The sequence below is a fragment of the Erythrolamprus reginae genome, chromosome 2, assembly GCF_031021105.1.
Source record: "Erythrolamprus reginae isolate rEryReg1 chromosome 2, rEryReg1.hap1, whole genome shotgun sequence".
NCBI lineage: Eukaryota > Metazoa > Chordata > Lepidosauria > Squamata > Dipsadidae > Erythrolamprus > Erythrolamprus reginae.
In genome coordinates this window covers 198,689,384-198,833,562 of record NC_091951.1, presented here as the reverse complement: position 1 = coordinate 198,833,562, position 144,179 = coordinate 198,689,384, and the positions used below count along the sequence as shown (strand labels likewise).

The 144,179-nt window shown below is 41.0% G+C and overlaps 6 protein-coding genes across 6 annotated transcripts; 2 read left to right on the top strand and 4 right to left on the bottom strand.

Moving 5' to 3' along the window:
* The first annotated feature begins 22,484 nt into the window (after nucleotides 1-22,484).
* Nucleotides 22,485-46,066, top strand: LOC139161671 (uncharacterized). The gene is made up of 4 exons (XM_070741106.1): nucleotides 22,485-22,932; nucleotides 37,781-37,904; nucleotides 43,246-43,357; nucleotides 45,233-46,066. Coding segments are annotated over exons 1-4 (621 nt in total). The 5' UTR covers nucleotides 22,485-22,548; the 3' UTR covers nucleotides 45,234-46,066.
* Nucleotides 46,067-61,468: 15,402 nt separating this feature from the next.
* Nucleotides 61,469-70,416, top strand: LOC139161670 (uncharacterized). The gene is made up of 4 exons (XM_070741105.1): nucleotides 61,469-61,913; nucleotides 66,848-66,971; nucleotides 67,345-67,453; nucleotides 69,589-70,416. Coding segments are annotated over exons 1-4 (624 nt in total). The 5' UTR covers nucleotides 61,469-61,523; the 3' UTR covers nucleotides 69,590-70,416.
* Nucleotides 64,192-66,400, bottom strand: LOC139161669 (tigger transposable element-derived protein 1-like). Its single transcript, XM_070741104.1, has 2 exons — nucleotides 66,064-66,400; nucleotides 64,192-65,621 (listed from the first exon to the last, which is right to left on the bottom strand). The coding sequence occupies exons 1-2, from the start codon at nucleotides 66,377-66,379 to the stop codon at nucleotides 64,258-64,260; spliced, it is 1,680 nt and encodes a 559-aa protein (XP_070597205.1). The 5' UTR covers nucleotides 66,380-66,400; the 3' UTR covers nucleotides 64,192-64,257.
* Nucleotides 70,417-81,794: 11,378 nt separating the features above from the next.
* Nucleotides 81,795-95,477, bottom strand: LOC139159482 (alpha-lactalbumin-like). Its single transcript, XM_070736799.1, has 4 exons — nucleotides 95,342-95,477; nucleotides 94,591-94,746; nucleotides 91,732-91,810; nucleotides 81,795-81,858 (listed from the first exon to the last, which is right to left on the bottom strand). The coding sequence occupies exons 1-4, from the start codon at nucleotides 95,475-95,477 to the stop codon at nucleotides 81,795-81,797; spliced, it is 435 nt and encodes a 144-aa protein (XP_070592900.1).
* Nucleotides 95,478-104,087: 8,610 nt separating this feature from the next.
* On the bottom strand, nucleotides 104,088-127,499 carry LOC139159481 (lysozyme C-like). Its single transcript, XM_070736798.1, has 5 exons — nucleotides 127,367-127,499; nucleotides 116,270-116,365; nucleotides 115,641-115,796; nucleotides 108,183-108,261; nucleotides 104,088-104,336 (listed from the first exon to the last, which is right to left on the bottom strand). Exons 1-5 carry the CDS (start codon nucleotides 127,497-127,499, stop codon nucleotides 104,243-104,245), a joined length of 558 nt encoding a protein of 185 aa, XP_070592899.1. The 3' UTR covers nucleotides 104,088-104,242.
* Nucleotides 127,500-132,589: 5,090 nt separating this feature from the next.
* On the bottom strand, nucleotides 132,590-140,200 carry LOC139159480 (lysozyme C, milk isozyme-like). Its single transcript, XM_070736797.1, has 4 exons — nucleotides 140,068-140,200; nucleotides 138,676-138,822; nucleotides 134,531-134,609; nucleotides 132,590-132,715 (listed from the first exon to the last, which is right to left on the bottom strand). Exons 1-4 carry the CDS (start codon nucleotides 140,198-140,200, stop codon nucleotides 132,643-132,645), a joined length of 432 nt encoding a protein of 143 aa, XP_070592898.1. The 3' UTR covers nucleotides 132,590-132,642.
* Nucleotides 140,201-144,179: the final 3,979 nt, after the last annotated feature.

Sequence of the window (144,179 nt, the reverse complement as noted above, 5' to 3'; positions counted from 1 at the left end):
GCATAGTTATTATTAAAGTCCGAGGAATACTAAATTGAAAAAAGTAAAGCAAGTTGATTCTTGAATATGTTCATACTTTGGCTATAACAATATGTAGTTAATTTGGTTAATTGGATATCTGCTTAATTTAGGATGTTGCATGACTCCACACCCACCCACTATGGTTTGGCAATCAAAATTTTCTAACCCCTTATAATATGAGCCTAGCCAATGACTTACTGCACAAACATGGTTATAACACACTTGACTTAGATTATTGTATAAATCCATCAATGTGTAAATATCAATGTGTGAACCCAACTCAAGATTGGGTTATAATGTTGGAATGTTGCAAAAGTATGATAACACTTATACTAGAGTATCCAGACTTGCAGTGAGGTATATTCTCCTTTTGAAAGTACCATGAAATTAAATGCATTTGACCCTGTCAGCTCTGGATATTGCTAGTTTTGGGGAAGATAAGGAGTTTTGAGGAAGATAAGGAGTTAAAAACAAGAGGAGTAGATCTGAGTGAATATTTTGGAAGAGGTAGTCTTTGAAAGAATACTGGAAAACTAAAGAAAATGAAGGAAAAGAGAGGCCAATATACTCAATCCTCTTATATTAATCGAAGGGGCAACTTATCTGGATTTTGTGTGGTCATTGTCGACTTCAAAGAGGATGCAGTGGAACTAAAGAGCTTTCAGAGGAGTGAAATTGAGGTGATCAAGGGATTGTCACAACTTTCTTATTAGGAAATGTTGTGACATTTGAGCCTCTTTCATCTAGAAAGGAGGTGAAGGGACATGATTGAAATATATAAAATTACATAAGATATGAATAAAATAAGTAAGAAGAATTTAAAATCCCAAAACACCAAAGTCCAGATGCCATGCTATGAAATTGAATCCTGGAAAAATCAGGACAGACCAAGGAAATATTTGCTACCAGAATTTGCTACCTTGAGTTATGGTGCTGACTTTAAGAAATAGCTGACCAGTTCATAGAAGTAATGGAAGAATTTGGGAAGGATAGTAAACAAGGTGTCTCCTCTCCTTTATAATATAAAATGATGGCATTCATTTTTTGATTTTCGGCCAGATGTTATTAGCAAAGGAAGGTCATGATTTCTTACCTTCACAACTTAAGTTGCAATAGTTGCGTGCATATGGTGTCTTCAAGTCGTCACACCACCACTTTGCACTTAGCAAGAAGATCCCGTGATTGGTGGCCCTTGGTCCCACATTAAAGGCTGAGGTATCAAAGCCACTACTGTGAAACACCAAACAAATCCCTGGAAGTGAAGGAAAGCAGGCTCAAAACAAAAAAATTGTAATGTCCGTCTGAGTTACCATTTCCCATCAAAGAGCTACAGCAGGCACAGAAGGAGAGAGCAAAGAATGAATGAGCTCTCTAGAGCTTTTAGAATTCCATTCTTGAAAGGTGATTATCTACTACCAAGGCAGTTGAGTTGAATGGAGCTACAGAACTGCATTAAAAACATCTCCAAAAAGCATTATTTCAGGATCATGGAATGTTAACAGATTATGTTTTGAAAACAGGCAAGTGTCCTAGTATTACAAATACACCAAGGGCATTAAATATCCTGACTCCTGCTGGGAATCGGGATATTTTAGAATAATTGAGGAGACTGCAAACAGAACAAAACAAAGCACACTCACATTCTGCAATGGTGGTGCCTGAAAATCCCTCCAATCCATTTTCCTTCAGGATGGCCGAGAAGGTGCATATGTCAAAGACAATAGCATTGCTCCTGGCTACGGCAACAATAAGAAAAAGAAGAACTAAGTAGGGAGTCTTCATTTCAATACCGTAATGATGATAGGGGATACATAACACGGTTCTTTATATACTGCAGGGAGGAGATGGAACTGCCCAGCTGCCCTACATAGTAGGATTATGTGCCAGGGTCCCTCTACCCCCAGGGAAGGATGGCTTCCCTCACTGAATGCTCAAACATCCTATACAGCCTTCCAAACAATTGCATCTATTGTCTCCTTGGGTCTCTGTTCACAATGCTGACCAACCCTCTCAACTGGAAGAATTATGGAAAAGAAATAATTGTGGTGGGTGCTGATTGTGGCATCACTCACAGTGCTACTGGGGCTTGAAAACCTGACACCAGACCAGCTATTAAGGATACAACAGATCTACAGGTGGGTGTTCCTGCACTGCTAAAATGAATGGCTAATGCTTTGGAGTTGCTGAAGGAATCCATATTGTAAGGTGGATCCAGGGCTGCACAAATGGCAACGTTGTCAATGGCCCATGTGCATTAAAAAATAAAAAAGGACTTTAGCAAAATCTTTAAAGCAAAGCAAGCAAGCAAGCATCCCCAAATACCTGATCAGATAAAAGAGAATATTAATAGCTCAGGGTTGAAATGAGGGTTCCTTGGTGCTTTCTGAGCTTGGTTGTTTTGCTGCAGATGTTTCATTGCTGAAACAAGGTAACCTCATCAGAATAGAATAGAATTTAGAATATAATTTTTATTGGCCAAGTGTGATTGGACACACAAGGAATTTGTCTTGGTGCATATGCTCTCAACGTACATAAAATAAAATATACATTTGTCAAGAATCATGTGGTACGACACTTAATGATTGTCATAGGGGTCAAATAAGCAATGAAGAAGCAATATTAATAAAAATCTTAGGATATACGCAACAAGTTACAGTCATACAGTCAACATGGGAGGAAATGGGTGAAAGGAATGATGAGAAAAACTAGTAGAATAGAAGTGCAGATTTAGTAGAAAGTCTGACAGTGTTGAGGGAATTATTTGTTTAGTAGAGTGATGGCGTTTGGGAAAAAACTGTTCTTGTGTCTAGTTGTCCTGGTGTGCAGTGCTCTGTAGCGACGGTTTGAGGGTAGGAGTTGAAACAATTTGTGTCCAGGATGTGAGGGGTCAGTAAATATTTTACCTGCCCTCTTTTTGACTCGTGCAATATACAGGTCCTCAATGGAAGGCAGATTGGCAGCAATTGTTTTTGCTGCAATTCTGATTATCCTCTGAAGTCTGTGTCGGTCCTGTTGGGTTGCAGCACCAAACCAGACAGTTATAGAGGTGCAGATGACAGACTTAATGATTCCTCTGTAGAACTGAATCAGCAGCTCCATGGGCAGTTTGAGCTTCCTGAGCCGGCGCTGATTATGCTTCCTACTTAATGGATAATGAAACATCTGCAAGAAAACAACCAAGCTCAGAGGGTACCACTAAGGAACCCTCATGCCTGATTGGGAATGGATTTAAGATGGAAAGGGACCTTGATAAAGGCCCTCTGGAGTCTGGAAACAGCCTGTTTCCCAACTTCTGGTGGGGCCAGTAGGCTCATGTTTCACCCTCCCCAGGCTCCAAAGGCTTCCCTGGAGCCAGGGGAGGGTAAAAACGCCCTCCCCCATTCCCCTGGAGGCTTTCTGGAAGTCAAAAACGCCCTACCAGAGCCTCTGTGTGAGCCAAAAATCAGCTGGCTGGTACACACATGTACATTGGAGCTGACCTAGGGCAATGGCTTGCATGCCAACAGATATGGCTCCGTGTGCCACCTGTGGCTTCCATGCATAGGTTCGCCATCACTGGCCTAAGCTGAGCCTGCCAACCAGAAAAGCATCCATGCAATACCTGAACTGTTGTGCTACCCCAGACTCCTCTATCGCCTTTGACCACTGGTTTGGGACCTGATGGGAGTTATTCTTAGTTGTATACAGGTGGGAAGGGGTTCACTTTTTTCACTTTGATTTGTAGATGGAGCCATTAGTTTTAGAATAGACGGCTTGTTGGCAACTCTTTTTTATTGACAGCAGCACCAACATTTAGGTTCTGCTTTGGGCTGTGTGACCTTTCAGCTTTAAATGTACATAATGACCTCTATATAGCTACTATTGTCACAGGTATGGTTTTAAAAAAGCACTCATTAAGAGGCAGATTTCAATAAAATGTCATGACAGGGCATGATTTTCTATGATAGGATATTCTGCAAATTTTTAAATGGTTGATTTAGTTTTCTCAATTTCAATAATGATCCGAAGAAGAACAATGCTATGCACATAAACTTGAGAAGTCAGAATTGTATTCACCAAATTTCTCCAACTGCCTACAGTCTTTCATCAGAATAGCCGATGTAGAGATTTGGGCTTCTAAAATTGTGCTTTATTTGCTGTGCCTGGTATTGCAAATAATACAACCATACTGAATACTTTTACAAATATTGCCCCTTGATTTTCACAAAGGTCAATGGATTTTTAAAAATCTCGCCCATGTTATACGGCAGTCCCAAAACAAAGCTGAAAAAAATTGGAAATGGCTGAACAAGCAAACAAAGTGATATTTACAGTATACGGTAAGGTTATTCAACAGAATATTATGTGATTTATTAAGGCCAGAACTGCCCGGATGTATTTAACATGGTGGGCAAGGCAGACAATGGCTGTTTGGAAGGTGCATAAACATTATAAACTGGGAAATTATCAACAAGACAGAGGAGAGAATACTGGATCATTCAAGTGTAAACATACTGTATATTATAGAAAATGCAAATGGGTTGGATGGTCCTTTGAAGATGGCACACTAAGTAAGTAACAGGACAATCTTTCTCCCTTGCTGACAAAAAACTGTCTCTCGGGCAACATGTTCTCCAAATTTGAACAGAAGCTATTAGGAATGACCCAAGACAACCTTCAGAGAACTATGAACTTACCTGAGAAAGGAAACTATTCTTTTTGAAATATATTTATTTCAAAAATTATTTATGTTTGTGTTTAAAAGGGGGGGTTTATGTTTATAGTTTTTTTCCTTTTTATGTACATTGATTTTCTTTCTTTCTTTTGTTTAGTTTTGCTTCCTTTTTTATTTTTCTCTTTTTTTTGCAGTTTGTACAGGGTTATTAAAAAAGAATTGTTGTGATTCAGCCTGAGGCTCCTCAGGGAACGGCTGGAACTCTGCCGGCTCCATGCTCAGAGGGGGAGGATGAGGAACAGGAGGAGGAGGAGGACCAGGCAGACGGGGAAGAGGAATGTCAGGACGAGGAGGAGGGAGAACAGCCTGAGACCCCCGGGGGGGAGCTCTCCCCAGCGAGTAGCCTGGAGTCATTATATGAGAATGCACAAGCCATCATAGATATGAGGCAGAGAAGGGCAGCACAACGAAGGGGACAATTAGCCAGGTATTTCCATCCCTAATAGGCAACAGCTGGGTTTGGGTGTGGTTCTCCTCAGAAAGGTTGAAAAGGCAGGCCCGCCCTTCCTGTATTGTGGAGAGTTATTTTTTGGGAGTCCTGTGACCTTGCTTCGATCCTTGGCGTCTCTGATTCTGGCTTGTGGCCTCGAAGGCTGAAAACTTGGGGGAGGCGTGGGTTTTATTATCTACAGTGGTGTGTGTGCCAGCAAGAAGCCTGTTGTATTGTCTGGCCGTCGTGACTCTTCTGTGAAGCTTCATAGCATTCCAGTTTGTAAGAACAGCTTTTGTTATCTGTGTTTGTTTTCAAAGATATAAAATGACTTTGCTTTTTACCAGCGTGTCTGGCTACTCTTTTTAGTTGGTGTTGACGTCTGGGGGAACCCAGACAGAACAAAGAATGAACCAATCTCATGACACAATATTTTATTAAGGAAAAGTAATAAAGAATTCCCGCCAAGGCACAAGTATTCTATTCACAATCAACCTTTCTGTCTTACAAGTGTTCAATGTGGCCACCACCTGCAGCATAGGCAACATCAACGCGATAAGAGAATTCCTCCCAGGCGTGATAAGCATATCACAAGCCACTGAGTTGATCGCTGTTGTTATTCGATGTTTAAGGTCATCGAGGTTAGTGGATAGCAGTGGAACATAAATGCAATCTTTTACCATTCAAAACTTAGATAACTCCTCTTTTGAATGGTCACTCACTCATTACATGATGACGCTTGAGAACTGAAACAATGCATCATGAAATCAGTTCATTCTTTTTGAATAACCTTGTATGTTAATGTTTTGAAAAATAAATAGATAAATAAATATTGGGGGGGAAATGCACGGTACAGAGGAGGAATGTAATAATAATAATAATAATAATAATAATAATAATAATAATAATAATAATAATAATAATTTATTGGATTTGTATGCCGCCCCTCTCCGTAGACTCGGGGCGGCTAACAACAATGATAAAAACAGCATGTGACAATCCAATAATAAAACAACTAAAAACCCTTATTGTAAAACCAAACATACACACAGACATACCATGCATAACTTGTAATGGCCTGGGGGAAGGAGTATCTCAACTCCCCCATGCCTGGCGGTATAAATGAGTCTTGAGTAGTTTACGAAAGAGAGGGAGGGTGGGGGTAATTCAAATCTCCGGGGGGGGAGTTGGTTCCAGAGGGCGGGGGCCGCCACAGAGAAGGCTCTTCTCCTGTATTCGGAGAAATTCACCAAAGAGGCACTGCTATTGATGATATTGTTAGGAAATAGAAGGACCTGTCTTAATATGTAACTTGCAGGCATTTGTGTATTACAGGAACTTTGGGGATCTGAGGGTTAAAAGGCAGAAACAGGGAACAGGGCCATCACTTGCAGGCATTGAACCTCATGTTCCAGCCAACTCTGTTTTGGAAGAGAACCAATTTAATGACACAAACAATAGCTCTGGGGATCCAAGACAATTTTCATTTTCCTGCCTATCCTTAGAACAACGAACAATGTAGGGCTAGGCTGGGAAATATGCATTTGCAGATGCAGAGTGCCTTCCTCCCTGGCAACCTGGACTAAATTGTCCTCTTTTGCTAAGAAAACAAATCCTGACCTCTGTGGGGGAACTTTACATTTTGATTTCTTAGCCAACTCTCCTCTGAACACATTGGAAGTCTTCCACATTGCGGAAGTTTTGGAGCACAAGACAGTTCTGTTTTTCCTTCAATTTATTCTCACCTTTTTGTTAGGTTACAGTCTGTTGATTCAGTCTCTGCATAATGCATTTGTTTGTTTTTGTCAGGCATTTTTGTCATTGATAACAATGTGATGTGATTTAGGATCCGGTCAATATTAAATCATGCTTAGCCTGTACAATGAGTGAACTCAGCCTGATTTATTTTTGTTGCCATATTGTTTGCTTCCAGCAGCTATTCTGACTTCCAGTAATCATACTGCCTTGTTTATATTTTTTTTGTCACCCAGTAACTCTCCCTACTCCCTTTCTTGTTTCCTTTTTCACCAATTCAGCCTTTTCCGCCTCTGTTTTTCTTGAATTTTCTTTGGATTCCTGTAACTTCCTTCTTACATCTGACTTCTTTGCTCCTTATCTACTGAGAAATAAAGGAACCCCATTCTGCAATTTCTTCTCCTTCACCATCCTGCCAGCACAGACTCCAGGAATCAATGTGATATTGTAATCCTAGCTCAGCGAATGCAGCTTCCTTCAGAATATAACAAACATTCAATAGATTCCATTTTTATCTTCATCTAATTAGAAGAGCCCTGGGAGGTTTAGGCATTAGTCAGAATTCCCCACTTTTCTTCTGATGGTCTTGTAAGAACTTTAGCCAGCTGAGGGGTGTCAAACCCAAGGATCCACCCTGGAAACAGCAAGGGATCAGCCCCTGGTGCCTCTGCCAGGGAAAACGGAGCTCCATTTTCACAGGCAGTGGGTTGCAGGAGGCCCAAACGGAGCTTGGGCGCCTGTTTTAGCTGGCAGAGCACTCGGGCCACCACAGGCATCCCTGATGCGGCACTCAATAAAATTGAATTTAATACCCCTAAGCTAGCTGACCTGATTAGATGGAATTATATTACATGAGTTTTCGGGAGAAACACCAATTCAAGATGTGTTTGTTACCTAAACCAGTGATGGTGAACGTTTTTTTCCCTCGGCTGCCGAAAGAGCGTGCACACACACTATTGTGCATGCACAAGTGCCCACACCCATAATTCAATGCCTCAGGAGGTTGAAAACAGCTTCCCCCACCACCCCGGAGGCTCTCTGGAGGCCAGAAATGGCCTACTTACCAACTTCTAGTGAGCCCAGTAGGCTCGTGTTTTGCCCTCCCCAGGCTCCAAAGACTTCCCTGGAGCCAGGTGGAGGATAAAAACACCCTCCCCCATCCCCCCCGGAGGTTCTCTGGAAGCCAAAAATGCCCTCCCGGAGCCTCTTTGTGAGCCAAAAAATCAGCTTGCTGGAACACACATGCACGTTGGAACTGAGCTAGGGCAATGGCTCGGGTACCAGCAGATATGGCTCTACGTGCCACCTGTGGCACCTGTACCATAGGTTTGCCATCACTGACCTAAACTGTAAAGTCTGGATATAGGAAAGTTGTAAAAGACTTCCGGTTTCGCTGAGGATCGCAGCGGAGTCTCTTGGCAGGGCTCTGCCTCGAGACCCCTCCAACCCTCCCAGAGGTCGCCCCAGCGCGATCGGATCGAGTCCGGATGGCTCGATCCTAGAAAAGGGGATTCCCCTCTGCCCGGGGAGCCATCGCCGAGGCTCCAGGACAGAGGGTTCATCCTGCAGCTCTGGTGCAGGGAGCACCGGTCCTCTCCCAAGAGGACACGGCCATTGCGATCCCACCTAACCAGTGGGAAGCAAGAAACATCAAGAGAGTAAAAAGCAGAGAAACTGAACAACCCTAATCGAAAAAGGAATATTGCCAAAGAAGCTACAATTAAGGTAAAAGTTTTTTTTATGTTCCATGCTAAACAAGAAGTTTAAAAAACAAGAAAATTGAATCGGAGTCTAAACGAAGGCGAAAGAGAAAGTTGTTAAAACAACATTGTATCCAGGCGCGAATTAACAGCCGGAACTTATTCTAACCACTTTCACTTGTTTTGAACTGTTGAATTTTTGCAAACAAGGAGATCTAGAAGATTTTAGAATGAGACATTAAAGGATTTATTATTCACAAAATGACATTATTTGGTTGAAAAATTTTTTTTTCCTCTTTTGAAACATTTTTGAAACATTTGGTTACCGAAAGTTGAAAAATGAAGTCCGGGCTGGGATTTTTCTAGCGGAAGGACCAGACTGCTCACTATTTACCTACAAATTCTGAATAAACATTTATAAAGGGAAAAAAAACTCTTTTCCTACATTTGAGAACTTTAAAATTTGGATTATCTAATCGACGTTTTTTTTGGATTATTCTGTTGGACTATTTCCATTGGATTTCGTTTGGATTAATAGCGGTTTGTGGATTAACAGCATTTTCGTTGGATTTACTGCGGAGAGATTTCTTCCTGGGCTGTGAGAGACGGACCGACTTCATTTTAACTTCGTGAGATTAAACTGCATTTGCTTGGAAAAAGTTTTATAAATTTTCTAAAGACTATACCCTTCTTCAAAAAACGGAATACCTTTGCAGTACTCATTAAGGTGTTTCTGACAACAAATTAGATCTTCAATCAATTGTTTTTTTCTTGCATTTTCCCTTTGATAATTTCAATTTTTGAATTTTAATTCTATATTACATTATATTACAATTGGTTCTGTTTATGCATTGCTAAATTTTCTTTTGGTCTTTGGTCCTCTGTTCCTCCTAATTGAATAATAGTCTTTAACTCCGATTGTCCCCTTTCTTCACATGCTTTTACCCTCCTTCTCACTTTGCTGACTTTTCCTCCTTATCTTTGCAGCTGTGCTAAACTAACCTTTTCCCCTTTTCCCCCTCTTCTTCTTCACATCTTCTTGATATAAACTTTGACTAGAGTAATAAGAATAAATAAGTTGAGCATTAATTAGATATATTTTAAATTTTAAGTGTATTTGAAATTTAGCCTTTTATTTGAATTAGAACTTTTATTGCTATTAATTAATTGCTATTGATTTAGTATAACTGTTACTGTGGGTTTGGAATTTATAGAATCTCTTTACATTCTGCTAACATAAAATAACACTAAATTTAAATTTGAAAATGTCAAGTTCTTCCACCCATACTAAAACAATCAAGAAGCAAACAACTGTTATTTCTTCCCCGCAAAGTTCACCACATCCATCTCCCGCACAGCAGACTTTATCTGCAACTATGTTCACCAAGGAGAAGGACAGGGAGAAACAACCATCTCTGGCTTCAATCCAAGAGACATTAACAACATTAAATGACTTTATGCTAAAATCTCAACAAGACGCAACACAACAGAGAGATGAAATTAAAGCAGAGATGGCGGAAATGAAAGTTGACACAGGTGAAATGAAAGACCAGATGAAGGAGATTAAGCAAGCCTTGCAAGATAATGAAGTACGAATGAAGGCAGTGGAAGAAAAGGCGGAAAAGGTGGAGAAAAGAATTGGTCACTTGGAGGACAAAGCTGCTTCACGTTACAGAGGGTATGATGAATCAATTACACATCTGGAAATGCAACGTGCGTCATATGGACTTCGATTTCAAAACGTAATAGAAGAAAAAGATGAAGATTTAAAGGCCATTATGGCTGACATTATTGGGAAAATCCTTCAGATGGACCCAGATGACATAAAAAGAGAAATCGATGAAGTCTTCAGAATTTCTAACAGCTATATTCGCCGTTTTAATCTTCCACACGAGATTCACATTAAATTTGTAAGAAAAAGCATGAGAGATGATATATTGCATTGGTCAAGAGCGGGACAACTACAACACCAAGGCAAAGAAATAAAAATATTAAAACAAATCCCAAGACGTGTTCGAGAGACTAGAAGAGACTATCATTTCTTGACCAAACTTCTGATCAAAGAAAACATAACTTTTCGCTGGCTTATTCCACAAGGTCTATCATTGACATGGAAATCAACGAGATATAAATTGGAGAATCTAGACCAAGCAAGAGACTTTTATGAAAACAGTGGAATATGCGAAATGGAACAGATAACAAAAGAACTGGAAGCAATGCAGGCCGAAGCCATGGGGGCACTTGCACAAGTGGAGGACCAGGACCATGGGGCCAGAAGAAAGCAACCTCAACGCGAAACCAAGAAATACAACAAATGACTACATTGAGAGATTTAAAAATCTTTTCAGTAAATGTCAATGGACTTAATGAACCAAAAAAAAGAAAACAAATGTTTTCCAAAATTAAGAATCAAAAAGCTCAAATTGTGATACTCCAAGAAGTGCATATAAAAAAAAGTAATCGGAATTTATTGTTAAATAATAAAATTGGAAAGATGTATGCTGCGTTAGCAGACCAAAAGAAAAGAGGAGTGGCAATGTATGTTGAGAGTTCTATAAATTCCAAACAACTATATAGTGATGATGAAGGTAGAATTTTGATTGTCCAGATTGATATTGAACCCAAATCGCTTGCTATTGTTTCTATATATGCCCCAAATGATGACCAAATTGCATTTTATGAAAAATTACATCAAAAAATTTTAGAATTAAATTTGGAAAATATGTTAATTATTGGAGATTTTAATGCCATAACAAATAGACAATTAGACCATTCGGGGGTGAAGAAAAGTTGTAAAAAGAAAAAAAAGAATTTACTGCCCTCAACTTTCCAAAAAATGAAAGCAGAATTGCTATTGAATGATATATGGAGGGAAAGGCATCCTCATAGCAGGCAATATACTTTTTACTCAAACCCCCACAAAATCTGGACTAGAATAGATATGGTGTGGGCTCCTAAAACAACAGCAGAGTACATACAAGACGTAGAAATAGATGTTAATACTTGGGCAGATCATAATCCAGTTATAGTCTATATGAGAAATATTAAAAAACATCGCAATTGGCAAATGAATAGAAATATTTTGAAAGAGAAAGAATATAAAGAATGGATGGAAAAGGAATTAAAAATATTTTTCGAAATTAATAAAAATACAGACACCACCCCTCAGAACTTGTGGGATGCAACCAAAGCATACATAAGAGGATTAACAATATCCTATACTGCAAAATATAATAAAGAAAGAAAAAGAAAATATGAACAATTAATAAATGAATTAAAACAACTAGAGTTTCTATCACAACAAAATGTGAAAAATAAAGATTTGGGGAAAATAATAAATTTAATTAAACACAAAATTAGATTACAAGAACAAAATCAGCTTTTGGAAAAAATAAAGAAAGCTAAGCAACAATATTTTGAGCATGCCAATAAATCAGGTAGATGGTTAGCATACAAACTGAGAAAGCAGAGACAATCTAAATTAATTAGAAAATTAGAAGATAAAGATGGAATAATAAAATATGACCCAGAGGGAAAAGCAAATATAGTTCAAAACTTTTTTAAAGAATTGTATAAAGATGATAATATTGAAGAAGAAGCCGTATTTAAATACCTAGAGAGTGCAGAGTTACCACAAATAACAGAAGAGCAACAAGAAAAGATGGAGAGTCCAATAACGATGGAAGAACTCCTTATAGTTATTAAAAAGCAGAAAAACAACAAAGCCACGGGACCGGACGCTATCCCGGCAGAGTGGTATAAAATAGAAAATGAAGTATTAAGAAATAATATGCTCCAAATTTTTAATGAATGTAGAGTAGATGGTAAAATTCCTAAATCATGGTCGGAATCTTTGATAACTTTAATTCATAAACCAGATACACCAAAAGAAAAAATTAAAAACTATAGACCAATATCTTTATTGAATGTAGATTATAAAATTTTTATAGCAATATACGCAGATAGATTGAAAAATGTGATAAACAGCAAAATTCACTCAGACCAAAATGGTTTCCTTCCAGGTAGACAAATTAAAAATAATCTTAGAACAATTATTAATGTATTAGAGTATTATGAGCAACATTCAGATAAAACATTATCTTTAATGTTCTTAGACGCGCAAAAAGCTTTTGATAACGTGAATTGGACATTTATAAAGATGCAATTAAATAAAATGAGATTCGGCCCCAAATTTGTTAATTTAATAGACGCTATTTATTCAGAACAAACGACAAAAATTATATTAAACAATGAACAATTAGAAGCGTTTAAAATAAATAAAGGAGTGCGGCAAGGATGTCCCATATCACCTCTTCTTTTCATTATGACTTTAGAAGCACTCTTAATAAAAATAAGATCAGATCCAAAGATAAAAGGTTTAACAGTTAGAAAAGAGATATACAAAGTCCAGGCCTTTGCAGATGATTTGACTTTTATAATGGAAGATCCGTTAGTCACAGCATCAAGATTAATCCAAACAATAGAACAATATGGCAAGGTGGCAGGTTTGAAAATAAATAAAAATAAAACAAAAATTATAACTAAAAACATGAGTAAAATACAAGAAAGCAATTTAGAATGTATTACTGGAATGCAAATAGTTAAAAAGGTAAAATATTTGGGAATATGGCTAACAGCCAAAACAATAACATTAAAAAATGATAATTATATAAAATTAATTAATGAAATTAAAAAGGATCTAGAAATATGGAACAATCTAAAAATATCATTTTTGGGAAGAATTGCTACGATTAAGATGAATATCTTACCTAAGGTATTATTTTTATTTCAAGTGATCCCAATCAATCCAGGGGCTAACTTTTTTAAAAACTTAACAAATGTGGTTAAAAAATTTCTATGGCAAGGGAAAAAGGCAAGAATTAAGATAAATATGTTAGAAGACATAAAAGAGAGGGGGGGTTTTGCGCTCCCAAATTGGAAACTATATTATCAGGCAGCCGCCTTAACATGGATTAAAAACTGGATAACTTTAGAGGACATGAGAACATCAATATTAGAAGGACATGACCTCATGCTTGGTTGGCATGCTTTTGTGTGGTACGATAAAGATAAAAACCATTCTTACTTTAAAAGACACACGCTGAGAAAATATTTATTTGATGTCTGGAAAGACATAAAGAAGAACCACTTTTTAACAATTCCAGATTGGGTTACCCCCTTGGACGCAATAATACATCCAAATTCCATTAATGACTCAAGAAATATAAGATATAAAGACTTGTTAGACAATCAAATGAAATTAAAATCTAGAATTAAACTACAAGATGAAGGGATACAAATTGATTGGTGGCATTACGCACAGATTAGATCCAGATACCAGAAAGATAGTACACTCTATATATTTAACAAAAGTAAAAACCTGTTAAGTGAGTTAATCACTAAAAACCACAACAGAGTAATTGGAAAAATATATAAATATTTGATTACCCACAAGAATATTGAATTAACATTAAAAGATAGTATGATACATTGGTGTAGAAACATAGGTAAAGAAATTGATTTAGATACATGGGAGAAAGTTTGGATGTGCAATTGGAGAATGACTAAATCAGTTTCTTTGAAAGAGAACCAAATTAAAATGTTTTATAGATGGCATCTCCCACCAAGTAGATTAGCAAAAATGTTCCCAAAGACATCACCTTTGTGCTGGAAATGTAAGAAAGAAATAGGATCCTATTATCATCAATGGTGGACATGTAATAAAGCTAAAATGTATTGGAAAATGATAGAAAAAATGACAAAAGAAATTACAAAGCAGAAAATAGATTTCACCCCGGAGTTTTGTTTGCTAGGAATTACTAACCAAAATTATAAAAAAGAAATTTTGTACTTGATTATACATATTTTTACAGCGGCAAGGATTATATACGCGCAAAATTGGAAAGGGGAAGATATCCCCAAAGAAGAGGGAGTTATTGCAAAAATATTAGACTGCGCGGAAATGGACATGATGACAAGACGCTTGAATGAACAGGAAGAAACCAAATTTTACGCAACATGGAACAATGTTTATGAATGGATAGATAAGAATAAAAAAATAAAGAAAGAAGAGTAGTAACAAGTATAGATATTTTAGATGATCTTTTCTTATTAAGATTTATCTTAGATTTAGTTTACATAGATAGAATAGAAATTTGTTTTTTCTAAAGATTTTTTTGACTTGAAATTAATTAGAAACTTTTATATGACAGTTAATTTTTTTACCAGATATTTTTTGTATTAGTAGCATTGAATTAGATATTCAATTGTGTATTCCTTTTTCTGTATCTGCAATTATACTTTTGAGAAGAGCAGGGATGATACATCCCTACAATGTATGTTAAATGTTTGTAAGTTTGTTTGTCATTTTAAAGAAAATTAATAAAAAGATAAAAAAAAAAAAAGGAAAGTTGTAAAAATAATACAAATCTAGCCTAATCCCTCAGGTTTTTTACAATTGCCATACACGAACTATTGTAGGCTATTGGCGACAATTGCCATACATAAACTATTGTAGGCTATTGACTATGATTGTCAGTGTAGATGAGGAATAGACATGTTTTCTATAGTGAATGGAGCAAAAATATTATCTTTAGGGTCTTTCTCATAGTTGAGTCCAGAGGTGGTATTCAGCTAGTTTGGACCGGTCCTCGTGAACTGGTAGCAGAAATTTTGAGTACAGTGATCCCTCGATTTTCGCGGTCCCGATTATCGTGAAACGCTATACCACGGTTTTTCAAAAAATATTAATTAAAAAATACTCCACGGTTTTTTTGCTATACCGCGGTTTTTCCCACCCGATGACGTCACTCTCTTCCTTCCTTTCTCATCTTTCTTTCTCTCTCTCTTTCTCTATCTTGCTTCTTCCTCTCTCACACTCTCTTCCTCCCTCTCTCATCTCTTTCTTTCCTTCTCTCTCTTTCTCTATCTCTCCCCCTCTTGCTCTCGAGTGGCGGGCGGCGGGCGGGCGGGCGAGCGGCGGGCGGGCAGCAGCGAGGAGCCGAAGATTGGGGTTTCCCCTTTGCATGGGCGGCGGGGAAGACCCAGGGAAGGTTTCTTCGGCCGCCCAGCAGCTGATCTGCTCGGCAGCGCTGCTGCAGGAGGACCCGTGTCTGAAAGCCGGTGAGAGGGGTGGATCGGGCGGGCGGGCGGTAGCGGCGAGGGCACCGGACGCGCTGGGGGGGCCGGGGGCAGCCGACATTCAAAGCAATCTTTGTCGGCTTCCGCACTTTCATCGCTCCCCGGCTCCACCATCTGCACATGCGCGGCCATGGAAAAAGGGCGCGCATGCGCAGATGGTGTTTTTACTTCTGCACCACTATACTGCGGAAAATCGATTATCGCGGGAGGTCCGCGATAACCCCCGCGATAATCGAGAGATCACTGTAGTTTGAAAATGGGCATATATCACCTCCGGCTGGCCCCACCTGCCTCGCCCTTTCCAAAAGTCCCCAAGTGCTCTGGTTTGGCTCCAAGATAAGTGTGAGGAGGCCTACTAGGACCAAAATGGGGCACGGGGTTGTGTGGCACAGTCCCTCCATGGCCCAGTTTTGCTCCAAGAGGGCTGCAGGGAGGCCTAGCCTGTATGACTGGGCCACTGCATTGATCTATTCGCTGCCTCCCAGCTAATCAGCATGGTTGGTCTATTGCTGCCTCCCAGCCTCCCATGTGATCAACTGGGTTTTTCTTTTGTTGTCGTGCCCAGGAGCAGGTTAGTGGGGTGGAGAGTTAATGGGTATTTTGCAGTATCCTTCCCCTGCTGTGGCCACCTAGCCATGCCCATCAGGCCATGGCCACCGAATCAGTAGTAAAAAAAAATTAAATCCCACCACTGGTCGAGTCACAGGGTAATTCTTGAGGCAGCAGAAGAGAAAAAATTCCCTTTACAAAAACATGATTTGATTTTCAGTTGTGAACAAAGCAATGTATATACAGTGGTCCCTTGATTTTCGCGGGTTCGAACTTCGCGAAGCGGCTATACCACAGTTTTTCAAAAATATTAATTAAAAAATACTTTGCATTTCCCCCCCTATACTACAGTTTTTCCCACCCGATGACATCATATGTCATTGCCAAACTTTCGTCTGCCTTTAATAATTTTTTTAAAAAATAAACTTTAATAAATTAACATGGTGAGTAATAATCTAAATGGCTGCTAAGGGAATGAGAAATTGCAGTTTAGGGGTTTAAAGTGTTAAGGGAAGGCTTGTGATACTGTTCATAGCCAAAAATAGTGTATTTACTTCCGCATCTCTACTTCGCGGAAATTCGACTTTCGTGGGCGGTCTCAGAACGCATCCCCTGTGAAAATCGAGGGAACACTGTAATAAGCTTTGGAAAAGGCCAAATTCAACAGTCAAAATATGATTGAGAGTGCTGAGAGCAAGCAGGTATCTAGGTGTTTTGGGGAACACTTTAAGCTAAATGTAACTTTTTCTAGAATGGTCCATATCAGGGGTGAAATGCTCCTGGTTCAGACTGGTTTCGCTGCACCAGTAGCGATGACTGGCTGGACATGCCCCTGAACTGATCCGGTCCCAACTCCCCCACTGCTGTTGTCCACTCAATCAGTCGAAGCGTGGAACTCATTACCGGACTCCATAGTGTCATCCCCAAACCCCCAACACTTTACCCTTAGATTATCCACGGTTCACCTATCCAGATTCCTAAGGGGTTAGTAAGGAGCGAGTACAAGTGCACTAAAGTGCCTTCTGTCCCCTGTCCTATTGCTCTCCTATATCTCCTATTCCTTTCTTCTATTCCTATATCTCTTCTTCTATTCTTTCATTGATATGTTCTATTACTATATCTTCTCTTCTATTCTTTCTTAGATATATTTTACTATGAGTATCTCCTCTATAACCATCATCATGTATTTTACTGTGTGTATGTATATATATATACTCACTAAAACCCTCATTGTGTATTGGACTAAATAAATAAATGAATGAATGAATGAATAAATAAATAAATAAATGAATGAATGAATGAATGAATAAATAAATAAAGTTTCTCATCTGTTTTCCTGCTTGCCATTTTCCCCACTTGCTGCTCACCGCTTTTCCTTTTCAAAATTTTTTAAAAATAAAATGCCCGCTTTTCCTGCCACTCAGCTCAATGCTTCTGGCCCACCCAAGCCCATCCCTGGCTTGCATAGGTTTTTGCCCTTTGCCACATGGCCACAGGTACTCGCTTTGCCGGGGCCTCGCCTCACCTGGACACCTTGTTCCTTCAATTGGGTAAGTATTTTTTTTTTTGCTTTAAAAAAATAGTAAATTGGGGGTTTCTTTTTTTCTTGGGTTTTTTTTTTAGATTTTTTTATTTTGTTAGACATAGCCATTTAAAGCTTTTGCAGTGCTGCTTAGGCAGGCGGTTGGACTAGATCAGTGTTTCTCAACCTTGGCCACTGGGAAATGTGTGGACTTCAACTCCCAGAATTCCCCAGCCAGCAGAGCTGGACTAGATGATCTTGCAAGGTACCTTCTTCCAACTCTGTAATTCTGTTGAATCTGTTCAATGTGTTAAATCTACTGCAGCAGTGTACTTTTGTATGATGTGTGAGTCAATACGGCTGCTTTTGCATGGTGTGTGCCAGTTGTGTTGTTGTGTGTGTGTTTTGTGTGTGTGTAAAGTATAAAAGGCTTTTTTCCAGTTCTTTGTTGCTCTGTGAGGCTCATGCTTGTGGCAGGGGCCATTTTGTGGGCTTTTACAATGCTGCTTAGGCTGAGTATTGGACTAGAGGACCTTTCAAATTCCCTTCTTCATTTAACCCTGTTGAATGTGTTAAATCTCTTGCAGGTGCCATTTGTGTACTTTTGCATGGTGGGTGAGTCAGTATTCTTGATGGGTTCTGTGTCCGTTTGTGAATCATATTTTGATTTTTGAATCTGAGTATCAGCGGAATAGGGAAATATTATACTACTACTACTACTACTACTACTACTACTACTACTACTACTAATTTATTAGATTTGTATGCCGCCCCTCTCCGCGTGTATTTGCTAGTAGGGATACCCCATTCATACTATGATGATTTTAGGCAAGATAAAATAGGTGCTGAATTTTAAATTTTAGTTAGGGGAAAGATCATAGTTGGGGGAAAGATCAAAAGCAACGTGAGAAAATATTATTTTACTGAAAGAGTAGTAGATCCTTTCAACAAACTTCCAGCAGACGTGGTTGGTAAATCCACCGTAACTGAATTTAAACATGCCTGGAATAAACATATATCCATTGTAAGATAAAATACAGGAAATAGTATAAGGACAGACTAGATGGACCATGAGGTCTTTTTCTGCAGTCAGTCTTCTATGTTTCTAAAAACACACTCTAGGTTTGCCCTGTATATTGGGAAAGTTGCAAATAAACATGTATATGTAAGAATCAATGTTGCTGGAAACCTGAACAAATCTGCAAACCGTTGGAAAGAAAATCCATCTGGTTCAGTTCCAAGCTGGGAGAAAGATGCTGGAAACAACACGGAGGCTTATCGGAAAGAATCTTGTATAAATAGCACACATTGTTCTACAGGAAAGCAGTTGGGGATAAAAGGGAAACTGAAACTGAAGGAAAATAGGGCCAGGCTTAATGTGTCAAGCATTCCTACATTAAAAAAAGCAAATAAACACAAAACAAATGGTTATGTGAAAATACCCTTTCTTTGCTTTGCCACTGGTTTTTTGTGCCTGTTTCTTGCTGTGATCCTGTGATCTTTTGTGATTTGCAAACCTGAGATTTCTTTCCACCTCTTGAGATACGAGAGTGAGTCCCAGATTAGGAAGATTCCTTGGCAATTTTCAAATTTGGGGGTGGGGTTTTTTTTAAACATCAAAATTGCCAGAAGGAAAAAGGAGGATCAGTTGGAGCTGCGGTCACAAACTGGTGGTCCATGAGAAAATTTCGGTGGTCCCCCCAAAAACTATTTGCATTTTTTATATTGCACTAAATCAGGGGTCCTCAAACTGTGGCCTTGGGGATAATTGTGGATATTTGTGTTGCTGCAGAGCGTCCCCCCGCTTTGGGGTCTTATTTTACTGCCACACTGTGGGTGTAGCTTATTTTATGGGTGTAGCTTGATGGTCATGAGACTGGGTAGGAGTGGCTTGCCACCCATGTGACCAAATGGGAGTGGCTTGAATGATCATCATTGTTCAAGTGAACTGTTAAGTCCTTGACTTACAACCTCACCAGTGTCACTCACCAGGGTGACAATTTGCTTCGTGTTCTTATGTTTTCCTTCCTGGGTCACCCCCCACCTCAGGTTTGGTAGCTAGGCAAAGGGGTGCCAATCAGCTGTTGATAAAAGAGGGGAGAGGAAAAGGGGCCTCCCCAACTTTTGCCAGTGCTGATCTCCCTGCTGCTTTCCGAGGAGGATGGGGGCAGGGATTTAAAAATATTGGAAAGCCAAGGGAGAGTTACAAGGTTATTATTGCCGTACAACACCTTTTCATCTCAGCTGTGGGTGGACCAAGGTTTTGTGAGGGGAAAAAGACCACAGCCCAGACCGCTTTGGCGTGACTTGGCTCTCCTTTCCCCCCCTGCTGCTGCTGCCATCAGCGGTCCTTGCTTTTTTCTTCTTTCCTCCTTCCTGGCCTCAGATGAGCTTCCATCTCTCCTGCCTGGTTCCCCTCCAGCCTCACACAGCTACCTCCTGCCCTGAGGTGCAAGCAGAAGGTGTGGGTGTAAATGGCTCTGGCGGCATTCCTGCATCTGGCGGTCCGAGGTCAAAAGGAGGATCCACAGCTAACATTGGAACAACACCTCTCGGCTTTGGCAAGGAGGGCATTTGCCCACGTTCTCCTGGTGCACCAGTTGTGGCCCTATTTGGACAGGGAGTCACTGCTCACGGTCACTCATGCTCTCATAACCTTGAGGTTCGACTACTGCAATGCTCTCTACATGGGGCTACCTCTGATGAGTATTTGGTAACTTCAGATAGTGCAGAATGCGGCCGCGTGAGTAATCATGGGCTTTCCTAGATACACCCACATCTCATCAACACTCCGCGGCCTGCACTGGCTGCCGATTAGTTTCCAGACACAATTCAAAGTGTTGGTAGGTGTTGTGGTTGGCTCTGAGCCAGCTCCTGTCCCAAGGACTGTGGGGGTGGATGTGGGTGAATCCTCCCAATGTCAGAGGCCAGTTTTACTGCCAACTGCTTCTGACAGAGAAGCGTCTGAAGCAGGGAGAGAATGTGAAATGCGATCCTCAGAAGGGGTCATGGAAGACAGCCCATTAGGGAGTAATTCATCATCATTATCCTCACTGGATTCGGATGAAGAGACATTCATTGACATACACAGCCGCAGGGCAATGACTAGGAAAGAGCAACTGCGTAAATACTACAGGAGATGAGGGAGTTCACCTGTGGTTAGATGTGGTTCGACTAAATGGGGCTGCTGTTAAATTGGCAGCATTCTGGCCTTTGAGTGTGGAAGTTTATCCGTTCGGTAAAAGAGGAAATGGCTTTTGTCTCAGGATGCTCCAAGGACTCCCTTTGCATTGATTCCAGGACTCTGAAACTAAACCATAGTCAAGTGTGTGAGTTGAAAACGTTTGAAGGAGAGGGGCTGTGATGTCTTCACAGCTGCTTGTCAATTGCTTTGTGTTTGTTGTTTTTCACCGCATTCAAGTCTGTTGCTTTGAAGGTGAGCCCTTTGACTACCAAAAGGGTGTTTTGCTTCTATTTTACTTTCGATAAAAACAGTGTTCTTGACTTTTCAAGTGTGTGTGTCTTAATTCCTACCTTTGCACTTAATTACAAATAAAGCCCTACATGGCATCGGACCAGAATACCTACGGGACCGCCTTCTGCTGCACAAATCCCAGCGGCCGATTAGGTCCCACAGAGTTGGTCTTCTCCGGGTCCCGTCGGCTAAACAATGTCATCTCGCGGGACCTAGGGAAAGAGCCTTCTCTGTGGTGGCCCCGGCCCTCTGGAATCAGCTTCTCCCAAAGATTTGAACTGTCCACACTCTCCTCACCTTCTGCAAGATGCTGAAGACCCATTTATGTCGCCGGGAATGGGGGGATTGATTCTGACTAGTAGGACTAGAGTGTGGTGTGATTGTGTATCTTGTCTGTTTTTTAATGATAGTGGGTTTCTTAACTTTGTCTTTTAACATTAGATTTGTATTGTATTGCTATTTTTGTTGTGAGCCACTCCGAGTCCTCGGAGAGGGGCAACATACAAATCTGATAAATTATTATTATTATTATTATTATTATTATTATTATTATTATTATTATTATTATTATTATTATTATTACAGATATTAGAGCAACTTGCCCGTAGTCATTCGGTTCCTTGATGGAGGGCTTCTTCAGCCCTGGGATGATAGTGGAGCGTTTGAAGCAAGAAGGAATATGGCATATCTCTAGTGATTTGTTGAAGATTTGAGTGACATTGGGGGCCAATTATTCAGCAAAGACTTTTAAGCAAAAAGGAGTTACCTGGTCTGGGCCTGGTGTTTTTCCTGGCTTCTGTCTGTGAAATAGATCTTGCACTTCCTTCTCTGTGATCATCGGGGGTTGTGAACCCCAATGGGAAACAAAGCTGCCTTGTTGACATTGGACAACTAATTCTCGCTCAGGTCAACCTATCTGATAGGGTCGTCACTGTAGAAAAATTGAAAAGAAGGAGCACAATGTGCCCTGCTTTTAACTCCTGAAGGAAAATAGGGCAGAAGAGATGTGACTTTTGATGGAGAAGGACTGCAGGAGCCTCAACATCAGAAAGTGGCTGCTGAAAGAGGGAGCATTTTGTGATACTCTGTTTGACTTCCTGTGGGGGGGTTCTATAAAAGATTAATTTCCAATGACATGTGGTATGTAACAAAGGCTATGTTTTTCCTTCATTTCCTGTTATGCTTGATGTACTTCTGAGAACTTCTCAGAAACCCTCAAGCAGCCGGAGAAAATAATTCAAAATGAAGATTGGATTCATTGTTAACAATCTTTTACAGAACAAATTAGTACTGAATTTCATTGTCACAATTATCCTGGCAGTGACTGAAGAAATTATGGAACTGGAATTTATTTGTGCTCCACAGCCATATAACGTCATTTATTTTTGGATATTTTTATTTTCCCCATCTTTCATTTTCTTGTTCCTGAATTTAATTGTTCAACGGTTTGTTTTAAACACGCTCAAAAATGAGAAGTGGTACTGCGTGCTATGGCAGACATCCTTTTCTGCCTTGATGTGGATTGTGATTGTGTTGTTGGATGGAAGGTATCTTCAGTGTGCATGGAGTACAAATCATACTGCATCAAAAAAGCCATCTAATGTTGAAATGTCAGCAGTATCTAAGGTAAGTTGTTTTGTCTTATATTTCATCTGACACTTGCCATAAAATCCTGATAAAATTCCCATAAATTTAAAATTTGATTTGAAAATATAACATTTGTTTGGGTGTTTGTTCATTAGTAATAAAAAGGGCTAAGCATCATCATGGAGGTCATATTGCTTGATATTGGGAAAAGAAGCTGGGTTGGGGGGGCATTTTAAACTTGAGAGAGAAAGACAGAAATGTAATCTTTTATCTCCTAGATGCTTTCCCATTCTACTGTAACTAGAAAGTGGGAAAATTAATTTATTAGACATTCAAATGGGTAAATATGGAGGAGTAGAGGAGAAGGACATAACTGGGTATCCAACTTAAGTCAAAAAAGGAATTGGGACCCTATTCAACTTTTTTACTTTTAGCAGTTTCACACAAGTAACAGACTGGTCTTTAGCAATAAGCTTCTTTAGATTAGTCCATGATGCATTTATGACAAAGTAGTTTGTATTCCACTGAATCTTATGCTACAATTTAACTCTTAAGGAACTTCAATAATTATGATACATGCAGATCAGTTTCTGCACACAACTGTGATGTAATAGCCTGATTTTCATTAGATTCTTTGTGGATGATTTTTCCCCTTTTGTCTTGATTTGAATGTTTGGTATGAAAAACTGCTTCCCAAATGTTTACTAAAAAAAACCCCTTTAAAATAAATATTATTGCCATACATTTATTGATTCACACATTTTAAGGAAAACCTTAGCATTTTCGGTGACCTCAACAGTTAAATCCTGGGATTGAAGAGGCTTGAGAAAACTTAACAACAGCTCTGTTTTGTAGTAGTGAGTAAGATCCAGCAAATAGCCAGGCTGACAGTTTCCTCTTTTATATGGAGCTCAACCAATCAACAGCCTCCATTTTCCCACTTGAATTGCGGACCTTAGAGTAAACTACACAATCTCAATACTTAACAGCTCTTCCCTCTTGGTTTGGTCCAACCGTTAGCATACATAGTCCCGGTGGTAGGTGGGGCGTTTAGGAATCCTAGTAGACCTGCACAGTTCAGTAGAGGAGTTGGCTTTAGCCAGAGAGGTTGGGTCTGTTGACTCTGGCTCCACCTATGGAATCTCATGGAAACTTCACGCAGGGTCTTGGATTCTACTTGAACTGGTTAGAGGTTGTGATGTCGCTGGAGCCCAGGATCATCAAGTGGGTGTTCCATCACCCTCAGGTTTGAGTCAGCTGTAGGAAAATTATGATTAAGGGGACTTTGGTAATCTGCATTTGTTGGTTGGCGGCTGCGCAGTTGTTCTATGTGCTGCTGCCATTTTCTCCCATTGGCTAAAGCTAACACATAGGATCTGAGACCAGTGATTTCTACTACCTCTCCAGATAGCCATAGGAACCCCTCGGCAAAGTTTCTGGCAAATACTTATCTGTTTATTTCGAATGACCTGGTTTGCTTTGTACAGGTTGGAGTAATTGCGGTGCAGCCTGTCGAACACAGAATGGAGCTGATGGCCCATTAGTCGCTCAGCTGGGCTTCTCCCAATGGCTGCACTAGGTGTTATATGCTGCACCAAGAGGAAGCTATCCACTCTTGCTTGCCAGTCACCTGGGCCTAGGTGCCCCGGTGGCTGATCTGACCATGCATTTAGCCTGTCCATTACTGGCCAGGTGGAAAGGAGCTGTCAGGTGCCTGGGTCTGCTAAGAAACCCTCGAATTGGGTGGCTGTGAATTGTGGCCTGTTGTCTGAGACTAACATGTCCAGTAAACCATAGGTGGCAAAGAGTCTCCAGAGTGTTCGGATGACTGAATCAGCAGGGTTGACCCCATTAATAGAATCTCCAGCCATTTGGAGTATGCGTCAACCACTATTATGAATGTTTGGTCATGAAATGGCCCTGCAAAATCGATAAGGATTCTCAACTTGAGTGTCCCTGGTCTCTCTCACTCCTGCACCAGGGCTTTGGAGAATGCAGCCCTAGACTCTTAGCAAGGCATGCAGCGGGCCACCCGCTCCTCTATTTGCTTGCCCATATTAGGCCATCATGCATAACTTCAGGCCAACGCCTCCATCCTAACCACCCCAGGCTGAGCCTCATGCAATGCCTCTAGAATCTCCTCGACGTTTCGGTGAAATCTCATTCACCATCTTCAGGCTGGAGTTCCAATCTTTGTGTTGTTGTAAATGGAATATTAGCAAACTGACATTTCTTTCTGGTATGTAGTGTGGGGGTGGAGATTTGCTTTGAATGTAGCAAATAGATTGGGTGACTATGCTTCAGTGATCTGATTGGTTGGTGTAATCATAGTTGTTAGAAGGAATGACATGAAGATTTTATATATATATATATCTCAATACATATACCTTAAAATTCATCAATAACATACATAATTATACATTTTCATCCAATCAACCATATATCAATATTTTATTTTGTAGCTGTCCAGTCTGTTTTTCTTCATTTTGTTTCACTCCCTTCCCTCTACCTCTATCTCTCCTTCTACCTTCTTGCAGCTTCTCTCCCCTCTCCTTCTTCCCTCCATCCCCTCTTCTCTCCCTAGTTCACTACCTCTTCTTTCTGTTTTTTTTACCTTTGCTTGAATTCTTTTTATCTTAACTCATCTCACATTTAACAGACTGATGACATATTCCCTTATCTTTTAAAGACTTTCCAAATCTTTTCCATGATCATTTCTGCACATGTGACTCTTCACTCTATGCATCTAAAGGTTACTGATGTTCCACTTGAGAAAACATCACAGATCCACTGTTAGACCCCCTGCAATTTGCATACCGAGCAAATAGATTGACAGATGATGCTGTTAATATGGCTCCACACTACATCCTTCAACATCTTGACTCTCCAGTGACCTATGCTATGGTCCTCTCTGTAGACTTCAGTTCAGCATTCAACACCATCATACCGGACATTCTCTTAACCAAACTAAATCAGCTAGTGGTACTGAACATACTTGTAAGTGGATCACAACCTTCCTAGCAGACAGGAAGCAGCAGGTGAAGCTAGGAAAAATCACATCGGCTGCATGTACAATTAGCACAGGGCCCCCCCAAGGCTGTGTACTCTCACCACTTCTCTTCTCTCTATACACTAATGACTGCATCTCAAACGATCCATCTGTTAAACTACTGAACTTTGCAGATGATACAACAGTGATCGGACTCATTCGAGACAATGATGAATCCGCATACAGACAGGAGATTGAACAACTATCCTTGTGGTATGATTGGAACAATCTAGAACTGAACACACTCAAAACCGTAGAAATGGTGGTAGACTTTAGGAGAAACCCTTCCATCCTTCCACCTCTCACAATACTAGACAACACAGTATCAACAGTAGAGGCCTTCAAATTTCTAGGTTCTATCATATCTCAAGACCTAAAATGGTAAGCTAACATCAAAAACATCATCAAAAAAGCACAACAAAGAATGTCCTTTCTGCGCTAGCTCAGGAAGCTCAAACTGCCTAAGGAGCTGCTGATACAGTTCTACAGAGGAATCATTGAGTCTGTCATCTGTACCTCTATAATTGTCTGGTTTGGTTCTGCAACCCAACAAGACTGACACAGACTTCAGAAGATAATAAGAACTGCAGAAAAAACTATTGCTGCCAACCAGCCTTCCTTTAAGGACTTATATACTGCACGAGTCAAAAAGAGGGCGGGGAAAATATTTACTGACCCCTCGCATCCTGGACACAAACTGTTTCAACTCCTACCTTCAAACCGTCGCTACAGAGCACTGCACACCAAGACAACATACACAAGAACAGTTTTTTCCTGAAAGACATCACTGTACTAAACAAATAATTCCCTCAACATTGTCAAATGTTTTACACTTCTATTTCTACTTGTTTTTCCTCCCACTTAGGACTGTATGACTGTAACTTGTTGCTTGTATCATAAGATTTTTATTAATATTGATTGTATCTTCATTGCTTATTTGACTTCTCTGACAATCATTAAGTGTTGTACCATATGATTCTTGACAAATGTATCTTTTCTTTTATGTACACAGAGAGCATATGCACCAAGACAAATTCCTTGTGTGTCCAATCATACTTGTCCAGTAAAGAATTCTATTCTATTCTATTCTATTCTATTCTATTCTATTCTATTCTATTCTATTCTATTCTATTCTATTCTATTGCTACCAATTAACTTTAATTTTGTCTCCTGGACCTAACACTGTTTAATATTCAATTTTTCTCTAAATCAGCCACTATTGCTTAACTTAAAAAACAAAACAAAACCCAGATATCTTATGTGTCTTAATTTTGGGCCATTTGGTTCCTTTTCCTAGTTTAATATCTTTTTAAAACAATATTTTTTATTAATTTGCATAAACAAACATGACACACATAACATATAACACACAATGGAGCTACAGTTGCTCCGCTCAAGATAGAAGTCATCTTTAAATTAACGGGAGGAATAAAAAGAAAAATTTTATCGTTGTTTAACGACATCTATAAAGTGTGTAAAAGTATTAATTATAACATAATAAGTAAAGAATAAAAAACACATCTAAAAATTTATAAAAACATATATAAAAATTCTTAAATTGTGACTTAAATCAAACTAAAGTAAGGATAGTAATAGAAGAAAAAAGGAATTTACATTTATATTGTAAATAATCACCACCTAATACAATAAAACTACTAGTTCAGATATATTTAAAGTAGTGTAACAACAAAGTTATCCCTTTTTCTTTATTTCCCACCAAATATATACCTTTTGCCATACATTACAGAATTCTGATTCTTCTTGATTGTTTAACCTTCTCGTCATCATATCGAGCTCAGCACATTCTAGAACTTTTTAAAGTATGTGTTTCTTTTGGAATCTCAAATTCCTTCCATTGTTGAGCAAAGGCTATCCTAGCTGCTACTAATATATGAACTATTAAATAATATATATCTTTTTTATATTTCTTATTTGATATACCTAGTAAGAAAAATTCTGGTGTTTTCTTGCTGGGTTATTTCTCTTAACCATTTTTCTATTAGATCCCAATATTCTTTTGCTTTTGGACATGTCCACCAAGTATGATAATAGGTACCTATTTCTATTTTGCATTTCCAACAGTTAGGTGACTTAGTTTGAAACATTTTTGCAATTCTATTTGGCGGCAAGTGCCATCTATAAAACATCTTAATTTGATTTTCTTTAAAGGAAGTTGACTTTGTTATTTTCCAATTATATGTCCATACCTTTTCCCAGGTATTTAAGTCTATCTCTTTATTTAAATTTCTACACCAAATAATCATGTTGTCCTTTATTGTCCATTCTATATTTTTGCAATTGATTAAAATGTTATATGTTTTTCCAATCAGTTTTCTTTGATTTGTTGTTAATAATTTGCCTAAGACATTGTTATCTTTTTTAAGAATATATGTTTTTTTTATCTTTGTAAAACCTAGATTTAACCTGGGCATATTGCTACCAATCTATAACAATATCTGACTCCAACAGGTCCTGATTTGTTTATAAATTACACTGATTATCTACTAGATCCTTATATTTCCACATCTTACCCTCCTGTATTAAGTTTGGGTGGGTTATAGCCTCGATAAGAGATATCCATTCTGGCAGAACTAAAAAATAATCTTTCTTTATATCAATCCAAACATCTCTAAGTGCTTTTCTGATTATATGTCTCTTAAAATAGGAATGTGTTCTATATTTTTCATACCATACAAAAGCATGCCAACTCAACATTAAGTCGTGACCTTCTAGATTTAATAATCTTCTGTTTTGTAGGGTAAGCCACTCTTTAATCCAAGTTAAGGATGCAGCTTGATAGTACAGTTTCCAGTTCAGGAAGGCTAAACCTCCTCTTTTTTATGTCTTCTAATGCACACTGCTTTATTCTAGGTTTTTTATCTTGCCATATAATTTTTTTTTGTTATTTTCGTTAATTCTTTAAAGAATTCTTTTCCTGGGTTTATAGGGATTACTTGAAATAAAAACAAAATTTTGGGTAAAATATTCATTTTAATTGTAGAAATTCTACCTAACAATGATAATTGCAGGTTATTCCAAGTTACTAAATCATTTTTAATTTTCTTTAACAATTTATTATAATTGTCTTCTTTTAATGACATGGATTTTGCTGACATCCAAATATCTAATTATTTTCCTTTCTTGGTTATTTTCATGTTTGATTTTGTTTCTAATTGCTTTATCTGGAAATCTGTCATGTTTTTAGTTAATATTTGTGTCTTATTTTTATTAATTTTCCAGCCCGCTATTTCCCCATATTCTTCTAAAGAGTCTATTAACTTTAAAATAGAAGTTATTGGATCTTCTTATATGAAGACAACGTCATCCGCGAAAGCGTGTAATTTATATATTTCTTTTTTAATTTCTAAGCCCTTAATATTTTTGTCTTTTCTTACCTTTGTCAGTAACATTTCTAGTGTTAAGATAAATAATAATGGGGAGATAGGGCAGCCTTGTCTAACTCCTCTTTGTATCTCAAACTTTTCTGTTTGGTCATTATTAAAAATAATTTTGGCTGTTTGGGTAGAATATATAGCATCAATTATGTTGAAAAATTTAGTTCCAAAATTCATTTTATTAAGTTGTAATTTCATAAAAGTCCAGTCAACGTTATCAAATGCTTTTTTTGGTGCCAATTGCTTTTCTGGATGTTGTTCATAATACAGTAATAACTCATGATATGAACTTAATTGGTGCAAGGAGGAGGTTCGTAAGACTAAAGGTTCGTAAGACGAAACATTGTTTCCCATAGGAAACAATGTAAAGTCAATTAATCCGTGCAACCAAAAAACCCCCTGCAAAAAACCGGCTTTCGGCGACTGCTGGGAAGCCACGCGGCTGTTTTAAAAGGTGACAGCCGGCCTGGGGGGCTTGCCAGCACCCCCCCCGAACCAGGGTTCGGGGTTCGGGGGGGGTGCTGGGAAGCCCCCTAGGCCATCTGCGACCTTTTAAAACACCCACGCCGCTTCCCAGCTGTCTCCCGAAGCCGAACGCTAAAGCCGAACTTCCGCGTTCGGCTTTGGGAGACAGCTGGGAAGCGGCGCGGGTGTTTTAAAAGGTTGCAGCCAGCCTGGGGGGGCTTCCCAGCAACCTCCCGAACCGAACCCGGGGTTCAGCAAAATTTTGCCTCTTCTTACGAACTTTGTTCGAGTTATGAACCGGCGTTCGGGAGGCTTCTGGGAAGCCCCGCCGCCCGGCTGTCACCTTTTAAAACAGCCGCGCGGCTTTCCAGCAGTCTCCGAACACCGGTTCGTAACTCAAAAAAAGTTCGTAAGAAGAGGCAAAATTTTTCTGAACCCCGGGTTCGTATCACGAGTTGTTCGTAAGACGAGGGATTCGTATCTTGAGGTACCACTGTATTCTAATGTGTTTATGATTGTCCTCAAGTTATTTTTAATCTGTCTATTTGGCAAAAAACCATTTTGATCTTCATGTATTATTCCAGTCATGATATTTTTAAATCTGTAAGCGAAAATTGAAACAAAAAATTTATAATCCACATTCAATAATGAAATTGGTCTGTAGTTTTGTATTTTTTTCTTTTTATGAATCAGGTTTGTGTATTAAAGTTATTAGGGCTTCTGACCATGTTTTAAGGATTTTACCATCTAAGATTATATTGTTAAAAATCTCTAACATGTTTGTTATTAATATGTTACTATTCAACTTGTAAAATTCCGCAGGTATAGCATCAGGTCCGGTGGCTTTATTATTTTTTTAATTTTTAAGTACTTGCTGTAATTCAATCATTGTAAATGGAGCATTAAGTTTCTGTTGTTGTTCTTCTGTTAAAGAAGGTAAGTCAATTGAGCTTTAAAAATCGAAATCTTCATTTATATCTTCTTTTTGGTATAAGTTTTTGCAAAATTCTAACGCTATCCCCTTTTTTTCAGTAGTTCCATGCCTGAGTATGCCTTTACTATCTTCTAATTTTTTTAATTATTCTTGCCTCTTTTTGATTCCTTAATTTGTATGCTAGCCATCAACCAGGTTTGTTGGCATATTCAAAGTATTCCTGTTTAGCCTGTTTAATTTTTTCTGCTAACTGTTCTTGTTCTATTAAATTTATTTGATGCTTAACTAACTCCCTTTTCTTTTTGTTCTCGTCTTCCCCCTGGTTGCTTTGTGATGGTACTTCTAAAGTTTTTAATTCTGCCTCTAATTTTTGGAGTTGGTTTTTTTTCTCTTTATTCTTTTTTGCGGTATAGGATATTGTCAGGCCACGAATGTATGCTTTGGTTGTATCCCATAAATTTTGTGGTGAAGTGTCTGTATTATTATTTAAGTTAAAAAAAATTGTAATTCTTTTTCTATCCAATCTTTATATTGGGGATCCTGTAAAATATTTCTATTCATTCGCCAATGTCTCTGTTTTTTGTTTCCCTTCCAAGTAATTGTTAGTGAGTTATGGTCTGCCCAATTATTTGTTTCAATTTCAATATTTAAAACGTATTCAGAAATCTGAGTTGAAATCCATGCCATATCTATTCTAGTCCAAATTTTGTGTGTATATTGCTTATTTGTAGGGTGGCGATTCCGCCATATATCTTGCAATGTTAATTCTGAAGTCAATTTCCAAAATGTTGTTGGTAAGATTGTTTTCTTTTTCTTGTCTTTCTTTTTACCTGAATAATCCATTTGACTATTAGCTATTGCATTAAAATCTCCAATTAAATAATCATATTTTCAATAGATAGCTCTAGTATTTTTTCATGTAATTCTTTATAAAATATTTTTTGGTTTTCATTTGGGGCATAGATCAATATAATAACTAGAGGTCCTGTTTCTAATTTTACTTGCAAAATTAAAATTCTGCCATCATTATCGCTATAAAGTTGTTTAACCTCAATCATTTCATCAATATAGACAGCTATCCCTCTTCTTTTTTTTCAGATAAACTGGTAAACAAGTTACCTAATTTTGTATTGTGTAGTAATTCTTTATTTGAATTTTTAATATGAACTTCTTGTAGAATAACAATTTGTGCTCTTTGTTTTTTAAGTTTAGAAAATATCTGTTTTCTTTTTCTTGGGTGGTTCAATCCATTTACGTTTACAGCAAAAATTTTGACATCTGAGTACATCTCTATTTATAGTATTTTTTTGCTTCTCGAGGTTCTCGAAGTCTAGTACTTAACACCAATTCTTGTTGTGGTTGTGATTGTGATTGTTTTTCCTTAGCTTCTTGGGCCTCTTCCTCCCCTTTGGAGGTCGCCCCTCTGTCTTCCCCTCCTACTCTGGTTTCTCTGTAGGATAAATCATGTTTAAACAGGCCAGATTGTTTGTAAAAGAGTGGCTTCATCTAGCATCTCTAATTTTATTCTAGATTTTTGCCAGTAAAATGAAACGCCTTCTGGGATCAGCCAATGAAAAAATATTTTTTCTTTAATTAAAATTCTTGTTAAGAAGTAGAATTCCCTCCGGCTTTCTCATGCTCTTCTTGGAACTTGTTTTAATATTATGACGTCTTTGTCTTTATATTTTAAGTTTTCATCTCTTGTCCATTTCAAAGTGTCATCTCTTATAGTCTTTCTGATGAATTTAATATGGAGCTCTCTTGGTAAGTTGTGTTTTCTGGCATAATTAGTTTGAATTCTGTAAATTTCATCAATCTCTCTAATTGCTTCCTGTGGTTTGATCTGTAAAATCTCACCTATCATTTCAGCCATTTTCGAACCCAAGTTTTCATCCTTTTCTTCATGTACATTTTGGAACCTCAAACCATGTGAGTCTCGTTGTAATTCTAAGTTGGTAATGGCTTCGTCGATGCCTCTGGTTATCATGTTACTGTGATCTTCAAATGCATCCATTCTCTGTTCAGATTTTTCCATTTTATCTTCGACCTTTTTCTTCCATTGTTCATTTTCTTTTAAGGTTTGTTGTGTCTCATCAATTTTCCCATCCAATGTTTGTACACTTCCTTTCACCTTCCCTAACTCACCCTTTGGATCGCTAATTTCTGTTTTTATATCTGCTTTTATGTCTTCATAATGTTTTTGGGCTTCTTCACACACACCATCTCTATTGGCATTCATGGAGATCTGAAGCAGGGCCAAAGTGTCCTGGATGGTCTGCAAAGTTGGCTGTGCTGAAGTCTTTTCTTTCTCTTTTTCTTTCTCCTTGCCCAGCATACTTGTTATTGTTCTTTGTGGTAAAGGAGATGGTGATGGTGAAGGAGATCCTTGTGGAGTAGCAGTTGGAGTTGTAGTCTGTATTTTTAGAAGTTTTTATAATAGTGGATGTGGTAGACATTTTAGATGTTTTTCTGGGTCTTCTAAAGCCTGTAAAATTTAACTGTTTCCAAAATGGCATCAATTCAACAAATTTACAATGTCTAAAAATAGAAAGAGAAAGAAAGAAGAGGAAAATAAAATAAAGAGAGAGAAAAAGATGTAATAGCAGAGAAAAAATAGGAAAAATAATGGTGGAAGGTCAGAAATACTTAAATGGCTTGTATATATAGAAAATATCTCCAAGACTATGCAATTTAATACTTTCAATATAGAATAGAAATATAATATCAAATCTTAAAGTCAGTTAATATAGTTATTAATTATTATTAATAAAATATTCAAAAATATTGGTTAATTAAAGTATATAGCATACAGTTTAATAAGGAAAAAAAAATCAATACTTAAACTTTAACTTCATTCATTTAACATTCATTTTAAAACAAAGAAAAAAGGCACGAGAAAAAAAGAAAAGAAATTATTTAATTCAGTCTATTTTAGCTCCAAATCTATTTATGTTATAAAAACTTTTGTTTGGGCAAAAAAGAAACCAAATACAATGTCTTTGTCTTTATAAAATGCTAATCCTCCATCTTGGATGTTATTTAACTGCTCGTAGGGCTGCAAGCACACCATGTAACCTCCGTTCCAAAATTAAGTTAAAAAAAACACCAGTTGCTTTAGGCTTAAAAAATAGGGATCAATTTAAAAAAAAATTCTTATCCCCTCGGTTCCAGTATGTTAGGTGACCTTCCAGGAATAAAGTTGAAGAGTAGATTTTAAGTAATTTTGAGCTGACGCTCTATTACAAAACTCTATGGTTATGTGAGATGAAATAGTTTGTAATTAATAAAGTCCACTCACACTGGCAAATTTCTTTGCTTCTTTTTCTTTGCCTTAATTCAATTTATTATTTCTGTGTCTCAGTTTTATTTGTGGGAGTAAAAATTGCTTTACCTTTGTTCTTCTCTGTACTCTTTTGGACTTCTACTGTACTTTTTCTTTGTACTTCCTCTTGCGTGGAGGTGCCGCTATGGCCGGGCGCCGGTGGTGTCCAGCCCCAGATCTTTGCTCCTAGTGCTGCAGGGCGATCCTACACCTGGGGGCAGTGGCGAATACCACCTCCGGTGCACGGAAGCCCCCTGTTCAAGATCGGACTCTCCGGTTCCTATCGGATTGCTAGATCGCGACCACCAGGGCAGAAACGGAGGTCTGGGGACAGACTCCATCTCCAGCCTCCCAACGCGGCTTGCAGCCACCGGAAGTCTCCTCCTCATTTAATATCTTTACTCATCATTAATTGCTTTATTTTAGATTATCATTTCTAGGTGCCCTAAAATCATTTCTTCATCTTTCCAGCTTTTTAATCCAGGTTTGTACTGTTTTGACTAACTCTTCACATTTAAACAAACACAATCCTTATCATTATTCATACACCCATTGGTTAGTAGTTGAAATACACAATAAAAGTTCCAACATTTTAATTATATTATCTCATATAAAAACCTTGTAAAAATAATAAATATTTGTTTTAAGATCTTATGTCATACTAATAAAATCCATAATCATATAAATTCTTTTTTTCAGTATGTCAATCTTCAATATTCCATCAAATTTATGATTTAATCTTGTATCATACAATTCCCATATAGAGGATTAATATTTATTCAGATTATTTATCTTTCCACCGATTGACTCATTTCCTTATTTTTGTTTTATCTTTATCAATACCAATGTTTAATTCTAAGTTTTAATTAAGTACAGTTTATTTTATATTAATCTAACATAAATTTATCTAAAAGAATAGAAAAGAAAAATTATTTTGTACAGTTTTATATAGTTAGATTAATTACCTAATTCAAACTTATACACAATTAGCATTATTGTCACATTTAAATGTATTGTAATCATTCAAGAATAAAAAAAATTCTGTAGCTTTCTATAAATTTCTGTCATTAATTATCCATTTCCTTTTGGTGTTTCGACTCTACCTTTTTTGTAAATATGTTCTTTCCATCCCTTTTTTAAAAAAAGTTAGGTTTCTTTCTTCCTTTTACCTTTGTACCAACTTTTCCTTTCCCCCCAAATTCTTTCTCTCCCCTTTGGGTATGTTGTAATGGGTCTGTTTTTAGATTTAAGTCTCTTCCCCTTATTTCCCCCCTCTTTTATAACTCTTTCCCTCCAGTACCAGTATTCTCCCCTTACTTCTTTTAAAGAAATCTGTTTATTACTATAAATCCCAGTATCATCATTGTAGGTAATATCATCATCCAGCTGTCCTTCATTTTCAATATCTTTTTCTTTTCCATCATTATGAGTCGCAGTGTACACAACGATCTCATTTTTCTGTTCTAATCTTTCATCTTCTTTATTACTCTCTTGTTCGTGTTCTTTGTTTATTTCATCTCCTTTTTTTCAATTATCATGTCAGAGTATTCATATTGTCCAGCTTCTTTTTCATTTTATTTCCATCACAGAGTTCCTTAACACACCTTTTAAAATCTTCACAGAGAAAAGTCCAACCAACTCTTTGTGATCGCTCGTCGCCTCCATATCATCTAAGTCTAAGTTCACAATTCAATAGTCTCCAACTGTTGGTACTTCATTACTTCCACCACCTCTTACAGATTCCAGTTCAATCAAATTCATAAAATCACAGATTCTTTAAATCTAAAGTCTATATAGTCTCTTATATTAAAACTTAATCTAGTCTAGTAGAATCCAAAATATGCTTTTAGTCATACAATCAAATTCTACACTGTTTTTGTTTTTACCAACCTTTAAGATAGGTCTTTCTCCCCAAGGTCACCAGCTGTCCATATAGACATAAGCTTAATTCCAAAATTCATGTAGCATTTCTTCCAACCAGCAGATGGCATTGTCTGTTTCTAGTAATACAAGTCTGCTTGCTTCTTCTTTACCAAAAAAAATTCTTACAAAAGATATTTCACAATCTTTTAAATCCAGATAATCCAAATAACATCTATAATTTTTTCCCCTTTCTACTTAGTTTCCAACAGGTCCATTACACAGACACTTTCCAAGCTGGGCTTTAACTCCCATGATTTTTTTACTTTATGCTAGATAGCTGCCTTTTCCACGTCAATCTCCATTTCATAGGGAGATCCTTCCAGGAACACAGTCGCATGAACTTTTCTGTTATTCTGGGTACTCGCCTGTCCTATTCTAGTTTGATTAGTCTCTGGGGCTCTGTGAGACTCTGCACAATGTTATGGCTTGAGTGGTTTTTACCTTGTCTCGGCCTGTTTCTGGTTTGCTTCCATGGTGGTGTATCTGCTGGGCAGGAAATTTGTGCGGCAGACCTTGGCGATATGCCCCCTCATCCTGCAGCAACAACATGATGTTTTAAAAACTGCAGGTGGCTTGTAGGTGCGGACCCTCACAACTGTAATATGATCTTGGCTTTTGCACTTAGGCCCTCAGCACTGATCTATTCTGTAGACCTCCTCTTCATCATTGTCCTCCGGGTTATCATAGCATTGGTTTTCATGGGCTGCTGTCATTGGCTTCTGGGGTGTCAGCATGCTTCGGCGGTGAAGTGACTCTGCAGCATTGTTAGAGGATTCCATTGCCCTTACTTCATCCAATGCTGTTGGTAATGTCACATTGGATTTGGCAAGTAGTCTCCTCTGCAAGTGAATGTCCTGCACCCCATATATTAGCTGGTTCAATAGTATATTGTCAAGGTCTCGGAGAGGGGTGGCATACAAATCTAATAAAATAATAATAATAATAAATAATAATAATCACAGTGTACAGCTGCTTTTTGTAATGCTGTCAGTTATTGGTTTATTAAGTTGCCATTCTGTTGTAGTCATTGTTGGGATTCATGCTGTCTGACCACTGTCGAGGGCATGGGAATGTAGTGCATCTGTAGCATGTTCTGCAATGCTGACCATGGAACCATCTCTATTGGTGTCAGCTCTGCCACAGACTTGGCCATGTCAAAGACCTCATGTCTGTAGTAACTGAGGAAGAGTGCCCATTTTCTGTTGTCAGCCTGGCCTTGGAGTTCATTTGCTTCTAAGAAGCAGCAGAAATGGGTCATGTAGAATCCCCAGTTCTCCTTGGCTGGGTCAAAAGGAGTCAGCGGGTGGAATGATGACATCTCAGACTATTGCCGTTTGAATTGTGCCACACAAAATGGCTGCCGTTCTCTATTGCCACCAGCCTGGATTTTTGGTGTCTCCTTCAGCTCTTTCGCTCAGTCCTATTCAGTATCCCATCCTCCTTGCCAATTGTTAGATCCTGGAACTGAAGAGGCTTGAGACAGACTTAACAACATCTCTTTATTGTAGTAGTGAATAAGATCCAGCAAAGGGCCAGGCTGACAGCTTCCTCTTTTATATGGAGCTGTCAGATGGCTCAACCAATCAACAGTCTCCATTTTCCTGCTTGAATTGCAGACCTTGGAGTAACCTATGCAGTCTCAATACTTATCATTAACCCATAAATTAAAAAAATAAATAAATAAAATTAATTATGTGAATATTGGGGATATCAAAGACAGGGTTGCTTTTGCTTTCAAATTCTGGAATATATTACCAGAGTGATATTGTTAATGAAGCCTTTCTTTTTACCTCTTTCAGATGATTGGATTGTGCTTGTTCTTACTTATCACTGTGGTAATTACATGCAGCTATTGTGTCCGGAAATCTAGTCCAACGATGACTTCATCTGCTGATACAAGGCAGAGTACAGAGCAGAGAACAGGTAATCCTCAACATATGATCCAGTAGTGCGTTCTAAATCCTGTTGCTACCAGTTCACGCACATATTTGTGTGCATGCACACGAAGCTTCTGTGCATGTGTAAAAGCATCCAAGGTGGGTGGGCGGAGCCTCCTTTCGTTGCTGCTACCGGTTTGCCAAACCAGGCCGAACTGGGAGCAATCCACCACTGATATGATCACAATTGAGCCCAAAATTTATAGGTGAGCAGTATTAGCTGAATTTTGCCCTCTTATATGACCTTTCTTGCTACAATTAAATGAAGCACTGCAGTTGCTTTTTAAAAACTATTTTTATTTTACTAAAAAAAAATTAAAATGCAAAACATCAAAATATTTTTGGAAAAAAACAGAGGGGAAAAAAGCAGCAAATAAGATATTGAAAAGGAAAAGATGCATGAGGACCCAGATGATTGGGGGCAATATCCTGACTTTGTAAACCGCTTAGAGAATTATTATTATTATTATTATTATTATTATTATTATTATTATTATTATTAATTTGATTTGTATGCCGCCCCTCTCCGTAGACTCGGGGCGGCTAACAACAGTAATAAAGACAGCATATAACAATCCAATATTAAAACAGTTAAAAACCCTTATTATAAAACCAAACATACGTACAGACATACCATGCATAAAATTGTAAAGGCCTAGGTGGAAAGGGTATCTCAGTTCCCCCATGCCTGGCGGCAGAGGTGGGTTTTAAGAAGCTTACGAAAGGCAAGATGGGTGGGGGCAATTTTAATCTCTGGGGGGAGTTGGTTCCAGAGAGCCGGGACTGCCACAGAGAAGGCTTTTCCCCTGGGTCCCGCCAAGCGACATTGTTTAGTTGACGGGACCCGGAGAAGGCCCACTCTGTGGGACCTAACTGGTCGCTGGGATTCATGCAGCAGAAGGCGGTCCCTGAGATAATCTGGTCCAGTGCCATGAAGGGCTTTATAGGCACTGTATAAGCACTGTAAAGCGGTATATAAGTCTAAATGTTAATGCCCTTGTTATTTAAAAAATAGACTAACACATATACACATATCATTGTACTTAGTTGAATGTTGATTGTGTTCCCCTAAAATAATACATTTCTTGATAATGCCAGCAGGGCTTTTTAGGACATGCGTTGAAATACCCCTCCCCAAACAAGCCCCCCTACTTTCCAGGGAAGAGGGGGACAAGCCAGGAGCTGCTTTTTTTGCAGTGGGAACTCTTTTGGCTGGGAGAGCAAGAGCGAGAGGCGGAGGTGTGCACACTCTGCAGGACTCGATTAGCTCCTATGGTCTCTGTCTATGGCAATTTGAAACACATTCCTACCTGCGAGGAAGAAGACGTGAGCATTGATTCCTGCCTCACTGTCTCCTCGCAGGCAGGAGTGCATTTCAAAATGCTACTGGAGGCAGCCCAGAGCACCCAAACCAGTCTCGCGGGATGTGTGCATACCCACCTCTTACTTGCACACACCCCCCCCTAGCCAAAAGAGTGCCCACCGGAGAAAGAGTGGCTCCTGGCCAGGAGAGCGAGAGCAAGTGAGAGGCGGGTGTGGGCACACTCCGTGGGACTAGACTAGGACTTGCTAGGCATGTGCTTCCTTGTCTCTCTCTCTTGGTGGTGGTGGGGAGAGTGCACTTAAGACATAGCACCAGCAGAAATGCCCAGCCGGCGGTTTTAAAGCCGCCGGCTGAAATTGCCTACGGGGCGGGGGCGACGCTGAGCTAGCTCTTTTCAGAGCTCAGCACTTCCGGGTTCATTCGGAACCCGGAAGTTCGGCTTCTGGCAGCACGCCAATGAGAGCGTGCTGCCGGCTTGCTCTGCCGGGTCCCAGATCGCCCTATTTAAAGGGCGATCCGGATGGGACCTCCATTGTCACTTTGCCAGCGAACACCCGCCCACCCTCCGCTATCAACAGTGTGTCCTAAGGAGGTCGCCTTTGGGGCCGAATAGGAATTTTTTGCGGCCTCCCCTTTAGAGGCGGCTGTTTTTTCGCCTATTCCACACTGACGGTGCGGACTGGATTGGTTAGGGGGTGCGGCACTGTTAGTTGTTTAAATAGGCCTCCCTTTGGTCACTGGGGTTTGGCAGGTTGGGGGCGGAAATGGGCAATTAGAAGCAACTGCGCATGCTCCTTTCGGGCATCATTTAAGGGTGATGGACCGCCTCTCTCCAGGAACTAGAGGTTTGAGCAACCTCGGGGATTGGAGAGAGGATGTCCATGGGAATCACCAGATCCAATCTCCCCCGGGGATTGGAGGGTGAATTCCTCCCACACGACGAAGGGGCGTGGTTTGATCCAGGTGAAGGTGGTACCTCCACCTGGTTCAGCAAGGAGTTCTTGCCCAATGTTGCCAAGGAATGTTATGGTAGGAATTTCCGCCCCGTTAGTTTGGCTCTGCGTTAGTCTGTTTTGAATTAAATATTCAAAGTTACGTATTTAAATTTATTTAAAGTCATTTAAATTTATGATAATTAATAAATGACCCTTAATCCACAATATATGTCTCAGCGTCTTTACTCCACCTCTGGGGGGCAATAAACCTTTTGGCTGCACGCTGAATGCAAGAAATCTTTCTTGCTTCAAAACTCCACCAGAAATGAGTCCTTCCCGCTTTGCTTGAAAGACGGAGGCAGGGAGGATCAGTGGACACAACACCGAGGAACACAATGGAGCCACAAGGCCCATATAGGATGCACGTCTCACAGCCCAGCCCACCTCGCCCAACTTGCCACCCCAACTTGCACCCCACCGCGAGACACATGTCCTGCCTGACACTTGTAGCTCGGTTGTATTTTTCGGCATTGTAGTCCAGGGAAGCCGATTGTAAAAGAAACTTCCTAATTTTATAAAAGAAGGTAAGATTTGGAAATATAGAGACTTATTGGATAATCAATTAAAACTAAGAACAAAACAAGAGTTACAAGAATTAGGTATTGACTGAGATTGGCGGCAATACACACAGATTAGTTCCAGATATCAAATGGATATAAAAACTTATATTTTCAAAAAAGAAAATAATGTATTAAGCAAATTATTACTCCAAAATCAAGTAAAGTTAATTGGAAGTGTATATAAATACTTAATAAATCATAGAACAATAGGTTGGATATTGAAAGACAACATGATCAGCTGGTGCAAAAATTTTGGCAAAGAGATAAATTTAGAAACATGGGAAAAGATATGGGTGTATAACTGGAAAATAACAAAATCAATTTCTTTTAAAGAAAATCAAATTAAGATGTTTTATAGATGGCGCCTCCCACCATATAGAATTTCCAAAATGTTTTTGACAGTGTCACCTGTTTGTTGGAAATGTAAAAAAGAAACTGGCATATACTACCATGCATGGTGGACATGCTCTGAGGCTAAAAAATTTTCGAACAAAGTAGAGAAATGGATAAATGAAATAACAAAGGAGAAGATTAAAAAAATCTCCTGAATTCTTCCTATTGGGCATTTCAAATACAAAGTATAAAAAAGAAATTTATTATTTAATAATACATATATTGGTTGTGGCATGAATTACATTTGCGCAGAAATGGAAAGAAAAGGAAATACCAAAGATATAGAGGTATTTAAAAAAAATTATAGAATGTGCAGAACTAGACATGATGACAAAACGTTTGAACAATCAAGCTGAAACAGAATTTTATAAAATATGGGATAAAGTATATGAATGGTGGAATTTTAAAAATAGTATTAAAAATTAAATAAGTAAGAATTTATAACTATTTGAAGATTTATAAGATACAGTGAAATAGTTTAAAAACAATACAAACATAGAATTTTTGTTCACTTTTCTTCTTTTTTCTTTATAGTATGATAAAGTTAGAAGCGCTATTTTTTATATTCTTTATATTTTATTTTTGAATAAGTATATGATATTTTATAGACAAAGAAATGTAATTAACATAAAGAATATAGAGTTAAACTTAACAAGAATGTAATGTACACGTGTGACATTTCTGTATTGATCTGACTGACTATAGTTAGGGGTTTTTTCCCCTGTATTAGTTAGACTTCTATGACAACCGGAGCAATGGTAGCTCCTTAAATGTTTAATGTTGTTTGTCTTTGTTTTTTGAAAAACAATAAAAAATATTTTTTTTAAAAAAGAAAACTTTTCACAAGTTCAAGAAGTTTAATTGAACTTGTGATAAGTTTTCTTTTACAACGGGCTTCTCTGGACACCGAGGAATGTGACGGAGCTACAAGAGTCAGGTAGAACGCGTGTCTCATGGCCCAACACATCCCACCTGCCAGAAATTTGTCTCTGTGAGACTTGTCATGCCACTACCGCTGCCTTGTGCAGCAAGACTCTGCAAAGCTTGTGCCGTTGCATGCACAAATGGCAGCAGGACCCCAGCTGCTTGGAATGGCACAACAAGCCTTGCAGAGTCCTGCTCCATGAGACAGCGGCCATGGACCAGCCACTTGGCCTGCACCAAGAGCACGCTTGCAGCCTACTTTACCCCCAAAATATTAAGCCTCCCAATAATAAGGCCAAGGCCATATTTTATGGTTCAAAAAAATATAAGCCCTGTCTTATTTTTGGGGAAACATGGTATGACAACAATATTAGATTCCCACCCCATGTAAAACAGTCCCAGATGATTTTAAATTACTAAACTACTAATTCTATTGACAAACTGCTAATCTGTCATCTGAGTCCATGGAGAGGGGCAGCATACAAATCTAATAATAAATAAATAAATATAGTATATCAATAAGAAGGAAGCTATTGATATAATTATCGGGAAGAACAGTAATAATACAAAAAGACTAGATTAAAATTCCAAAACCCTCTGTTAACAAACTGTTACTGTAACTCATAGGAAATTGATCACAACTTGTTAACTATTCCATATCATTCACCAAATTAACTCTGATTGGTCCTGATCAAAAAACCACATTTGTTGCTTAATACCATCTCTTATCAATTGTTGTTTGATTGAATATAATAAACCTGACCTCCAAAGGCAGTCTAGCTTCCCAAAAAAGTCCAGATGAAATTGTTTCCTGGTTAAATGCAATAAAACCATTACTCTATCCTCTTCAATCCACTTAACAAAGATCAATTTACCACTTATCAATCTAGACAGTTTTCTACTATTGCATAGAAATACTGACCTGAACTTCAGGAAAGTGCATAAACCTGACTCATTTGTTCTGAGTTCATATTTCTTCCTAACAAATATACTGCTTTAAGAAGACATTCCTTTTGTGGATTGATTGATTTACTATCAGTTTCCTCTGAATATTTTCCAGCATCTTTATGACTTCATCAAAAATTTAAAGAAAACTTTCATGTTTGCCAAGCAGTCTTTTTTTTTTTAAAGACTCTACGCCGTCGCTGCAGATGGGAAAAATGGTGGTCACAGCTTCTGATGTTCCTGAGGATCGATCTGAGGATAAAAGCGAAGCAGGTCCAGGTTCCTCAGCCTCGAAATAGTAAGCAGGGATAAAGAGAAAGCGCATGCGGACTGAGGAAAGGGGAAGAGATGGAAAGGCCAGGCAGTGGAGCAGAGGAGCAGAGTTCTGGAGACAAGGAAATACTTCCCCTGCCTGATCCCAGAGAGCAGAGAATGGAGAGTGCAGGGCAACCCAACTATTCGGGAGGAGTGTGCTCCTCCTCCTTACTAGGATCAGGTGGAGATTAACATTTAAGGAGATATTGTGGGGAGGGGCTTTTGTCGGGCACAAGTGTTGTATTTCACGGCAACACTTTCCACGGTTCCAAGAAGACTCTGCTCCAAAATCCTTGCTGTTGTTGATGGATATTTGATCCTTTGCTTTGGCATCAGCAGACTATAAGACACACATACAATTTTGCGGGAGGAAAACAATACAAAAACAAACTGCCTCTGTCTCCCAGCAATTTGCCTCCTTGCAACAAAGAGCATGTTTCAACTTCAGCACAGCCTGATTAGCACAAGAAAAAAGGAATCTGCCTCTGCATGAATGGAGGCAGCAAAAGGCAATGGCAATCCCTGCAGCCTGATGGTTGGGAGGCCAGCCAAATCATTGGTATATATTAATCAGGCTGTGGTGAAGCTGAAACTGAAACAGGCTGTTTGCTGTTTGCTACCAGGAGGCAAATTGCTGGGAGGCAGAAGCCAAAGCGTGGGGGCCAGTGGGTGGGTGCGGCTACAAATTTTCATCCTCTTTTAGGGGTGGAAAAGTGCTTTTTATACTCTAAAAAATATGGTACTCCTTATGGAATGTCAATACAGTGATCCCTCGAGTATCGCGAGGGTTACATTCCAAGACCTCTCGCGATAATCGATTTTTTGCGATATAGTGGTGCGGAAGTAAAAACACCATCTGCGCATGCGCGCCCTTTTTCGATGGCCATTCATGCGCAGATGGTGGAGCCGGGGAGCGATGAAAGTGCGGAAGCTGACAAAGATTGCTTTGAATGTCGGCTGCCCCTGCCCCCCCAGCGCGTCCGGCGCCCTCGCCGCTACCGCCCGCCCGCCGCTCGCCGCTCGCCCGCCCGATCCACCCCTCTCACCGGCTTTCGGACACGGGTCCTCCTGCAGCAGCGCTGCCGAGCAGATCAGCTGCTGGGCGGCCGAAGAAACCTTCCCTGGGTCTTCCCCGCCGCCCATGCAAAGGGGAAACCCCGATCTTCGGCTCCTCGCTGCTGCCCGCCCGCCGCTCGCCTGCCCGCTGCCCGCCGCTCGAGAGCAAGAGGGGGAGAGATAGAGAAAGAGAGAGCAGGAAAGAAAGAGATGAGAGAGGGAGGAAGAGAGTGTGAGAGAGGAAGAAGCAAGATAGAGAAAGAGAGAGAGAAAGAAAGATGAGAAAGGAAGGAAGAGAGTGACGTCATCGGGTGGGAAAAACCGCGGTATAGCAAAAAAACCACGCACGTATTTTTTATTTATTATTTTTTGAAAAATCGCAAAATAGCGTTTCGCGAAGATCGAGATCACGAAAATCGAGGGATCACTGTAATTCTATACAAGCAGATCAATTTATGCACAGAATTGCCACAAAGAAGCCTCATTAAATAATTTATGAGGATTTGTTTTTATTTTGGTCTGATTTGAAAATATTGTATGGAAAACTGCTTCCCAAATGTACACAACACCCCCCAGTCAAATGGAATAAAGACTAGCTCTTATTCTATACAATTATTGTTGCATGCATACTAGGAAAACTTTATTTTTCTTGGTGACCTCAGTCTACAAATAAAATTAAATCCACCTAAAAAAAACTATTGGGCCTCTAGGATATCAAAGGCAGGGTTGCTTATGTTTTCAAGTTCTTGATTATATTCCTGAGTGTTATACTTAATATAGTCTCTCTTCTTCCCTCTTACAGATGGTTGGATCAATCTGTGGTGAAGAATTGTGAAGTCATGTCCGATCCATCACGTCACCATGGACAACGTTCCACTAGGCCTTCCTGTTCTCCACCATTCGCCGGAGTCCATTTAAGCTCCTGCTGACTGGTTCAGTGACTCTATCCAGCCACCTTATTCTCTGTCTTTTTTTGCCCTCAATCTTTCCCAGCATTAGTCCTTTGTTCTCATTAGGTGGCCAAAATATTTGAGTTTCATCTTCAGGATCTGTTGTGGCCTGTTCACTTCCTGCGCAATGGATCCAGAGGACTCAGAAACAGTGGAAGCAAGGTATAAGCAACTTATGTTCCTGGTGTCCGAGACTGACAGTGAAGAGGACAAGGTCTTCTGCATCTCCTGAGATGAGTGACTCAGGAGAAGAGGAGGAGCCTCTTCTTGATGCTAGGAGGCAAGAGTGATTACTCGTGAGGAGGCTTCCTCATGAGTAGTGCTGCTGGTTACTGGGCCACACCCTTAGGCTATTTAAGGAGGAGTTACGTGACACCTCAGTGCAGAGAACAACATAGTTCATTTCAGAATCTGGTTGCAGCTCTTGTCTAAAGCTTGTATTTTAAAAGAATCACATTCTTGTCTATGCTAGTTAGTTACGGGCTTCCAGCCAACTTCTGTAAGTCTACAATACAGAACTGTGCTACAATCTAGTAATTACTGTTGGGTTTACCTATTCTTGGGATTCTGGCCCGCTGCTAAGATATTATAATCAGTGTGGTGAAGCCTTTGTTAGATTTTACTCTCTTTTTAAAGACACTAACTGCTAAGACTTTACTTTTTGTAGTAAAACTTTTAATACTAAATCCGGTGGTGTGCATCTTATTTTGGGGGACTCGACACTGGGACAGAACAGAATCTGCCCTTCTAAAGAGCAGTTAGGGTTTAACTGTCTCGGGCTGACCAGTTTGATTGCCTGGCAGTCTAAGGGACTTGCAGGAATCTTCATCAGCACGATAGTTCAAAGGCCTCAATTCTTTTTCACTCAGCCTTTCTTATGGTCCAACTGTCACATCCAGACATTGTAACTGGGAAAACCATAACCTTGACTACATGCACTTTTGTTGGCAGGGTGATGGCTCTGCTGTCTATATTTACCACAGCTTTCCTCCCCAGGAGCAAGTGTCTTTTAATTTCTTGGCTGCTGTCCTCATCTGCAGATCTTGGAGTCCAGGAAAATAAAATCTATCACTATCTCCATATCTTCCCCATCTATTTACCAGCAATTGAGAGGGTTGCATGGCGTGATCTTAGTTTTCTTAATGTTGAGTTTGAAGCCAATGTTTGCAAACAGCTGACCACTGGACACCTCTCTCAAATGGAGCGAGCTTCTCGAGGCAAAGCCGAAAGGAACTTTCCCCACAGAAACATCATGGGAGGCACACCTAGAAGCAGGATCAGCCTCAACCCAAGAGTGGAGGCAACCAAAGCATTTGCTGACCAGGCGCTCCAAAGATGAGGGATTCCAGCTGCTGTCCCATAGCTAGTTGCTGACAGGGCTCCCCGACCGGTTCAAATGACTAAGCGTACATTGGACCAATCCCTGCTTGAGGTTGGGGTCAGGGTCAGGGGTCTAGGTCAGGGCTCAAAGTTTTGGGTCAAGGGTCTGGGTCAAAGCCCAAAGGTCAGGAGGTGAAGGGTCAAAGATCTGGGGTAAAGGTCAAAGGTCAGGGCAAAACTAAAAAGTTAAGAGTCAGGGGTAAAAGAGTGAGGGTCAAAGTTCAAAGGTCAGGGCTCAAAGGTCAAGTCAAAGGGGATAAAAGGTCAAGGGCCAAGGGGGTTAGGGTTTAGGAGTTTGGGTTTAGGATTTAGGGTTAGTGATGTAAACTGGGTGAGATCATGTAGGTATATGAGGCCTGCTTGAGGTAGACAGTTTGCTGTATACAACCTCTACCTGATCTCTATCTCTACATCTCACTCTTTCTTGTTCTGTTAAACAATGCATCATCATAAGAGAATTAATATGACCTTACAATGTCATAATGAAGAGAAGAATATCCCTGTAATTTCTTATACAGGGCATAAACATTGTCCTGAGGCAATGTGGGAGGGGGCTTGGGGTGAAAAACTGTAATACATATGTAGAAAAGGGAAGGAACAAAGCAACACATACCAATCAAAATAACACAAATAATGATTTAAAAAGTTAGGACATTTCCCAATAAGCCTTGGGTAACCAAGCCCAAAGGCCTTTTCACCAAGAACCTAAAGTATCAATTTTCAAATCAGAGGCCAAATTATTTTAAACATTGAGCTAGTGTTAGACAGTTAATGACTCATCTAACAAGTTGACGCACCATAGCAGCACAGTTTTGTAAAATAGGCTTTCTCAAAGCTTGCAGCTCATGGTTAATTGCTGAAATAGCTGAAGAAGTAGCATTAATTGTTTTTGATAAATTACACGCAACAGCGTTAATGTTAAGGTGAGTGCAAGCACAAGTGCTGACATGCCCACTATAAACACAGCCAGCGCTATGTATTACGCTTTATTAAGTAAGGCTGCTTCAGAGTCACGAGTGCTATCTAGTGTGACTCCATGCCAAAATTGCTCTGGTGAATTTGTTGTTTGGAAAGCAAAACAAGAATCAGCTGACTGAGGCAACACTGCATTGCATTGGACGAGAAGCGAACACTCAAACACCAAGCTGGATAATAAATGGGTCACTTTATTGCAAATTATAGAAAGAAACTTGCAGGGGTCTTTAAATGGGGTGGAATTTCCTGAACACAATATACTTGGGCAACTAATAGGTGTAACTCCTTGCTTGGTAAGGGTGAGATGTGTCCCGCCTGCACCCAAATGTGTAAGCCACGCCCAGCATGTGGGAGGGTTCACCCCCATGACCTGGAACCAGAAATGACGTGGATGAGCCCCAAGAGCTCCCCCTTCACACCGCTCTGACTGGTAAGGCAGCATGAGTTGTTTAACGAGGAATAATAATAATAATTTAATAATTTATTGGATTTGTATGCCGCACCTCTCCGTAGACTCGAAGTTCATCATCTTTCAAAAGCTGCCCAAGGGAGAACACACAGTTGCTACTGATACTCTTTGCACCCTGTTTCTGTCATATAGTGACCAAATGTAAACATAGAATGGCAAAACCAAAACCTATTTACAAACAGATTCACCCCTTAACCACTATACCATCCCACACATCCAGGATGGAGAAAGCGAAAAAACAACCTGGAATAAAATATCGAGATTGCAAAAAATTCCTACTCGCCCCCCCTACTGGGCGACCCCCTAAAAGACACACTGGATTGAGTGGATGGTGGGTGGATGACTGGATGTCTGTCGAGGCAAACAGCAGAAAAGCGAAGGGAAGCATGGGTGGGGAACAACCCTTGAATTAGGCTGGTGGCCACGCGCACGCTTCCCAGCAGCCCCTGCAAGCCAATTAGGAGCTACTGGGAAGTAGCTCCAGCTGGAAGGAGGTGCTTCCCTTCCTCTTCATCTTCTGCAAATATTGTCCAGGTGTTAGTTCGCCCAGCCTCTGAATTTCACTAATATTAGCAGGAGTATAATGAAAAGTTTCTTGACCATATGTAATAAAACATACGTGTGGTAGTCAAACACGGGCAAAATTAAAGGAATTCTCCTCAAACACAGTACAGTTTAAAATAGATGAGTTAATATGAAGACAGTGAGGTTTTTTACTTGAAGATGTACAATTAACTACTTTTGAACAGGTTATATTTGCAGTGATCGCTACCACACTGGGTCTGAGACCGGGCTCGTCGCCTCCGGCTCCAGGGGGCAGCCCCAGCGTGGCAGTGGGGGAGGAGGATGTGAAGCCGGCATTTGAAAAGCGCTGGGGCTGCCCCCTGGAGCACAAGCTTCGCCTCCTCTTCTGCCACCGTGCAGGGGGCTGTCTGCCACCACCGCTGGGTCTTCTCCACCGCCCAATCCTGGTATTGGAGCGGGGGGCGACAGGCCTGGCTTCTGCATACTCAGCCCCGAAATTCACCTCTTCCCCCGCCAACATGCTGGGAGCTGCCAGCTGCCACCGGGTGCCCTCCATTGCCCAATCCCGGTACGAGACGGCAGCAGCCCGCATCAAGAGCATGGATACCGTTAAACACGTAGAAAGAGGGGGAAGAGAGAAAGAGGGGGAAGAGAGAAAGAGGGGGCAAGATGGGGGAGAGAGAAAGGGGGGAGAGAAAGAGGGGGCAAAAGGGGGGAGAGAAGGAGGGAGAGAAAGAAAGAAAGCAAGAGAGAGAGAAGAGAGGAAGAAAGAGAGAGAGAGAGAGAGAGAAATGAGATCAAAAAGGGAAGAAAAAAGAGAAATGATAAAATGATTGAGGCAGAGAATGAGAGGAAAGAGAGAGAAACAAAAAAGAGAGAGAACCGATCCGGTCCCTACTCCCCCACTGCCGTTGTCCATTCAATCAGTCGAAGCATGGAACTCATTACCGGACTCCATAGTGTCATCCCCAAACCCCCAACACTTTACCCTTAGATTATCTACGGTTGACCTATCCAGATTCCTAAGAGGTCAGTAAGGGTCGACTACAAGTGCACTAGAGTGCCTTCTGTCCCCTGTCCTATTGCTCTCCTATATCTCCTATTCCTTTCTTCTATTCCTATATCTCTTCTTCTATTCTTTCATTGATATGTTCTATTCCTATATCTTCTTTTCTATTCTTTCTTAGATATATTTTACTATGAGCATCTCCTCTATAACCTTCATCATGTATTTTACTATGTGTATGTATATGTATACCCACTAAAACTCTCATTGTGTATTGGACTAAAGAAACAAAGAAACAAAGAAACAAAGAAACAAACAAAGAAAGAAAGTTTCTCATCTGTTTTCCTGCTTGCCATTTTTCCCACTTGCTGCTTTTTCCGCTCACCGTTTTTCCTTTTCAAAATTTTTTAAAAATAAAATGCCCGCTTTTCTTGCCACTCAGCTCGATGCTTCTGGCCCACCCAAACCCATCCCTGGCCTGCATAGGTTTTTGCCCTTTGCCACATGGCCACAGGTACTCGCTTTGCTGGGGCCTCGCCTCACCTGGAAACCTTGTTCCTTCAATTGGGTAAGTATTTTTTTTTTGCTTTAAAAAAATAGTAAATTGGGGTTTCTTTCTTTCTTGGTTTTTTTTTTAAAGATTTTTTTTTTGTTAGACATAACCATTTAAAGCTTTTGCACTGCTGCTTAGGCAGGCGGTTGGATTAGATCAGTGTTTCTCAACCTTGGCCGCTGGAAGATGTGTGGGGAATTCTGGGAGTTGAAGTCCACACATCTTCCAGGGGCCAAGGTTGAGAAACACTGGACTAAATGATCTTGGAAGGTACCTTCTTCCAACTCTGCAATTCTGTTGAATCTGTTAAATGTGTTAAATCTATTGCAGCATTGTACTTTTGTATGATGTGTGAGTCAATACGGCTGCTTTTGCATGGTGTGTGCCAGTTGTGTTGTTGTTGTGTGTGTTTTCTTTGTGTGTAAAGTGTAAAAGGCTTTTTTCCAGCTCTTTGTTGCTCTGTGAGGACCATGCTTGTGGCAGGGGCCATTTTGTGGGCTTTTACAATGCTGCTTAGGCTGAGTATTGGACTAAAGGACCTTGCAAATTCCCTTCTTCATTTAACCCTGTTAAATGTGTTAAATCTCATGCAGGTGCCATTTGTGTACTTTTGCATGGTGGTTGAGTCAGTATTCTTGATGGGTTCTGTGTCCGTTTGTGAATCACATTTTGATTTTTGAATCTGAGTATCAGCAGAACAGGGAAATATGCACAAAATAATAATAATAATAATAATAATAATAATAATAATAATAATAATAATAATAAATCAATAATAATAATAATAATAATAATAATAATAATAATAATAATAATAATAATAATAATAATAATAATAATAATAAAATGTATGCATGGTATGTCTGTATGTATGATTGGTTTCTTAAATTGGGGGTTTTTACATTACTTTTAATATTAGATTTGTTCATATTGTCTTTTTAATGTTGTTAGCTGCCCCGAGTCTACAGAGAGGGGCGGGATACAAATCTAATAAATAAATAAATAAATAAATAAATTATTATTATTATTATTATTATTGTTATTATTATTATTATTATCATCGTTATTTATTAGATTTGTATGCCACCCCTCTCCGCATGTATTTGCTAGTAGGGATACCCCATTACATGATGATTTTAGGCAAGATAAATAAGGTGCTGAATTTTAAAAATACACTCTATGTTTGCCCTGTATATTGGGAAGGTTGAAAATAAACATGTATATATAAGAATCAATGTTATTGAAAACCTGGACTTTTTTTCTGAACAAATCTGCAAACCGTTGGAAAGAAAATCCATCTGGTTTAGTTCCAAGCTGGGAGAAAGATGCTGGAAACAACACAGAAGCTTATATAAATAGCATACATTGTATCTTGTATAAATAGCATACATTGTTTCACAGGAAAGCAGTTGGGGATAAAAGGGAAACTGAAACTGAAGGAAAATACAGATACTTGGGCATCATGCAACTGGATAATCTCAAGCATTGCCATGTGAAAACTGTGATCAGCAAAGAGTACATCCAGAGGACCAGAAAAATTTTGAAGAGCAAACTGAATGGTGGCAACACTATCAAGGCTATAAATACTTGGGCCATACCTGTCATTAGATACACAGCTGGCATAGCGAACTGGACTCAAGCAGAGCTGGACAACTTGGACAGGAAAACCAGAAAATTAATGACGATCCATCATGCACTACACCCTCGCAGTGATGTTGACAGGCTGTAATTTACCAAGGAAAATAGGTGGCAGAGGACTTTCGCAAGTGAAGCAGACAGTGGAAGAAGAGAAGCATGCATTAGCTGACTATGTGAAGGAGAGCAAAGAGTCAGCGTTGATGGAGGTCAACAATAGGAAGCTTCTCAAGGTGAAGCAAACTAAGGACTAGTACAGAAAAACTGTAACTCAATGTCGTATGGACAGTTGGCAGAACAAAGCATTGCATGGCCAGTTCTTGGAGAAGATTGAAGGCAAAGTGGATAAAGAAAAGACCTGGTCATGGCTTACAAGTGGAACACTCAAAAAGGAGACAAAAGGACTAATACTGGTGGCAGAAGACAGGCCATTAGAACAAATGCTGTCAAAGCCAGAATTGAAAAATCAACAGACGATCCAAAGTGCAGACTCTGTAAAAAAACAGATGAAACAATCGATCACATACTCAGCTGCTGCAAAAAGATCGCACAGACTGACTACAAGCATAGACATGATGCTGTGGCACAGATGATCCACTGGAACTTGTGCCGGAACTATCATTTCCCAGTGGCAAAGAACTGGTGGGATCATAAGTCCGAAAAAGTGGTCGAAAATGAGCAAGCAAAACTACTGTGGGACTTCCGACTTCAGACTGACCAAATTCTGAAGCATAACACACCAGACATCCTGATTGTGGAGAAAAAGAAAGTATGGATCATCAACATCGCAAACCCAGGGGACAGCAGAATTGAGGAGAAGCAGCTAGAGAAATTAGTGAAATACGAACATCTAAAAATCGAGCTGCAATGACTCTGGCATAAACCAGTGAAAGTAGTCCCAGTGGTACTTGGCACGCTGGGCGCAATGCCAAAGGATCTCAGCGGACATTTGAAAACCATCGGAATTGACAAAATCTCCATTTGTCAATTGCAAAAGGCCGCTTTACTGGGATCGGCAAACATAATTCGCCGCTACATCACGCAGTCCTAGGTGCTTGGGAAGCGCCCGACTGGTGATGAAATACGAAATCCAGCTGTGTTGTATTGACATAATAATAATAATAATAATAATAATAATAATAATAATAATAATAATTATTATTATTATTATTTATTAGATTTGTATGCCACCCCTCTCCGCATGTATTTGCTAGTAGGGATACCCCATTACATGATGATTTTAGGCAAGATAAATAAGGTGCTGAATTTTAAAAATATACTCTAGGTTTGCCCTGTATATTGGGAAGGTTGAAAATAAATATGTAAATGTAAGAATCAATGTTGTTGAAAACCTGGACTTTTTTTTCTGAACAAATCTGCAAACCGTTGGAAAGAAAATCCATCTGGTTCAGTTCAAAGCTGGGAGAAAGATGCTGGAAACAACACGGAGGCTTATCGGAAAGAATCTTGTATAAATAGCACACATTGTTCCACAGGAAAGCAGTTGGGGATAAAGGGGAAACTGAAACTGAAAAATAGGGCCAGGCTTAATGTGTCATGCATTAAAAAAAGCAAATAAACACAAAACAAATGGTTATGTGAAAATACCCTTTCTTTGCTTTGCCACTGGTTTTTTGTGCCTGTTTCTTGCTGTGATCCTGTGATCTTTTGTGATTTGCAAACCTGAGATTTCTTTCCACCTCTTGAGATACGAGAGTGAGTCCCAGATTAGGAAGATTCCTTGGCAATTTTCAAATTTGGGGGTGGTGGTTTTTTTTTAACATCAAAATTGCCAGAAGGAAAAAGGAGGATCAGTTGGAGCTGCGGTCACAAACTGGTGGTCCATGAGAAAATTTCGGTGGTCCCCCCAAAAATTATTTGCATTTTTTATATTGCACTAAATCAGGGGTCCTCAAACTGTGGCCTTGGGGATAATTGTGGATATTTGTGTTGCTGCAGAGCGTCCCCCCGCTTTGGGGTCTTATTTTACTGCCACACTGTGGGTGTAGCTTATTTTATGGGTGTAGCTTGATGGTCATGTGACTGGGTAGGAGTAGTTTGCCAGCCATGTGACCAAATGGGAGTGGCTTGAATGATCATCATTGTTCAAGTGAACTGTTAAGTCCTTGACTTACAACCTCACCAGTGTCACTCACCAGGGTGACAATTTGCTTCGTGTTCTTATGTTTTCCTTCCTGGGTCACCCCCAACCTCAGGCTAGGTAGCTAGGCAAAGGGGTGCCAATCAGCTGTTGATAAAAGAGGGGAGAGGAAAAGGGGCCTCCACAACTTTTGCCAGTGCTGATCTCCCTGCTGCTTTCCGAGGAGGATGGGGGCAGGGATTTAAAAATATTGGAAAGCCAAGGGAGAGTTACAAGGTTATTATTGCCGTACAACACCTTTTCATCTCAGCTGTGGGTGGACCAAGGTTTTGTGAGGGGAAAAAGACCACAGCCCAGACCGCTTTGGCGTGGCTTGGCTCTCCTTTCCCCCCCTGCTGCTGCTGCCATCAGCGGTCCTTGCTTTTTTCTTCTTTCCTCCTTCCTGGCCTCAGATGAGCTTCCATCTCTCCTGCCTGGTTCCCCTCCAGCCTCACACAGCTACCTCCTGGCCTGAGGTGCAAGCAGAAGGTGTGGGTGTAAATGGCTCTGGCGGCATTCCTGCATCTGGCGGTCCGAGGTCAAAAGTAGGATCCACAGCTAACATTGGAACAACACCTCTCGGCTTTGGCAAGGAGGGCATTTGCCCACGTTCTCCTGGTGCACCAGTTGTGGCCCTATTTGGACAGGGAGTCACTGCTCACGGTCACTCATGCTCTCATAACCTTGAGGTTCGACTACTGCAATGCTCTCTACATGGGGCTACCTCTGATGAGTATTTGGTAACTTCAGATAGTGCAGAATGCGGCCGCGTGAGTAATCATGGGCTTTCCTAGATACACCCACATCTCGTCAACACTCCACGGCCTGCACTGGCTGCCGATTAGTTTCCAGACACAATTCAAAGTGTTGGTAGGTGTTGTGGTTGGCTCTGAGCCAGCTCCTGTCCCAAGGACTGTGGGGGTGGATGTGGGTGAATCCTCCCAATGTCAGAGGCCAGTTTTACTGCCAACTGCTTCTGACAGAGAAGCGTCTGAAGCAGGGAGAGAATGTGAAATGCGATCCTCAGAAGGGCTCATGGAAGACAGCCCATTAGGGAGTAATTCATCATCATTATCCTCACTGGATTCGGATGAAGAGACATTCATTGACATACACAGCCGCAGGGCAATGACTAGGAAAGAGCAACTGCGTAAATACTACAGGAGATGAGGGAGTTCACCTGTGGTTAGGTGTGGTTCGACTAAATGGGGCTGCTGTTAAATTGGCAGCATTCTGGCCTTTGAGTGTGGAAGTTTATCCGTTCGGTAAAAGAGGAAATGGCTTTTGTCTCAGGATGCTCCAAGGACTCCCTTTGCATTGATTCCAGGACTCTGAAACTAAACCATAGTCAAGTGTGTGAGTTGAAAACTGAAGTAGACCCAGAGACAGGGTTTTGAGCAATCGGTACTTTTATTCAGCTCAGAGAACAAGTGACAGCTCAGCAAGGTAAAGTGACAATTCAGCGAGTACCGACTGACTCTGCCTGGAGAAACCGCTCCTTTTATATATTTGTGGTTCCCGCCAAAGCTAGAGCCGGCCGCGTCTGAGCCAATCAGGAGCGACTTCCTGCTTGGGCTCAGACAGCGCTGAAAGAGGAACAAACTATTTACAGAGTTACAAGGTAGCCATTACAGGATACAACACCCCTCCCCTCATAGTTGGACACATCCATCAAGAAAGCCATGTGACAAAGTCGTCCAATCGGTGGGGCCTCTGAGGAGCTCGCGCTGACCTGCGCAGTTCAATTTCTCCTTCGCCACCGACTGTGGAGGATGGCTCGCCGCTGTTCTCCCGGTGTGGCGGACTTGGCCTGGCGGGCCCAACGAAGGCTTCGGAGGACGAGGATGGTTCGGCGTCGCTGGATGGTTCCCCCTGGCCCGATAAGTCTCTTTGCGTGTCTCTTATTTCGGGCAATGTACTAAAGTCTGTTGAAGGGGGAGAGTCCATGTCAGCGGTTTGTGGCAATTGATTTTCTGTTCGCTTCCGAATGTGGTCTATGTGTCGTTTCCACAAACGACCATCCTCTAGTTTAACAACATAGGTCTTAGGTGCATTTTGCTTAACAATAATTCCCTTCATCCAGTTTACATTTCCATCAAAACTTTTTACATATACATTTTGTCCCAAATACATTTCTCTTCCAGGTTTTGTACACATTTGGTTATTATTAACACAGAACCTTGGGTTTAACCTGTCTAGTGGTGACCTCAACTTCCTTCCCATCAATAACTCTGCAGGGCTTACATGTGTGTGCGAGTTAGGGGTAATGTGTTGGGTGAGTAAGAATTGGTCCAAGTTCTGTTGCACATCCCCAGGGCCTGACCTGCGCAATGCCTCCTTTGCCACCCGTACGTAACGTTCTGCCAATCCGTTAGCCCAGGGCGAATAAGGCGAGATGAGGGCATGCCTGACCCCTAGGCCATCTAGGAACAATTCGAATTGCCTGGCTGTTAGCTGTGGCCCATTGTCAGACACTAAGAGATCTGGGCAACCATGGGATGCAAACAGTCTGCTCAATACCTTGATAGTGGCACTTGTGGTTATGTTGTTCATTGCTATTATTTCCAACCATTTGGAGAAAGCATCAACCACTATTAAAAAATACTGAGACCCCACTGGGCCAGCAAAATCAATGTGGATTCTAGACCAAGGACCAGCAGGCTGTTCCCACTCAGCCGGAGTTGTTTTGGGGGGACTGGGCCGTGACTCTTGGCACGGATCACACTTTGAAACCCAACTTTCAATATCAGCATCCAGCCCTGGCCACCATAAATGCCCCCTTGCCAGGCTCTTCATCCTGACAATCCCAGGATGACCCACATGTAACATTTTGAGTACCTTTCCCCGTAGGCTTTTGGGGATGATCACTCTATCCCCCCACAGCAAACAACCTTTTACATACGATAACTCAAGTCTCTTGTTTTTAAAATCACACAATTCAGGTTTCACAACATCATTTTGCCATCCCTTTAGAACACAGTTCACCACTTGTTTAAGGATTTGATCTTGCTGCGTGTGTGCAGCTACCTCTTTTGCTGTGGTTAGTGGGTTTTCCTCGAGTTCTATCATTAACACATCTGTGGAAGGAACAGGGTCTTCCACTAAGTCTGTTATGGGGCATCTGCTGAGACCGTCTGCATGATTGATTTCCTTCCCCCCCTTGTGGGTGAGCTCATACTGATACCCTGAGAGGAAAAGAGCCCATCTGATTAGTCTTGGAGACATAAAAGGTGGAGTGGGCTTGTTGGGGGCTAGCAGGCCTAGTAGGGGTTTGTGGTCAGTGACTAGCTCAAAGCTTCTTCCAAAAATGTAATTGTGAAACTTCTTTACCCCTGCCACTAATGCTAGAGCCTCCTTGTCTAACTGGCTATAATTCCTTTCTGTGCTGGTCATGGTTCTTGAAAAAAATGCTATTGGGGCCTCTGTCTTATTAGGTAGAACGTGAGCTAGGACTCCTCCTATGCCGTACGGCGAAGCGTCGCACGTGAGCCTAATGGGTAGTGAAGCACTATATTGGACTACTACACTTTTAGAAGTTAATAAATTTTTTATTTGAGAAAAAGCTTCACGTTCAGTTTTCCCCCATGTCCAGCGGGCTTCCTTCTGGAGTAAATGATGGAGAGGCTCTGCTACTGTTGCCTTCTGCTTTAAAAAAACGGAATAAAAATTAAGGAGGCCCAAAAATGCCTGCAACTCATTCTTATCTCGTGGCTCTGGGGCTTCTCTAATTGCTCTCAGCTTCTCTGTTGTGGGGTGGATACCTTCCTTATCTATTTTATATCCTAGGAATTCTATACTGTTGGTTCCCCAGACACATTTATCAGGCTTGATTCTTAAACCTTTGTCCTGTAACCTCTTAAGTACTTCCCTTATTCTTTTGTTTACTTGTTCCTGGTTTTCCCCTGCAATTAAGATGTCATCAAAGTATGGAATGGCCCCATTTACCCCTGACAATAGGCGTTCCATAATGCTCTGGAATATTCCTGGGGCTATGCTTACCCCAAACTGTAACCTCGTGCATTTGAAAGCCCCCCTGTGCGTTACAATTGTTTGAGCGTTTGCTGTTTGTTCATCGACCGGAAGTTGCTGGTAAGCTTGCGCCAGGTCGATCTTTGCGAACCTTTTCCCCTCCCCCAGGGAGTGTAGCAGTTGTTGCACAACCGGGATGGGGTAGGGGTGGTGTTGGAGTGCCTTGTTTAGGGTCGATTTGTAATCAGCGCAAACTCTTAAAGAGCCATCTGGCTTCAGAGGGGTAACTATGGGAGTTTCCCATGGCCCCTGCTCCACAGGGACCAAAATACCTTGGCTAATGAGTTTGTCCAGCTGTATGTCTAGTTTGGGGAGGAGCGGCAGGGGGACCCTGCGAGGTTTTAGTCTGATCGGTGGGACCTTGGGGTCAATAGAGAAAGATATAGGGGGCCCCTTATACAATCCCAGTGTGGGGCTGAACACTTCAGGGAACTCTTTCACAAAGTTAGGCATATCATAACAGTTTACATTACACACACCCGAAATCTCGATCCCCAGTGGTTCCATCCATGCTAAACCCAGAAGAGAGTGCTTGGCCCCTGTTACAATAAGCATGGGAAGGGTACATTTAACATTCTTGAATGCGATAGGTACATTTGCTGTTCCCAAGACCGAGATTACTCCCCCCTGAAAGTCTCTAATCACCAAAGAGGTTTGATTTAGGTCAGCCTTAGATACATTAGGCATATACAGTTTAAATTTTTCCCAGGGCATGATGGTATATCTAGAGCCCGTATCCAGCTCCATTGAGCAAGGTTGGTTATTGAGTAACAGTGATATAACAATTTTAGCCCCTTTTTTGGTTGCCGTGTTATTCACGGAAAATTGAGAGTTACCTCTATAGTAGTCGCGGTTAGCGGTTGAGTAGTTCCTTTGACCCGCGTTGCGGAATGGTCTCCTTTCTCGCGCTTGGGGGGTCTGGTTTTGAGGTCGCTGGTATTGCGGTGTGGCAAATGTTTCCTCTGGCGCTGTTGCTCTGCATGCGATGGCGATGTGGCCTCTCCGGTTGCAACGGCGGCATGTAGCGTCTCGGAAGGGGCATCGATGGCGCTGGTGATTTCCCCGGCAGCCCGCGCAGGGGGCTGGGTGAGTAGCTCTCAGGTGTCTCGGCTGGTCTTGCACCAGGAGGCAGTTGTCTCCGCTGGGAATTTGTTGGCTGTTGTCTGTTTCCACGGCGCTGGGAGACGCGGAGTCGATTTTTGCAATGAGTTCTCGCCTTCCGTGCTCTTTCAATTCTCTCGCCGCTGCGTCGGCTGCTTCTGCGGTTTGCGCCAGTTTAATCACGGTTTGTAGGCTCGGCTCTTCTTCGATGAGGAGTTTATTTCTCACCGTGCTGCTTTTCATGCCGAAAACCAAGGCGTCGGTGAGGCGAGCTTCCGGGTCTTTAAACTTGCATTGAGCAAGTACCGATCGAAGCCGCGTTGTAAACTGGCTGATCGACTCGGTTTCCCTCTGAGCCATCATGTGGAATTGATGCCGAAAAACCATGGCTGGTTTGGTCGGCTTGAAATGGCTCGCCAGTTTTTGTTGTAGGACGTCCCACGCTGTGGCTCTTGCTTGTTCCGGTTCGGTGAGAGTTTGGGCAAGTCTACGGATTTCTGCGCCGCAGTAGTTAAGGAAAATAGCCCGTCTGCGATCGGCTTCGGCGTCCTGCATTCCCGCCGCCTCGAGGAAGATCTCGAAGGTGGCCATGTACTCGTCCCATGTCGATTTCTCGGGATCGAAGAGTTCCGGAGCCTGGCCGATCTGGATTTTGTCCATGTTGCACGCGAAGTTTCTTCCGTCCGTTCGTCGCCAGTGAAGTAGACCCAGAGACAGGGTTTTGAGCAATCGGTACTTTTATTCAGCTCAGAGAACAAGTGACAGCTCAGCAAGGTAAAGTGACAATTCAGCGAGTACCGACTGACTCTGCCTGGAGAAACCGCTCCTTTTATATATTTGCGGTTCCCGCCAAAGCTAGAGCCGGCCGCGTCTGAGCCAATCAGGAGCGACTTCCTGCTTGGGCTCAGACAGCGCTGAAAGAGGAACAAACTATTTACAGAGTTACAAGGTAGCCATTACAGGATACAACAAAAACGTTTGAAGGAGAGGGGCTGTGATGTCTTCACAGCTGCTTGTCAATTGCTTTGTGTTTGTTGTTTTTCACCGCATTCAAGTCTGTTGCTTTGAAGGTGAGCCCTTTGACTACCAAAAGGGTGTTTTGCTTCTATTTTACTTTCGATAAAAACAGTGTTCTTGACTTTTCAAGTGTGTGTGTCTTAATTCCTACCTTTGCACTTAATTACAAATAAAGCCCTACATGGCATTGGACCAGAATACCTACGGGACCGCCTTCTGCTGCACAAATCCCAGCGGCCGATTAGGTCCCACAGAGTTGGTCTTCTCCGGGTCCCGTCGGCTAAACAATGTCATCTGGCGGGACCTAGGGAAAGAGCATTCTCTGTGGTGGCCCCGGCCCTCTGGAATCAGCTTCTCCCAAAGATTTGAACTGTCCCCACTCTCCTCACCTTCCGCAAGATGCTGAAGACCCATTTATGTCGCCGGGAATGGGGGGATTGATTCTGACTAGTAGGACTAGAGTGTGGTGTGATTGTGTATCTTGTCTGTTTTTTAATGATAGTGGGTTTCTTAACTTTGTCTTTTAACATTAGATTTGTATTGTATTGCTATTTTTGTTGTGAGCCACTCCGAGTCCTCGGAGAGGGGCAACATACAAATCTGATAAATTATTATTATTATTATTATTATTATTATTATTATTATTATTATTATTATTATTACAGATATTAGAGCAACTTGCCTGTAGTCATTCGGTTCCTTGATGGAGGGCTTCTTCGGCACTGGGATGATAGTGGGGCGTTTGAAGCAAAAAGGAATATGGCATATCTCTAGTGATTTGTTGAAGATTTGAGTGACGTTGGGGGCCAATTATTCAGCACAGACTTTTAAGCAAAAAGGAGTTACCTGGTCTGGGCCTGGTGTTTTTCCTGGCTTTTGTCTGTGAAATAGATCTTGTAATTCCTTCTCTGTGATCACCAGGGCTTGTGAACCCCAATGGGAAACGAAGCTTCATTGTTGACATTGGACAACTCATTCTCGCTCAGGCAAACCTACCTGATAGGGTCCTCACTGCAGAAAAATTGAAAAGAAGGAGCACAAGGCGCCCTGCTTTTAACTCCTGAAGGAAAACAGGGCAGAAGAGATGTGACTTTTTGATGGAGAAGGACTGCAAGAACCTCAACATCAGAAAGTGGCTGCTGAAAGAGGGAGCATTTTGTGATACTCTGTTTGACTTCCTGTGGGGGTTCTATAAAAGTTCATCTCTCATGATGTGTGGTAGGCTTTGGTTTTTTTTCTGTTTCCTGCTATGCTTGATGTACTTGTGAGAACTTCTCAGAAGCCCTCAAGCAGCCGGAGTAAATAATTCAAAAATGAAGATTAAATTCACTGTTAACGATTTTTTACAGACCAAATTAGTACTGAATTTCATTGTCACAATTATCCTGGCAGTGACTGAAGAAATTATGGAACTGGAATTTATTTGTGCTCCATATCCATATAACGTCATTTATTTTTGCATATTTTTAGTTTTCCCATCTGGCATTTTCTTCTTCCTGAATTTAATTATTCAAGGGTTTGTTTTAAACACGCTCGATGTTGAAAATGAGAAGTGGTACTGCGTGCTATGGCAGACATCCTTTTCTGCCTGGATGTGGTTTGTGATTGTGTTGTTGGATGGAAGATATGCTCAGTGTGCATGGAGTACAAATCATACTGCATCAACAAAGCCATCTGATGGTGAAGTGTCAGCAATATCTAAGGTAAGCTGTTGTTTTGTCTTATATTTCATCTGACGCCATAAAATCCTGATCAAATTCTCATAAATTTGAAATTTGATTCGAAAATATAACATTTGTTTGGGTGTTTGTTCATTAGTAATAAAAAGGGCTAAGCTACATCATGGAGGTCATATTGCTTGATATTGGGAAAAGAAGCTGCTTTGGGGGAGATATTTTAAGTTTGAGAGAGAAAGACAGAAATTTAATCCTTTATCTCCTAGATGCTTTCCCATTCTACTGTAACTATAAAGTGGGAAACATTAATTTATTAGACATTCAAATGGGTAAATATGGAGGAATAGAGGAGAAGGACATAACTGGGTATCCAACTTAAGTCAAAAAAGGAATTGGAACCCTATTCAACTTTTTTACTTTTAGCAGTTCCATGGTGGTGTATCTGCTGGGCAGGAAATTTGTGCGGCAGACCTTGGTGATATGCCCCATCATCCTGCAGCAACAACATATGATGTTTTTAAAACTGCAGGTGGCTTGTAGGTGTGGACCCTCACAACTGTAATATGGTCTTGGCTTTTGCACTTCAGCCCCTCAACACTGATCTATTCTGTAGACCTCCTCTTCATCATTGTCCTCCGGGTTATCATAGCATTGGTTTTCATGGGCTGCTGTCATTGCCTTCTGGGGTGCCGGCATGTTTTAGGGGTGAAGTGACTCTGCAGCATTGTTAGAGGATTCCATCTATTGGTGTCAGCTCTGTCACAGACTTGGCCATGTCGAAGACCTCATGTCTGTAGTAACTGAGGAAGAGTGCCCTTTTTCTGTTGTCAGCCTGGCCTTGGAGTTCATTGGCTTCTAAGAAGCAGCAGAAATGGGTCATGTAGAATCCCCAGATCTCCTTGGCTGGGTCAAAAGGAGTCAGCGGGTGGAATGATGACATCTCAGAATATTGCCGTTTGAATTGTGCCACACAAAATGGCTGCCGTTCTCTATTGCCACCAGCCTGGATTTTCGGCGTCTCCTTCAGCTCTTTCACTCAGTCCTATTCAGTATCCCATCCTCCTTGCCAATTGTTAGATCCTGGGACTGAAGAGGCTTGAGACAGACTTAACAACATCTCTTTATTGTAGTAGTGAATAAGATTCAGCAAAGGGCCAGGCTGACAGCTTCCTCTTTTATATGGAGCTGTCAGATGGCTCAACCAATCAACAGTCTCCATTTTCCTGCTTGAATTGCAGACCTTGGAGTAACCTATGCAGTCTCAATACAGTGATCCCTCGGTTAGCGCGGGGGTTACGTTCCAAGACCTCCCGTGCTAACCGATTTCCGCGTTATACTGGATGCGGAAGTAAAAACACCATCTGCGCATGCGCACCCTTTGTTCCATGGCCGCACATGCGCAGAAGGTGGAGCGACGCAAGTTCGGAGGCTGGCAATGCAATGGTGATTTTTCCGGGCTCCTTGCCGCTACCCCCCGCCCGCCCGATTCGCCCCACTCACCGGCTTTCTTGGGGCAGCGCTGGCGGCAATGGCAACCCTCCCTCCTTCCGTTCTCTCCTTCCCTCCTTCCTTCCTTCCTCTCACCGGCTTTCTTGGGGCAGCGCTGGCGGCAATGGCAACCCTCCCTCCTTCCCTTCTCTCCTTCCCTCCTTCCTTCCTCTCACCGGCTTTCTTGGGGCAGCGCTGGCGGCAATGGCAACCCTCCCTCCTTCCCTTCTCTCCTTCCCTCCTTCCTTCCTTCCTCTCACCGGCTTTCTTGGGGCAGCGCTGGCGGCAATGGCAACCCTCCCTCCTTCCCTTCTCTCCTTCCCTCCTTCCTTCCTCTCACCGGCTTTCTTGGGGCAGCGCTGGCGGCAATGGCAACCCTCCCTCCTTCCCTTTTCTCCTTCCCTCCTTCCTTCCCTCCCTCCTTCCCTCCTTCCCTTCTCTCCCTCCCTCCTTCCCTCCCTCCTTCCCTCCTTCCTTCCCTCCTTCCCTTCTCTCCCTCCCTCCTTCCTTCCCTCCTTCCCTTCTCTCCCTCCCTCCTTCCCTTCTCTCCCTCCCTCCTTCCCTCCCTTCTCTCCCTCCTTTCTCAAAAAGCACTTAAACTGTAACTGTACTGTACTGTGTAATGACAGAATAAAACCCCCCAGCCCTCACCTGTGTTTGAATTTCATTCATTCATTCACTCAGTCATTCATTCATTCATTCATTCATTCTTCTGTACAGACTGTGTGCCACTCAGTCCCAACACTTTTAACCCATAAATTACCATTTCCCATCCCCTTAATTACCATTACTGTACACATTGAATAAGACTCTTAAGTTATGAACAATAACATATTTATTTACATTTTTTGGGGTGGGGTGGGGGTTAGCATAACTGGGATAACTAGGGATCTTCTTCTATCACCATTTCTACAATGGACGCTGCAGGTGATGGTGTGACAGACCTCTTGGTTTTTGTGACAAACATGGTCATGGGCAGTTGTTGGCGCCGTTTCTTTTTCTGGGCTAACATGGATCTGTATGGTGCAAAGATGTTGTCAAGGGAGGCGTTAAACTGTATAGAGCGAGTCATGTTGGGATCCCAAAGTTCCACCATGCGTTGTACATTTGAAGTAGCTCTGTTCAGTTCTGCAAGCCGCTCAAGCGTTAGGCCAACATCTTCTTCTTCCTCAGCTTGTTCAGCTTCCGCTTCCTCCTCTTCTTCACTCGCTGACCTGGTCAGCTCCTCCAGATCTTTGTCTGTCAGCGGTAGGCCATGCTCATCAAGCAAACCATTGACTTCCTCTGGTGTCATGTCAACGAAGCCTTCTCCACCCAGTGCCTGTGCCAGCTTCACAGAGGTCTGGACTGCAGCATCTTGGATTTCTTCGGGAGCAAATCCCTTGTAATCATGCACCACTTCTGGCCACAATTTCCTCCAGCAGGCATTCATTGTCTGTGTCTTCATATCCATCAAGGCATTCTGAATGTTCTTCAGACAAGATGCAATTGTGTACTGACGCCAGTAGGCCTTCAATGTGAAGTTGTCATCAGCATCCATTGCTTCCACGATGCTTCCAAGAGAATTGCGCGTGTACAGTGCCTTAAATGCACGGATAATACCTTGATCCATCGGCTGGATAAGCGATGTGGTGTTTGGTGGCAAGAATTCAACTTGCACCCCATCATGTTCATGGTCCAGGTGATCATGGCCGCCAGCATTGTCCATTAGGAGAAGCACTTTGAAATCGATTCCTTTGCGAGCCAAATACACCTCCACCTGTGGGATGAAGCACTGATGAAACCAGTCCCGCGTGAGGGGTTTTGTAATCCATGCTTTAGGATTATGCATCCAGTACACTGGCAATGAATTCTTGTTTCTGTTCTTGAGGGCTCTTGGATTTCGTGACTTATAGATTAGCCCTGGCTTCAGCAAAAAGCCTGCTGCATTCCCACACATGATCAAAGTCACTCGATCTTTCATGGCCTTAAAGCCAGGGGCTTTGGCTTCATCTTGCATCAAGAAAGTCCTTGAAGGCATCCTCTTCCAGAACAGGCCTGTTTCGTCCATGTTGAACACCTGTTCTGGAAGGTAGCCCCCTTCTGCAATTAGGTCTTTAAACGTGCGCTGGACAAAGTTTTCTGCTGCACCTGTATCTGCTGAGGCAGCTTCTCCGTGCAATGACACACTCTTCAGGCCATAGCGCCGTTGAAATTTCTCAAACCACCCTTTGCTTGCTGTGAATGTGGCTGGGGCTGAGGCTGAGGCTGAAGAATGACAGGAAAAGGAGAGAGAAGTGACTTGAATGAAAGCATAAAGAGTAAATGCCCACCTCCTTCCCTCCTTCCCTCCTTCCCTCCTTCCTTCCTTCCCTCCCTCCCTCCTTCCCTCCTTCCCTCCCTCCCTCCTTCCTTCCCTCCTTCCCTTCCCTCCCTCACTCCCTCCCTCCTTCCCTCCCTCCTTCCTTCCCTCCTTCCCTTCTCTCCCTCCCTCCTTCCCTTCTCTCCCTCCTTCCCTCCTTCCTTCCTTCCCTCCTTCCCTTCCCTCCTTCCCTTCTCTCCCTCCCTCCCTCCTTCCCTCCTTCCTTCCCTTCCTTCCTTCCCTCCCTCCCTCCCTCCCGCCCTCCCTCCTTCCCTCCTTCCCTGCTCCTTCCTTAAAAAACACTTAAATACAGTATCTAATGACAGAATAAAAAACCCCAGCCCTTACCTGCGTTTCCCTCATCTGCATCGCCTTCTTCTGTGTCTTCAAGACGGTTGTACAATTGTTGTGCCTTGGTCCTTATAGTGTTGGTATCCAAAGCAATGCTCTTTTTGCGGCAGTCTTGTACCCACAGGGACAAAGCAGCTTCCATCTTCATAAGCCGTTTGTTTCTAGGCGTCACCATTCTTTTTGCAGCCTTGTTGAATGCCATCAGAGAACTTTGCCTTATCTTTTTCTCGTCGTCCCGAATGGTTCGCACACTCGATTCGTTGATCCCATACTGCCGACCAACATCTGCATAAGAGCGTCCCCCTTTCAGCATGTCCAAAATGTCAATTTTCTCTTTAATTATGAGTATCCTCCTGGTCTTTTTAGCGTCGCCGCCTGCACTCCGTGCACAACGTTTAGGAGGCATCTTCCAACAAGTCTGAACAAGTTCCAACAGTTGCAAAGCTTTTTTTTGCGTTTGCAACGATTGGTCGAGATTTTGGCCAATCAGCAATCAGTATGACGTCATCGGGCGGGAAAAACCGTGGTGTAGGAAAAAAAAGCGGACTTATTTTTTAATTAATATTTTTTGAAAAACCGCGTTGCAGCGTTTCGCGCTAATCGAGAACGCGCAAATCGAGGGATCACTGTACTTATCATTAACCCATAAATTAAAAAAAAAAATTAGATTAATTATGTGAATATTGGGGGTATCAAAGACAGGGTTGCTTTTGCTTTCAAATTCTGGAATATATTACCAGAGTGATATTGTTAATGAAGCCTTTCTTTTTACCTCTTTCAGATGATTGGATTGGGCTTGTTCTTACTTATCACTATGGTAATTACATACAGCTATTATGTCCGGAACTCTAGGCCAGAGCTGACTTCATCTGCGGATACAAAGCGGAGTACAGAGCAGAAAAAAGGTAATCCTCAACATATGATCCAGTAGTGGGTTCTAAATCCTGTCGCTGCCAGTTCACGCACACATTTGTGTGCATGCACATGAAGCTTCTGTGCATGTGTAAAAGCAGCCAAGGTGGGTGGGCGGAGCCTCCTTTCGTTGCTGCTACCGGTTTGCCAAACTAGACCTGAACTTCAGGAAAGTGCATAAACCTGACTCATTTGTTCTGAGTTCATATTTCTTCCTAACAAATATACTACTTTAAGAAGATATTCCTTTTGTGGATTGATTGATTTACTATCAGTTTCCTCTGAATATTTTCCAGCATCTTTATGACTTCATCAAAAATTTAAAGAAAACTTTCATGTTTGCCAAGCATTCTTTTTGTTTTTAAGAATCTACGCCGCTGCTGCTGGTAAAAGTGGTGGGCACAGCTTCTGATGTTCCTGAGGATCAATCTGAGGATAAAAGCGAAGCAGTTCCAGGTTCCTCAGCCTCGAAATAGTAAGCAGGGATAAAGAGAAAGTGCATGCGGACCGAGGAAAGGGGAAGAGATGGAAAGGCCAGGCAGTGGAGCAGAGGAGCAGAGTTCTGGAGGCAAGGAAATGCTTCCCCTGCCTGATCCCAGAGAGCAGAGAATGGAGAGTGCAGGGCAACCCGACTATTTGTGAGGAGTGTGCTCCTCCTCCTTACTAGGATCATACAATTTTGCGGGAGGAAAACAATGCAAAAACAAACTGCCTCTGTCTCCCAGCAATTTGCCTCCTTGCAGCAAACAGCATGTTTCAGCTTCAGCACAGCCTGATTAGCACAAGAAAAAAAAGGAATCTGCCTCTGCATGAATGGAGGCAGCAAAAGGCAATGGCAATGGCAATCCCTGCAGCCTGATGGTTGGGAGCAATGTTCCCTCTAATTTTTTTTCGGTGTGGGTGGAAAAGTATAGTGTCTGAGCGACAGTCCCTTTGGGACTGGGCGGCATAGAAGTATAAATAAATGAATGAATGAATGAATGAATGAATGAGGAAAAAATTCCCTTCTTTTTTATTAAAAGAAATTAATAATAAAACAAAACCAAAATCTATTACTATTATTACTATCTTCTCTTTTTCCCTCCGTTTCCTCCCCCCTTGTGTGTGTGTGTGTGTGAACTCTTGAACCATTTCCAATAACAGCTGAGCTATTGGAAATGGTTCAAGAGTTCACACACACACACAAACAAACGGCTGGTTTTTTTCCCCCTGTTATTATTTGGGTGCTTTTTACCATATGCTTTAAATCAAGAGTCATTTCTCTCTCTTTTCTCTCTCCCCCTCTTGCTCTTTCTCTCTCTCTCTTTCTCTCTCTCTATTGCTTTCTCTCTCTCTCACTCTTTCTTTATTTCTTTCTATCTCTCTTGCTTTCTTTCTCTTCTCTCTCTTGCTAGCTCTCTCACTCTTTCTTTCTATCTCTCTTGCTTTCTTTCTCTTCTCTCTCTTGCTATCTCTCTCACCCCTTTCTCTCTCTCTCTCTTTCTCACTTACTTTCTCTCTCCCTCTCTCTCTCTGTGTCAGCGAGGAGGCTGCGAGAGTGCTTTCTCCGAGCGCTTCGGGAACGCCTGCCCTGCCTCTACTGCAGCCCCCTTGTGAAAGGTCCAGGACGAAAGCGCTCACAGCGAAGGGGCTGCGAGAGGGACGGGGCGGGCATTCCTGAAGCACGCAGAGAAAGCCCTCTCTCACAGCCCCCTGGCTGGGAGTGCTTTTGTCCCGAGAAGCCACAGCTGCCATGGAAGAATTCGCGCCCTAAGGCACGAGGCGGCGGAGGAGGAGAGGGGGCGGATTGGGCAGGTGGGGGGCAGGGCTGAGAGGCCAGGGGCGCGAGGGGGCCGGAGGCACCGTGGGGAGGCAGGGGCGGCCACGGCTCCCTTTCCTCCTACTGCCGGCACCTCCCCGCCCCCCCCGTGGGCTGGCAGGGGGATGGGGAGCGCATGCCCGTGGAAAAGGGTGCGCAGGGGGGTATTTTGGGGTGCGCGCATACGCATGCGCGCAGCTTACGGGGAACGCTGGTTGGGAGGCCAGCCAAATCATCGGTATGTATTAATCAGACTGTGGTGAAGCTGAAACTGAAACAGGCTGTTTGCTGTTTGCTACCAGGAGGCAAATTGCTGGGAGGCAGAGGCCAAAGGGTGGGGGCCAGTGGGTGGGTGCGGCTACAAATTTTCATCTTCTTTTAGGGGTGGAAAAGTGCTTTTTATACACCAAAAAATATGGTACTCCTTATGGAATGTCAATAATTCTATACAAGCAGATCAATTTATGCACAGAATTGCCATAAAGAAGCCTCATTAAATAATTTATGAGGATTTGTTTTTATTTTTGTCTGATTTGAAAATATTGTATGGAAAACTGCTTCCCAAATGTACACAAAAAACCTCCAGTCCAATGAAATAAAGACTAGCTCTGATTCTATACAATTATTGTTGCATGCATTCTAGGAAAACTTTAGATTTCTTGATGACCTCAGTCCACAAATAAAATTAAATCCACCTAAAAAAACCTATTGGGCCTCTAGGATATCAAAGGCAGGGTTGCTTATGTTTTCAAGTTCTGGATTATATTCCTGAGTGTTATACTTAATATAGTCTCTCTTCTTCCCTCTTACAGATGGTTGGATCAATCTGTGGTGAAGAATTGTGAAGTCATGTCCGATCCATCACGTCACCATGGACAACGTTCCACTAGGCCTTCTCCACCATTCCCCGGAGTCCATTTAAGCTCCTGCTGACTGGTTCAGTGACTCTATCCAGCCACCTTATTCTCTGTCTTTTTTTGCCCTCAATATTTCCCAGCATTAGTCCTTTGTTCTCATTAGGTGGCCAAAATATTTGAGTTTCATCTTCAGGATCTGTTGTGGCCTGTTCACTTCCTGCGCAATGGATCCAGAGGACTCAGAAACAGTGGAAGCAAGGTATAAGCAACTTATGTTCCTGGTGTCCGAGACTGACAGTGAAGAGGACAAGGTCTTCTGCACCTCCTGAGATGAGTGACTCAGGAGAAGAGGAGGAGCCTCTTCTTGATGCTAGGAAGCAAGAGTGATTACTCGGGAGGAGGCTTCCTCATGAGTAGTACTGCTGGCTACTGGGCCACACCCTTAGGCTATTTAAGGAGGAGTTACGTGACACCTCAGTGCAGAGAACAACATAGTTCATTTCAGAATCTGGTTGCAGCTCTTGTCTAAAGCTTGTATTTTAAAAGAACCACATTCTTGTCTGTGCTAATTAGTTACGGGCTTCCAGCCAACTTCTGTAAGTCTACAATGCAGAGCTTTGCTACAATCTAGTAATTACTGTTGGGTTTACCTATTCTTAGGATTCTGGCCAGCTGCTAGGTTATTATAATCAGCGTGGTGAAGCCTTTGTTAGATTTTACTCCCTTTTTAAAGACTCAAACTGCTATGAATTTACTTTTAGTAGTAAAACTTTTAATACTAAATCCGGTGGTGTGCATCTTATTTTGGGGGACTCGACACTGGGACAGAACAGAATCTGCCCTTCTAAAGAGCAGTTAGGGTTTATCTGTCTCAGACTGACCGGTTTGATTGCCTGGCAGTCCAAGGGACTTGCAGGAATCTTCATCAGCACGATACTTCAAAGGCCTCAATTCTTTTTCACTCAGCCTTTCTTATGGTCCAACTGTCATATCCGGACATTGCAACTGGGAAAGCCATAACCTTGACTATATGCACTTTTGTTGGCAGGGTGATGGCTCTGCTTTTTAGTCTGCTGTCTATATTTACCACAGCTTTCCTCCCCAGGAGCAAGTGTCCTCTCTCAAATGGAGTGAGCTTCTCAAGGCAAAGCCGAAAGGAACTTTCCCCACAGAAATGCCATGGGAGGCACATCTGGATGCAGGATCAGCCTCAACCCAAGAGTGGAGGCAACCAAAGCATTTGCTGACCAGACGCTCCAAAGATGAGGGATTCCAACTGCTGTCCCATAGCTAGTCGCTGATGGGGCTCCCCGACCAGTTCAAATGACTAAGTGTAAGTTGGACCAATCCCTGCTTGAGGTTGAGGTCAGGGTCAGGGGTCTAGGTCAGGGCTCAACGTTTGGGGTCAAGAGTCTGGGTCAAAGCCCAAAGGTCAGGAGGTGAAGGGTCAAAGGTCAGGGCAAAACTAAAAGGTTAAGAGTCAGGGGTAAAAGAGCGAATGGTCAAAGTTCAAAGGTCAGGGCTCAAAGGTCAAGTCAAAGGGGATAAAAGATCAAGGGCCAAGGGGGTTAGGGTTTAGGAGTTTGGGTTTAGGGTTTAGGGTTAGTGATGTGAACTGGGTGAGATCATGTAGGTATATGAGGCCTGCTTGAGGTAGGCAGTTTGCTGCACACAACCTCTACCTGATCTCTATCTCTAAATCTCACTCTTTCTTGTTCTGTTAAACAATGCAGCATCATAAGAGCGTTAATATGACCTTACAATGTCATAATGAGGAGAAGAATATCCCTGTAATTTCTTATACAGGGCATAAACCTTGTCCTGAGGCAATGTGGGAGGGGGCTTGGGGTGAAAAACTGTAATACATATGTAGAAAAGGGAAGGAACAAAGCAACACATACCAATCAAAATAACACAAATAATGATTTAAAAAGTTAGGACATTTCCCAATAAGCCTGTGGGTAACCAAGCCCAAAGGCCTTTTCACCAAGAACCTAAAGTATCAATTTTCAAATCAGAGGCCAAATTATTTTAAACATTGAGCTAGTGTTGGATAGTTAATGACTCATCTAACAAGTTGACGCACCATAGCAGCACAGTTTTGTAAAATAGCCTTTCTCAAAGCTTACAGCTCATGGTTAATTGCTGAAATAGCTGAAGAAGTAGCATTAATTGTTTTTGATAAATTACACGCAACAGCGTTAATGTTAAGGTGAGTGCAAGCACAAGTGCTGACATGCCCTCTATAAACACAGCCAGCGCTATGTATTACGCTTTATTAAGTAAGGCTGCTTCAGAGTCACGAGTGCTATCTAGTGTGACTCCATGCCAAAATTGCTCTGGTGAATTTGTTGTTTGGAAAGCAAAACAAGAATCAGCCGACTGAGGCAACACTGCATTGCATTGGACGAGAAGCGAACACTCAAACACCAAGCTGGATAATAAATGGGTCACTTTATTGAAAATTATAGAAAGAAACTTGCAGGGGTATTTAAATGGGGCGGAATTTCCTGAACACAATATACTTGGGCAACTAATAGGTGTAACTCCTTGCTTGGTAAGGGTGAGGTATGCCTCGCCTGCACCCAAACGTGCAAGCCATGCCCAGCACGTGGGAAGGTTCACCCCCATGACCTGGAACCAGAAATGACGTGGATGAGCCCCAAGAGCTCCCCCTTCACACCGCTTTGACTGGTAAGGCAGCATGAGTTGTTTAACGAGGAATAATAATAATAATTTAATAATTTATTGGATTTGTATGCCGCACCTCTCCGTAGACTCGAAGTTCATCATCTTTCAAAAGCTGCCCAAGGGAGAACACACAGTTGCTACTGATACTCTTTGCACCCTGTTTCTGTCATATAGTGACCAAATGTATACATAGAATGGCAAAACCAAAACCTATTTACAAACAGATTCACCCCCTAACCACTATACCATCTCACACATCCAGGATGGAGAAAGCGAAAAAAACAACCTGGAATAAAATATCGAGATTGCAAAAAATTCCTTCTCGCCCCCCTACTGGGCGACCCCTAAAAGACACACTGGATTGAGTGGATGGTGGGTGGATGACTGGATGTCTGTCGAGGCAAAGAGCAGAGAAGCGAAGGGAAGCATGGGTGGGGAACAACCCTTGAAATAGTCTGGTAGCCACACGCACGCTTACCAGCAGCCCCTGCAAGCCAATGCTTCCCTTCCTCTTCATCTTCTGCAAATATCATTCAGGTGTTAGTTCGCCCAGCCTCTCAATTTCACTAATATTAGCAGGAATATAATGAAAAGTTTCTTGACCACATGTAATAAAATATACGTGTGGTAGTCAAACATGGGCAAAATTAAAGGAATTCTCAAACACAGTACAGTTTAAAATATATGAGTTAATATGAAGACAGTGAGGTTTTTTACTTGAAGATGTACAATTAACTACTTTTGCACAGGTTATATTTGCCGGGATTGCTACCACACCGGGGCCGAGACCGGGCTCGTCGCCTCCGGCTCCAGGGGGTAGCCCGAGCATTGCAGTGGGGGAGGAGGATGCGAAGCCGGCTGCCTGGGAAATGGCGCATTTGAAAAGCGCTGGGGCTGCCCCCTGGAGCCGAGGGCGATGGGCCCGGTCTCGGCCCTGGTGTGGCTGAAGCACAAGCTTCGCCTCCTCTTCCATCGCTGTGCAGGGGGCTGCCCGCCACCGCCGCTGGGTCTTCTCCACCGCCCAATCCCGGTATTGGAGCCGGGGGCGACAGGCCTGGCTTCTGCCTACTCAGCCCCGAAATTCACCTCTTCCCCCGCCACCACGCTGGGAGCTGCCAGCTGCCACTGGGTGCCCTCCGTTTCCCAATCCCGGTACGAGACGGCAGCAGCCCGCATCAAGAGCATGGATACCATTAAACATGTAGGAAGAGGGGGAAGGGAGAAAGAGGGGGAAGAGAGAAAGAGGGGGAAGACAGAAAGAGGGGGAAGACAGAAAGAGGGGGCAAGAGGGGGGAGAGAGAAAGGGGGAGAGAGAAAGAGGGGGCAAGAGGGGGGAGAGAAGGAGGGGAGAGAAAGAAAGAAAGCAAGAGAGAGAGAAGAGAGGAAGAAAGAGAGAGAGAGAAAGAAAGAAATGAGATCAAAAAGGGAAGAAAAAAGAGAAATGATAAAATGATTGAGGCAGAGAATGAGAGGACAGAGAGAGAAACAAAAGAGAGAGAGAAGTGACTTTTGATTTAAAGCATATGGTAAAATGCACCCAAATAATAACAGAGACCCCCCCCCCCCAGCTCTCACCTGTTTTTGGAAATGGTTCAAGAGTTCACAGAGAGAGAGAAAGAGAGAGAGAGAAAGAGAGAGAGAGAGAAAGAAATGAGATCAAAAAGGGAAGAAAAAAGACAAATGATAAAATGATTGAGGCAGAGAATGAGAGGAAAGAGAGAGAAACAAAAGAGAGAGAGAAGTGACTCTTGATTTAAAGCATATGGTAAAATGCACCCAAATAATAACAGAGAAACCCCCCCCCCAGCTCTCACCTGTTTTTGGAAATGGTTCAAGAGTTCACAGGGAGAGAGAAAGAGAGAGAGAGAGAGAGAGAGAGAGAGAGAGAGAGAGAGAGAGAGAGAGAAGGGGGGAAGACACAGGGATGGAAAAAGAGAAGTGAGAGAGGGAAATTTATTTATTTGTTTGTTTGTTTGTTTGTTTGTTTGTTTGTTTGTTTGTTTGTTTATTTATTTATTTATTTATTTATTTATCTATGCTGCCCAGTCTCGAATGGACTGCCGCTCAGACACTACACTTTTCCGCCCACACCAAAAAAAAATTAGAGGGAACATTTCTTCCTGGATTTTAAAGAGAAGTAAATTTGAATATTTATTTTGTTAAGGGCAGCTACGATAAAATGAGGGTTTTTAAATAAAAGCAGGAATGAGTTTAGTAAGAATGCTGGAAATGGATTGAAGCACGAAGGCTCAGCTATAAAAAACAGCAAATAGCCAAGAGAAATCTAGATAGCTATAGCACTTTAAATGCAAATGAAGGAGAAGAACAATATCTAAAATCCGGATGTTAGTATTTGGAAAGGAGGTAGCACAGGATGAATGATATATACCTGAATAAATTGGATAAATAATTAGAAAAATTTGATTAATTTGATTAAGAATTTGGCATTTGATATTATATTGCATTATATTTTAATTTGAGGTATGTAAATTGGAATCTCTGTAAGGTGTGAAAAACAATAAAAAAATTATACCTGTGTGTGTGTTGTGCAAGCAGTTGCAGATAAGCATTAACTCAGCGGTAGTGAGTTTGTCTTCTCAAAACTTAAGTGGTTTGTTGTATCTACATTGCTGCCTGCCCCTGTCCCGGCAATGGTTTTCCGCTTTAGCAATGTTAAAATCTGGTCACTTTAAATAATTAGAGACCAGTCATTGCAGGATGATAAGGTGTCTGACTGCCTTCACAGTGTTTATTTATTTTATTTTATTTATTTATTTATTTTGTCCAATACACAATGAGGGTTTTAGTAGGTATACAGTATATCTATATACACATAGTAAAATACATGATGAAGGTTATAGAGGAGATACTCATAGTAAAATATATCTAAGAAAGAATAGAAAACAAGGTATAGTAATAGAACATATCAATGAAAGAATAGAAGAAGAGATATAGGAATAGAAGAAAGATATAGGAGTTATAGGAGAGCAATAGGACAGGGGACGGAAGGCACTCTAGTGCACTTGTACTAGCCCCTTACTGACCTCTTAGGAATCTGGATAGGTCAACTATAGATAATCTAAGGGTAAAGTGTTGAGGGTTTGGGGATGACACTATGGAGTCCGGTAATGAGTTAATTGCTTTTATATAGTTTTCCAAGCAGCAAAAGGTAACAAGGAGCAACAGCATTTTTATTGGTGAATTCTCCTTCCCAATCCTTAAGAACAACTTGTTGATATGATCTAGATGAGACCATGTACTTGCAAGGGATAGTGTCGTCCTGGTGTTGTGAACTGGGTGAGATCCTGTAGGTATGCGAGGTCTGCTTGAGGTTGGCAGTTTGCTGCACACAACATCTCCATGAACTCTATCTATACACTTCTTAAAAACCTCCACTGATGAAGAACCACAACTTCTGGAGGAAAGCTCTTCCATCAGTTAATTATCCTCACCGTTAAGAAGTTTCTCCTCAATACCAGGTTACTTCTATCCTTGATTAATTTCCATCCATTGTTTCTTGTCCTGCCTTCTGGTGCTTTGGGGTGGGCAGCAGGCAGGACAGGGTTGAACGCAGTTCCACCGGCGGAAATGAAGATGCATGTGCAGCTCCATCTGATTGGCGGCAGTCACTACCTGGATTATTGGTTTCGGTTTGGCTTTCCTATTTTCCCCTGCTGCTGCTGCTGTGTCTACGCTCCTTGCTTTTTTCCTCTTTCCTCCTTCCTGGCCTCGGATGAGCTTCCCTCTCTCCTGCCCGGCTCCCCTCCAGCCTCACACGGCCAAGTCCCACCTGAGGGTGGAAGCGGCGCTGGCAGCATTTATGCTTCTGGCAGCACCCATTCACCTAGCTACCCAGCCTGAGGTGGTGGTGGTGACCCAGGAAGGAGAGCATGGGAAACATGAAGCAAATTGTCGCCCCAGTGAGCGACATTGGTAAGATTGTAAATCGAGGTCTTAACAGTTCACTTGAACGATAATGATTGCTCAATCCACTCCCACCTGATCACATGGCTGGAAAGCCACTCCTACCCAGTCACATGACCATTAAGCCACACCCACAAAATAAGCCACACCCACAGCGTGGCAGTAAAAATTTTAGCTGCACATTACTGTGACAGCTCTCAACTACTGGAATACTGCTATCATATTCCCCCTAGTCCTTCTTTTCCATCTGGATGTAGTACCATTAAGGACTACTCACTGAGTATGGTTTGTTAGCCAATTACCAATCTATCTGGTTGTGATGATGTCTATCCCATATTTTTCTAGCTGAGCAAGAAGTAGTTTGTGGTATACTGTACTTCGTTACTAATTTAGTCACTTTGTCAAAGAATGAAATAGGATTGGTTTGGCGTGATCTGTTTTTAATCTCATACTGTAGTCAATACCATACTACAGAATTAGTACTTTAAGCAAAGATGGTAAAAGCTAATTTAGATGAGCAAAACAAACTTGGGAGAAAAAAAAGGGAAAGACCCAGCATAGGGGAAGAATAATAAAATAAACGTTTTCAATCAGCTCTTTGTTTCTCTGTGTTTAACAGTGCCACCTGGTGGCGTTTCAGATTCATGGAGCAGTTCACCAAAATGTGTTCAGAATCCATCAAGATTTAGTGACACCAATGGGACACAATGAGTTTAAAGGCATCAGATTTTTCCTCTGACACAGGATCACCCTTTCCTTTTAAATGTGGATTTAATATAATATTGGGATAAGAAAAGTATCAAAAGCGTACCAATGTATCAATAACAACCCTTCTACAGACCTCTCTAATGGCAGCTACATTATTCAGTTTATACATACAGTGGTACCTCTACTTAAGAACTTAATTCATTCCATGACCAGGTTCTTAAAGTAGAAAAGTTTGTAAATAGAAGTAATTTTTCCCGTAGGAATCAATGTAAAAGCAAATAATAAGCTCAGAATTTGGATGGGAGGAGGAGGAAGAAGTGGAGGAGGACAGTAAGGAAGAAGGTGAGATGAGGGGAATAAAAAAAAAATCCAAAATTTTAAGGCTTAAAAAGAGGGACTTTGAGGGAGAGAGGAGGAGCACATGCCTCCCATACACTCGGCATGAGGCTACCTCCCAGAAACTCAGGCTGGCAAGAGGGGAGAACCTCCCACTCCTTTAACCAAAAGGCGTCTGTTGCTGCTACTACCTGCTTCCTCTTCCTCCCCATGCTGAAGGGCTCCCCTCTTCTCTCGCTCACTCACTTTGTAGCCAGTAATTTCTTTCCTTGTGGTTACTCCTCAGTTTGGCTGAAGCTGAGTTGATTCATCTGGGGTGAAGCACCCCCTTTTGCCTTTCCACGCTCAGACGCTCCAGGAGGCAACCTTGCACTGGGTGTATAGGAGGCAGCACGAGGGAGTCACCACAGCAAAGTGGTTTATTCCCTCTCCAAATGCCCAGAGAAAGGAAAAGGCTCTGTCTGCCCAGACCGAAGGGAGCATTTCTTTTCTCTGGGCGCTGGCAGAAGCTTATTCCCTCTCCAAGCACTCAGAGAAAGGAAAATGCTTTGTTCGCTCTGGACTGCCAAAGCCTCCTTAAGCGCCACCGAAAGGCTCCTCTGGCAGCCCAGAAAAGCCCGAGATGGTCGGGAGGTTTTCAATATAGGCATATGTTATGGTTTGAAGACTCTGGCTAACATTCTATTTAGTTCAACAGATCAGTCAAGGATTTGGTCTTGGATTATTGATCTGAACCACACACAGAGGAAACGGCTGTCAGCAATGATCCAATGGTCCTCAAATTGCAAATGTTATCTAACAATAAATACGTCAGATATAAGTAGTTGCTTTTCAGTAAAGTTGATTAATGAGAACTTTGTTTACTATTTGCAGTGATCTTGACAGATGCTGTACATTCTGATAGTTCAAAAATAGTTCTTTGTAAATCAGGGTGTATCACAAATCCAAAACTCTTGATTATAAATAATTATAATACATGTACAACTATAGTTCACCAGTTTCTTCATGTAAACCGTATAGACATTCTTCCCAATAAGATACTGGGGCCTTTCCTAATTGTTGAATGGAATGTTGAATTGAATTCTATTACTCCACATAATGAAAAAGAACCCCATACATTCAAGAAACCTTCTCTTTCCATTTTGCCTTTACTTCCTCTGTTCTTGTCTGTACAGTCACCCATTGTCCTTCCAACACAATGGGTGAAAAAGCCTGATTTTATACAGCTTAAAGTTGCGCTTGGTCAGTGTTGTCATAAGAGGGAAACCACTATTTTAACTTGGATATAGCGAAGGATGACTCTTCCTTGAAGGTTAAGGAATGCAATTTACCATGCTTGTCCAGTAGCCGCTGTTCCTCATTTTAATACGGTATTCCATAGCAGAAATTTGTATGACCCCCTCAAGGCACATTTGTTACAGGGCAGCATGTTCCATTCCCACCTGATCTCCATGCAGGACTTTCTCCTGTCACGGAAAACAAATGTGGGAACCCCAGGACAATAATTGTATGTTTATTCTCCAACATTTTACTAATGCAGAGGTCCATGAGGAAGTCATAATCCAGGATTAAAGACCTAGATAATATGGATTAAAAAGACAAAACAAAACAATGTCCACTGCACCACTAAAAAATATAAACACAGGTAATATGTTTGGGACCTTATAGAGCAGTTATGGGGAACCTATGGAGGGAGGGAGAAGCCTCTGCAGCTTGAGGAGGGTGAAAAATGGGCCTATCAGGCCCACCGGAAGTCAGTAAATGGGCCACTTCCGACCTTCAGAGGGCCTCTGCGGGAGCAGGGGAGATCGTTTTCGTCCTCCCCAAGCATTGATTTATGGATGTTGGCACTCGCACATGTGTGATAGAATGCATGCACACGCTTTTGGCATCTGAAGGAAAAAAAGGCTTGCTATCACTGTTATAGAGTGTGAAAAGTAACTATATTTGTTTATATTTGTAATGAAGGCTGGAAGTAACTTTTTAATATATTTTTGTTCTTTTTATCATACTTTCTTTTCTCTTTTCTCCTTTTTTAGGCTTTTTATTATTTTTATTTCATTGTCTTCTTTTAAGTTTAATTTACATTAGTTTTTACTATTATAATCAAAACCCTTAATTTTAAAAAAATACATACAGTACCAAGACTATAAAGATGGGTGTTAAATCTGTATAAGAAAAATACTGAAAAAATGCTGTCTCCGGGCAGAGAATGTAAATATACCAAGGTCACGTCTGATTGGTTAAGACGCATGACAGTTTCTTTTAGGCGCGAGCCTCAAAGAGTATAAATAGAGCTGTTTTTGACACTGACAGCTCAGACGCGTTCCCCGCTGAGTCACTTGCAAAAAGAGCTAATAAAGGAACCGTCTTTCAAAGTGCTTGTCTGGTCTACTTCATTTCACTGGCGACGAAGAACCAAAGAATCCACGTGTCAAGAATGAATAACCTCCAGATCGGCCGGGCAATGGGGGAGTAAAATCCCTACAGTCCCAAAAAACTGGGTTGCTGGAGCAGAGCTAGCAACAGAATCCTACTTCATTAGAGCACAGATGTCATTACAAACCTGGCCTCTTCCTCCTCAACCCCATTCCTATTTATGAACCAGTCCTTTCATTGCATTTACTTGCGCTGTAAGATCAGGAGACCTTCCTTTGTGTCTCATTCAGGTGGAAGCATCATGAAAGGCCCAAGAAGTGGATCTTTTTAACAACTGAACCCAATTTATGAAATATCTTGACCCATAAAGTCCAGGTGTTCTCCTGCTCTTTTTACCAAATGCTGAATAAATTTTCTTAGTATTTCTAAAATATTATATACAGTATATATACATACATACATACACATACATACATACATACATACATACATATATATATATATATATTTGTTTTCATAGATTTTCACGGGTACAGGTATGATGGTCTTGGTATATTCAGGTTTCTTCCCGTGTAGGATTTGGAAAATTCTGGTGACGTTTCGACGAGGTCCCACTCGTCATCTTCAGGCTGGTGTTTCTGTCCTTGTTCTAAGGCGAACACAGCGAGACCTGAGCTGCCTTCCTTCTATAAATACTGGTGGCTGGGTGTGGTTTGATGGCTCAGCAATTGCCTGCTGTGTAGAAACTTCCTGGTGAGTCAGTGGGGTAGCATCTGGGGTCGTTGATGTGACTGAGGTATGCCGATTAGTTAATGGTTGTAGATTGGGCATGATGTCCTGAGTAGTTGGAGCTTGCAGGCTACTTGATTGTTTTGAAATGTGTGTTCTGAGTCTGGTTTCAGTTTCTATGGCTGGGATACGTTTGAGGGCTGGTTTCCAGATTTCTGGTAGGCGGGAGGTATCATCCTGCTTGTACATATTTTGGGGATGTTTTTCTATCTTGATGGCTTCCATGATTATTCTTTTGCTGTAGTGTTCTGTTTTGGAAATTAATTTAGTACTGTCAAAATCAATTTCATGTCCTGTAGTTTTGAAGTGTTGGAAAAGGGAGGAGGTTTTTTCTTTTTTTTTTAATGCATTCTTATGTTCTGCAACACGTGCATTTACTCTCCTGTAATATATGTATATATATGTATATATTTAAATATAATATATTTAAAATATTACATGTGGCATATAATACCTAAGGTACCAATTAAAAGGTCTGGTCAAATTTTTGCTTGGTTTACACAGGCATCAGTAGTAGGTTGCTCTTGGTTCGGTTCTGCAAACTGGTAGTGATGGCGGTGGGAGGCTCCTCCCACCCAACCAAGATGCTTCTGCGCAGAAGTGTTGCATGCATATACACGAACCATTAGCAAAGGAATTTAGAACCCACTACTGACAGGCATACATATTATGACCTCGTGTGTCTCTGTATGTGGAGATATATTTTTCCAGTATTGGCATGCAAGAACCTCAAGGATGCTACTGCAGCCAGATGGTTGTTGAGCTCAAGTTCAACCACAGACAAATCCCTTATACTCCCTGACCATAACAGGGGACTATGGTCCAAGACACAGCCAGCAAGACCTCTAGCATTCAATTCAGTAATTGACTAGATACGTGACTGATTGAATGAAACAAAGGTGAATTTTAACAATTGTAACCTATTCTGATTTTGCATCCGAAGTATAGGGTACATCAACATTTAAACAACATTGTTTTGTACTCTGTCCTTCCATTTTGTCATACAATGGAGACATAAATATTCCTACCAGTTGGCAGTTTCATGTATTTTCAAGTAGTTTTTATACTGTTTATTTTGATTTTGTTCTCAGAGTTCAGAGGATGGATCTAACATACTATTCCAAAGCTCATTAAATTTGAGGGTTACAAAAATGGGTTAGATTTGCCTCCTTGATTTAGAAGACACAAGCAACTTGTGATTCTGCCTGACCGAGGTTCAGATGGGAAGCCAGTTTTCAAGAAACAGGTACAGTCATTCCAAAAGCAGCTGTTTGGACTGGACAGAGTCATCCAAAAGCAGAAAGGAAATAAAAGGCCACATTGATTGTTGTATTTCATATACATTCCCAATATAATAGTTGGGGCATAGGGTGAGTACAGTATTCAAGGAAGCGTTTCCTAAAGAAATAGGGGAGGAGAGCAGAATAGGTTAAGTACATAACAAAGATGTCATTGTTTTAAAAAGATGGAGCAATGGATTTTGATTAAACAAGTACATTCAAGAATGTGTTTTTGTATTGCACCTACCATATGCAAACAGTTTCCTTTCAGAGCCAGCACAAGGAGCAACAGAAATATATAAGAAAACTCTTAGGTCAAAACAATCAATATTGTGAGGGAATGACAAACAAATGCCTTTGCTTTTTCAATGTTTTGCATTATTAGGGACTTATTTGTTTATTTAGATTTATATCTGTTCTGATCCAGGGCACTCGGAGTGAACCCCAACTCAGAAATCATTTATTTTATGATAAAATCCCACTCTTTATTTGAACACAGGCATACATAATGAAACACAGGGCTTCATTATGAAACATAGGGTTTAAAACATCCAGAAGAAGTTATGTAATCTATAGCTGTAATCTATGTCCGGGAAGAACACCAAAAACTTGGTCTCATCTGCATTCCTAGATAAAGTCCATTCATTACATATGTTTTTGCTCACCGAAAGTTTGCCAGCACAGCATCCAACAAAGATTGTATTTTATTGAAGCAGAAATCATGATTTTAAACCTTGTTCAATCACACCTCCCAGCCTCACATCTCTTCCATTGAATAGTGTTGATTCACCATGCCCCATTTCCAACAATCCTTTTTCTTTATACTGCCTGGAAGTGACATCACCCCTCAAAGAGTCTAGGGCTGTAAACTAATACCTTTTATTCTGTAACTCCTCTTGCTTTTGGAGCAATCTTCTATAGCAGGGGTCAATGCAATGACTTTCCACTCTCATGTCTTCCTCACTCTCTGACTGGGATCACTTCCCCATTGTTACATCAGCTCCCTCTAGTGGTTCCTCAGACTCACTCAGATCACTTTTTGCCTCACTCTTGCTCCCTGCTTCACCTAGCAGCCCCCCTGGCCCAGGGTATCCAGAGGGGTCTAGCTCATCCTCTTCAGAATCTGACATGACCTGAGGTGGACAAGGAGCACTCACAACAATATTCAATCTTTTCTCCAAAAGCTTCAGGTTGCATATACAATGCTGCCTTCTGTTATTGGTCCCCTTACAGCAAACTATTAGAGTGTTAATAGCTGGGGCAAAGTCACCCAGTCAGTTGCAATGGCTCAGAAAAGACGTGAACCCTGAATCTCCTGAGTTCAGTGCTTTCAATGATCCCATAGTGGACCTCACATTACATTGAATGAGCAAAATTGATTAATCTGGGAACAGAATATTCTGTACAAATTTGGAACATACATTCAATTTCCTCTGAAATCCTATGGGTGGGTTGACATATTTTGGAAATAAATCCACCCCATCCCTTCATGGTGGAGGCACTGTTTAAGGCATTTCTGGATTGAAAGGATTAACATCATTGTTGCTGAGAGGATGCCCATGGAGGCTCCTTTCATATCCCCATCAAGGAGATGGAGTGAATGATGGGACCTCTCTGCAGCACACAGTAGCACTCAGGTTTCGAATGTGGGCTTGCTAATCTTCAACCATGTGAGCCATTCCACTCCAATTAGGCCATTTAAAGCAGAAGTAATTTCAAGTGTTCTCTTCTGATCTGACCTGGAAACAGGCTTTTATTGTTCAGCATATCCTGTCCAGAAAATCTCGAACAACTTCTGTTTCAGAGGTTTTCTTTCTAGAAAATGGCAAACTGTCCTTGGAATGGCATGGTCAGAAATTGAAGTTTGACATGGTTGGAAGGGGAAAGGGGGAGAATGGAAAGGGCCCTGAACACAGGGACAGTGATGGCTCAACGTCCCCCCGTTTCTGCAGAATGGCTTGCAAAAATGAAACTACCAAACAACAATTCATCAAGACCATGAACTTCATCACCAGGAATAACATCAACTACAACAAGCTTAGATCCAGACAAGATCTATCTCTCCTACAACGCATCCGCTCTCATGAACTATGGGCGAAATTTAAGAGATGTCTAGATCTTGGTGAAACAAACCTATACATAGATTACCGCAGTGACTGCATCAAAACCAAGACCCACAATCCTCCCTTCATCTTCCAGCCTACCATCCCTCATCAACGATCCTACATTTTCCCACCTACCATCCCTCATCAACAAATTGACATCCCTAGCACCTCCAACCAAGAATAGGAAAGCATGCCCCTCAATTCAATCCAAATCCAATCTAGTATCCAAATCCAATCTCAAATGCAAACTAATCAATGCAAGAAGTGTAATCAACAAGTTGTCAGAATTCCTCCTCCTCCTAGACACTGACATCTTCGACATTATCTTTGTCTGCGAAACATGGCTAAATGCATCCTATCCAGACTCCATCATCACATCAAGTAACTATCTTGTCTTCCGGTCTGACCGTGAATCCTGCAGAGGCTATTCTACTACAAAAAAAAAATCACTAAATCTAAAAAACATCCAAGTTGCACATGATCTTATCCTCCCTGAAACTATTATATGTGACCTATCCCTCAATACCCACACTTCGCTTCCTACTGTGCTACAGAGCTCCTGACTACGACATCACACATGCAAATAAATTAACCTCACTACTCACATGGGTAACCTCCTGCCCATACCCCATTATCTTCCTTGGTGACCTCAACCTACCGCACACCAACTAGACCCTAAACGAATGCAGTACGGAACCCATCAATACCACTATATACAATGCTGTCACCAGTCTGGGACTGGAACAATTAGTATCAAACAATTAGTATCTGGACCTCATATTCTGTAATAGTAAAAGTGCAATTGTATGATTAACTTTAGCCTCAACCTACATCACTCTAACATTCACCCAAACAATGTGACACCCAAATTCAATTTTAGGAAAGCCAACTATGAACTCATAGAAGCCAATCTCTCAATTCTTGACTGGCAAACTCTATTTTCTAGTTGCAACACTACTGATGACTCCTACAACACATTTTTACTCCAAATTAAAAGAATTATCAGACTACATGTACCACTAATAACAAAAGCAAAAAAGGCCACATTGCCAACTTCAAAAGTCGCTATGAGAGCATATGCCACCAAATAAAGACAGAATGCCTCAACTACTACAGCAAACAAGAAGAAAACCTCCTGCACACCAAATCTAACCGGGTCTTCTACAACTTTGTAAATAACAAACTCAAGAACTCAAGACCCATCCCACCACTAAAAGGACCCAACAACAAAGAATGCCATGATGAATTAACCAAAGCTAACCTCTTCAACACCTTCTTTGGCTCTGTCTTTGTTAACAGCAATGGCTCATCCCCAAAATTCAACAAATTCAACGAATTAACTCAAATAGACTTCACTCAAATAGACTTCACTAAATACCATGTTGAAAAAGCATTACATGACCTCAAACCTTCTCTGACAGTTGGACCTGATGGCCTATGTGCATATTTCCTAAAAAAGCTTTCCACAGCTATAACTGAACCACTAAGCATAATCTTTGATAAATCATCCAGGTCTGTCTCTCTACCAAAGCTATGGTCAAAAGCTACGGTCATCCCCATCTTCAAGAAAGGTGATCCCAGTCTAGTCGAAAACTACAGACCAGTCACATGTTGTGTCACATGCAAAGTCATGGAATCAATCATAAACCATTCAATTACTCTCCACCTTGAAACTAATAAGTTTCTCTCCAACAAACAATTTGGGTTCAGAAAAAAAATCCTGCAACCTACTGATGCAATTTATATTGACTTCTGCAAAGCCTTCGACTCAGTGGTTCATGACAAACACTACTTCTAAAACTCAAATCCTACGGCATCTCAGGTCACCTCCTTAGTTGGATAACTGCGTTCCTATCTAACAGACAACCAGTTGTTAAAATAGGGAGTGCCATATCAAACCCTGTTCCTGTTAAGAGCGGCGTCCCCCAAGGAAGTGTACTCAGATCAACACTCTTCATACTCTACATAAATGACCTTTGTGATCGCATTACAAGCAATTGTGTTCTCTTTGCCGATGAATCCTTCAGATTCATCTGAATTCAAAATGAATTCAAACAAACAATTTGGATTCAGCAAAAAGCTATTCTGCAACCTGCAGCTCCTCCACTGCAAAAATATGTGGACAACTCATCTTGATCAAGAAAAATCTATAGATGCAATTTATATCGACTTCTGCAAAGCCTTTGATTCAGTGGTCCACAACAAACTAATTCTAAAACTCAAATCCTATGGCATCTCAGGACCCTCTACAGCTGGATAATAGCATTCCTGTCAAACAGACAACAAGTGGTCAAAATAGGAATCACCATATCCACACCTCTCCCTGTTAAAAATGGTGTACCCCAAGGTTTCGTACTGGAACCAACACTCTTCATTCTGTACATCAATGACCAATGCCATCACATCACAAGGACTTGTGTTCTCTTTGCAGATGATGTAAAACTCTTCAACACCACTGACAACACAGCTATTCTACAAAAAGACCTAGACTATGTTTCTGATTGGTCTAACACATGGCAACTCCAAATCTCAACCAATCTCTGTCCTACACATCGGCAACATGAATCCGAACTACAAATACAAACTGAACAAACAAATTATCACAGATAAACCCCACTCGGTTAAAGACCTCAGAGTACTAATAACAAATGACCTAAGTGCCAAAGCCCGCTGCAACAACATCGCCAAGAAGGCTTCAAGAGTTGTTAACCTAATCCTACATAGCTTCTGCTCTGGCAATTTCACACTACTTACCAGAACTTACAAAACCTTCGCCAGACCCATCCTTGAATACAGCTCATCAGTTTGGAATCCATACCACATCTTGGACATTAACACCCTCGAAAATGTCCAAAGATACTTCACCAGAAGAGCCCTTCACTCATCCACTGAAAACAGAATACCCTTACGAAACTAGACTTACAATCCTGGGTCTAGAAAGCTTAGAACCACGATGCCTTAAACGTGATCTACGTATTGCCCACAAGATCATATGCTGCAATGTCCTGCCTGTGAACAACTACTTCAGCTTCAACCACAACAACACAAAAGCACACAACAGATTCAAGCTTAATATTAACCGCTTCAAACTTGACTGTAAAAAATACGACTTTAGTAATAGAGTTGTCGAAGCATGGAACTCATTACCGGATTCTGTAGTCTCATTCCCTAACCCCCAACATTTTACCCTTAGACCAGAGGTGGGCTCCAGCCAAAACGTCTGGAACGGTCATTTAGCTGGGGAACACAGAGCGCATAGGCCCATTCCGGTTCCAGCTGCTTGTGCACGTGCATGCATGAGCATCCAGAGCAATTCCGGTAAAAAATTACCGGCTTTTTTGCTTCCACACATGCACGGAAGCAAAGAAGCCGGCAATTTTTGCTGCCAGAAAGACACCCGCACGCCGTTCTGGCTGCTGCCCATCTCCAGCTGCAAGGCAAGGACCAGGCAGGCCACTTGCAGTGCAGCATGGTGGGCGGGAGTGGTTGGTGGTGGTGAGCCGCTGCTGCGAGAGGTGCCAGGGTCAGGCAGGGCAAAAGGCGGCCGGCGGCTGTAGGCAGCTGCTGCTATGAGAGGTGCCACGGATGGGCAGGGCAAAAGGTGGCCGGCGGCTGCAAGTAGCCACATCTGCGAGAGGCACTGGGGGCAGGCAGGGTATAAGGCGGCAGGGAGATACCATGACAGGCACATGGGGGGGGCGAACGGTTGCAAGCGGGATGAATGGCAGTGGCAAGCAGCCACTTAACCTTTTTTTAGGCTATTTCCATTTCCCCCCCCGTTTCTGGGCATGCGCAGATGCGAAAAAACTTGGAAATCTTGTCCTTGCACGAGATTAGGCTTTGGCTGATCCCATGTGGGGGGCACGCACGGGAGTGGTGCACACACTCAGGGCATGGGGGCATGTGGAGGGGGTGCTGCTAGCCCATTCCGGTAGGGCTGGGAATGATAGCCCACCCCTGCCTTAGACTATCTATGGTTGACCTCTCCAGATTCCTAAGAGGTCAGTAAGGAGCATGCATAAGCACACTAGTGTGCCTCCCGTCCCTGTCCTATTGTCTCTCCTGTATCTCATATCTCTTCTCTTCTATCACTATATCTTTTCTTCTATGCTCTCATTGATATATTTTATTCCTATATTTTCTCCTCTGTTCTTTCCTTGATATATTTCACTTCGAGTATATCCACTATAACCTTCATTGTGTATTATTGTGTATTGGAAAAAACAAACAAACAAACAAACAAATAAATACATGTAAAACTTTTCAACACCACCCATAACACAGCTACTCTCCAGAAAGACCTTGACTTCATGTCCGAATGGTCAACTCCAAATCTCAACCAACAAATGCTCTGTCCTATACATTGGCAAACCGAACACCAAATACAAGCTGAATAGATAAGACCCTGCAGACAACCCTCACTCTGTAAAACACCTTGGAATACTTATATCAAATGACCTAAGTGCCAAAGCCCATTGCAACAACATCGCCAAAAATGCTTTAAGAATTATTAACTTAATCCTACATAGCTTCTGCTCCAGCAATCTCACTCTATTAACCAGAGTATACAAAACTTTCGCCAGACCAATCCTTGAATGCAGCTCATCAGTCTGGAATCCACACCACATTTCGGACATAAACACTCTAGAAAATGTCCAGAGATACTTTACCAGAAGAGCCCTCCACTCCTCCACTCACAACAGAATACCCTACGAAACTAGATTTCCAATCCTAGATTTAGAAAGCTTAGAACTACGTCGCCTTAAACATGATCTAAATATAGCCCATAAAATCATGTGCTACAACCTCCTTCCTGTCAATGACTACTTCAGCTTCAGCCAAAACACACGAGCACACAACAGATTCAAACTTAATGTAAACCACTCCAAACTCAACTGCTGGAAATACCACTTTAGTAACCGAGGAGTTAATGCCTGGAACTCGCTACCTGACTCTGTAGTATCATCACCTAACACCCAAAACCTTACCCTTAGACTATCCACTCTTGACCTCTCCCAATTCCTAAGAGGTCAGTAAAAGGGCGTGCATAAGTGCACCAGCATGCCTTCTGTTCCCTGTCCTAATGTTACTTTATATTATTTTACTATTATCATGTAGATGAATATTTCATCTCTAATATTATCTTATTTTCTTCTTGCTAGTTTCATGTATATAAATATTATTATATTGTTACATACTTCTAATATGTATTTGACAAAACAAACAAATAAAAATAAATAAATAGACAAACAAACATTCCAGAGTTCTCTAGAATTAGTGATGGGCTCCTACAGGTATGATCAGGTACACAGAACCGGTAGAAAATTTTTTCTTTTTTTTCTTTTTTTCCCTTCTGGGCTATGGGTATGTTTTTCCTATTGCAGTAAATGAGGTCGAATGTGTATAATTTTAGAAGAGCTGTGTATGTGTGTACATATATTGTACTTTATACAGCAGATAATGTATATTTTTGTGTGCCTGCATTTAATATGTATGTGCACATATGGCATATATACATAGAATTAAATAGTATACAGTGATACCTCGTCTTACAAACGCCTCGTCATACAAACTTTTCGAGATACAAACCCGGTTTAAGATTTTTTTGCGTCTTCTTACAAACTATTTTCACCTTACAAACCCACTGCCACCACTGGGATGCCCGCCTCCGGACTTCCGTTGCCAGCGAAGCACCGGTTTTTGCGCTGCTGGGATTCCCCTGAGGCTCCTCACCATGGGAAATCCCACCTCCGGACATCCATGTTTTTGTGATGCTGCAGGGGAATCCCAGCATCGCAAAAATGGGCGCTTCATTGGCAACGGAAGTCCGGAGTGGGGTTTCAAGGACTTCGGTGTTTTTGCGATGCTGCGATTTCACTGATGCTCCTTTCGCTGGGAAATCCCACCTCCGGACTTCCGTTGCCAGAGAAGCGCTTGTTTTTGCGATGCTGGGATTCTGCTGCTGGGATTCCGCTGCTGGGATTCCCCTGCAGCATTACAAAAACACAGAAGTCCGAAGGTGGGGTTTCCCATGGAGGGGAGCCTCAGGGGAATTCCAGCAGCGCAAAAACGGGTGCTTTGGCTAGCAAAAGGGGTGAATTTTGGGCTTGCACGCATTAATCGCTTTTCCATTGATTCCTATGGGAAACATTGTTTCCTCTTACAAACTTTTCACCTTAAGAACCTCATCCTGGAACCAATTAAGTTTGTAAGACAAGGTATCACTGTATTTCGGATGTTCAGTAACAGTAAGGGAAATTGTATCTCTTTGAGGCAAGGAGAGGCCAGGCACCCTAACCTTAAACCCAAACCCTTGACGTGAGTGGTGTCAAGTTGGCCACCTTTAATCCAGTCACATGACCTCTAAGCACCCCAGTCACATGGCCGGCAAACCACACCCACAAAATAAGCCACGGCCACAGTGTGGTAGTAAAACTTTTTTGCAGCCCTTCACTGTCTAGAATATTATATTCCCAAAGTTGGAAATCTTGCTTATTTTATTTATTTATTTATTTTATTTTTAAAATCCCATCTTTATTATTGCTTATAAATAAGGTAGTAAACATACCTAATATTACTACTACTTCCTGTTTTCCCCACAGAAACAAATCTGTGAGGTGGGTTGGACCGAGAGAGAGTGAGTGCCTGAAAGCCCTCCAGCTGGTATTTTAGGCCTAAAGTGGGACTGGGACTCACAGTCTAAGGTTTTTAGGCAAGCACCTTAACTGCTAGACCAAACTGGCTCATCACATCCCTGTTATAGGGTAACCTCCATAAGTGCATAAGTGCACCAGTGTGCCTTCCGTCCCCTGTCCAATTGTCTCTCCTTATCTCATTTATCTTTTCTTCCTTTCAAATATGTTCACCTATACTTTTATATCTTTTCTTCTATTCTTTTCTTTATTTATACTATTACATATCTATTCTCTTCAATGTGTATTATGTATTGGACAAAATAAATAAATAAATAAATAAATAAATAAATAAATAAATAAAAATGCATTCTTCCATTTCTATCCCCCAACTTATTTTCAAACAAGAATGGCCCACAACAAAATACAGAAGTATAAGTACTATCTTTGTATACAGTGGTACCTCGGTACTCGAACGCTTTGGTTCTCGTACATTTCGGATAACGAACAAAATTTTCGGCAAAAATTTGCTTCGGTATCTGAACAAAAATTCAGATACCGAACAGCCAGAGAAAATTTTGTTCATTATCCAAAATGTTACCACCGGGGGCTGCTGCAATCCCAGCAGCTTCAGGGGGCTGAGGAGTTCGATAATTCCTCCAAGCTGCAGGAAGGATGGGGGCTGCTGCAATCCCGGCAGCTTCGGGGAGCTCCTTTCCTCATTGCTTCCTCTTATTACCTGTAAGCAGCTGCAAAAACTTTCTCCTTCTCGGTGGCTGCTTCCCTTTGAGGAGCAACAGTGCCGGGAACGTCACATAATGAAGGGAAGCTGCTAGAGCAGCTTGGAGCTCTTGGAGCTCCTCAGCCCCCTGAAGCTGCTGAGATTGCAGCAGCCCCCACCCTTCCTGCAGCTTGGAGTACTGAATTTATTTATCCCATTGGAAATAAAGAAAATAGATTTAATTGGTTCCCAGCGAGTTAACAGGGGCTGGGAACCAATTAAATCCATTTCCATTATTTCCTATGGGATAAATAAATTCGGTCCTCGACCAAATCGGTTCTCGACCACACTTCTGGAACGAATTGTGGTCGAGTACCGAGGTACCACTGTATTTCATACACAAAGATACTACTACCTTCCACCCCCCACCTACCCTAATAAAAGGGACTTCTACCATGGGTTTGTAAGATTAAATAATACTTTCTGCCACTTTTTCTTTCTTTCCTAGAATTAATGTTGTAGATGCTACTTACCACAACAACATCCCTCTGGTAGTCCTGGCAACTTTCTTAACACATTCAATGTCGTCTCTAATATCGTCATCAAGGAATTCTGTGGAGGAAGAGAAGGAAAGCTTTAATGAAATTAAAGTTCCTTCCATAATAAAACTGGGATTTTAAATAGTGAACCTTCAACTGCAACACCAATAGTTTCTCTGTGCTGATCTTTGGCTTTCCAATGGTGGTGGATTCTCCAGGTTTAAAATGATCTTGCAAGAGATTTAGAATTTCATCAATTGTGAACAGTTTCTCTGTATTAATGAGAGTCAGTCTCCCATTTCTATCACTATTCCACACAGGCGCTCATATTTTAATTTTATTAGGGGTGTCCAAAATGCATCAACCTGGGACTGGGATTGCTGGGAGAACAACTTAGATGATTGTGTACTCGTCATTATATAGCTTAATAAAAGAAAGTTCAAAGGGCATAGGGCTTTATTTTCAGGGAAATTTTTTACTTCAATTCATTTAGGATTTGCTTGTACACAGTTCAGCAGAGTCTTTTTCTGCAGCCTGGAATATGAATAAATAACATATGAATAAATAAAATAAATAAATAAAATTATGGCTGCGACGGAGGCTCTAGACCGAATTGCACCTTTGCAACCTCTCTGTGGCAACAGACCCTCTGTGGCAACAGATCTCCTTGGTTTACTGAGGAGCTCCGGGGAATGAAACACCAGAAGAGAGGTCTAGAGAAGCGTTGGAGGAAAACCAGATCCGAATCTGACTGAACACTTGTAAAAGCTCATATGGAGATTTACAAAGTGGTGATCAGGTTGACAAGACGTGCATACAATGTTGGCCTGATTGCGTCTGCAGAATCCCGACCAGCCGCACTGTTTAGGGTGACTTGCTCCCTCCTTAATCAGGGGGGAGTTGAGGAACCCTTGCAGGGTAGTGCTAAGGCCTTTAACAAGTTTTTCGCAGATAAAATCTTCAATTGGAATGCAGAGTCAACTGACAATGAGTCAGTCGAGGTGACAGGGGCTTGTCTTAGTCCACCTGTTTGGAGTGAGTTTGACCTGGTGACACCTGATGAAGTGGACAAGGCCATTGGAGCTGTGAGTTCCACCACCTGCTTATTGTACCCAGCAGGGAGGTGACATGGAGCTGGGTCCTGGAGACTACCAATGTTTCTATGAGGGAGGGGTCCTTCCCGGCTCCCTACAAGGAGGCACTTTTGCGCCCCTCCCTCAAGAAGCCTTCCCTGGACCCAGCCGTATTTAATAATTATCATCCTATCTCCAACCTTCCCTTTATAGGTGAGGTTGTCAAGAAACTGGTGTTGCTCCAGCTCCAGTGGTCCTCTGAAGAAGCTGATTATCTAGGCCCTTGACAGTCAGGATTCAGACCTGGCTACAGCATGGAAACTGCTTTGGTCGTGCTGATGGATGACCTCTGGTGGACACGGGGCAGAGGTTTATCCTCTGTTCTGGTGCTTCTTGACCTCTCACCAGCTTTTGATACCATCGATCATGATATCCTTCTGCGCCGACAGGTGGGGCGGGGAGTGCGAGGCACCATTTTGTGGTGGTTCTCCTCCTACCTCTCTGGTCAGTTGCAGTCGGTGTTAGTGGGGGCCAGACGTCTACGCCTAGGTCCCTACCTTGTGGGGTAACCTCAGGGGTTGGTCCTCTCCCCCCTGCTGTTTAAAATCTACATGGAACCACTGGGTGAGATCATCCAAGCACATGGGGTGAGTTACCATCAGTACGCTGATGATACTCAGCTGTACATTTCCACCCTGTGTCCACTCAGTGAAGCAATGGAAGTAATGTGCCAGTGTCTGGAGGCTGTCAGGGTCTGCATGGGTGCCAACAGGCTCAAGCTCAATCCAGACAAGACAGAGTGGCTGTCGGTACTGCCTCCCAAGTACATTTCCATCTGTCCACCCATTACCCTGCGGGGATATTACTGACCCCCTCAGAGAGGGTCTGAAACTTGGGCATCCTTCTCGATCCACAGCTGACTTTAGAACACCATCTTTCAGCTGTGGCGAGAGGGGCATTTGCCCAGATTTACCTGCTGCACCAGTTGCGTCCCTATTTGGACAGGGAGTCTTGCTCATGGTCACTCATGCCCTTATCACCTCGAGATTCGACTACTGCAATGCTCTCTACAACGGGCTACCTTTGAAGAGTGTTCGGAAACTTCAAATCATCCAAAATGCAGCCACATGAGCGGTTATGGGCCTCCCGAGGCATGCCTATATTTCACCATCATTCCGTAGACTGCATTGGCTGCTGATTAGTTTCCGGACACAATTCAAAGTATTGGTTATGACCTATAAAGCCCTACATGGCATAGGACCAGATTACTTGCGGGACTGCCTTCTGCCACACGAATCCCAGCATCCAGTTAAATCCCACAGAGTTGGCCTTCTCCAGGTCCCATCAACTAGACAATGTTGTTTGGCGGGTCCTAGGGGAAGAGTGTTCTCTGTGGGGGCCATGGCCCTCTGGAGTCAACTCCCCCCAGAGATTCGCACTGTCCCCACCTGCCTTACCTTTTGTAAGAATCTGAAAATTCACTTATGCCATAAGGCTTGGGGTCACTAGACCCCAGCCTCTGCCCAGTAAATGTTTTGGATGTGGTAATATGTATGTGAATGCTTGATTTTTAAAAGTTTAATTTTTAAAAATAATTTTAAATTCATTATCACTATTAATTGGACCTAGAAATGTTTACATATGTATTTTTGTTATTGAGATGTTGTGAGCCACCCCGGAGAGGGGTGGTATATAAGTCCAACTAATAAATAAATAAATTTGATAATGGAACCCAAGTTGCTGGGGTCAATTAATGCAAATGTACAATGAAGTCACTCACTCTCACAATCTATTTGGCAAATATTCTGGCTGTTATGTCTCCCATCTGTACACCATATTAAGCCACTCAGATGAAATAAACCATAATGTGGGTGTCCTTCAGTATAGATGTAATGTTCAGTGTTGAACCCGCTGGTAAATAGGATCAAACATAACCCTGTGGGAGGAAACCATAGCAATTAAACATGAATAGTTGATTCGCTATCAAAGGAAAACCTTGAGGTAGGAGTGTTTGTGATAAGGCAATTGAAACCCACTCCTTTTTAATGTCTCATGTGCATGACACAAGTATAAAGGGATGGGGGATAGCCAGTGAAGGGCTACCAAAGTTTTTACTACCACATTGTGGGCGTGGCTTATGCAGGATGCCCTACATTTTCTTTCAATATCTTTCAGTGCAAATTGGGTGCTCTGGGGTGGAGCTCCATTTTTGCTACCCCACTACGTTCTGCCCCGTCCGGGCAGTAGCCCACCCCTGGGGATAGTTATGGATGGCCCTCCTCCAGCTGCCCCCCCACCCCCATTGTTGTGTCCAGAGGACAGTTAGATTTTGGTTAAGCCCTAGAACTTGCATACTCATATTACTTAACTTTTGACCTTAATATGAATGTCCTTCTAAAAATCTAGACGTTAAAAAAAAGGAATTTCCTCCAGAACAGAACTGAAAGTTAGATGATCATCATATTGGACTTACTGTAAGTTAAAGCCCCCAACAGGGAAAAAAAGTGTTGCACTCAAAGAATAAAACTTACAGTGATTTAGGCCAATTTTATAATAATTGTCCAGTCCATGTTTTTTCAATTCTTCATACAATTCACACTTGGTGTATATTTTAGCTTTACTTGCTTGAGCGAACAGACAAAGGAAGGCAAACCACAGACCTATCATTGTTGGAGAGATTTGCAAAATGATGTGCTCTGAGAAAGTTTTTATAGCCTTGCTTTATTTGTTTTAGTTGGGGGCTGCACCTTCTTTCTATCAATGTTATTTTTATGGAAGTCAGATAAAGTTTAGATCATTATGTTCCTGCACTCACAGGTTGGCATTCATAAAGATCTTGGATAGCTGCATGCCTCAAATAAAAATAGAAATGTTAATACCACTGTTTTCTTCAACACAGAAGAAGAATATAAATACAGTGATACCTCATCTTATGAACTAAATTGGTTCTGGGACGAGGTTTGTAAGGTGAAAGGTTTGTAAGACAAACCAATGTTTCCCATAGGATTAAATGGGAAAGCGATTAATGTATGCAAGCCCAAAACTCACCCCTTTTGCCAGCTGAAGTGCCCATTTTTGTGCTGCTGGGATTCCCCTGAGGCTCCCCTCCATGGAAAACCCCATCTCCAGACTTCCATGTTTTTGTGATGCTGCAGGGGAATCCAAGCATGGGAATCCCAGCAGCGCAAAAACGGGTGCTTCGCTGGCAACAGAAGTCCAGAGGTGGGGTTTCCCAGCGAGGGGAGCCTCAGCAAAATTGCAGCATCGCAAAAAACGGAAGTCCTCAAAACCCCATCTCCGGACTTGCGTGTTTTTGCGATGCTGCGATTTTGCTGAGGCTCCCTCACTGGGAAACCCCACCTCCAGACTTCTGTTGCCAGCGAAGTGCCCGTTTTTGTGCTGCTGGGATTCCCCTGCAGCATCGCAAAAAGACGGAAGTCTGGAGGTGGTGTTTCCCATGGAGGAGAGCCTCAGGAGAATCCCAGCAGCACAAAAATGGGTTCTTCACTGGCAACAGAAGTCTGGAGGCGGGGCATCCCAGTGGCGGCGGCTTGGGTTTGTAGAGTGAAAATAATTTGGAAGAAGAGGCAAAAAAATCTTAAACCCCGGGTTTATATCTCGAAAAGTTTGTATGATGAGGAGTTTGTAAGACGAGGTATCACTGTATTTGGCTTAACTAATATCTATGGAAATGTACAGTAGAGAAATTAAAACCAGACTTCATAGATAAACCTCTGCCAGGAATTTCAGAAAAGCATGGCTGTGCTTGTGTGCATGGGCCCTTGTGCTCAAGTTTCTAGCTTCCACAACTGATGCAATGTTCACTCTAATTTTTTTTTGGTGTGAGCGGAAATGTATAATGTCTGAGTGACACATTTTCATGCCTGGGCAAGGATCAGTTAGAAACAAAAGGGGGTCACGTGACCTCAGGACACACAGCAATGGTCAGAAATATGAAATGGCAGCAAAGTTTTGATCCTGCGGTCATCAGGCTGCTGTGAAGGTCCTAAGTGTGAAAAGGGCGCATAAGTCACTTTTTTCAGGGCCGTTGAACGGTCAGTAAATGAACCATTGTAAGTTGAGGACAACTTGCTTCCCCCCCTAGATGTTTTCTGTGGAGCTTCAAAATGTACTCCTGATCTGCTGATCTGCTTCTAAAAGGGAGCACTGGTCAGACAGATAATCCTCGACTTCTGTTCTGAACCCAATGGAGGCCAACGTTTCTATCACCTGAGTAAGACGGTTCTGCCTCACTTTATCACCTTTTTTGCCACAGTCGTTAAGTGAATCCCTGCAGTTGCTTGTCAGAAGATCCCAAAAGATGTTCACATAATCCTGGGACATTGCCACCATCATAACTACTTTGTCAAGTGTCCAAAGTTTGATTCAATAACCCCTTAATTTTTCTAACAAAGTACTTCCTTCCTAGAAGGAAGAATAGAAAGAATAAAATGGAAAAGGGGATTAAAAGGGGATACAAAAGAATAAAAAAGAAAAAGAGTTCCGTTCAAAGTTCTGCTCAGATTAAAGAAATTGGAGTTTGAGAAGGGTTGATTAAGTTTGGAGTCAATGTTCCCTCTATTTTTTTTGCGGTGTGGGCGGAAAAGTATAGAGCGGCAGTCCTTTTGGGACTGGGAAGCATAGAAGTATAAATAAATAAATAAATAAATAAATAAATAAATAAATAAATAAATAAATAAATAAATAAATAAATAAATAAATAAATAAATAAATAAATAAATAAATAAATAAATAAATAAATAAATAAACAAACAAACAAACAAACAAACAAACAAACAAACAAACAGGAAAAAATCCATTCTTTTTTATTAAAAGAAATTAATAATAAAACAAAACCAAAATCGATTACTATTAAAACTAAAACAACTAGCAAAACCAAAAACACAACTATTAATAAATCCATGCTTTAAAATCTTCATTTCTTAAATATTTATCATAGTATTATAGTAATCTAGTAATACTATTAAAATCTATCTGAACACCAATGCATCCATTAATATATTTCCATAAATTATACTTTTCTATAATTTCATTCAATATTTCCAAGCTCAATTAATTTTCAGGCACTTAGCATTTACTATTATTAACTTTCATCAATCTTCTACATTTCCAAGTATATTTTATATTCATGAAGCAAACTCATAAAATCATACAGTACACATCATAAACCCCTTATTTATCATATGTATCTTCCATTAATTTTACATATATAATTCTATATAGTTCTAAATTAGAATCCAATTTTACGAATTAATACATCCTAATATTAAACAACACCTAAATATATCTTTTACCATCATTCCATAGTCAATCCATATTTCAAGTCTTTGATTCTTCCAGAAAAGAAAATGATTTTACTCCATGAAGATAAGCTGGAAGGAGTGATTTAAACTTAATGAGTTAACTGGAATCAGGATGCATTTTTCTCTGCTTGATAGGCGCAACTGAAATAAAGGTTAACCTGAAATTTGAAAATGTATTTTTAAAAAGATATATATAATGCTTAAGTAACTCTTAATTAAAAAAGCTATTGAAAATGTATTTGAGAATATAACCTGTATAAAAAGTGGAAGAGGATATATTAATAGGATGTTAAATATACGATGGATAATCACTAAGGAAATGGCAGTATTAGTTAAAAGTAACGAGATGGGAGAATTTAGAGAAATAAAACAAGCAGCAATAGAAAGCGCTCAGGCAGTAATAGTCCTGGGTTGGAAGGATGCGACAAAATGGACAATGCAAAATTGGTACCAGTACATTGTGGACCATATTCAATTTGAGATTATGGATAAAAGGATGAATTCAGTTAATGAAACTGACTTGCGACAACTGATGGGACGATGGGACAAGGTAAGACGATATATGGCAAGTAGAATACGAGACCAAGCTGCAAGGAATACATTGGAATCACTTTATAATATGTAAACAGATATTTTGCTCTTGAGTTAAAATGGTATATACAAGGAACCCCCCCAAATTTGGTGGTGGGGTGTGAATGTTTGACTGGTGATGGGTACCACAACATAAAACAGAGCACCTGTTTTTATGTTGTGTGTGTGTTCATATTTTTAAAAAATCAATTAAAAAATTAATAAAAAAGAGAGTATAACCCGTATTAAGAGAAAGGTAAAGAAAATGATGTACCAGTTTAAAGAAAATCTGTTAAAAAGGATTTTTTAAAAAGAAAAATATTTTATAAGGGTAATTTGTAGGGAGAAATTTGAATGCAATATTGAACTTTAAAGCTTGTATGTTAAAATCAAAGAATAAGATGTATTACAAAGTTTTGATTTATTTTAAAGTGCTTTTTTGTTTTTAAAAAGTTTAGTACAAGAAAAGGATTTTTCCTCCTTTTTAGGCCAAAGAATTTGAAAGAATACAATAAATTTTATAAATAAAAATGGTGACAGTTCATAGGTGCAAATAGAAATACACATTATTTCCATAGCAAGAAAGATAAAGCAGTAATAAGTAAATTGATTACTTTATTTAAAGAGGAAAATATGTTCTTATTTGGATATCTGGAATTTGTGCTTGTGAAGTAAAAAAAAAAGACACTTTGATCTTGGTTTTGTTGATTGGAAAGATTTAGTGTTATAGAAATGGCTAGTTATATATTAATGTGTAAAAGCAAAAAGTTGAGGTTGGAATGTGTTTATCTTGTACTGTGCTAGTAAGAGTTGGAAGAAATACCCTCTCTTCTTTTTTTTCCTCTTCCCTCTTGTATTTCACACCCCCTTTTCCTCATTCTCTTTCCCTCCCTTAATTTCCTATTTTCTCTTCTCTTTTGTATTTTACATAATAAAAATGATAAAAGAGAATAGGGGGAAAATCTGGAGTTCTGGGAACATGACAGTTGGCACTTTAATGCATATTTACAGGTGTATATTTATACATAATGGATGTAAAACAAGATGGATTAATGATATCAGCAAGGATTATAGGTCCAATTGGCAACAGAAAGTTCAGGACTATATAGGTTGGAAACCTGTGGAAGAGGCTCCATCCTGCAGTGGATAGATAATAGCTAAAATGATGATGATTATTAACAGTTTTCTTATACAGGTTCTCCTGCTTTGAGATATTGAGATCTTTGTTTTCCAAGATATATTTTTAATGTTCTCAATTAGACGACTCTAACCCACGACAATTAAATTTCTTAAGCAAAATGACATTGGTTTTCTTGATGATTGTAAAAGATGACAAATAGATCAAATACGATCTTCCGAGAACCTTCTTTCATCACATCCTACACTGTATCAGTGGGTTGGAGCATGGGTTGTCCTCTGATCCTCATCAGGAAATTAGGGTCAATTAAAACGATCCCTTTAAACCTCATCCAAAGATGATTTTGTTCTGGACAAAAAATGGGCAGAAGAAAAAGTTGCAATGAGAGCAAGGTACAGGTTGTAGTCTGGTGGAAAAGGTCTGAATGTACTTACACTTACTAGTAGAAGTGGTGGATAATATAATTCTATTCCTGTTATCTATGTGTTAACCTTAATTTTATTGGGAATAGACTAAGAGTGTCCTCTCTGAACATTTTGAATCATATTGGGAAAATAAGATCATATGGAAGATGGTGGATTGGAGCAGACAACTGATGCAGAGGTCCCAATAACTCCCCCCCCTCTGCACAGTGCTGGAATATTGGTTCTTGGATGCTGTCAATGCCACCCTTCATCAGTTAGATCCTTATCCCTTGTGGATGGTGAACGCCTCCCGGAAGGTGACTAGCAGGTGGGGTCAGGTATTGATTACATTGTCACTACATGAGAAGACATTTCTGGACCTTTTAAGACTGTGTAAACTTTTGCATTTCATTTGGAAACCAAAGACCCAGAGTATGGAAGAAGAATGGAGGGGGCACACCAAGATTTATTAATTTATTCATTCATTCATTTGTCCAATACACAAATACATAGGAAGAAAAATAGACATGTAGTAATATATATAAGGGTAAAGTGAACTTAGAGGAGAGGATATATGAAAGAAAGAAAATATATATGATAAGTGAGAGAAAGGAAAGACAATTGGACAGGGGACGAAAGGCACATCAGTGCACTTATGTACGCCCCTTACTGGCCTCTTAGGAACCTGGAGAGGTCAATCGTGGAGAGTCTAAGGGAGAAATGTTGGGGGTTAGGGATTGACACAGTTGAGTCCAGTAATGAGCTCCACGCTTCGATAACTCTATTGCTTGAAGTGTGCAGTCTGTGTTGATTTGGGGAGACATGTCATCTGCTGGTGTTGGTCCACTATGCTTCATTAAGTCCAGGGTCAACATAACTATGTAGTAGGAGATTTTGGAGCACATGCTTTATGGGGATGCTGACTTCATTTTCCAGCAGGACCTGGCACCTGCCTTCATTGCCACAAGCACCAAAACCTGGTTCAGTGACAGTGGGATTACTGTACTTGAATGGCCAGCAATCTCGTTTGACCTGAATCCCATAGAGAATCTATGGGGCACTGCCAAGAGAAAAATGAGAGACATGAGACTGAACAATGCAGAAGAGCTGAAGGCTGCTACTGAAGCATCCTGGTCTTCTATAACACCTCAGCAGTGCTACAGGATGATAACTTCCATGCCGCACCCCATTGAGGCAGTAATTGGTGCAAAGGGGGCCCAAACCAAGTACTGAGTAGATATGCATGCTTATATTTTTCACAGGTCCGATATTATTCTATGCACAATCCTTGTTTTATTGATTACATGTAATATTCTAATTTTCTGAGATTGTGGATTTTAGGTTTTCATGAGCTGTACCCCATAATCATCGCAATTATGACATACCATAGTTTGAACTATCTTGCCTTGCATGTTATGAGTTATTACCTGACTACAACTACTACTCACTACCTGACTCTGTATTATCATCACCTAACCCCCAAAGCTTTACCCTTAGACTATCTACTATTGACCTCTCCTGATTCCTAAGAGGTCAGTAAGGGGCATGCATAAATGCACCAGTGTGCCTTCCATCACCTGTCTCAATGTTTCTTTCTTACTAGTATCATGTATATAAACATTGTTATATCTTTGTATACTACCAATATGTACTCAACAAATAAAGTTTCACCTTTTAAGTTGCATTACTGAAATAAACAAACATTTGCACGATATTCTAATTTTTCAAGTTTCACCTGTAGGCCTGACTGTGGAACAGAAACAGCATTGGTTTCAACTATTGATGATTTCTGGTGAGAGCAGGATGGGGGTAGTGCAACTATCCTTGCTATGTTTGATCTTTCAGCGGCCTTCAATACCATTGACCAAGATATCCTTTTGGGCCAGCTGTAGGTACTGAGACTGGGTGGCACAGCCTTGTGCTGGTTCAGTTTCTTTCTTCAAGCTTGGTCCCACTCGATGTTAATAGGGAGTGAGAGATCTAGCCCAAAGCCATTCTCTTAAGAGGACTTGGTACTCATTCCACTGCACTGCACTGCACTCCACTCCACTCCTTCATCTACATGAAGCTTCTGGGTGAGATTATCAGTCACCATGGGCATCGTATGCTCATGATATTCAACTCTATATTTCTGCCCCTGGTGACCCAAGTGAAGCCATTGATGTCCTCTCAAAGTGCTGGAGGTTTGGGGGGGGAGGGGTTGGATGGGAGACAATGGGCTTTGGCTGAACCTTGGCAAGACCAAATTGCTTTGGGTGAATAAAGTCCCAAGATCTGGGATTTTGATATTTTTACTTCTAAATGGGGTGACACTAGATAGATTTAGTCTGCAACCTGGGAGTTCTCCTGGACTTGTGACTTCTGCTCAATGACTCCTGGAAATCACAGTCTTTGTATAACTTTGGGTTGTGCACCAGTCATGGCCTCTCCTGGATCAAGAGTCAATGCGCTCAATCATTCAAGATGTTATAGACGTCATCACACATTTGGACTATTGCAATGCACTCTACATGGGGCTACCCATGTAGAGTGCATTTGGAAATTACAGCTGGTGATGAGTTTGGTGGTACAGGCAGGTTTTGAGGCCTCCAGACTAGCCCATGTTACATACATGTTTCGCGAGCTGCACTGGCTGCTGGTTTGTTTCCAGTGCAATTCAAGGAGTTGGTTATCACCTTTAAAGCTTTTCATGGCAGGAGTCCAGGTTACTTGAGGAACTGTCTCATCCCAGTGGGATTGACCTGCCCACCCATGCTGGAAGATGAGGCAGGTTGTGAGCACCATCAGCTAGGGAATTCTGGATGGTGGTGTTTAAGAGAAGAGCCTTCTCTGCCATTGCTTGGGCCCTTTGGAACATTTTGACCCCCCCAGAGTGAAGTCAGTTCCCACTCTCTTGACCTTCCACAAGCATTTGAAGACCTGGCTCTGTCAATTGGCCTGGGCTCCGATGGGGAAGTGTCATGCTGGAAACGATTGATGAATCAACAGCAGATCCCACCTCCCCCCTGCTCAGCTTCCTCCCTCCCTCCTTATCTTTTAATTATAGCTGATAAATGCCATTTTTGTAGTATTTTATTCTTATTATACACATGTTTTTGCATAGCTTTAATATTGCAATATTTTCCAGAATCCCTTCATGGTGAGTTGGGTGGCAAACAAAATTAATAAATAATAATAAATGTAATAAATCAACAATAAAATAACTTTTCTACATCTTATTGGATTTTTAAAAAGTCAAAAAAGTAAAAGGAGCATAAAAATAACTCTAGAACAACCTAAAATATGCTTTCAAATAAAATACTCAAATAATTGTTTGGCATATACTGCACCTATGATGAAATGAAGAATAACAGATTCAAACAAGATCCCCCTGTCCCTGACAATTATTGGGAACAAGCTTAGGATCTGTTTTTATGGATAGCACTAGTATTTAGACTTATATAGTGCTCCACCGTGCTTTACTGCCCACTCTAAGTGGTTTACAGAGACAGCCTATTGCCCCCAACAATCTGGGTTCTCATTTTATCCATCTCGGAAGGATGGAAGGCTGAGCCAACCTTGAGCCTGGTTACATTTGAGCTGCCAAATTGCAGGCAGTTGGCAGGCAGCAGAAATAGCCTGTTGTACTGCACTAATCACTGTTTCACCAAGGATAACTGATATCCATAAAGAGCTTAAGGAGAAAGATATCAAGAAGTTTCCTCTTGGAAACTAATTATTTGTTCAAATAGAATGATAAAATATGATATTAACAAAGGAAATGCAATCTCTACATATATCCTGTCTATTGTCTATTGTCTGTTGTCTGTTGTCTATTGTCTATCATCACTACCATCATCATCATCATCTCTCTCTCTGTCTCTCTCTCTCATCTATAATATCTGCCTGCCTGTCTGTCTGTCATCTATCAATCTACTTCATTAAAAGTTCTTTTTGAAGTTTTAAGGCTGTTTTAAAGCAATAACCAAGCTAAGTGTGCCTTGTCTTCTGTCGAATTCAGTTTTGGGATCTAGGATGCTTCTTACCAAAAAGGCATTTTATGTAATAAAATTGGACGGTCTTCTTGTTGCAGTACTTCAGATAAAGTGGCCTGAAAAAGTAATGAGGGAAAAGTTCAATTATCTATTATAAATTGTTAATGTAAGTGAGAAGAAAATAGCTCTGAATGATTGAAGTCTCATCTAACTAAGAAATATCTTTCAAATAAAACTAGAAATAGAGGAATAGCTTATTTTGCCAGCATAAAGAATAGCTTATTTTGTTTTGACATTAGTGATACTCTTCAATAAGAATTTTATTGCAAAATTCATGAAAATTATTGACGGCCAATGTTTTCTCTTTGTACCCTCCCATCTTTCTCTCCAATTAGCTCCTTATTCTACATTCTCATCTCAAAATGGGAAAACTTAAGCAAATTGATTAAATAATTGACATTCAAACATATTCAAAATTGTTGAAATTGTTTTCAAAAGTGTCACTGAATGAAAGAAACAGAGATTTTTTTTCAAGCACATGTACTCTTGACTATATTTTTCACTTAAACCATTTTTTGATAGTCTCTCCCAAGTTGGTTCATTTCTTAATATGTTTTCCCCAAAATAATACCTTAATTTTTTTTTGAACAGTAAAATAAGCTCTTTACTTTAATGCTATGTACTCAAAAGCCCAATTGGGCTTATTATCAGGGGAAGTCTTATTTTGGGGAAAACTGGGTACTCTCCTCAGCTACCATGGCCATAGAAAGTCCCCCAAAAATTGCAGTTTGGAGAAGAAATGAAATTCAATTTGGGCCACCATTTTGGAAAAGCTGCTCGGGGAATAAAATTCATCTGATTGGTGCCTTGAGGCTGATCCAGACTTCCTATCTGATCCAGCACAAGATTAGACCATTTTAGAAGGGCAAGAATAGAAGACCAAGTCCTCAACTTGTTCTCATCCTGCTGGAAAGATGATCTCAATGCATCAAAAATAGTTTTTCCACTTTTGCTGGTTCAAACAGGAATGATGCCTGAAGAACATTAAGGACAGGGGACGGAAGGCACGCTGGTGCACTTATGCATGCCCCTTTTACATGTTCGATAACAAAAGAGTGAAATTGCCCCTTGAGGCCAAGCAGAAGAAGAAATGTTTTTTAATTTAATATTTTTATTGATTTCTTTAAAATATGAACACACACAAACAACATAAAACAGGTGCTCTGCGACTAGTACCCACCACCAGACAAGCATTCACACCCCACCACCAAATTGGGGGTGTATCTTATATATACCATTTTAACTCAAGAGCAAAATATCTATATTATAGAGTGATTCCAATTTATTCCTTGTAGCTTGGTCTCATATTCTACTTGCCATCATCTCATCAGTTGTTGCAAGTCAGTTTCATTAACCGAATTCATCCCTTTATCCATAATCTCAAATTGAATATGGTCCACCATGTACCGGTACCAATTTTGCATTGTCCATTTTGTCACATCCTTCCAACCCAATTCCTCTAAATTCTCCCATCGCATTACTTTTAACTAATGCTGCCATTTCCTTAGTAATTATCCATTGTATATTTAACATCCTATTAATATTCTCTTCCACTTTTTGCCAAAAATTCTGCACTACTGGGCATTCTCAAAGCATATGCATGAACACTCCTGTACATAGTTCCCTCTAAGCTGAGCAGTGAGCAATGGCTCACTTAAAAATCATCATCAACTCAGAGTTTTTCAAACCTGCCCAGAAGCCGAGAGGGAAAGAGTGAGAGGGAAAGACTGCCGCCCAGTCCCGAAGGGACTGCCGCTCAGACACTATACTTTTCCGCCCACCCCCCAAAAAAATTAGAGGGAACACTGCTCCTGTATCTTTGGCACCCAGATATTCTTAACATTCTGCTGAAAGTATGCAAGTTGAACGGGTGTGTGATACCACTTATGTAACATTTTTCTTCTAATTTCCCTAACCCTTGTATTCTTAGTTTTCCTTATATTCTCCACTACATTTTTCATCTTTTGCACATCTACTTGTAATTCACTCTGCCACCATTTAGTCAATCCTTGGATTACATCCCTGTCTGACTGCACTAACATCTTATATATATTACTTGCCTGTGCGTTGGTTTCCTCACTTTTTTCTCTTATTATTTTCTCTAACTAAATAGTGCTTCTTTATTCTCCCTTTCATTCAGATATTTACATATTGCATTTATTTGTAGCCATCTTCCCTTACCCAACTACCATTCTATACGATTTCTACTTGGCCTCCCATCCTTCTCATATAACAGTTCTATTTTAGTTATCCCTCTTCCCTTCAATTCTGCTAGAACCCTATTTAGCTTTGTTTCATTATTTCTATTTATTACATATAACAATGACAGTTTTGATTTATATAATCCTATTTTCCCCTGCCATTTTTTCCAGATTTCCATAGTCCGTTTCATGGGACCTAATAATTTATCTAAATCACTCCTATTCCACCTCATAAAAATTAATTCTCTATTCTTCATCCCATTTATCTCTTTTTCCAATTTCACCCATTTATTTTCAAATAATTGCAACTCCATTAATCTTTCAATTTGAAATGCTTCTCTAGACAACTCCAAAGAGGGAATTCCTCGTCCACCCTCTTTTTCATTAACTATTAACCACTTTTCCCTTACTCTCGGTCTCTTATCTTCTTCAACCCAATAATTAAGTTTTTTATCCCACTCCCTAAACTTTGATGCTAATACTCCCTGGCAATACCTGAAACAGGTACATCATTTTGGGAACTATTATCATTTTAATGCTCTTATTTTAGCCATTCTCCTTAGTTTTTTCTCTTTCCAGCTCCTCATCTGTTTCAACATTTTCCTCCATGTTCGTCTATAATTCACCTACTTGATTTTTGCTGGATTTCTCAATAACCAAATCCACAAATATTTAATTTTCTTTAGTCCTAACTTCAACCCTGATTCTTTCCTAATTTCTATCTGCTCTCTCGGACATGTATTTAAACATATAATCTCTGGTTTTTCCATATTGACCGATAATCCCAATTCCTGTTTAAACTATTGCAAAATATTTCTTATACCTTTAATCATCTTCATCAGGGTCTGGGTCAATATAATTGCATCATCTGCAAATAGGTTTAATTTCATTTCTAATTCCCCTATTTTGTACCCTACCCAAGTATTATCTTGTCTTGTGTTATTAGCTAATGTCTCTATTGCTATTATAAATAACATTGAAGACAAAGGGCATCCCTGCTTGGTACCATTTTGAATTTTAATTCTCTGTGTTCTTTGTCCGTTCACTTTTATATATGCTTCATTCTCTTTATAAATCTCTTTTATAATTCCGCAAAATTTGTCCCCCATATTTAATTCCTTACATAATTTATATAAATAACTATGGTTAACTTTATCAAAAGCTTTATAGACATCTAATTTCAAAATTCCGAATTTCCTTTCAGTAACAGTAGCATGGTACATCACATTTATTACATTTCTAATTGGATCGCTTATCTTTCTACCCTTCACAAACCCATATTGATCCTCTTCAATTATTTTTGGTAAGATATTTTCGAGTCTATCTGCCAATATCTTCATAAATATTTTATAATCTTGATTTGCCAAACTAATAGGATGATAGAACGGTAGCAGAAGAGGAAACTTGGAAGTTTTTCTTGCAATCCTCAAAAGTCCTGTTTGAAAAGTGTGGGGGTGGGGGAGGGGGAGGATTCCTGTTTGTTTTCCTAACATTGGCAGGAAAGAAGAGGTAGGTAAAATTCACCAATCAGAGCCACGTTATCTGCCATCCATATATAACACTTTACCAAGCCAATGGCTAATGTACAGACTTCATTTCCAGTCAGTTTCTTCCGAAGAGAGAAACTGGTGAAAGCTGCAATGCAGAACAGTCCTTGAAAGCACTAACTGAAAGGATAGAAAAGCACCACTGGACACTCACCAAGCTCTCATATCCTTTGTTCTTTCGACTATTTTTTTAGCACATAAAGCGTCATCTTCGATGTCATCATCTAAGAGTACTGTGAAGATAATTTCAATGAAGAATGTTAAATCTAAAAGTGTGTTATGCTAGCTGACTCTCTCATATTGAAGTGGGACATACAGAGGCTGTGCTCTTTTTAATCTATTCCTTACTGTATCTACTTTTTTTAATTTACCAGTATTCCTACCTTTAATTAACAGTTTTGTGAGATAAGTCAGGTGTGAGAAAATGCAATTGGATTTCTTAGACTAAAAATGTCATCAAGTAATGTACTGACCATGATAGGTCCATGGGCCAGCCAATAACAAGAGGGGACAGAAGATGGATTTTATTCTGTTTTACCATATTTTTTGGAGTATAAGACGCACCGTTCCCACATAAAGCTGACCAGATTGAGGATGCTAGACAGATGAATACCTGGCAGGTAGATTCCCCCCCATTTTCCTCCCCCCAAACTAAGGTGTGTCTTATGCTCCAGGGTGTCATATACTCTGAAAAATATGGTAATTAATAATAATAATAATGATGATGATGATGATGATGATAATAATAATAATAACAATGATGATGATGATGATGATGATAATAATAATAATAATAATAATAATAATAATAATAATAAGGCTTGTATGCCCCCCTCTCTCTGGAAACTTGGGGCGGCTCACAACAACAATAAGAACAATATAGGTACAAATCTAATAATTAAAACTATGACTAAAACCCATTATGTTAAAAACAATTGATATTACACAATCCTAAGCACACATAGCTTTTAAGGGTCAGAAGGGGGGGCATGTACTAATTGCCCCATGCCTGGTGACATTGATAGGTCTTAAGGCTCTTGCGGAAGGCAAGGAGGGTGGGGGCAGTTCGAGGGAGCTGATTCCAGAGGGCCAGGGCCACCACAGAGAAGGCTCTTCCCCTAGGCCCTGACAGATGATATTGTCTGGTTGATGGGACCTGGAGAAGGCCAACTCTGTGGGACCTGATCAGCCGCTGGGATTTATGCGGCAGAAGGCGGTCCCGTAAATAATGCTTTCGTAATGCATGCCAACAAAGATCAATATAGCCAGCTGTCCAGGAATGGGGTTGTCAACATTAAAAGACACTAACGAAATCTTTGTAATAAATTATTTTAGCATTTGCTAAAATGTTTTTAATCTATAGTACTTTAGTAACTGATCTTAAAATAAATAAGCTAAGGTAGCTGGGAAGCACAATCTTCACCAGGGAATCGCCCAACATCTGATCTCTATGTCTTATGATCAAAAGTATCTATGTTCGAAACTGATCACCATTAACATATCCAAGAGAGTGTTTTCTACTTGGGTTCCATTCCTATGGAAAAGTCTTTCACTGGAGGTGAGGACTGCTCCAGAAATGGTATTCCACTGGTTTGGACCGGTTCCCCTAAACTGGTAGCGGAAATAGCGGGTAGGATTGTCCCCCTTTCCCTGCTCTATGCCATCTTATTTAAGCCTATGTTTTTGAGGCCAGACACATGCATGAAAAGTGTGTGCACATAGAAGGCTGATGCATGTGCAGAAGTCAGGTCTGTGCATAAACTGGGCATACACAGGCAGAAAGAGAGAGGGTGCGCATGCGGCAAGCCAATAATAACATAATGTGAAACCCACCACTGAAGTGCTCCCACTTTTTTGGTTTATCAGAAGGGTAGTAAAACATGGCTTTAACGACTGGAGCCCCAGTGCTAGAGATGGATAACGAGACAAAAAAACCTCATCCCCATCCTGTGCTTCCCTCAGTTTTGGTTTCAGGATAGTTTCAATAATCTTAATGTGTGCAGTTTTAATATTTTAATGTTTTCTACTTGTTTTATAACTTGTAAGCTGTCCAGAGTCACCTTATAGGGGAGATGGGTGGCAATTTTTTATAAGCAAACAAACAATTCATCTGTAAATTATATTAGACATTTTTTGTGCGTTTAGATCCTGTGTACTTTTGTGACTTCTAGTATCCTCATACATACCAGATAGCTCTCTAATTTTACTTAGACTTGGAGTTAAATAATATTATTAGTGTTTGATTAGAAAGTATTTGACTAGTAAATAATAGTCTATGAATAACATAGAGATACTTTTAATCTTGTTTTGTCTTGGGCAGCTTTCTCTATGATATTCCTAATGCTATCTTGGCACACATCTTTAAAAATTTTTAAATTGTTTTTGAATAAGGACACATAAAACAAAACAGACATACAACAAACATTTGGGGCATTTATAGCCCCTTTTCTGTAAAAACTGTTATCGGATATATGTACATTATACATTGTTTTGTTAATGTTATGATTACATAGTCTTTACTTATACTATAAATAACATTACTTTAAGGACATTTATTAAACTACTAAAAATATCCCTGTGTAATTTTACTTCACTGATCATTTCTTTCTTTTAGCCAATTATAAAATCTATTCCATATTTCATAATAATCATATTCCTCTTTTCCTTTCAATTTCCTTGTAAGCATATCCATTTCTGCACAATCCCTAATTTTTAAAATTATCATTTCCTCATTTGACATCTCTTTATTTTTCCATTGTTGCACATGAACAATCTATCACTGAAGTGATATAAAGCCTGTTCTCATTACTTTGTGTAGCAATAAGGATGACTCCAGAAATTGCTATAACCCTTAGTGGGGAAATTGCCTTTAAACAACCAGGAGGTTCAGTCACCAACATGATCATTGCCACTATCAAGGGCCTCTCCACTTTCTTAAATTGTCAGAAAACTATAATGGCATGAAATAGAGTGTCTCCATTATTACTCATTTCTCTTGCTTCTGTCCCTCCAGTCACCTGATTTCCATACAAACTAATAGGCAAGATAGTCTAACACAGGCTCAGGACCTGGATCTGGCCTGTAGGGCACTAAGATCTGACCTGTGGGGTCACCCTGGAAAAAGAGAAGGGCTGGACCCTCTGCCAGAGAAAATGGAGCTTGCATGTGGCCCTCCCAAGCTCTGTTTTTGATGGCAGAGGGTTGCAGGAGGATGTCGCAGCTGAAAATGGAGCCCAGGAGCCTATTTTTTGCTGGCAGAGCACTTGGGCCACCACAGATGTTCCCAACATGAGTAAAGTTGAGCTGGTCATGCCTACCCCAGTCACGCCCATCCTAGCCCCCTGAGGTGAAACCCAACCCTGATGTGGCTCTCAGTGAAATTGAGTTTGACACTCCTGGTCTAACATATCTTAATGCTGCCCTTGAATTGCATTGGATAAAGGAGGAGGGAGCACTACATTAATAGCAAAACAATTAATCTCCAACTTATGATCTGATGTGGTTCCAACATTACAACTTATGATGAACCTCAAAAGATACAGTCAGGGTTCCAAATAGCATTGAAAATTAAATCAGAGCCTGAAGCAAAGGATTCCTCAATCATTTCAAAGTTTCAATTTATTAGCAGAGCCATGTTGGCACATATAGGAGAAACCTGAATCTGAAGTCCCACTTTCTCCACCCAGTTGAAAGTTCAAGCTCTTGTCCTCACACCCCCAAGTTCATCACATTGACCAATCTTCATCCGTCAACTTGGCAGCAACTCCCATCTCCTTCCATGCAGATGTCGAAGTGGTGGCTGCAGTGAAGGACTACCAAAAGTTTTACTACCACACAGTAGGCATGGCTTATGCAGGATGCCCTGCATTTTCTTTCAACATCTTTCAGTGCAAATTGGGTGCCCTGGGGTGGAGCTCCATTTTCGCTACCCCCCTGCATTCCCCCCCACCATATGGGCAATAGCCCACCCTTGGGTGGCTTTCATATTGTGATCTTCTTGAAAAGGTGTCAGCCAATAAATTCTTCCCTGCCTGGGATATGCTTCAGTTCAAATTTGAATTTCCTGAAGTATTGTGCCCATCATACCTGTTTTGGTGAGAGTTTCCTGGGAATTTTAAGATTAAGATTTATTAGATTTGTAAGCTGCCCCTCTCCAAGGACAATTTTCAATGCTTTGAGGTTCTTATTATCTGTCCATACCTTGATACCTTGCCCCTTCTAGGAATTGTCTCCAAGTGAGCAGCACCCACCAAACTGCATAGGCTTCTTCTCTTCTCAGTGGCTGTGAGCTTTTTCGATACATGGCAGGAGTTGACATCTTTCATCTTTCTACAACAGCACTACCGCCACTGACACATCACTGGTGTCTGACTGAATTATGAACTGCCATTCTGGGTCAGGGTGTTGCAGGATTGGTTCTTGGGCAAAGAATTGATTCAGCCTTTCAAATGCTTTTTGGTATTCCATTGCCCCCTCAATCAGCTGGTTAGACTTTGGCTTGGTGAATGATGGGCTGGTCTTTAGCACCATGGTCAGTGGCAGTGCCACCTCAGCAAACACTGGAATGAATTGTTGATAAAAGTTTGCAAAGCCCAAGAAGCTTTGAAGTTGCTTGCAAGTACATGTGAGTTGCCAGTCTAGTACCACTTTCACTTTTCCTGGATCCATCTCTATTCCCTTGCTGGAGATATGAGATCCTAGGTAGTCTAGAGAGATTTTGTGAAATGCACATTTGGAAAGTTTTATATACAGATTGGCAGCCAGAGGTTTCCCTAAGACTTGTTGCACTAGCTTCACGTGCTCCTCTATTGTCTCACTAAAGATAAGAATGTCATCCAAATAAACAAGCATCGTCTTGTAGAGGTGGGGGTGGAGCAACTTATTGATGAATTGCATGAAGACCATGGGGGCCCCTTGCAGTCCAAAGGGCATCACTCTGAATTGGAAGTTCCCCAGTGGGCAGTTAAAGGAGGTCTTCCATTCATCCCCCTCCCTAATGCATATGCAATAGTATGCTTCCCTCAAGTTCAATTTGGTGAATATCTTACCATTGGACAATTGGTTCAGCAAGTCTTTCATGAGAGGGAGGGGGTGTGAGTTTTGCACACACACAGCATTGATCCCATGGACATCAACTGTGACCCACTCATCCTTCCCTTTGAAAAGCACAAGGGCTGCAACCCTTGACTTTCTGGATGGATAAGCCTTGTTCTAAATTCACATTGATGTATCTCCTTAGTTCTTCTAATTCTTTTGGTGTCATCAACTACATCTTTGGCTGTGGGAGCATAGCTTTGGCTCGAACTCTCTTGCATAGTCTGTTGGCTGATGAATGGGGAGATAGTTACAGTCTTCCTTGCTAAACACCCTTATAGGTTTTGATATTCTACTGGCACCTGCTGGGAGCCTGGGGTTTTTGCTTTGATTGCTGGGGCTGTGAGGCTGGTGGGATGATTGCCTGCAGTAAGGGGCCCTCCAAATTATATCCCCACAATATGCTTTGGCTGAACTATTCCTAACGCAGCTGCATCTGTGGAGAAGGGTGCTGGCAATGGCAGCTGGGCTTGCGTGGCAGGATCAAGTACTACAGGGGGTGGCACCTCACCAAACATCAGAGTGGGATTTGCTTGTTGCTGGGTCCTGGGGCGCCATTGGCACTGTTCCCATCCTATGCCTGGGAAGAAAGCCTACCTTCTGGGTACAAGGCCGAGGTTCAGCGGCAGATTTGGGGATGGGAGTCCCTATGATCCCAGGTGCCAGGCCAGCAAGCTTCCGAGCCCAGGCCATTGGGTCATCTGCGCATTGGGGTGACAAGTCACCCATGTATGCTTTACCCCAGTGGAGAGATTTCCAGGGTTTTGCTCCTCACTGTGTGGAACGAGGCAGAGTCTCCACTCAATTGGGCCAGTGGATCCTTCCTCGGGAATGAGAATGTTGGCTGGGCCAAGTTCCATCTTGTGATCTCAGGTCCTGAAGGGGAGTTGGTGCAACTCATGCTTAGTTGTCTGAACAGTTTGGGAGTTCCACCATCAATCAGCTGTGTGACAGCGGCTGGGGTTTCTCACTTTCAGAACATCCAGCTGGTGTGAAGTTTGGCTGTCTCTACTGATGGGCTAAGGCTGATCCCGTGCCGAGGTATGGCTCCCACATTCGCTCCATCGGATAGCTCAGCACCTTGAGAGGTTTGTTCTTGTGGGGAAGGGTGCCCAGAGGTTGTCTGTTTGCACTGAGCCCCTAGCTGATGTTCCCTCTCTGTGGCCTCTTCTGCTTCCACCACGGTTTTAGAAGGAATGTAGAGGGTGTCGATATGAATATGGGATCTATCCCTTACTTGCTTCCCCATGGCATTCCTTTCTTCCTCCATCTTCCCAGAGTCTTTGTGCCGCCTGTTGCTGGGTCAGCTTTGGGGCTCAGCGCCCTGAACAGCACCCTGAGGATTTGGGGTAGCTGGTTGAGTTTTAAGAGAGATTCAGGTAAGTGTTATTGCTACAAATAGCAATGAAAATTAAATCAGTGTCTGAGGCAAATAATTTCTCAAAGTTCAAATTTATTAGCAGAGCTGTGTTGGCACATCTGGGTGAAACCTGAATCTGAAATCCCAGGGGTTTCTCCACCCAGTTGAAAGTTCAAGCCCTTGCTCCACACCCCCAAGTCCATCACCTTGACCAATCTTCATCTGCCAATTTGGCAGCAACTCCCATCTCCTTATGTGAAGGCGCAGGAGTGTGAAGACAAAGGATGACCTTGACCATCTAGAAGGAATTTGTTATGGCTACATGCAGACATCCCTCATGCAACTACCCCTCCCAAATTCCCACAGAAGAATACATTTTAAAATAGCATAAAGTGTGGCAGGCCCAAGACTCCAACTAAAATGGCTTCAGCTTGATAGATACTTTTGACCCAGATTCAAAGTTCAAATGCCCCCCCCCCACCCCGGACGACCATGTGACTACATTTTTGGTGGTTAACAATCACCCACATTTACATGTGACCCCAATTGATGTGGGGGTTTTCCTCCCAGAAACCAGTATTTTTTCCAGTTTCCAGCAAAAACATTCATAGTGAACAATGGCTTTGCCTAATAACCATGGCATTCACTTAATGGCTCAGCATTCACTTAGCAAGAAGCACATTTGCTTAACAACCATGGCTGTAAAAAGTGCTAAAGTCAGGTGGAATCATGCGATGGCTCACTTAATGATTGGCACCACTTATGATTGTAATTATTGGCTCAATTACAGTTGCACATCGAGGACTACCTACTTAAGGGAGACTTAAGTCTGTCTGATAAGAGATGGAGGACAAGAGGAGCACAGCATCATGGGGAATAGCAAAAAAAGAGAAAGAAATAAGAAGCTTTATTCACTACAGGGTTGCAGAGCAAAAACTGAAATGGAAAAAAGATGTTGCTAGGGCATGAGGCAAGCAGGGAAAAGCCACAATGGAATGTAACCAGAACATTTATATTTAGAATTTGGAAGAACAATTTGCAGAACATTTCGTTTGGCTTTCTGGTTGGCATTTCCTTTTTGAACAATAAAGGAAAAGCAAGGGCAAAACAACAACAACAACAACCGACCAACCCCGTCCCACAAAGTAAATCACTCACAATCACAGCTCATGTTGCATCTATTTGGGGAATAGTGCCTCCCATTATCACACCATTCGAAGCCGCTGATTTGGAATATTCCATAACGGGGAATGCCATAAACGTTCTCATAGTACAAAGTGTCCAACCTGCTTGAGTAATCAGCTGCACAGACAACTAGTGAGAGAAGAAGGAAAGAAATGGGAGTTTTTGGTATTTTTTCCAAAAATCAAATCCATTTTTAAAGATGCTGATGTTTTAATATTGACTTTTCAAAATTAAATTTTAGCCATTAGGATCTTGCAAAACAGCAATCAGTGCATCAGACATTGTTAACAAACTGAGAAACATTTTCAACGTTTTTAAGTTTTCCTTCATTGTATCTTGATGTGTTTTGCTTTTTGCATTCTTCCTTCTTATGTACCATGTTCACCCTTTTATTTGAAAACATTTGCCAACGACAGTGGAACTTCCTAGCTTTAAAGGAAACATTTGAAAGAAACAAAAAAAATAAATGTGCTGAAATTTACTTCAATCAGAAGAGAGAGAGATGGAGGGAAGGAGAGATTAGGAAAATATAGTAGATGATAATTAGATCTCCTCAATCTTAACAATTGAAATGAGTTATGAGGACCCGAAATAGAACTCACACTGCTCTGAGTAAATGCCTTTGAAAGGATCCATCCGATAAAACTTCAGTATGTAATAAAGGTCACAAATTTCAATTATTTTAGCCTTCTGTCTTGCTATGAGTAAGCAGCATAAGATGAGAAAAATCACCTTCATTGCTGCAAGCCTTTGAAAACTGCTGTGTTCAGAACACTGAACACATTTATAGCTCATGGAAATTGCAACTGTAGGTTGGTCTTGTGACTATTGGCTATTCAAAACATTTTGGTGCAGTGGATTTCCTTCCCTTGAAAGACTGAGTTAAGAACAGAGTGAATATACCCTTTTCAATTGTCCCAAAGGTGCTTTTTTCAAGAGGCAATTGGACTTTCTGGTTTTTTGTTCAAGACTTTTCGCTTCTCATCCAAGAAACTTCTTTAACTCTGACTGAAAGGTGGGGAGTGGAAGGATTTATATTCCTTGCAGACCGATGGACATTTGCATTCTTTTAGTGGGTCTTTAAAAATTCACCTGGAGGTTTATCTGTGCCAACAGGGTCACCTGAATGGTGCAAATGGATGTGGAGCCTTCTTGGAACTTTTGGGAGGACTGTGTTGTAGATTGGCGATAGATCCCTCCCTCGCCTTCTGCTGACAGAGAGCTGTTGACATAGATGCCCTGTTTCAAACTACAGATCCTCTGTCCAAAATATTGACTTTGTTGTCTTCAAAAGAGAGGCCTGGTTCTTTTGAATGCAGGTGGGCTGCTGAATCTAGTCCTGATGTGTTAGTTCTCCTTATGTTGTGAAGTGGTTGTTTCTGCTTTGGTTCCAAGGACAAGAAGGTTCCACACCGGAGAAGGGGCAGGTTCTGATGGCTGCAGCAGTGGAGACTATTCCCGAATGTCCCCGAGTTCCCATCGCCAAGGGGTTCTGGTCCTTTTGGACCAGACCGGATCTCTCCGGCAAGGGTGGCTTGTCTCGCACTGGCTGTGGTGAAGCCGGAAAGACAGCCATGCCTGTGCCAACACAGTTGCAGAGACAACACGACGCTGGGATGGTAGCTGAACAATTACATATTGAAAGAGAGTTGGAAGAATTACTTACAGAGAGGAAGAAGGGATTTCCTGTCTGTGGTAGTAAGCGGAGAGTGCCTGAATGGGATTTTAGACTTTTGTTTTTGTGCTTCATTGCTGGACAGAGCTAAAATGGCCTGAGATTGAAGAAGGCAACTATTTGTGTGATGTGGCATTTCAGCAGAAGCTTTGAAAGTAGCGAATTGCCCATCATTTGATTCTTTCTAGCTATCTAATTGGTCTACTTTGAAATTTGCCTTTTGGAATTTGGAACCTTAAATTTTTGCTGTGGAAGCTTTATTTTTTTTTACTTATATAAAGAAAGAGGAATGTAATACTGGAAGAACAAGTCACAAAAAACCCGGAAACAGCGGTAAAAAAAACTATCCAGAAAAGACTTGGAAAATTGATTATCTAGCGACATCGTGTGGCCAGAGAAATTTAGCAGTTTGTTATATGTTTAAAGATTTTGAGGGTTTTTGGCTATGAGATGATGGATCAGCTAATGCATGGAAGGAAGAAAATACTCAAGATGAAATTGACTGAACTGAACTGATTTGAACTGATTTAATCTGATTGGACTGCTCAATTTGACTGAAATTACATTTGGACTGCCTGATTTGACAGAAATTACACTGAACAATATAATTTGAAATTAAATACTTTTAAGAATTAAATACTTTTAAGAAAATCCAGAAGATACTAAAAGTTATCAGCACTTTCTTTTTCTCTTTACTCTTTTCTCAGAAAGTTATACATTATAAAAAAAATTGAGTATACATAATGAATTGGATTTATTAATATTTTAATTCTATGGGAATTTACTAATGAAAATACATACATTCTATTCATATGTACAAATATATAAGCAAGTGTTATAAAGTGTAAAATGGAAGAACTGTACAAGAGGAGAAAATTTAATGGCTTATGAATGAGATTATTGTTCGTAACATAGATGAGATATTTGATAATGATTATTTTTGGATGATTTTCTTTTTCTCTTTTCTTTCTTGTTCTTTTCTCTCTCTCTTTTTTTCTTTTTCCCCCTGATTGATTGAATTATAAATTGCCTATCTGATTTATGGTGATAAATAAAATAGGAAGAAGGGGGGAAAAGAAAAGGGAAGAGGGGTATAATATCAGGAGTAGGATTAATATGGGATAATAATTAGCACTAATTTTGTTAGGCATTATAAGGAAAGACAGATGAAACAAGGAAGAGTTAAAATGAATATCTTAAGGAATATTATCACACTGAGTTTGAATAGTGGAAGATATTTAGAATTAGGGGTAATATATAGATTAGGGAAATATATAGATTAGGGAAGATTATGGCACTGCACTCAGCAGTGAAAATAATTAGAATAGGGAAGACTATTGCACTGATATGACAGTGACACACAGATTAGGGAAGATAATTACGCTGGGATTGGCAGTGGGATTTATAGATTAGGGAAGACTATCACACTAAGAACGGCAGTGTAAAATGTCTAGATTAGGGAAGAATATTAATACATTGGTCTTTCTTTTTTAATGGAAGATACTTGTCGTACAAAATAATGAAATAATAATGACTTCTGGTTGTGACGTCACACTGCTGCCGGGCGATCCCTGGTCTTCTGGGATTGCTTTTGGCTTTTTTAGAGCTACGATTGCTGAATCGGGCAACCGCGGACCGGTAGAGCCCACGGTTTTGAAGAGGAAATTCCAGCGCACCAGGGCGGTGGCCAGAAGGCCCATCAGGAAGCGGGGAATCCCTCCTGATCATCTCTCAAAGAGATCTGTCTTCAGGCAGATCTGGAAGCGCGGCGTTCCTGATTTATTAGAGGAAGCCATGGTAGAGACAGAGCATTTTCTGGACTAGATTTGAAAGATGGTACTTTGGATTTCGAAAGTTTAAGAAAGTAACCCCTTTGTGGCTTGAAAATTGGTTTCTTTTTTCCTAACTTCTAACTGACTAGAAAGTGGTGACTCGACTTTTTTTTTCAAGTTAAAAAACATGGCGACAATGACTCTGCAATAAATAGCCGGGCAGGCACAAAATACCATACCCTTCGCTGGACCCCGGTACTAGACTCTCAAACCATCAGATTGTTGGATATACTGACCACAAAGGGCAAAAGACTTTAGAATGTGTTGAAGGTAAGAGAAAGGAGTTCCTTTCAGATTGCTGTCGTCGTTTGGAGTAACACTTTGAATGGAATGAATCAGGCCTTATTGACTTTATAACAACTTTATAACAACCGGAATTTTCCTACATACCCCTTGTGTGTTTACTCCACACCATTTCCCCCCACCCTTGAAACCTCTGCTTTTCGTTATTTCCCCCCCCTCTTTTCATTACTGACCCAACTAGCTTGTAGATGTATGTGACTTTACCTTTGGACACTCAGACGACACTACTTATATTAATTGGACCCCTTTTTGGATATTTGGACATTTGGATATTTAGTCAATTTCAACAACAAAAATAGACTAATCCTCCTTTGATCAATTATTTATTTAACTTTCTTGAACATACTCAGAACTTTTGCCATTTGAACTTATTGGATCTGTCTAATGAGACTGTTTCATGTACTGAACTGATACATCATCTATTGGATTAACCTATCTGTTGAACTTACTACACTTACAGGACTTACTACAATCAAAACAACGTTATAAGTATCTAAAGAAGAAATTAATATTTTACTGCCTTAGCTATCTTTTCTATTTATATACTACTTTAATATTTAAATTTAAACTTATATTGAATTCATATTAAATTTATATTAACTCAATTTAAGTTGAATTAGTCACTAAGTACTTTTATATACCTATCCTTGGAGTTGTATTTTTCCCTTTTTTTTCATTCTATTCCTTTACCCATAGAATCACTACTTTAAAAGTCTATAAACAATACTTTGATTGCTTTTAGAGTTAGATTGCGTTTGATAGCTTAATCTTACAGTGAATAGGTCTAATAAATTTATATTTATCTATATAAACTTATAACTTACCTTAATATCTAATATGTTTACTTTAATATCTAAACAGTTTATTTTAACCCTCAAACAACTGATCTTTAAATTAATTTTGATTTATGTGAGGAATTAATTATATATAGCATATTTGTTAAGATATAGTAAATATTTGTTTCTATAGAATGAACTGTTTGCACTTCCTTATTTAAAACAAAAGAATAGAAGGTGTTCCAGGGATACTAACACAGAATGTCCAAAGAATAAAAAACATAGAAGAAATTAACAAAAAGATGGACATGCGACTACAATTTAATTAAGCAAGAACTGAGTATATTAATAAAAATCTAGAAGAATCAATAATTAATCTCGAATTAGAAAAATCAGCGTTTTTCCTCCATTTTCAAAATGTTACTGAATCTGAACACCATGATCTCCCTCATACAATGGCTGAGATACTTCCGAACATTACTGGTAAGACTCCCCAAGAAATGATTGACCATACAGATGAAATTTACCGAATCTCGACTTCCTATGCAAGACGCCATAGACTTCCAAAGGAAGTTCATATCAGATTTCTTAAAATAACTATCTGGGATGAGGTATATAATATATCCAAAGAAAATAAGGTATCCTACAAAGGTAGAGAAATTGTTGTTCTTCATCAAATTCCAAGACATGTCAGAGACAAAAGAAAACCATATCAAATGATAGTCATCAAATTAAACAAGAACAATATCCCATTCAGATGGCTCATTCCTGAAGGTATAATGGTGACTCTGATAGACAAAAAGCACAAAATTACATCATCTGACGAAGCAAAGGAATTCTATGACCAACATCATAGGAATATATACTCCCTCCACTAACCAATCCACTTTTTAAAAGAACTTTCATAAAAAAATACTAGAATTGGATATAACAAATTTTATTATAATTGGAAATTCTAATACTATTTTAGACAGAACTAATAATTACAAAGGCAGCTCCAAACATAAATAAAAGAAAATACTGCCATCCACATTTGACTCTTTAGTTTATGAATTTGCACTAAAAGATATTTGGAGATATTACCACCCTGACTCTAAACAGTATACCTTCTTCTCCCCACTGCACATATCCTTCTCATGTATCAATATGGCTTGGTCCAATCTAGAAATTATAAATGAAATTATGGATATACAAATACAGACTGCTACCTGGGCAGATCATAACCCTCTACTATTAACCTTCAGAAATTTAAATAATAAAAAGCCACAAAGATGGTCCAGGTATCAAATAATTATTAATGACCAACAATTTCAAGATATAATACAATGTGATCTATCTACTTTTTTTGAATTCAATTGTAATGGTGAGACATCCCAACAAGTTGTATGGGATGCCACCAAAGCCTACATCCGAGGAATTTACATATCCTACTCATCAAATAAAAGTAAAAACAACAACAAGAGAACTTACAAAAATTAAATACATCTTTAGAACATACTGAAAAAGCTTTGCAGATGGACCCTGAAAATATTTCAATTTCAGCAGAAATAAAAATCATCAACCACAAAATAAACTTAATAATACAACAGCAACTTTCCCACAAATTAAAAATGGTGAAGCAAGTGCATTTCGAATCCGCTAACAAACCAGGTCGATGGTTGGCCCTTAAATAAGCTCATCAAAAACTAAATAAGAACATCAAGGTTTTATATGACAATTGTGGACATTTGAAGTCCACTAATACTGACTAACATAGAAACATAGAAGACTGATAGCAGAAAAAGACCTCATGATCCATCTAGTCTGCCCTTATACTATTTCCTGTATTTTTATCTTAGGATAGATATATGTTTATCCCAGGCATGTTTAAATCCAGTTACTGCGGATTTACCAACCATATCTGCTGGAAGTTTGTTCCAAGGATCTACTACTCTTTCAGTAAAATAATATTTTCTCATGTTGCTTTTGATCTTTCCCCCAACTAACTTCAGATTGTGTCCCCTTGTTCTTGTGTTCACTTTCCTATTAAAAACACTGGCCATTGTGGAGGATTATCTGATCGTTGTGATTTTTGACTGCTTTACTGACTTTGACCTTTTGTGTGCTGATTTTTCTCCGCTTTGAAACTAAACCAGAGCAAAGTGTGTTTCACTTTGTGAAAGAAGAAGGACTGTGAATTGCCTCACAGCTGCAAGCTAAGTATCACAGAACTGATAAGGGACTTGTACAAATTACCAGTTTGTTTGGAGACCAGTGCTCTTTGCTATAACAAAAGAGGGCTTAGTTTAAGTGACTATTTTCATTATAAAGAACATTGTTTTGAATTTTCAAACGTGTGTGTGTCTGAAATTTGTACCTGTGAATTTTTGGGAGGAGTCTACCACAGAGCCCGACAGAACACTATGTATAGATTAAGATACGTTATGAATAGTGTTTCTTTTCTTTCTTTTCTTTTTTTCCTTTCCTTCCTGGGTTTTTAAAGAGAAGTAAATTCGGATATTTCTATTGTTAAGGGCAGTTACGATAAAATGAGGGTCTTTCAAATGAAAGCAGAAATGTGTTTACTAAGAATGCTAGAAAGAGACTGAAGCATGATGGCACAGTCATGAAAAATGAGAGGCTGGGCGATTTAATGCCCAGCTGACAGTTGCCGATGGCGGGAACCAACTCAGTACCGCCTATCAGTACCGCAGTAACGTGGGAATGCCCTGACTACCGAGTGGCCGCTGGGAGGCCGGGGGCGGGGAGTGCGCCCTTTATCAGGGCTGGCTCTCCCCACCAGCTTCCCTTGCCCCCTGAGCTCACCACATAACAGACACCCACCCACCCTTTGCTCAATCCAGGGTATTTTTTATAGGTCACCTGGTTTGGGGCCGAGTAGGAATTTTTTGTAATCTTATAGCATTTGCTATGGATTGTTTTTTCGCCTACTCTATCCTGGTTGAGGGAAAGGATTTGTGGCTATGGGGTGCATCTGTATGTAAATAGGTTTTGACTCAACAATGGATGTATATATACTTGGTCACTATATGGCAGAAACGGGGCGGAAAGGGTATCAGTAGCAACTGTGTGTTCTCCTTTGGGCATCTTTTGTAAGATGATTGGCACCCCCGTCGCACAACTCATGCTTCCTCCCCGGATGGAGCGGTGTGAAGGGGATGCTCTTTGGGCTCACCCACGTCATTTCCGGTTCCGGGTCATGCAGGTTGAGCCCTCCCACACGCTGGGCGTGGCTTTTCGGGCTGGGTATAGGCGGGGCATGCCTCACCCTGACCTGGCATGGAGTTTCGCCCATTTAGTTGCCCAAGCATGTTTGTGTTTAGGAAACTCCGCCCACTTTTAGCGACCTCTGCAGGTCTTTCTGTTAATATTTATTAAAGCGACCCATTTTACCCAGCTTGGTGTCCAAGTGTTCATTTCCTGTCCAAGGCAAATAGCAAATAGACAAATTTAGATAGCTATGACACTTTAAATATAAATGAAAACGAAGAACAATATCTAAAATCCAGATGATAGTATTTGGAAAGGAGGTAGCACAGGATGAATGATATATACCAGAATAAATTGGATAAATAATTAGAAAAAATTGATTAATTTGACTAAGAATTTGGCATTTAGTATTGTATTGTATTATATTTTAGTTTGAAGTATGTAAATTGGAATCTCTGTAAGGTGTGAAAATAATTATTATTAATAATAATAATAATAATTTATTAGATTTGTATGCCGTCCCTCTCCGGAGACAATAAAAATTTTATATCCCCCCCCCCAAAAAGAAGGTTCCACTCCAGTTTGCACCATTCAGGTGACCTTGATGACATAGATAAACCAGGGGTAAAAATCCAAGAAGTTCTGACAGGTTCTGGAGAACCAGTAGTGGAAATCTTGAGTAGTTTGGAGAACTGGCAAATGAAAATGGATGAGAAATGTTGGTCATACGATAGAATTAGATAAGTGACAGCAGTTATGGGAAAGGAATTATAAAATGACTATCTCAACAGTGTATAAAGAGAATATGTATAAAATGTTGGAAAGGCAAACATACACCAGGCTCTTTTTATCATATGAGGTGGACATGCACTGAAGCCAAAAAATATTGGACTACGATTAAATTATGGATTGAAGAAATCTTGAAACAAAGTATTGAGTTAAAACGAGAAATATTTCTACTTGGTATCTTACCAGAGAAATTTAATAAAGAAGAAATATATCTAATTGTACATGTGGCGACAGTTGCCCGGATAGCGTATACCCCAAAATGGAAATTAAATATGATACCGATGGAAGGAGAAGTCTTGAAGAAAATAATGGACTGTGCTGAAATGAATAGATTAAAAAGGGAATCAAAGACAAGGAAGATTCAAATTACTATAAATTGCTATAATGACCCTGTAGGAAGAAAAAGCAGGTCCCGTTGCGATCCAGGAATAAAATGGAGGCTGCTTTAGGAAAGAAGGCTTATAGATGAGTAGAACCAACAGCAGCATGTGGTTTTGGGACAGCTAACAAATTGGTTTGATGAGTACATGGATTTTTGTAGCATTCTGAGATGCTGCTAGGGGATTGTGCAATTTCTGAAATGCTCCTGTATGTGTGTGTATAATGTAATGAGCCTTGTGTCTTTTGCTATTCTAATAGTGGTATCTTAATCCTATCATGTCCTAAAAGTCATGTCTTGTCTTAGTCCCATCAGCTGGGGCTGAAAGTGTTTAGTTTGTGAAGTGATTGGCCCAGTTTTTCTTAATAGGTACAAGATATCCATCTCTAAAGATTTCTGGAGAACAGGGGGCAACTAGTTCTTTCTTCTAGGATGGCTCCCTCTCTCCCCTATTTTATAAAAGGTTAAAGCTTCATTTTATACCCAATTCTTCCTTCTCTGGGCATTTGTTTTATACATTTTCAGTGGATGTTGCTTACAATTGTATTGTTTTATTGCCTGGACTTTGAAGTTAAGTACTTATTAAAGGCATTTGTAAAGTTTCTGATGGCCAGATTTTATAGAGCATGTTCTTGTTTTATGTTGTTAAAACTGTGGGCTGCTTGCTGGGAATATGAGAGCTCTAAATAATGACAGGTAAACAGTCTGTTCTCTTCTTTCATCCTCCTAAATAGATATTTTGATGTTTCTCTGATAAAACTGACTCCTTTTATCCTACAAAAAGGAGATTGGTTAGCAGCAAGGTCCCTGGGACTTAGTCATGGAAGATAAGCATATTTGGTCTACTCAAATTCAGGACCATCATGGCTTGAAAACTGATACCATCACCCCTCCCCTTCCCACCTCCTGCAAACAGCATGATGAAATGAACCATGAGTATTTGAGGTTAGCAGGGACTTTCAGCCTCCTTCTGCTCCATATTTGACAAGCCACATGTGATGTGTTTGATGTAGAATTCCAACGGCATGTGAAACTGGCCTAAGTTGTTCAGTCTCTCTCAACAAGTGAGACTACAGAATGGAAGAATGAGACATAACAATAGATGGCAGTAGTTGGTAAAATAAAACACTTTCCTTGTGAGTTTTACTCAATATTGTCAAGGTCAATTGACATTATTTACTGTATTTCTCTGTATGCATGATGGTTACTGATGGTGGGGTTACTGTAAATGTAATAAATTCTATGAGTTGAGAACCTTGAAAGTGAACACAAGAACAAGGGGACACAATCTGAAGTTAGTTGGGGGAAAGATCAAAAGCAACATGAGAAAATATTATTTTACTGAAAGAGTAGTAGATCCTTGGAACAAACTTCCAGCAGACGTGGTTGGTAAATCCACAGTAACTGAATTTAAACATGCCTGGAATAAACATATATCTATCCTAAGATAAAATACAGAAAATAGTATAAGGGCAGACTAGATGGACCATGAGGTCTTTTTCTGCCATCAGTCTTCTATGTTTCTATGTTTCTAAGGCGGTCTCAGAGGTAATCTGGCCCGATGCTATGTAGGGTTTTATAGGTCATAACCAACACTTTGAATTTTGTCCGGAAACTAATTGGCAACCAATGCAGTCTGCGGAGTGATGGAAAAATATGGATATGCCTTGGAAGGCCCCTAACCATTCACACAGCTGCATTTTGGATGATTTGAAGTTTCTGAACTCTCCTCAAAGGTAGCTCCTCTAGAGATCATTGCAGTAGTAGGACCTCAAGGTGATAAGGGCATGAGTGACCATGAGCAAAAACTCCCTGTCCAAATAGGGCTGCAACTGGTGCACCAGGAGAATCTGGGCAAACACCCCCCCTTGCCACAGCTGAAAGATGAGGTTCTAAAGTCAGCTGTGGATCAAGGAGGACACACAAGTTGCGAACCCTGAGGGGGTCAACAATCCCCCCCAGGGTAATGGACGAACAGATGGATGTGTCCCCTGAGGGGCAATACCCACAGCCACTTTTTTGTCTGGATTGAGTTTGAGCCTGTTGGCACCCATCCAGATCCTGACAGCCTCCAGACACCGGCACATTACTTCCACTGCTTCACTGAGTGGACATGGGATGGAGATGTATAGCTGAGTATCATCAACATACTGATGGTAACTCACTTCATGCCCTTGGATGATCTCATCCTGCGGTTTCATGTAGATATTAAACAGCAGGGGGGAGAGGACCCAGCTCCGTGTCATCTCCCTGCTGGCTGAAACCTATTAATTAATTAGATTTCTATGCCACCCTACTTGAGACTATAAATGAAACAGCTATTCTGATTTTTAAAAACAGACATATTTATAACACAATGCTTAGCCATCGTCTCATTTTTTTTTCCCAACAAGGGAAGTCTGCAGAATTCCAGAACATTTCGGAAATTGGCTAAGCTATCATTGTAAAAAGAGAACACAGCAACCAAGGAAGTGCAACCATATCCCAGTTCTGAAATTATCCCAATTAGGCAACAGCCTAATTGATCAGCCTCATAGACAATAAGGCTGTTAGTGCAGGTGAAGACTGAGATATCCCCACTCATTTGAAATGAACAGAAAGCATATCTCCTCAGTATATGATCATTGAAAAGAAGCTTTTAATTCATTTGGTGGCCTGGTTGAACTTGAAAAGATCTGCCCCATTTTGCAAAGTTGGATCTTGCTCAGATCAAGAGATAGAGAGAGTCAACTTACATTGGCCCAAATGGTCCGGAGAGTAACCCAGCTCATTTTGTTTCAGAAATGAAGCCAGTTCACATCTGGAAAATATTTTTGCTCCAGTGAGTGCAATGAGGAGGAAGAGGAGGGTGAGCACTAATGCCTTCATTGTTGTCGGCTTTCCTGACTTCTCCAGGAAAGCTACTGGGTTTTATAGTCACAGCTTGAGAAACTGGTACCTCTGGAGAGCTGGCAGACAAAGCACTTATTCTCCTATCTGAAATTAATAGGGATTGGAGAGGAACAGATTAAAGAGAAGGAATTAATTACCATTTTCAATTTCATAAGAAGCCAAATGCAACTACTGGTGGATGGGAAAGGCATTTTAAGACCCCAGATAGATTCTGGATCAAGGGAATCTGTATGAGAGGTGCCAGAAATCAACATGTGATGGTTTCAACTGTGTGATTGAAGCCCCAACTTTTTAAAATGTGTTTTACATACGATGTATGTGAGAAAGGAACTGGATTTTTTCTGAATGGTGACTTCAGCCTTCTTGATCTTATGGATCCCTGCCATAAAGACACCTGGCTCTGACCTTGTAGAACAGCCCTGGGCAAGGAGCGGCCTGCCCGCTGTCTGTAACCAGCCTGCCGCCGGAGCCTTTCCAATCCAGGCTAGCCCAGTCACATGCCGGTGCTTGTTGCTGGCTGGATGGGCTTTAACTCTGGGCGGCCCAGGCTCCTCCTCCTCAGTTCCAGGTGAGCAACATTAAAGAAGGGCTGGGCAGGCCTGGGAAGAGCAGGGAGGCCCCCTCCCAGCGCTCTTGACCCTGGAGGCCTTGGCCCGCAGGTAGAAAACAAAGCGGGTTTGTGGCCAGCATCACAAGCTGCCACAGCCCGAATTGGCGCTCGGTCCGCTCCCGCTTCCACAAGAGGTGGTGGCGGTGGGGAGCCTTTGTCTCCTGGCACCCCCCGAGGACCAGCGTGAGGGGGGAATGAGAGAGTGAGCCGGCGGTGGGTGGCAAAGGAAGCTGGCCACTTGCGTCCACCACGCGCATGGGCTGCTTCCTGTGCCCTGCCACCACTGCCTGTCTCCCCAGCCACCTTCTGCATGCTTGCCCGCAGGCCAGCTTTTATGCTCATGCTGGCCACCCACCCGCCAGGGGTGAGAGGAGCCTGGGACGGTTGTCCCCACCAGGCACGTCCCTCCCTTCCCCTCCCCACCCGATTGTGAGGGGTCAGGGGAAGCATGGCCTTGCCGTCGAGACCCCTTTTCAGCACTCAGCTGCCCCGGGAGTGCAGCACTGGTCCTCACCGGAAGAAGTAGCCTGAATGGAGACATAAGCCAGCCACCCTGGTCTCGCCTTGCCGGCAGCACCTCCAAGCCCACATCTCGGCCATGAGGGGAACCTGGGCTGAGGCGGAGATGGCACGGCTGAGCCGGTGGGTGGGTGGGAGCACTCCTTGGGCGAGGCTCTTCAGGCTAGGCTCTTCGTGGGCCTGGAAAGCTCGCTCTCTTTCCCCCACACCGGCCCAGCTGGGCAGGCCAGAGGCTGTGAGGGCATCAGCGTCACCTGGCCCCCCTCATTCCGCCATCACCCCTGCCTTTTCCCGCCTGGGAGCCCCATAAGGGTGGCCTCGTGTTGTGCTTTTGCAGAAGGCTTGCGGGAGAACCTCAGCCAATTCGGCAGATGAAGGAGTGCCTGGTCATACCTGAGTTATTATATTAGTCTGGCCCCCTGAAACCATCCCAATTTTTCATGCGGCCCCATGGCAAAATTAATTGCCCACCGCTGCTGTAGAATCAACTGCCCCCAGAGATCTGCACTATCTCCTCCCTACTGGTCTTTCAAAAAGCTTATAAGACCTGGCTTTCCTGGCAGGCCTGGAATTAGATTGATTGTAAGTATGCCTGGTTTTTTATGATATTGCTGTTTTTATCACCTTGTTGATTTTACTGTTACATTTTTATTGCTTTTTTTTTTTTTTTTTTTTACTATTGTTGTGTTTATGGCTGCTGTTCGCCGCTCTGAGTCTGTTTTGGAATGAGCGGCATATAAATACAATAAATAAATAATCTTTTTATTTTGCATAGCTTTTTGCAGACTCTTCTTTAATTCTCTATATTCTTCTTCCTATTTTTTATAGAGGTTTCTTCTTAGTTTATTTCTCTTACCCATATAAGTCATAATTAGTCCTCTTAAATATGATGTAGCTGTATTCCATACAATTTGCAATGAAGTATTTCACTTTTTATTTTCTTTTTTTTAAAAATCCATTTCTTTTTCTACAAATAGCTAAAATTCCTTTTCATTTAGTGTTTCTTTGTTTAAAGTTTAGCTGATTCTTCTCCTCTATCCTTTCCAAGTTATTATTATCTGGTTATGACCAGCCCAATATACCAGTATCAATATCTATATGTTTTATATTTGATTGTAAATCCAAAGACATCCATAACATGTCTATTCTTGACCACAATGTATGTCTGGAAGAGTAAAATGTGTATTGTTTTTTCCTTGAGAATCTCTCTCTCCATGCATCAAATATATTCAATTCCTCTACCATAATAAAAAACGATTTTGGTAATATTTTCCTTTGTCTCTTATTCTTCTTTGTATTTTTATAGGCCAAGTCAGAAGAAATCACACACACAAATCACCCACACAATTACAATGTACTTTATAATGGTCTCTCACTGGTGCATTCAACCTACATGCTTCTACCACTCATGCATTCTTGATCTTATCCCACCATGAAAATGGTAAGAAGGATACTTCAGGATACCATTTCTGGCAGCAGGAATTGTAATTGTTGGTGGATCTGCAAGCTCTCTAAGCAAGTACGTGTCCTTCCTAGATTTATTTTGTAGTTTGTTCCTCATTCATTGTCTCTATGCGAACAAATCACCCACCCAAATCAAAATATATTACAATGTACTTTATAATGGTCTCTCACTGGTGCATTCAACCTACATGCTTCTACCACTCATGCATTCTTGATCTTATCCCACAATGAAATTGTTAAGAAGGATACTTTAGGATCCCTTTCCGGCTGCACTGAGATTAATTAATTAATTTTATTTATTTATTTATTTTGTCCAATACAAATTGAAAGTTAAAGAGAATAAAACATGTAGTAGTAAATATCAGGAAAGGATAGAAGAAAAGATATGAGAATAGAATACGTCAATATTAGAGGAAAGGATATATGAATGGGAGAAAAGATATATATAAAATATAGGAGAGACAATTGGGCAGACAATTGGAGACACAATTGCCTTCCGTCCTAGCTCTCAGTTCTACATATTAAAGTGAATAGAAACACTCTGACATACAAAGTTTTCTGCTTATTTCAATCAATGTATGATCCTTTCAAAAACTATATGCTGCACACACATTTTGTATCAGGTAAACTATATCTGAACTGAATCCTCCTTGTGTTAGATCCTTCAACAGAATAACTTGGCCCTGAGTTCTCACTAGAATCTGGTGCTGCAAATCCCATTGAATGAGATCTCAAAAAGGATTCTGGATTCTTTCTGGATTGAACTATTATAGGCTGTGAGATTTTGCAGCTGACCCTGCTTAACATTCTCTTAACGCTCTCTACATGGGGCTACCTTTGAAAAGTGTTCGGAAACTTCAGATCGTGCAGAATGCAGCTGAGAGAGCAATCATGGGATTTTCCAAATATGCCCATGTTACACCAACACTCCGCAGTGTCTGCATTGGTTGCCGATCAGTTTCCGGTCACAATTCAAAGTGTTGGTTATGACCTATAAAGCCCTTCATGGCACCGGACTTCTGCTGCACGAATCCCAGTGACCAGTTAGGTCCCACAGAGTGGGTCTTCTCCGGGTCCCGTCAACTAAACAATGCCGCTTGGCGGGACCCAGGGGAAGAGCCTTATCTGTGGCAGCCCCGGCCCTCTGGAACCAACTCCCCCCAGAGATTAGAATTGCCCCCACCCTCCTTGCCTTTCGTAACCTACTTAAACCCCACCTCTGCCACCAGGCATAGGGGAATTGAGATACCCTTTCCCCCTAGGCCTTTACAATTTTATGCATGGTATGTCTGTATGTCTGTTTGGTTTTTATTATAATGGGTTTTTAATTGTTTTTAGTATTGGATTATTATTATATGCTGTCTTATTATTGCTGTTAGCCGCCCCAAGTCTCTGGAGAGGGGCGGCATACAAATCCAATAAATACAAATACAAATCCCCCAAATTAGCCAGGAGTCACCATGGGCTTTTTCTGCCATCTGCTGCTTGGTATTTTGTGAGTACGTTTACTTGAACAGTATTTCTAGCAGCCTTCTCAACTTTCTGCATGTGCAGGTACCACAGTTTGGCCATGATTTGTTGTACACACTTGAACTGAGGATGCACAGAGTAGACTAGATTTAACAGATCAGCATATCTAGGCTATGAGAAGAGATGCGAAAAAGACTTTGGAACAGCAAAATCACAATAATATGATCTGTGTCATTAACCTGCTGATGCTGCTGTCTTGTTTGGATGCTCTGGTAATTGGCAGGTAAACTAATGGGGCTTAAATGGCCATCAAATTCTAAATTCAGACCTCATTTCGAAAGTCAATTGTCAAATGCACAATACTCATTTTATTGAAGTAAGTTTTGGAGATTTTAAAAAGCAAAGTCTTTCCCTCTTTTCCACCCAGAAACCATTTATTTGTTTGTTTGTTTGTTTGTTTGTTTGTTTGTTTGTTTATTTGTTTATTTGTTTATTTGTTTATTTGTTTATTTGCTTATTTGCTTATTTGCTTATTTGCTTATTTGCTTATTTGCTTATTTGCTTATTTGCTTATTTGCTTATTCGCTTATTCGCTTATTTATTACTTACGTACTTACTTACTTACTTATATGCCATTCCTCTCCGAAGACTTAGGGTGGCTTACAACACGTAAGAAAAACAATAGAAACATACTAAATCCAAATTTAAAATCAATTAAATAATCTAAAAAATCCCAAATCTTTAAAACATAGTTCACCTTCACAACCACATATTCTCCACAACACAGTTTTATAGCCAGCTGAAGCAGAGTGTCAAGCTCAGCGGCCCCAGGCTTGCCGGCAAAGGTTTTCAAGAGCAAAGTCTTTCCCTCTCTCCCACCCATTGATTCCTCCCAACCTGTGGAGGACAAGCATAGAATAAAATTGTTCAATATGTTTTTATAAGGAACAATATCATTTCCATTTCCATTATTATTATTTATTACATTTGTATGCCGCCCCTCTCCAAAGACTCCGACGACTCCATCATAGGAGAAGAAAGTGAAATGCAGGAACATCAATCAAAGAGATTGCAGCCTCTGATCCATTTTGACAGATTTTTTCCTCTACAGTTCGCGACCCAGGGCCAACTTTAAAAAAGGAATAAGAATAAAAATAAGCATTGGTACACCAAAATGTACGGTTGTTTCTTTGAAGATTTCAGTTTAATAGGGGAGATTGAGGAATTTTTCAAGTTAGCTAGTCACAACTAACATTCATTCATCTTTCTATTTCATTCAATTATAATTTTCTTCATAGTTTAAATGAATCTCCTTTCGCCCAGGTTTAAATCATTGTTACAGCTAAAATTGTTATTTTTGACTTTTTACTGTATCACCCATTCCCAATAGAAAATTTGGACTTCCATATAACCTTGATAGAATCCATGCAACCCAGATCTGAAGAAAATTAAATTCCAAAGGATTGGATCAGCACTAGAGTATCATAAAATCCTAGCCAAAGTGTGAGAATGCTTCAGAAGAGCATACATCAGAATTACATTTAGTTAACTCAAGGGTTGGCTACACAACATTTTTATGATTTGATTTTAAGTGTTGATTGCAGAATTTTCCATCTCATGGCCTGTTTCTGCAACCTTCATATGTCTTGGAGGCTTCACAAATGTTGTGACAGACGCCGGAATAAACACATGGACCACAGAGCTGGGATCTATGGGTCACTTTATTCATTCAAATCTGGACTTGTAGAGGTAAATCAAATGGGGCAGAACACATGTTGAAAACATTCCTGGGCAACTATGGGTGAAGCTCCTTGCTGAGCAAAGGAATGATGCCCTTGACCTTGACCTTCTTTGCTCTTAGCCATGCCCAAGACATGTGGAAAGGCTCCACCTGGCTTGTCGCCTTTAGGCTTGTGGCAGGTGAGCCCCAAGGGCACCCCTCCCCAATCTCCCAAGCCAAGTAGGCCTTGGGCTCCAGGTGAGGGGCAGCCCAACACCTTCCAAAAGGTGCCCTAAAGGAGACCACACAGTTGCTGCTAGCTCCTTTTTTCTGCCCCATACCCCCTTCCCTAGCGACCAAAGGGATTTAATCCAATTGACCTAGTCCTAGCTAAATAATCCTGCTAAGCACCCCCTAAGCACTCCAATCCCCATCCACCCCAGTGTGGAGTAGGCAAAAAAACAGCTGCAACTTAAATGTGCTGCTGCCTCAAAAAGATTCCTACTCAGCCCCTGCACACAACAAATAATCACACTGAGATAAGGGGAGGGCGAGTGGGTGCCTGTAGCAATGCCAACGAGCCCAATGGAAAGAGAGTGGAAAGCAGTGAGCCTGCCTCTTTATACTGTGGCTCACTGCCCCACTCTCTGGACCCGTCATGCCCCACCCCGAGCCCAACCTTACTCCTGCTGGTAGTGGCTGTGTTGTCCAGCCCCGCCTCAACTATCGGCCCGCCGCAAGCGGCCAACCTTCAATATCTCTCTCTGCTTCTCTTACTACCATGTTGTTTATAGATCCGGTTCTCTAGTCCTAGGGAGCTTGTGCATGGGATCAAAATCCTGATGTTTAAAAGGCTATCTGCCAAATTCTTCTGCAACCAGTCCCTACTGGGTAGTAAACTCCAGAATTTAAAACAGGTAATTGGATATTTTATGTGAAATGCCTGGGAAGGAATAATGATCAGCATCAACAGCCCCTCTCCACCAATCTTAGTCTTGTTTCTTAATCTACCATAATCTACCATTAAACCTGAGTTCAAAATACAAAGCCATAACTAGAATGCATGTGTAAGCAATAAAAATGCATCTTGTCATATTCAGAAAGCATATTTTACCACCAATGCTAAAATTTGCACAATAAAGAAAGACTATTAACTTGTATGATTATAAATTCAGTTGTTACCCAATGTTACAAGTGGAATATATTAATGAGAGATTGACTCACAAGAAAGTTAGCGGCATGTGCTCGCTTGCAATTATCATAGCACAAGCAATGTCATCTGTGATGTCATCATCTGTGAAAGCTGCCGAAAGAGGGAAATTGGAATTGGTCCAACTCCAGATGTTCCAATGTTAGTACACTAATTATATACATCATGCAATACATTCATGTCCTTAGTGATATCATCTACTTTTTGTATAGCAGTGTAGACAATTAATTGCTTTGTCTCATGTACTAACCATGCAGAGTAACAACTCTGAAAAATGTACAGGACCAGTAATTGTTCTGTCGGGCTCTCTGGTAGAATCCTCCCAAAAATTCACAGGTACAAATTTCAGACGCACACACGTTTGAAAATTCAAAACAATGTTCTTTATAATGAAAATTCACTTAAACCAAGCCCTCTTTTGGTATAGCAAAGAGCACTCGTCTCCAAACAAACGGGTAATTTGTACAAGTCCCTTATCAGTTCTGTGATACTTAGCTTGCAGCTGTGAGGCAATTCACAGTTCTTCTTCTTTCACAAAGTGAAACACACTTTGCTCTGGTTTAGTTTCAAAGCAGGGAAAAATCAGCACACAAAAGGTCAAAGTCAGTAAAGCAGTCACGAAACACAACGATCAGATAATCCTTCACAATGGCCAAACCCACAGGCTGCCTCACTAATTACCTCAGCCCCACCCAACCACAGGTGGCCTCATTTTCTTTGATAATAATCTCTCAGTTGTTGTTGCCTATGCATCGCTCTCCGCGTGCGTGGCTGTATCATTAACTCTTGTTCTGAATCCAAGGAGGAGCTAGATAATTGATCTCCTTCTGAGCTGTCTGCCACACTCTCCTCCTCCCTGTCACTCATGTCTTCTTGGTCAGAGGACCCTTCACCAGCAGATTCCACCGGGGGCAAAACAGGCCTGCAGCATGTGGATGGCTCCCCCACATCCACAGTCCTTGGGGCAGGAGCTGGGCCAGAGCTAACTACAACAGTAATCAGTTTCCCCTCTAAACATGAATATGCTGCCTATGCAGACTTAGCATAGGCAGTCTGCATAGGCAGCATATTGAGACAGTCTCATTACACTCTCGGAAAGAAGCGGGAGAAGAATCTCTCACCTGTGTCCATGAACTAGATTTGTCCCACAAAGGGCAGAACATACAGGATCAGGTTCCTTAACTGGGTGGGGTTCAGAAATTGCTGCCCTTAATGTGTTCCTCAGGCAATGTATTGATTACTACAAACCAGAAGATTTTGAGTTCTAGTCTCACCATAGAAATAAAAGCTGGTTGTGTAACTTTGGGCCCATCACATCCTCTCACTTTGGAGATTTAAGTTGTTTTAAAGAAAATAGGATGACCAGGAAGAAGAGATAATAGGTACATACCCAAACTTAAGTTGTTTATAAAAATAATGAAAGTGTAGGATTTTCAAAATTGTTTAGAAAGCCCCGAAGAGATCGTGAGATAGTTAATATGAGTGAAAAAGAAGTATCTCGCCACATATGAGCTTTTTGCTCTTTAGATAATTTTGTGGTGATGTTCTGGGACAGAAATTGAGATATATTTGTGAGAAGGAATTGATTGTTATTGTTATTTATTTATTTTAATGAATTTAATCACTATATGATTACCTATATCCTGTATACATGCATACATGCATACATGCATACATGCATACATACATACATACATACATACATACACACACACACACACACACACACACACACACACACACACACACACACACACACACATATATATATATATATATATATATATATATATATATATATTGTGTCGAATCACCCTGGTGTATTGAAGGAACATCACAGCTCCTATTTTTTCCTCTCGGCCCAACCCAGAGCCATTTCCAACGCAGTTAATTTTATTGATAGCCGACAAGTCTATCTATATGTGTCACATGTTTTTTTGCTGAATTTGAAAATTAAGGGAGACTAGGATAGATCTATTTCGGCCTTATTTTGGCCTCATCAGCTAGCCATACCCACTGGGACTTGAACCTTTGCCTTGTAAGGCAGAGAATTATCCTCTAGGCTACAGTATCCAATCCCTTCAGCTCTGCACCACGGAAGGGTTACATATTTTTGTTTGTAGCCCTTCCCTGGTGCAGAGCTGAAGGGATTGGTTACTGTAGCCTAGAGCAGTGATTTTCAACCTTTCTTGAGCCGCGGCACATTTTTTACATTTACGAAACCCTGGGGCACATTGAGCGGAGGGAGGGTGGGGGCTAAAAAAAGTTTGGACAAAAAAATTCTCTCTCTCTCTTCTTCCCTTTTGCTCTATTTCTCTTTCTCTCCTTTCCTTCTTTCTCCATCCTTCTTTCTCTCTTCTGTCCTTCCTCTCTTTTTTGCTCTCTTTCTCTCTCCCTCCCTACCTCCCTCTATGTCTTTCTCTCTCTCTCCTTCCCTCCCTCTCTTTCTCTCTCTCTATTGCTTTCTTTCTCTTTCTCTCTCTTTCTTTCTTTCTTTCTCTTGTTCTCTTTCTCTCTCTCTTGTTCTCTTTCTCTCTCGCTCTTTCTCTCTCTTGCTTTCTCTCTCTCTCTCTTGCTTTCTTTCTCTTTTGCTTTCTCTCTCTCTCTGAGCTTCGCGGCACACCTGACCATGTCTCACGGCACACTGGTTGAAAAACACTGGCCTAGAGGATAATTCTCTGCCTTACAAGGCAAAGGTTGCAGGTTCAAGTCCCAGTGGGTATGGCTAGCTGATGAGGCCAAAATAAGGCCGAAATAGATCTATCCTAGTCTCCCTTAATTTTCAAATTCAGCAAAAAAACATGTGACACATATAGATAGAATTGTCGGCTATCAATAAAATTAACTGCCTTGGAAATGGCCCTGGGTTGGGCCGAGAGGAAAAAATAGGAGCTGTGATGTTCCTTCAATACACCAGGGTGATTCGACACAAAAATATGTAACCCTTCCCTGGTGCAGAGCTGAAGGGATTGGACACTGTAGCCTAGGGATAATTCTCTGCCTTACAAGGCAAAGGTTGCAGATTCAAGTTCCAGTGGGTATGGCTTTCTCCTTGTGGACTCAGGGCGGCTCATAGAGAAATAAAATAGAGACAATTTCAATAATAAATAATAAAATTTAAAACATTAAAAATGATTTTAAAAGCCCACAATAAAACAGTAAATCATCCTACTTTCATACAATGACAGGTATGTCTTTAATGCGTTCCAAAAGACAAGGAGAGTGGAGGCGTTATGGATCACTGGGGGGGAGTTGGTTCCAGAGGGTCGGGGCTGCAACAGAGAAGGCTCTCCACTGCAAACTCATCAGCTGACATCATTTGGCTGATGAGACCTGGAGGAGGCCGACTCTGTGTGACTTAATTGGTCATGTACGAGGCAGAAGGCCATCTTCGCATTTCCCCCATACAAGGAAGGTCTGAAAAACTCCACAACATTTGGAAATCTTCAGGGAAATTTGGAATAAATTTGATTCTTGTCTTCAAGATATTCCTGGAGTTCTTAATGGTGCATAAAACCATTCTATATGTCCAATGCCATATAGAATTTTATAGGTAATGACCAACACCGTGAACTGCATTTGGAGACTGACCAGTAGCAAGTGCAGCATACGGAGTGCTAAACTCATGTGGGAATACCTAGATATGCCCGACATGGCTCTCCTGGCTGCATGCTGAACTAGCTGATGTCTCTGAATGTTCTTCAAGGGTAGCCCCAAGTAGAGCACATTGCAGTAATCAAGCCTAGAGGTGATGAGGGCATGAGTGACTGTGAGAAGAGACTCCTGGACCAAATAGGCCCGCAACTGGACCTATTTAGAGTAGTTGTGACAGGTTGGGTAGCAAGACACTAAATGAAGAAGGCCAACAGGAAGTAAAGTGGCTACAGAGCAATAGCATTTAGCATTCAGACTTATATATCGCTTCACAGTTCTTTACAGCCTTTTCTAAGCGGTTTACAGAGAGTAAGCATATTGCCCCCAACAATCTGGGTCCTCATTTTACCGACCTTGGAAGGCTGGAAGGCTGGAAGGCTGAGTCAACCTTGATATTATCACCACTGGTATAAAGGCCACAAGGAATGTACTACTGCTTTGTATTGTAGAGCATAAGAACAAGAGAATTTTGAAGTCCCTTAAAGATTTGACATATTTGCCTTACCACTGCAAAGTGTTTGACACCTAGAATACCTTCCAAAGGTCAGGTTTTCGCTACACCACGTTATGCTCTCAATCTGGAAAATCCCATAGGATCTGCCATGCACAGCTTCAGTGTTGAACTTGCTTGCATAATAAGCATAACACATCCCTGGAAGAAAGCAAATGGGCAATGAGCTATAAAAAACTGGTGCTATAAATTTATTTATTTTATTTATGTAATTGGATTTATGTGCCGCCCCTCTCCGAGGACTCAGGGCGGCTCACAGCATGTACAGAAAAACAGGAAACAATAATAACAATCCAATTATACCTTAAAAAACAATCTTAAAATTCTAATTACAAACTATCAATATCATTCATTCAGCAGTCAAACTAAGCATTCATTGGTCAGGGGGGAAGGTCTAAGGAACCCCAGGCCTGGCGGCAAAGATGAGTTTTTAAACTTTCTATTCTGACTTTTTAAAATAGAACATTTATAACAATAAAGCTTAGCAATCTTCTCATCCCCCCCTCCAAGGAAGGTTTGAAGAACTCCAAAACATTTGGAAATCTTCAGGGAAGTTTGGAATAAATCTGATTCTTGTCTTCAAGATATTTTATTTATTTATTTATTTGTTTGTTTGTTTGTTTGTTTATTAGATTTGTATAGACTCTGGGCGGCTATTCCTGGAGTTCTTAATGGTGCATAAAACCATCTCTCCTTTCTTCTCTCTTCCTAACTCTAGCCTTCCAGGAAGAAGGTCCTTTTTCATTGTGCATCTTTTGCCAGTCTGCACATGTAGAAAATTTTCTGTGATAACCTCTTGAATTGCACACTGAATTTAAATGATTTGGTGGAATTTCAAAGCAGTGATAATCCATTATGCCATCAGGCTTGGGGTCACTAGACCCCAGCCTCTGGCCAGTGAATGTGTAGGATGCTGTTGTATGTTTCTGAATATTTGATTTTAAAATGTTTAGCTTTTAAAAACATTTTAAATTAATCTTTTTTGTTAATTGGATTAAGAAGCATTTTATATATTGTATTTTTATTGAAATGTTGTAAGCCACCCCGAGTTCACGGAGAGGGGTGGCATATAAATCCAATTAATAAATAAAATAATTATTCTTAAGAGGGTAAATAAGCTATAATTGTAAAAAGAGAACACAGCAACCAAGATGGTGCAGCCATATCCCACTTCTGAAATTGTCCCAATTAAGCAACAAACCAGAGATCTATCAGCCTCATGAGATGAGAAGAAAGCATATCTCCTCATTCTAAGAACATTGAAAATAAGTTTTCAATTCATTTGATGGGCTGGTTGAACTCATTTTTGAAAAGATCTGCCCCATTTTGCATCCTCTTGCAAAGTTGGATCTTGCTCAGATTGAGAGATAGAGAGAGTCAACTCACATTGGCCCAAGTGGTCCGGATTATAACCCAGCTTGTTTTGTTTCAGCACTGAAGCCAGTTCACATCTGGAAAATATTTTGGCTCCACTGGGTGCAATGAGGAGGAAGAGGAAGGTGAGCACTAATGCCTTCATTGTTGTCGGCTCCTTGGCGAACAATGTCTGACTTCTCCAGGAAAGCTACTGGGTTTTATAGTCATGACTTGAGGAACTGGTACCTCTAGAGAGCTGGCAAACAAAGCACTTATTCCCCTATCTGAAATTAATAGGGAGTGGAGAGGAACAGATTAAAGGGAAGGAAATAATTACCATTTTCAATTTTAAAAGAAGCCAAGCACAACTAATAGAAAGGGCAACTGATGGGAAGGGCATTTTAAGATCCCAGATAGATTCTGGATCAAGGGAATCTGTATGAGGGGTGCCAGAAATCACCATGTGATGGTTTCAACTGTGTGATTGAAGCTCCAACCGTTTTATGTGTTTTACATACGATGTATTTGAAGGAACTGGGGTTTTTCTGAATGGTGACTTCTGCTTCCTTGACTTTATGGATCCCTGCCCTGAAGACATTCTACTCCCCCACCCCACCCCCACCCCCTGTCTCTCTGGGGGACCCGACATTTGGCTGAGATTTCTATTAAGTTTCTATTTCAATACAACTCTGGTTTCACTCTATATTTCTGTTTGTTCATTTGTAATGAAGTTTGTGGAGTAATGCAGCTTATTGAAACAACCCAGTGTGCTGTATTTTATTTCTTGGGCTTATTGCCGTTTTACCCTTCTTACACGAGTCATAAAGTCTTCATCCAATTTCCATGACCATGCGGATGGATTTCATCCATCTGATCTGAAATTGCTGAATTCTGCAACTGGATTCAATAATTTATTCGCAGTATAAATCAGTGCAGTGAACTCTGCATAGGTTGCCTTGGAAGACTATTCAGAATCTATTTGACTCATTGCCAGTCGACTCTGTTATCCAATTGGAGTCAAGGTCCGTCTGGATCTGAGAAATTTTATCAGCCAAAAATGTGTTAAAATCCTCGGGACTGCTCTGTAAGGGTTCCCCAACTCCCTCCTGGTTAAGAAGGGAGCGACAAACCCTAAACAGAGCATAGGGGTGAGATTCCGCTGATGCAATCAAGGTGGCATGATACGTGCATCTTGCCACCTTGAGCACCACTTTGTAAGTCTTAATATGAGCTCTTACAAGTGTTCGATCGGACTTGGATTTACTTTTCCTCCATCGCTTCTCTAGATGTCTCTTCTGGTATTTCAACTCCTGGAGTTCCTCGGTGAACCAAGGAGCTCTCCGGGGTCTAGTGCCACAGAGAGGTCGCAATGGCACAATCTGGTCAAGAGCCTCTGTCGTAGCCTTGTTCCAGGCCATGGCAAGAGACTCTGCCAAACTTTGGACGAGTGAATCGGGTAGAACCCCAAGTGCCCTCTGAAAGCCCTCTGTGTCCATTAGGCATCTGGGGCAGAACCACCTAATCGGTTCCACCTCCCTGCGGAGGAGGATTGGAGCCAAGAAGTCAAGCCGCAGTTTGATATTACAATGCCAATCCATGTATTTTAAAATTTGTGCTAGCTAAAGGACTGGTACCTTTCTATGAGGACAGTGCTTGATAACTGGTTCTAATCAATGTTCCTTGGCATGACTATTGTAAGGAAGCTTTTTGCTGTAGTTGGGTAGATTTGACTCTTAAACAAAATTTATCCATTCATAAATTGATCATGAGCTTTAAGAGCATTTGAATAATTGAAACGAGACTGTGGTTTTTGTGGAAATATGAAATAGTTAATTAGTTGTTGGTTGAAAGAGAATTGCCTCCATAATGGCCTCTACTGCATTAATGAAGCCCTTCCAAATTGCTGACGAGTCGCAGGTTGTGATGGCCCATGCCGGGTGCCCCCATTCTCAGGTGCAACATGGTGTGCCTGGAGGCATAGCTGACCATTTGAATCCTGGCGAGTAATGAAAACATACTTTGATCCATTTCAATGGTTATAGTACCATGTTGTGCCATATAAATACTGTATATTCTATAAAATTTAAAAGGAACTGCTTAGCTTTAGTTCTTTATCTTGTAATGTTTATTTAGCAAAGCATTTATTATTCATTCTACTTGGTCCAGATATTGCTTCTGAAGTTCAACAGTGGTTGAAGACTGAGGACAAATTAACTGTTCTGTTAGTAATCCAGAGACCCCTTTTTATGGGATATTGAATGATGCATTTAATATTAATTATTAGCTCTGGAATAATGAGCTCTTTTACCCTAAATAGCATGAAACAATTTTCCTATGATCTTAAAACGGTTAATATAACAAACAGATTTGTGAATATTTATTCTCTGTAATCACAAAGGCTCTTGATTGTTTGTGATACATTTATCAAACAGTACAATAAAATGCTAATGGTGCAATAAATAAAACAAAATATAGGAAATAAAATCTTACAATGCCAAACAATAAATCAAACAACCTCCCCCCAAACCCTCAAGGTCTCCACCCAAAACCTGCCCCTGGAAAGAGTGGGCCGACGGTGATGAATGGGGATGGCAGGGGGAGGATGGGGATTGTGGCACATGCCGAAATTCACAACTGCCATGTGGGCTGAAGGAAGGCCTTGCGGCTGGTCCCCACCCCTCTCCAGTTTGCCCATGACCCAACCCCCTGACTCACGAGGTCCTGATTGATGGCAGAGGTGAGCGGGTGGGGGACTGTGGCAAGCACTGCAGCTTCCATGCAGATTGAATGAGGGCCTCACAGCTGGACCCCCATTCCTTAGATCGTCCTGAAACTTGGCCCTTCAATGTGTGGCACCCAGGAAATACTTCGGCATGTGGGGGCAATCATTGATGCCCCCACAGCTGCCATGCAGGCCAGATAAAGGCCCCATGGTTGGGCCCTGATGGGGTGTTGATGCAATGTTTGGGGATGGACGCAGCAAATTCCGGGCGGTCCCTGGGAAAACCCCCTTTAATGCTCTAGATAGAGGTGGGACAGGCTGTGATTGAGCTATGTGCTGTCTCCTGGGACCACCTCTCCCCTCCCTCATCTGACCCAGCAATGTTCCAGGTGATTACACCGATCCCGGGAGCTGGGTGCATCAAAGACCTTGCTCGTCAGCTGGGCAGCGGCCACCGAGCCGTCCTGCTGTATGAAGTAGGGAGTCCCATGGGTCAGGGGGGAAGAAATGATCCCAGCTGCCTTCCTCCCCCCTCAAACCTTGTGTTGCCCCCGGTGATCATTGCAATCCCAGGGGCTTGGCGAGGTCGTCCTCCGCAGGGAAAAAGCAAATTCTGGTGTTAATCTCTTCTTCTCTGTGTCGGCTTCTGGAGGTGATCCGGGCAGAAAGGAAGGCCTGGGTGGCAGGCAGGCCCTAAAATTAGGGCGATAGCTCTGCCCATGTCTCCAATACCCCGGCGCAGGATTTCAAGGGCTGCTGGGCAATTTTGCACGCCCGCGCAAGACAGCCCAGCCACAAAACCCGATGTTGGGTGCTGTGCTCGTCCAGCTCCTATGCAAATGCCGGCCTGGCACTAAGGGCGCCCCTCTTCTCAAATGTAGTCCAGAAGTGGGCAGCAGAGGCAGGGCTGGGCATAAATCAGTTAGTTGCCACTTCCTTTGCAAATTCTGGGTGCTATTTTTAATCTACACGAGCCCTACATAGTCACAGGATGCCTGCCAGATTATCTGATCTCAAATAATTATTTGTCTTTTGAGTAAGATCTTACAAGATTGGTATATTTCATCTCTGATCTCATTTTGTAAGATTGTAGAAGAGCTTCTACACTTTGTTAATGGGCTCAGTTCTATGATAGATTTTGTACATTTTCTGAGAAATACAATGGATAAGTAAATAAACAAATCTATTTCAACCAATGAGGTCTGACTAATTTCAGTGTACAGCAGTTAAAATTTCCTCCCTCTTCCTCTTTTTATAAGAGTTTTTTTTCTAGATATTCTTTACATTTTCCAAATAAGAGTGGGCTATACTTATGATCTTATTTACACTTCCTTTACATGCCATCTTTTACTCTGTCCATCAATCATCTCTCTAGCAGTCTGCAAACCTGGAGACTTTGGTCAGGATTTTCTCCCCTAAC

Excerpts from the sequence above, each read along its gene's own strand:
- LOC139161670 (XM_070741105.1), top strand. The coding sequence starts at position 61,524 with ATGAAGATTAAATTCACTGTTAACGATTTTTTACAGACCAAATTAGTA. Across the intron at positions 61,914-66,847 it reads AAGTGTCAGCAATATCTAAG|ATGATTGGATTGGGCTTGTT; the intron begins GTAAGCTGTTGT and ends TACCTCTTTCAG. Across the intron at positions 66,972-67,344 it reads GAGTACAGAGCAGAAAAAAG|AATCTACGCCGCTGCTGCTG; the intron begins GTAATCCTCAAC and ends TTTGTTTTTAAG.
- LOC139161669 (XM_070741104.1), bottom strand. The coding sequence starts at position 66,379 with ATGCTGAAAGGGGGACGCTCTTATGCAGATGTTGGTCGGCAGTATGGG. Across the intron at positions 65,622-66,063 it reads TGCAGATGAGGGAAACGCAG|CCTCAGCCTCAGCCCCAGCC; the intron begins GTAAGGGCTGGG and ends GTCATTCTTCAG.
- LOC139159482 (XM_070736799.1), bottom strand. The coding sequence starts at position 95,477 with ATGATAGGTCTGTGGTTTGCCTTCCTTTGTCTGTTCGCTCAAGCAAGT. Across the intron at positions 94,747-95,341 it reads TAAAATTGGCCTAAATCACT|GGTTATGTTTGATCCTATTT; the intron begins GTAAGTTTTATT and ends TTCCTCCCACAG. Across the intron at positions 91,811-94,590 it reads TTGCCAAATAGATTGTGAGA|AATTCCTTGATGACGATATT; the intron begins GTGAGTGACTTC and ends CTTCCTCCACAG.
- LOC139159480 (XM_070736797.1), bottom strand. The coding sequence starts at position 140,200 with ATGAAGGCATTAGTGCTCACCTTCCTCTTCCTCCTCATTGCACCCAGT. Across the intron at positions 138,823-140,067 it reads TCCGGACCACTTGGGCCAAT|GGATGTGTTATGCTTATTAT; the intron begins GTGAGTTGACTC and ends GCTTTCTTCCAG. Across the intron at positions 132,716-134,530 it reads CACATGCCGCTAACTTTCTT|TTGGCCCTGGGTCGCGAACT; the intron begins GTGAGTCAATCT and ends CCTTTTTTAAAG.
- LOC139161671 (XM_070741106.1), top strand. The coding sequence starts at position 22,549 with ATGAAGATTGGATTCATTGTTAACAATCTTTTACAGAACAAATTAGTA. Across the intron at positions 22,933-37,780 it reads AAATGTCAGCAGTATCTAAG|ATGATTGGATTGTGCTTGTT; the intron begins GTAAGTTGTTTT and ends TACCTCTTTCAG. Across the intron at positions 37,905-43,245 it reads GAGTACAGAGCAGAGAACAG|ACTCTACGCCGTCGCTGCAG; the intron begins GTAATCCTCAAC and ends TTTTTTTTAAAG.
- LOC139159481 (XM_070736798.1), bottom strand. The coding sequence starts at position 127,499 with ATGAAGGCATTAGTGCTCACCCTCCTCTTCCTCCTCATTGCACTCACT. Across the intron at positions 115,797-116,269 it reads AGGCATTTACTCAGAGCAGT|TTGTCTGTGCAGCTGATTAC; the intron begins GTGAGTTCTATT and ends TTCTCTCACTAG. Across the intron at positions 108,262-115,640 it reads ATGCAACATGAGCTGTGATT|TACTCTTAGATGATGACATC; the intron begins GTGAGTGATTTA and ends TTATCTTCACAG.